Source organism: Anomalospiza imberbis, chromosome 3, assembly GCF_031753505.1.
Source record: "Anomalospiza imberbis isolate Cuckoo-Finch-1a 21T00152 chromosome 3, ASM3175350v1, whole genome shotgun sequence".
Lineage (NCBI taxonomy): Eukaryota > Metazoa > Chordata > Aves > Passeriformes > Viduidae > Anomalospiza > Anomalospiza imberbis.
In genome coordinates, this window is record NC_089683.1 from 106,249,284 (window position 1) to 106,371,179 (window position 121,896).

At 39.3% G+C, this 121,896-nt stretch overlaps 1 protein-coding gene across 1 annotated transcript; it reads left to right on the forward strand.

Moving 5' to 3' along the window:
* The first annotated feature begins 42,254 nt into the window (after positions 1 to 42,254).
* SPTLC3 (serine palmitoyltransferase long chain base subunit 3) lies at positions 42,255 to 121,465 on the forward strand. Its single transcript, XM_068186303.1, has 12 exons — positions 42,255 to 42,809; positions 71,440 to 71,631; positions 73,110 to 73,264; positions 74,172 to 74,320; positions 85,079 to 85,203; positions 87,352 to 87,445; positions 95,961 to 96,066; positions 103,336 to 103,555; positions 105,691 to 105,817; positions 117,419 to 117,554; positions 118,534 to 118,663; positions 120,992 to 121,465. Exons 1-12 carry the CDS (start codon positions 42,693 to 42,695, stop codon positions 121,103 to 121,105), a joined length of 1,665 nt encoding a protein of 554 aa, XP_068042404.1. The 5' UTR covers positions 42,255 to 42,692; the 3' UTR covers positions 121,106 to 121,465.
* The last annotated feature ends 431 nt before the right edge of the window (positions 121,466 to 121,896 follow it).

The following is a 121,896-nucleotide window of genomic DNA, read 5'->3' on the forward strand; positions in this document are numbered from 1 at the left end:
GACACTTTCTCCACCACACCATCTGCTTTTGCAGAGGGAAGGAGAAAACACCTTGTTTTGTGAAGAGCAGTGAGCGAGCTATGGGTGGCCAGGAAGAGGGGAAATGCATTAATTTTGGCCCTCCATTCAGCCCTGTCTTTGTCCATTCCTCCTGCATCTTTGGAATCAATAGCAAGGCTCTTGGGTCAGAGCTATCACAAGATATCTACCTTTGTAGAGTCTAAATAAATTAGTTTCACGGTGTGTCATTGTTTGGGCAATAGGGATGCCACAGTACTACAATTGACTCCTGTTCATTGAACTGCTATCACCCTGAACGTGAGTCTTTTCTTTCACTTTATTCCTAGCTCTTCTTATGGGACACAGTGATCACTCACTGTTCAAATAATGCATGCATAAAGTTAAAATCTCGACAGATAGATACCAGTATGGATTCAGCTCTCCAGTGACACAAATACCAACGTGCTTCCAGTAAAATTTCCTGAATAGACAGTCTTCGTGAACAATCTTCCCTCCATCAATCCTTCATGGATTCCTCAACCTTCATTCCTTCTGCCAGTGGACCTACTTCTGTCCTCAAGCATCCGTTTGTCTGGTACTGACTGTTTTCAACAGATGTGAGGAGCCCGTGTCACAGCTGGCCACAGAGAGCATTGGGTTTCTGACTGGAATACTGTTTTGTCTGCTTCTTCACGATTGCTTGGACTTAGACTAAGCAGTCTTAAGGGACACCTGGTCCCAACTGCTCCAAATCTTGACACATACTTGAACATTTCCTAGAGGCATCTGAAGGTTTCCATGTTAAAGGGAAATTGTCATACATACTCAACAAACCTCATACCTTTGTCTGTATAGCAACACTGGAAATGTTCCTTGTTGTTCTGTGCCAATATGGCCCTGCAACAGCTTTTGGGTGATATGAATGAGGTATAAATGGCAAGAGTAAGATAAACCCTTGGTTACCATGATAGCAAATACACTAGAAGAGTCTGAATAGAATCACTAATTCTGTGACATCTTCCCATTCTGGCTTCCCCCTTTTGAGTGTGTTTTGCACACCATCCATCCTGCTCACTCACAGTATTATTTTTCAGCTTACCCAGGTTAAGGTAAACTCTGTCACCTCCATCCATTCTGTGAGGCTGTAATGACACTATGTTGCTTATACTTTTGCACTAGATCAATCTTGAGTGCTGTGTTTTACCCTGAGTACAGCGCTGTACACATTACCTCTCTAAAAACCCCACTGAAAATCCTATATTTTGTAAAGGAAGGGAACAATCTGAACTAACCCCTGCAAGAAAAAAAGCAAAACAGCCCAAAATGAGTGGAGGCTACAGCTAATAAGTCTTTGCTGTTCCAGTCACCTGATCAACATTTCCAAAGTTTGCATTCCTAATCTTTGGATCTCAATCTGCTATCACCTTGGACGTGGATTTGGAGTAGACATTAATCAAGCACTATTTAGCAAAACCCATTGTAGGTGACTTGCTGAGCTGGAGCTCTGTTGCTTTCCATAATAGTCAGCACTGTGCTTCCAGAAGGCAAGCCAATTATTGTCTGAGAGACAGTATTATACACTTACATGTTGATTTTCATAAGGCAGGAATTATATTACTTTCATTTTGATGTACTTAGAGTGCACAGACTTACAGAAATTTAGTGCCGAACAGAAGCCAGACTAAGCACAAAATGTAGCTTGGACCCTTCTTACTTTAAGGGACTGTCTGGTCTGAGGTGGTTTCATGGCAGCTGTTATTTATCAGTGTGTTGATCAGAATTAGACATCTTATACTGGAGCCATTTATTTGTAAAATTATCATCAAGACTTTGATACACTTCTCGATTTCTTTCCTTATTTGGACCATAAGATTTTCCTCTAGAAGGACTGCTGCATGGACTAGAGTCCTCATATGCATGTTGTGGAGTTTTAGTAAGTATTTATTTGTGTTAGTAGTTCTCTCAGATAGTGGCCATTCTATGTAGGAGAAAATCAAGGGTGCTCTTGATGGGAATGAGAACTGTGCCTTTGCGAAAGGGGAAGGATAGTTAGTGGTGTGGAGGTTCCCAAAGATGCGTTAGAACTTCTGCCCTGTGGTGTCACAGCAGGATTCAGGATTACTCCAATTCCCATTCAACTGATGAGAAGGGCATGAACACAGATACTCATGCTGGTACTATTAAAAAGGTGATTCCCTCAAACTGGCATTAGCATTTCAGCATAACTCTCCTCGTGTTTGCTGTTTATTAGCTTTATCTACTCTTGCTTGAATAGTTCTCTTGGATATGCATTCACTCTTTTACAGCATTCTTGGGGACAGTGACATTCTTGCAGAACCTTTTGTGTGTTTTAGGAATTTAAATAAATGGGACTGGAATGAATGAACTTTCCCATTTAGCAGAAGACGTCTTAGTGTGGATTTTCAGTTCTCATTAGTTGATCCAGCAAGGGAGCTTGTTTCCATGTGACCGATGTTGGACATTGTAGCCCAGCCATAGTTGGAAAAGTCCTTTTTATGTAGAAGAGTAGTTAAGATGCACATATGTTGTTAGACATCCATGGGGCTTGATTAATTAATTCCCATACTATCTGCCATCTCTCATTCTAGAAATAAATTTCACAATATCAGCTAAAGGATTCCAAAATAGCAGACAAAATGCTGAAAAATGAAGATACGGAGAATCTTTCACTGACAAAACTTGTTCTGTGTCAAGTGTTCTATGTCAAGTTGTGAGAAATATATGTGGCAATTAAGAATTGAATGTTATACTGTCCAAAGAAAAATGTTTTTAATTAGCATTATTCTCCAGTATTTTTTTGAAAAGGGCATATTTGAATATTCCAAAATATTCATACAGTTAAGTGCCTAGAGCCCTGACATGTTTAGAACTGATACTACACACACATGCAATTTAATCTCTTTCATTTCAAGTTATCATTGAGGGATGTCATGCTTGTAAAGCCAGCAAAGTACATCTGCTGTTGCCTCTGGGGTATTGAGAAAAAAAGGTATAAATTTCATAGAAGTATGTATGTATGCATGTGTATGTATATATCTATATGTGTGTGTGTGTGTATGTATATATATATACACATTTCATATATAGATATGTATGTATATATGTATATATTTTTATATTATATTATTATATGGAAGAAATACATAAAATATTTGGAAAGAACAATAGGAAGCTGACAGTCACCTTCATAGATATGGTGACAATAAAAGGTACTAATATTCTTTGCCAGAGGTTGGAGTTACAACAATGGGTGCAGATATCTTAGCAGAACTTGGAAAATTCCAGATTTAATGTTATTGTTCCTGTCTAAATTGTTGGAAGATATAGGTTTGTGTGCTAATTACATTTTTATCTTTGTCATTCTTTAATTGTTTGGAAATTCCAATCAGTGATTGCTTTTCTCAGTTTTTCAACATCTGTTTTTTTAATTAAATCCCTGCATGATTTACAGCTCATTCCTCATCAGCTTGTCCTCCAAACTGTTGTCAAAACCCGTTAATTTGTTGCTTTGTCTAAATAACTAAAAGGGAAGACAAAAAGGCATAAAGCTTTCTTAATATTGTTTGATATTAACAGATCTAAAACAAAACAAAACTACCAAATCTACAAACACTGGCGGTACTGTCTCTTTGCTTTTGATGGCTTTACATCTCAAACCCATTGGTTATTCTTCTAAGCACTGTACCATGTAGGCTTAATTTCTTTGTGTAACCTGAACCATTAATCTAAAAAATATTAAAATATTTCTTGCAAGATCATGTTTGAGTGATAATGTTGATCAGCAGAAACCCCAACACCCAGTCTAGTTCATTCCATTTCTTCTTCTCCAAACCTTTGTGACAGGTTTGAATAGCAAAGATATCTTTTTCCAGGACAGCAGAGGTAGATATCCATGCTCCAAAATTACAAAAGTTTTTGTAACAAAAGTGTACAACTAGCTAGAGTTGAATATACATAAGTATATAGAGAAATGTAGAAATGTCTTGCTTTCAAACACAAAGGCATTTCATCTTTAATCGTTAAATCCAAAAATCATGGATAAAGCCTCTCTAACTAGTTCAAGTTAGAAAGTGGTATGTTAATATGCCAGCAGGCAGCACAGGTGGGGTCGTCCCTGAAATGCATGGCCGCACCACACAAGGATTTTTGCCTTCTATTTATGTCCCAAAAAAATACATATGCATAACCCCAGCACCTCCCATCCCTGCTCTGTATTAAAATGAGGTTATTAGTGCTTCATGTGTGCCCAGTTCTTCTCTTGAATTGGGTCAGTGGTCTCAAACTGGGTCAGTGGTCCTAGGGATGAAGTCAGGAAGGTCTTCGTCAGGTCTCTGTGACCCTCTGGCACGATCCAAGGCCTGCTGCTTCATGACAGATTAACATAGAGTCCAGGTGCTGGGCATTGTTCTACTGGTTTCAGTATGTTCCTATAATGGTTCACTTGCTCCACTTCCTTCTATAAATAAGCTCATAATATAACAATTAGCTTTAGCTTAAGCATCTAATAATCATCAGCTTATTGTTGGTGTATCTAACTTCAATATGAATTGGTTCTAAACCTCAGCTAAAATCTTAAATTTTTAATATCACGATTCAATCTCTTTGCCTTCTTTAATAGAAATGCTGTGTCTTGGCAAGATAATTTTTTGTTTGTTTGTTTAACTTCTGCCTATTGCCAAGGATTTTTTTCAATACCCATTATGTTTGTTTTCAGATTGTATAATATTTCTTTTTGCGTTAGGCTGTTCAGTTATGGCAGGGACACAACAGCATACAGGAAAACAATAAAGAGATTTTTACAATGTGGATAAAATATATGAAAAGAAACACTATATTTTTTAGCAGCCTTTTATTAAGCAAAATTTTCCTCCAGGGGACAGACAAAAGAGATCCTCCCTGTCTATTGCAATGTGTATTATCTGGTTTGGTTCATCTTTCATTTTGAACTGGCTGTGGATACAAATTGAAACCTTTCCAAGCAGCCTGGAATCTTTCAAGCCTCCCAAGACCTGAGCCTCCATCTGCAGCTAATTTTGCATATGATTCATCTCTTGTCTTCAAAGATGATATGGGTGCAAATTATAATCACACTAAGTCATCTCAATTTTTGAGATGTTCAACGGAATACATATATGCATCTGTTTTCTTTTCAACAGAATGAACCAAAACTTTACCATGTAATCACCTGAGTTCTTAGAATACTGGGTGCTCTGTAGTGGTGAAATACAGCCCAGTCATTTCTGTGCTTTTCTATGACTCTTGATGTCTATACTGAGTGCCAAGTCCATCACAATCACAATTTGTCCAAGGGCAGAGCATTTGAATTGCATGTTATAATGCATAAGAGCATTTCAACAGATGCCCAAATTACAGCCAGAACTGAAACACAGCCTGGCTGAATAAGACTGAGCCTAGTCTGTGTGCTAGATGGTAAATCTTTGTCTAACATTGGGGAACAGCTGGCTGTTCCATTGGACCCAGAGAAAGTTCCTTTTACATGCAGAGGAAAAAGGTGTTTGCAGCTTGGTCTGCAGTGCACTGCCTTTCCTAACCTTGCCTTTCTACCACCTTTCCAGTTTCCCCTTTGGTATTTAGTGTACCTGCTGCCCGTCTCACCTGTGGTCTCAGACATTGGCTAGGCAGAAATATCAGAACAATGCTTATACAGCTTTAATGCCGAGTTTAGGGTCCATGTCTGCACTTTTAAGCAGGGTGAATCTCCATTGATTTACTGCATTGTCGGCAGTGCCTGATCAGACCATTTAAAATGTTATTTTCGTTTTCCGTCTTTACTTGTGTCACCTTCCTGTGTCAACTGTATTACACACCACAGAAGGTCTGAACTCTTACCTCTTCCTTTCATTGTCACTTCTTGCAGGTGCTTTTCTCTGCTTTGGAGCTGCTCTTTCCCACAAGCTTTGTGCCCTCCTCAAAAGTGTGTCATGGACTGGCTCTCAGGGGATGGACTCACATGGGTCACCACTCTAACCTTCACCAGGACACAGCCTGGTGCATCTGACATCTCTCTCTGATTCTGGCAAAGAGCAGCTGCTGGTGGGTCACTTTTCATATGGCTCTGTTGAGAAACTCTGAGAGGTGTTTAGATTCTGTTGCACGGTAGCTTTGACTCTTTGTGTTAGCTTTCAGGAGCAGAATGTTTTCAGCTTCTTCATGATCCTATGTAATCTTAATTTTACACACTGTTCTTTCTTGAAAATGCTGTATATTCCTTCTCTGTCCCAAATGTCAGTTCTAGTTTAGGCAGCCCTGTCTAAACCACAGTAGATATTATCTGCTTCCCTGTTGTTTGCTTTTGTGTTCTACGTACTAAATCCACAATAAGCAATGAGGGATCCAAGCTGGTCTGGGATGTGCAGTGAAACAGCTGGTGCTGAGGTTGTTCTCTCTCAAAGGATGTGTTGCACTGGATTTGAATATTGCTTTTTCTGGTGGTACCACAACTCTGAACTGGCCTCTGCTGTTACCTGGACTGTATTGGACATTTTCTCAGGCATCATCTTCTGGTCCAGTACATCCCAAAAGGATGCAATTTGGCATTTTGAGAAAATCTTATGTTGGTGGGGTGAATTAAAACATGTAAGGACAATTGGGGGATTAGTTTCAAAAGAGTACCCAGATCCCACCTGACAGAGGTAGAGGACTGTCATGGTTTTTCATGGGAGATATTTAAGGGAGTGATGCAAAGCTTTTATCCACTAGAAAAGCTGTACACACCTCCATGAAAAACACATGTTAAAGATGGAAGAAACCCAGGAACTTTCTCTTCCCGCGCAAAGAAGTTACACACCCCGGCCCCCTGTCTTGGCTGGGCCAGGCAGCCCTGTCGTGGGGCTTAGCCCCTTTCCCCCTGGCCCCCACCGACCCCCCCATCGGCTGCTGGGCAGGGGAGGGAGTGCCGAGTCTGCCAACCCCTAGGAGTAGCCCCGGGCCAGGACGATTCAGCCACCATTCTACTGCTGCTGAAATCTGCCCAAAACCACTGGGCAGGGGAAAGGAGAAGCTGTCCCCCACACTCCCCACCACACCCCTCCAGCATGCTGCTGTGCAGTTCTGGCCTGGCTGATCAGATTCGAGCTGCCCCCCCAGCCGCAGTTCCCACCGTAAGCTACTGAATTTTGGTGAAAAATAAAAACGAGAGATTTGTAAGGTTTTGGTATGTATTTTCAGCGCTGGACACACGCTAGGGTTTTCTCTTTAATGGGCATGTGTGTCTCCTGAGAATTCTGGACTCTTTTTATTACCCTTTATAATTTACACATATATATAGGATCTTACAATCAGTTCATGCATATTTATTCTGCTGATTTTGCGTTACAATTGGTGCTTTGTACAGAGAACTCTCTAATTTCTTTGTTCATTTCTTGCAGACTTAGTTTTGGTTCAGGTTGTTTCAGTGTTCAAGGGGCCCTTTTTATTTTTTTACTTTGAAGAATTCTTGGCTGGGATGATTTTACAAGCACAGCATAGCTAACAGACTAAACAGCATATTCTACGTATGTTAGCAAGTTACTACACAGCACATTTTACCTAAATCTAAATGGATTTTCTACCTTGTTAAATTTTACTCTGTTTCACTACTCAGCCCGGGGTCAGAGTTACCATATGCAAGCCCTGGGCAAGATACTAACTCTTTCAGTGCTTCAGTCCTCCCTTGAGTGAGAGAAAGGAATGAGATGCAAGCATGTAAAGGAGCAACATGAAGACATTGAGGTCCGTGAAGAAGTCCCAGATGGCAGGGATGAGGAGATGCCTTAATCTTGGGGCTGGAATCCTCTTGTAAAGCTATGGGGAAAGACTCTTTTGCCCTATAACACTTGAAGGTATGGGGAGATGAAAGTGTTCAAATTGTAGATATCGAGCAAAGGCCTCCATGCTAAAGTAAGCAGATGTTAAAGTGGCTGTGATTCTATGAGAAGTTTGAACAAAGAAGGAAAGAAGGATGATGAAAATTCTGTGCCCCCAGGAAGTGAAGAAGAACTCTGTTGCCAGGGGTGAAGATGATTTTAGAGATAGGTAATGAGAACTTTTGCCTTTGACCAGCTCATCTTTAAAACAGTACCCCATAAGTTGACATGGCCCATAAACACAGCCGTGGGAAAAGCTTGTGGAAAATGGGAGGGACTTCACGATTGCAGATTTCCCCAGGCGGCTGCTATTCATGAGAGAGCCACAAGAGAACTGTTTTTTTTTTTGTTTTTTTTTTTTTTTTTTTTTTTTTTTTTTTTTTGTTTTTTTTTTTTTTTGTTTTTTTGGTTTTTTTTTGTTTTTCTTGTGGAGAAGTCTCCATAACATTAACAAGAGGGACTTCTCTTCTTAAGTGAACTGAAGAAAGACTATTTCAGAGGTGGTAAACTGACTGAAATTTTAGGTTTTGTTACTTTACATTCTCAATGGGAAGAAAAGATTTTGGGGGGAGGAGAAGTATTCTGAAGGTTTTGTCCTGATTTTCTTTACTCTTTCTTTTGGTTACTGCTCATAAACTTTTCTTTATACCCTTTTAAAGTTTTGAGCCTGCATTGCCTTTCTCCTAATCCTACCTCACAACAGGAAGTGAGTGTACTGGTGATTGTACACTGAAAACCCACCGCACTCATTGGTGTACCACCCAGGAAATCTCAAAATTGGTGAAATCTCAAATTGGTGAACCAAAACCACTACAAGGACTACTCAGAAATCCCCAGAAATGAAGGTGTATGCAGGCTGATGTGTATCTTTTAAAAACCCACAGAAATAAAAAAGTACATATCTGCTCTGTTAATTCCTGTCTATGATGGCCCACAGGGTGAGACTGTCTGGTCTGTAAAGAACACTTGGCCCTTTTAAATAAGATGGCCTCTTTCTGCCCCAGGGCTAGGAAGTACCTGGAATTCTATGTTGTTGGGGTGGTTTTTTGTTTTGTTGGGGTTTTTTTCTCCTTCTCTCTGAGCTTTTCATCTGCTAAAGATTTCCTTCACTTCAGTGCTGCAGACAGCAGAATCCCCTTTATGGGTCATCAGAGAGTTTCTGGTCCCATTAATCAGGGATAGAGACTCCATATCAAACTGCCCTGTTGATTTTGTTACCACATCAGTGGCAAGATCTTGGGCCATTTAAGCAGTCAGATTGTTGCTTTATCTTGTTTCAGCAGTTGAGCTCTTGCCTCCCATCTTGAGTGAGCCATTTTTATGCCAGGTTGTTAATTTACAGTAAATCATCAGAAAGTGGTTGGGACAAAAGAGAAACTACATGGAAACTACAGGATCTGGATTTGAAATTAATCTTTTCTCCACTATCAGCCCCAGCATGCTGGTAATACCTCAGCTTTATCACCTTGTTGTCAGCTTCAAATAATCCAAAAATCTTTGAATTTCAATTGCATTTGTGTGTACTTCTGTTTTCATATATGCAGAAATATATGTGTTCTATACCTTATACATGTTAGAGTGTGGCAAATGATTGTTTATCTTTTAAAAATATCATACAGGAAGTATAGAAATATACTGATTTTACATATCTTTGTGGTTGTGTATGAAGCTTACAGCCAGAGAGCACTAGCATGTAGCAGTGAAATCAGAATGCAGAACAGAAATATTTTGTATTAAGTTGTAGATTAAATTGGTAGCATAGCAAATGTATTGCTGACCTCTACATCTGTGTTTCTGTAGTACAATATAACTTCTTAATTCACTCTGCCTCTGAGAAATGCTTTGTTCTACAGGAAAAATGAAGCACTGGGTAGTTAGTCTTGAATCTGCTGTTAAGATTATTGACTTAAGGGAGAAGACAAAGGAAATGAGAGGGATCAAGGTGCTTTGGGAAGGAACAGAAAGGAGAAAAAAAAGGGGCCAAAAGTTACTGCTCTATTGCTCACTGCAGTTTGTCCTGTTATCTCAATTGTCTCAAAGTATCTCAGTTATCTCAATTTCTACAGGTCTTGCTGGGTGCGGGGCTCTGTTCCGAGTGCATCTCTGTGTGCAAGGGGGTCTCATGGCCAGCGAGTGGAGTTGGACCCCAGAACAGGCTGATGTGCCTGCGATGACAGCAAAAGGACCAACTGTGTGTGCATCTGTGTATGATTGCTAGTGAGTGTAAAACTGGATTACCAATGAGTAGTATAAGTGGCCTGTGAGCTGGGTATCAAGGCAACTGTGAGTCTGGGTCAGATACCAGTGAGACCAGGGAGTTTGCAAGTTGGCTCTGGTAAGGTCCCAGAAGCCCATGACTAGGGAGACTAGAAGATCCATAAGCTGGGAGCAGTGGTCAGCTTAGTGGGATCCATTTGCATGTGAGTGTCTCTGTGAAGCAAACGGAGGTTAATGGATCCAGGGCAAGATACTGGATAGGCTGAGTGCCTGTGGCCAGTCACTGGAGGGGTATCTAATGTGCATGGAAGAGTGTTTGTGGGCCAGCAGCTGCAGTGGGGCTGCTGGGCCTGAGGTGTTGCAGCTGGGGAGAACGAGAACTGGGGACAGGCTGGTGGATAGACCGTCTGAGGCCAGTTAGATACAGATGTGTCAATACATGTGTTAGTATATGTGTGTGTGTGTGTGTGTATTTTTCATCAACAGACTTTTATCCTGTTCATCCAGAGAGGAAAACAAGAGGAAGCTGTTGCTGTTTGTGTGAGTGCTTGGTGGTTCTATGTGCTGTGAGCTGTATAGCTGGCCATGTGCCTACACATCTATTGGTTGTATTACTTGTGTTTTATGGACATTAACCTATCTGGGATAGACACTCAGCCTCACTGCTTATGGAACCTGGGAACATGGAGTGCAGCAGCCTTGCCTCTATCTGGCTAGTGCATTTGACAGCTTCTAACATGTTTGTCACAAACTTACGAATGCTAAAAAGCAATATGGTATTCAATATATATTTTTCTATTGTGACTGCTGAGAAATAACAGTAGGTCTTCACAAAAAAAAAAAAAAAAAAAAAAAAAGAAGCATAAATTGCTTCAGACCTCCTGCAGCAATAATTTGCTGCACTGTTTGGTGATCACAGAAATGCTAAACCAGAAAACAATATTCTGTTCTGTACAGACAAGAACAGACTGGATTTTTTTTTTTGTGTCATAACATCCATTCTGTAACAGGCTGGAAAAATCTGCTGGAAAAAGTTCTGATGAGGAAGAAAAGTTAGTTGGCTGAAAAAATGTTACCGAACAAACACACACTCCATTTTGAAGCAAGTTCTTGTGCAGATGATAGACTGCCCTCAATTGGTACACTTAACTTCTACTGACAGAAGTCCTGCTGCAGCTTGCTTATAAAACATAGTGACAGAAGGCTCAGAACAGTCTTCCATGTTAACCCTAGTGAGTACGTGATGTAACCCTACCAAACCAGCATGATGTCATTTGTTCTGCATTTTCTATTCATCTGTACCTTAGTTCACACAGAGCTTATTTGGGGGAAAAGCTTCCAAACTTCTTACAAAAATCTAAACAGCAGCTCTTGAAATATGGCTGCAAATGTACTTTACAGGGCTTTGTTCCATTTGCTGGCTTAGTTTGTGGTCTTGTTGTTTGATTCCCTTTTGAATAAAAAGAAAAAAAATTTATATTTCCAAACCACTACAAGGTTTAGTCACACAAAAAAAAGTACATTGCCATCAGAAGATGAACACCTCACAGAGCTCTCTTCTGGACTTGACATCTTCTAGACAAGCAGCTGAAACCTATGAGATAAGCTGCTTTTTATGCCTGATCTGAAGTTTCTCCTCCCTGCTGTCAGTCTGATCAAGCATAAGTAATGTTGCATCATGTCTTCTGCAGAAAGTGAGCGGTCAGTAAATTGGCTCTTCTTGCACTGGAATACATTTGGCCGTGATCTGTTTCAAGCCTTACTAATTTTTGGGAATGGGCCATGAGTAGCTGTAGGTTAGGCAATAATTTGCTGACAGACTGGCTGTCAGAATAATCTGTAATTATGGTTTTCTTGGCCTGACTCTGATATCTCAGCAGCTACTGTCAAGACCAGCCTTAGGGAGACAAATCACTGCTGTTGCACCATTGAAACCATTTCAAGTAACACCACTATTAACACCCACAGCCTCCAAATGATGATATTGAGTGTCAGCAGGGAGGGTGGCTGAGGAGGCAATTTGTATTTAGTTGCTGCTTTTCAGGAGAGTTCATTGCTATACAGACCCATGCTCCTCCTGAAACCTAAATTCAGTGTGCTCACATTAAAATGTTTGTTTAGGAACATTTCAATGGTCAGATAACAGCAGCTGGGTTTCTCTATGTTTCCAGTGTGTTCTCTTGTCTGACATTTCTCACAAAAAATCTTTTTCACTCATCCAAATCAAATCTAGAACGAGACACAATACCCATCTGTCACAACCTGAAATCCCGGTGTAACCTCCTTACTCCCCCTGTCTCGGAATAGGAAGAGTTACCCTATGGATACAGCAGACCATTATTCCAGATATCCCAATCATTCCCACTGTGAGAGCTTATGGCATGAACCCAAGAGCTCGTCATATTGGGAACTAATCAGCTGCCTGCTATCATGCAGGAAAAGGGGTTTCAGTAGGAAGAGACCATGATTTAGTTTGATGTGAACAACTGAACTTCTAGAGGGGCAAGGAGAACTGCAGCTCCTCTGGCCCATCAGCCTTGGAGGGAGATAACAAGGTTCCCCTCTTGGCAGTGTCTTCAATGCATAAAGCAAGAGGTAAAGCAATGGAGAAAAGAACTTTGAATTACTGCCTTAAAACAGATTATGCATTCACATTACACTCCTAATAATTTTACTTAGTATGAAAATGGGAGGTTTATATCACTACAGTGTTTTCCTCTGACCGGGAAAACACTGATGTTTGGATTAGCCCGTGGTAGTTAGTTCACTGTGGAAAACTGATTCTTAACATATGAGCAAATTGTTGTAAAAGCAATGTACAACTGTTGTGATTTGGAATGGGAGGAAATCTAGGGAAGTGATGCAGAACTTTTAGTCAGTGGAAATTGCACACGCTTCTGTAAAACATACAAGTAAAAGACAAGATGAATCTAGGAACTCTTTTTTCTTTTCCGGTTGACAAAGAGGTAAAAGACCCCGGCCAGAGCGGGGCTGGCTGCAGCTGTTGAGATCCTACCGACAGGTGCCCTCCCAGCAGCGCGGCTGAGAGCAGAGGCAGCGCTGCAGCCCGTGCAGAATGGCCCTGCGGCTGGCCTTGAACGCAGAGAAAACTAAAGACCTACCATGAAACCCTGACATAACCCAGGCTCAGCTCCCGCCACAAGTTACCAGTGGGACAGGTGACCATTGGTGCCCTTGGTGCAATATTAACGCTTTCAGTGTTTTAATCTTCTCTTGAGATAGAGAAAAGAGCAAGGTCTATGGATGTAAAAGAACTACATGAAGACATCGAGGTCAGTGAGAAAGATGTTAAGTCCCAGATGGGAGGGAAGAGAAGATGCCTTGATTGTAGAACTGAAATCCTCTTATAAGCTATGAAGAAAAAACTCTTTTCCCTATAACGCATGTAACCATAGGGAGATGAAGGGTTCAAATTGCTATTGAGCAAAGGCCTCCATGTTAAAGTAAGCAAATGTTAAAGTAGCTGTGATCCCATAAGAATTTTAAACAGAGAAAGAGAGAAGAGTAGTCCAGTGCCCCCAGGAGAAGATCTCTATTCCCAAGGATAAAAATTATTTTAAAGAGAAATTATGAAACCTTCTGCCTTTGAACAACACATTTTTAAAATAATGCCCCATAAGTCAACATAACCCATAGACAAACTGTGAGAAGACTTGTGAAAAATAAAAAAAAAGCTTCACGATAACAGCTTTCCCCAGGCGGCTGCTATTCATAATAAAATTAAAAACCACAAGAAACCTATCTTTTTTCTCTTATAGAGAAGTCTCCATAATATTAACAAAAAGAACTTCTCTCCCTAAATAAACTAAAAAAATACTATTGTAGATGTAATAAACTGACTAGGAATTTTAAGTTTTGTTTCTTTACATTATCCATAAAAAAGAAAAAATTATGAAGTGAAAAAATTATTTTGAAAAAATTATTTTAATTCCTACTGCTTTTTTTTCTTTTAATTAGCATTAATAGAATTTTCTTCATTCCCTTTTAAAGTTTTAAACCTACTTTACTTTCCTCCTAATCCTATCTCACAGCAGGAAATAAATACACTAATAATTAACCAACCCTAAAACCCACCACACTCATCAACCCATTAATTAAGAAAACTCAAAATTAAAAAAAATCTTAAATTAGCTAATCAAAGCTACTACACAAAATTAGTGTTTCTACCTGGTTTCAAACTGAAACCACCACAACAACTTTTTTACTTTTTTCTTTCTCTTTGCTCGATATTAGCCTTTCAGGTAAAATCTTGTTTTGATATGAGGACAGCAATCAGTAATGATGTATAAGCTGGTGTGTATGTGATCTTTCCATTTTGCAGCATAGGTCTGCTGTCTTTTCAGTTTGTTTTCTCATCTGACATTTCTTAGAAATGTTGCTTTCTCTCATCTAAATCCAGTCTGGAGCTATTATATGATAGACAGATTACAGAGTTCATCGGCTCCCATACTGAACCAAGCTACAAATGAAAAATAAATCTTGCCTGCTCTTGAGATTTGGTGGAAATGTTGCTATTTCCAACTGTCTTAAACCACAACTTTTACTTATTTTAAATGTCTTCTCTGTTCGCTTAATACTTTCCCCCATTATTTGTCACAAAAACACAAGGAAGAAAGTGCAGGACTGTGAATGAGAACTCCCAGCTAGATCCCTGAGCAATTAACTTCTGTGATGCTCTGCACCCATATCATGTTACATTCACAAATTTCAAGTTGGACCTTACAGCTTTCTTTCTCTTCTTCTGTTGTCCAGAAGCATATGTTGTTTTTATTTTTGCAGTAGTATTTGATAATGCCCATTAAGGATTAGAGCTGTGTTGTTTGGCACAGCACACAATGTCTGCCCCTGAAACCCTACAGTCCAGGAAAACGAACAGCATATACCAAAGAAGAAAATCAGTCAATGTGAATAAAAAATGTTAAGTGTCTCTTCATTCATTATCACAGTAGAAATCAAAGGCCAATGTTTTACCTTATATGCCTTCTACTGATCTTTGTCATCCAACAATAGTGGCAGAAATCAGTTATGGAACCCTGGAACAGTTTCTTAATAGTGTGACTCCCAAGACTAGCTGTAAGGTGACCAGATCAGTCTTAGCAGTTCTTGGATGCAGCTCTGTCCCCCAGGATCTGCCATGGGGAAACCTGTTGCCCACACCTCCCATTCCTTGGCTGGGCTGGAACGGCATCAGATGCAGTAATTACCACAATTAATGAAGCAGGCAGTGATCAAGACTCATGCTAAAGTTGCTTTGTGCCATTTCAGCATTAAGACATATTTAAACCTGCTATCTGTGGGTAGAAGTCTGTAATGTCTGAGAAACCTACTGTTAAGAGAAAGTAATTATAAATGTTATTCTTCTCAAACTGATGAAAATGGACATACTTAAATCTAGTACTTGCTAAATAATAGCTGGTCTAATAGGATAGTTTCAGCACAACACGAGCACCCCGAGTAGTGTCAGCTGAGGAAAGCAGGGAAATGCATGATCTGGGAGAAGTGCTGAGTTCCTCATTCCCAGCATTGGCCCTCCAAAAAGGCATCAGGGTGTGTTTATGGTCAGTGCAGGAAAGCTTGCCCAGATATCACATGAGATCCAACTACATTGTGCCAAAGAATATTTCCCTTGCTTGAGGTGTCCCTTCAGACTGCGGTTTATTATTATTATTACTGCAACATCTGCAAGCCTGGCTGTGCTGGGAATTGTAGTAACAAGGCTGGTGGCTCTCACCCTTCTAATCTACTGTCAGAGACAAGATAGAGCACACAGGCAGGAGAAACAAAAGCCTGGGGTTAAGGTGGGATGAAGAAGTAAAAATTAGGCATTTGACTATGCAGTACTGGGGCTGTTTATTTGCTAAGCTTTAGTACTTTTAATACACATCAACATACATATAATGTTTTGAAGGCATGGGAAATAAAGGAAATACACTCAACTGTTATATCTCTGAATTTCTGGTAATGTTTCAGAACTGTAAGGATTTTGTGGTGATTGATCAGTATTGCCTGAATTTTTTCTTCGCCTATGGTGTCTCTAATAGGCATTTGCCAAATGATTTTTATGATGACACTTGTATAATTCAGCTCAGCCATATTTTGAGGGTGCTGCTAATCTGATATGGGAAAAAAAAGAGCAGTATTGATTACTTCTAAAATTAATTTAAAGCTTTCTGAATGCCTGGATCACAAATGTTCCATATCTAATTACCCAATGCCCTCTTTCAGTGTGTCATTGTACTACTTTTTTTCCTCTTTTTAATATTACAGAAACGTAAAATAACTTGACCTTGAACAGATACCTTGTGGGGATTCCTTTAATGTACGCAGTGAATTAGATGAATGCCCGTTGATAGCCGAAAGAATTTTAGCTCTTCTCTTTCGTAAGAGAGCTTTGCACTTCAGAAGCAGCAAAGTTTCTGGTGCTCATTCATTGCATTTTTATTAATTTGTAATATGTCAAATGAATAAGTGATCTCTCTTCTGCTGATTAAAAAGTTCCATTAAGAACACAGATGATAAATATACATTATATGAAATTAACTGAATTATAAATCCAAAATGTTGATGTAATGTAATAAATCCACCTTTTCTTCAACATCATACTCCATTTTTCTAATGTGTAGACACCTATTGTCAGCTTAATTATTGTAAGATAAGATCAAGCTTAATTAATCAAAGGAGAGCAAGACTGTAATAGTTAATATTTAAAAAGAAGGGGAATAGATGTATCTGTAGTTAACACAGTACAGATAAATTCAGATATAAGAAGACAAGAAGATACTAATAAACTGGATCAGAATAACCAAGTATGTAGTCGGGGTTTATGCTTCATTGACACAAAGAGGGATAACTTACTGTCTTCATCTCAGAAATAAATATCATTGTGTCGGCTGCCAGAGGCACCAAGCAGAAAGCTGATTTAATGACTGGTGTGCTAGGGAGGAAGAGGAGAGGGATGCACTCTAAGACTTCAGAAGAATGGGCAGATGTCAAGCTTATTGCCAATTTTTTGAGTTGTCTAATTCCTGTGTAAAATAATTCTAAAATCATAAGCCAAGCCCCGCCACCATGTTAATCAGTTCAAGCAGTCAAGCATCATCAGGGTGTTAGAAGAAATCCAAAGCTTGCTTTTAAACAGCTCAGGTTTTGTTTGAAGTGTGGTGTTTGGGGTAAGGTTTTTTCTGTAATGGATTCAGACTATGTTGATCCAGGGTCTGTTTCCTGTGAGTGAGCACTTCTAGGAAGTCATTAATTAAGCTACAAGCTGAGTTCCATTCCTCCCTGTAAAGGCATATTGGTTGCTGCTTTGGATTTTGCAAGATCCATTGGGATCTGAAGTCTTGCACTCCATGCATTTGAAGTTCCTGCTTATTCCCACGTGAATTTTCCACATGAGGAGAAGCAGGATCTGCAAGCCTTGGAAGAGAAGGCCAGTGCTAGCAACACCTTCATCCAGAAGCCAAAGGAAGTCCTTTACCTGCTTGATTTGAGAGCCTGGGCAAGGGAATAGCAAATTCTGCAAAGGGCCCCAGCATTGACTCTGCTCACATCTCATTAGTTCCCATGTGTGGCCCTGTCTGGGAGATGAGTTAGGACTGGCAGTGTCATCTTTGTGTCCCTGCCTCACTCAAGCATAGTGTGCTATATAAGGACTTTGGAATTACATTCCACACCTAGAAACAAACCAGTTTGAAATCCAGGTTTGGTGGGAAAGATCTAAGTTTCTCTTTTTCAGAATTTGTGTATGTATATTTGGGGGAAAGGGATAAGGAGAAGAGGTCAGTAAATTCAGACCTGGATGTGGTGGGGATTTTTGGTTTGCAGGTATTTGTATGTTGGTGATGCAGCCCACATTTACTCTCATCACAAATCTGGCTGATTCTCTTTTCCTCAGAGTGGAGCTTGATTTATTTTATTTATTATTTTTCCACACAGCTTTAGTGCAGTGGTTTTGTGGCAGTTATGCAAACTATATGTTACACCACCACATATTTTCCACATAATTTGATTTGACCTTTAAAACTAATAAGAAAATTATCATTTTTATGGGTAATTTGGGTTTCATGGTACGAGACAGCAGGACAGGGACTGATGGGAAGAACATCAGAACGTAGGAGTCATATTGCAGGATAGTACTGGAGGGCCATAAGTAGGTATCCAGTATACAACTGTGGCTGCTGTGAGCTCCTAAAGAGTAGATTAGAAGATGCATTGTGGAATAAACTTCCCAGAGGGGAATTTTCTTTCCAAAAACCTTCAGTGGGCTCTGGGCTAGCCATTGTTCTTTTGGCTCATAATTGTTTCTAATACATGCATTGATATCTTGTAAAACATTATATATGGATGTGAATATATATGTATTTCAGGTAATGTAATACAGGATATTAATCTTTCCATGCAAATGTTGATGGGTTATATGTCATGATACATGTGCACGTCTAATCCCACTTAATCACAACAAACCTCTTGCTGTATTTTCCTTAGTTAATCAATTCTGCTGGTTAAACATACACTGTGTAAATTTTCAGTTCTTTTTGAAGCTGCTATAGTCAACTTTTCTATGCATCCACCTACTAAACTACTCTGAAAGGCAAAATGCTAAAAGCAAACAGAATTATCTATATATTGTCTTCCCCGAGAAGTACAGAACAAGTGTGATTGCTAATAGGTCCATTAACAGCACCGTAACACTCTCCTTTCAGCCTCCTTCTCCCTCAGAAAGACCTCGGGAAAGTTCAAAGTGTCAAGAAAATTGTTGCAGAACTGTGATAAGACATGACATTCAAGCAGTGAAGACTTCCATAACACTGGCTAAATGCCTTATTAATCTAACATGTGTCAGTAAGATTTTCTGTGTGTTTAGGATGATGCCTGGCAGGAGCATAGGATCTTCTGTGTGGGCTGTAGTTTGGGAAGAGGGAGGCAGAGTATTCTTCTGACAGAAAATTAGTATTTCATATGCACTCAGCTGTACTGGGAAGTACCTGTATACAGAGCCCTAGGATGTGATGGCAGGGCTCCCAAATGGAATAATGAACACAGTATTTTGACCACACTTATCACTTCCCAGCTTCCCTCATGACTACATTTTATATGGTATTTTCTCCTCTTATTGTTTGATTAATCATCAACAATTTTGTTATATTTTATTCCCTTTTTGCTCTTTCCCTGTCCTTCAGCTCCTCTTTAGACTTCTTTCTAATAGGTGTTTGCTTGTACTGCCACATTTTGGGTGGGTGGTTCTGTGTCCCACCACAGCAGAGCCATGTGGAACTTCAAGTAGTTGAACATGAGGTTCTGCTCTAAGCTTATCACGCAGTGAAAACCAGCCTTACAGTGTTAGTGTCAGATCAGAAATCAAACTAAAGTAAAAAACTGCAAGGCATTTTTGTCATAACCTGATTCATTTTGCAGTTACATAAGACCTGTGAGAATCCTGTAAATACTCTTCTCACCTTGAAAAGAAGATTGCACCTGTTCCTCCTTATCTTGCAGTGCACTTGGTTCTTTTCCCACCTTCCGCTTCTTTCCTTATCTGAGCATGCTTTTTCCTTTTCCTTGACACAGCATTATCTTGAGGCTTTTCTTCACATAAAATATGAAAACCATCTGACTTGAACATGGAGGTACCCAGAAACTTCATGCCAAATTCCAGTTTTTTTGAGACAAATTACAAAAATGCTAAAATCTTGGTAACTATAGCAGCACAAACACCACCACTACAATATGCCGCAACAGATTGTTCATATGTCATTATTTTTCCAAAGTTCCTTGGCAAATGTTTCCATCAGTAAACAAGTCAAGTGAAAGAATTGTAAAATGGCCAGCAGAACCCCTCAGATCTTTTCTAGGTAGTGAAATAAAATTCTGCTACTTATCACTATTATTGTGTTCCTCAGCCCCTCTTCTTTCACCTGTGCTAACAGACTACAGTTGTCTTTGTTTCTGCCTTCCCAATGAAGCTTTTGCCTGTCATGTCACCATCTTTTTTATACTGCAAATTTATCAAAGCAACGTCATGTCTAAACGTTGGGTCACATTCACTGGGGAGAAAATGTACACAGATCCATTAACTTTGTCAGAAAAATGACAAATTACATGAACTGCTGAGCTGGCACTGCATGTTGTATGCAGCATGGCAAGCATCAATGGAACTGAAAAAAATTAATAGTGCCACTTCACTAACAAAATGATGATTCATATTTTTTCTATTATCCATTTTTCTTTGTTGCTTAATGTGCCGGTATCATCAGAATTTATTGTTGAATGAAATGTCTGGGGAATAGGCCAATTTATGCTGCATCTTAATGATGGGCAAATGCTAAAGGTTAGGGAGTTCTTAATTGATTATTACTGGAATAATCTCTTGAAGCTGAAAAATATGTATTTTTACCATGGTAGTACATATGAAATTTGTAAAACTGGAATTGGAATATTGGTGAGTTTATGGAAAAAGTAATCTGATTCACCAACATTTGAAACTCTCCTCCTGGGTTAGAAATGGAGGGGGTTTTGTCTGACTTTTATAACTAGCTGGAATTGGAATGTTCCTTAAAACTATATAAAATTGCAGTAGATTGCACTGTAACATTTGTCTCTTCAGATATTGAAATAACCTGGAAAACTATTATATTCACTGAAACCAGTAGAAACTTTGTCATAGGCTTTGAAAAGAATGAATTAAACTTCCAACTCTTAATGGTTTCACTTAGCACATAAAAAGGTGTTCTGGCTGTGCTTTGACTTTGGCATTGTCTGGAGTTCAAAGTGGCAGGGATGAGTGAAAAAAAATAATATAAGAAAAAGAAATATGTCATCCAACACCCAATCTGATTTTAAAAACCCGAGGGATAAATGTCTAAATGTATCTTTTATTAATGAAAGGAAAAGGAGATATAACTGGCCACAGATGCAAAATATTGTGAATGTATCAATAGCATGTATCTTTAATATTAGAAAAAAATATAATTTTAAAAAATATCAGGATTATGGAGGTCATACAGAAGAAGGGAAGGAGGAATGTTTTTTTTTTTTTTTTCTGGGCATGTGAGAAAATGAAAAAAGTCCAAGATACTTAGCTATTTTTAATCAAAATGTATATAAGCATGACTTAGGACAGGGACTGGAGCACAACAGCCCTTACTTCCTCTTTATGGCCTCCTCAGTCCTGAATTCTCCTTTCATGCACCTTCTTGGGATGGGGCAGTGAGTGCATGTGGAGTTGACTGCCAGATGAGAAAAGCTTTTAGATTTGGGAGGGTTGCATCCCTTTCCCTCCCGATCCCAAACTGGGAATTGATTTAGTGTTCCATTGCTCAAGAGGTGGTCTTATGGATATACTGCAGTGTTAAAGAAATGGGCAGTCTTGCTGAGAAGCAGATCTTCTTGTGAAGCCTAGCTGTAATTTGTACAGGGCATGGGTAACTGGACATTCTCATAAGCCATGGTGTATATCAAGTTGTGTGCTAAAATAAAAAGTATTTTCTTTTATTTTCCCTCTCTAAAAGAAATGTTCTTTACTCCAGAGTTTACTTTAGCTCTGTCCCCTGAATTAAAAGAGTGAGGAGGCTTGAGGGGGCTCTGTTGTTCCCACTTGGCTGGCCGCAGTGTTTTATCATAGCAGTAGCATAAGCAAAAGAAGTCATTAAGTCCAAGTCCTAGACTGTCCCCGATCCATTTTTAGCAATTTAACACATCCATCACTTGCTTTTATGCCACCCATCTTTGACTTAGCAACCATGATGGACTGCACAGCCAGGCCTTTTTATCAGAGCTTTGGGAAAACTACATCCATCCATCACCTTCCGTGTTTATTTCTCTGAGTGCCCTTTCGCAGTGCTCATTTCTCGTCTGTGCAGCATCACAAAAGCTGTGGTAGGTGAGCTGAACTGTGGATTGCTTAACCAGTGTCATGACCTGAGACTCCTGCCCTCACTTGCCTCAGTTAATTATGACAACGTGAGCAACAGGACTTTAACCCTAACTTTTCTTTAAGGAGTCTACACAATTCACACATAATTCCCATAATGAAATAGAGTTGAACAGCCTGGTTTGCCCTATTTCCAGCATTTGTTCCTGTATATGAAGGCAGTGAGTCACAGGCTTTAAAAGGTGAGAGTACAATACCAATCCATGTGTGACCTTCTGGTGATTTATTCTCATCACCCAATGGGTGCCTCATACAGAGCTCAAACTAATAAATGCCGAAAGACAAAACTAACAACCTTACAGCAAAATGTTATCAGGGACAACTTCTAATCCTCTCTGCTTTTATAGCAGTGAAAAGATGAGAGGGGAAAAAAAGAATAGGAAAAAGGGGAGGACGGGTGACAAAGAAGAAAATTCTGAAAAAGTTAGTGCCCCAGAGAGTTGCATAATGATTAACAACTATTTTTTCAAATTATAAGTGATTTCTTTTCAGTCCTGGATGACAATAGAATCATAACTTCATCAAAATTACTTTGAATAGCCTCATTAATGACACACAGTCTTGGTTTGTCCCTGCTTCAGTGTCTGATAATATTTTCATACCTCCTATCGAATGTATGTTTAGCTTTGTCCTCCTCGTTTGTACAATGCATTCATACATATCAGATAATCTTCTTTCATTCTTGAATGTTCAACAATTCAATCAGATGTTAGCAATAAAATGGGGGTAAAAAAGAAGGAGATGAAGATGAAGATTTCAGTTCAAGCCAACTAAACAATGGAAAGAAAAATGTATTATATCATCTGTAGAAAGCAGCCTAGTTCATCCAATTCTAGTTGCAGTGAGTATTTAGAAAGCATGGGCCTTAAATATGATTTATTGAAGTACGATATTGCCTTCATTGCATAGACTAGAGGCATTTTCTTCTAGAATAGCTGATTAAGAGAAGAAGCTCCCTTAAGAACAGCTGCACAGAGTATTCCTGTCAAGCCTCTACCTTGCACAAATATTTTTAATTAATAGATGCCTTCATCAAATACAAGAAAAAATTAAGCACTAACACTCACCAGAGACCCTGCTATTAGAGTGATTATTTTAGACTCACTTTAATTTGCAGATGTCATTAATTTATTTGTAATAGATTGCTAATTTAGTTTTGTCTATTTCTTGTTCAGTTTTTGGCTGTGCTTCCTTCAAAGCTTTCCCCTCCCTCTTCCTCCAGGCTTTGTACTCTCCACAGTGCATCTGTGTTTAAATTAGCTGGACCACTGCAGGCTGAGATAGTGATTAATCTGCACATCTGCCACAAGAGAGAAGTTAACAGTCTAGCTGAGGGACTCAGAGCAAAAAACAGCGTTACGACTGCAAGTCATCTGTTCTATTTGGCAAAGCAGTAGTTGTGTCACACAGGAGCAGGCTGCCCTTGAAGTATCTTCTGTTCAAGTGAGTGGCAGTGGTAGGTTGTGCAGTACATAAACCTCCTTTTGTCAGCTTGTATTAACCACAGAATTGACTTGTAAGACATTTGTACTTGGGGAGAGAGAGATGAGCAATGTCCTGCCTGTAACAAAGGAAACATCAGTGCCACAGCACAGAGGAGAGATACTAGAGCTGGTTTATTGGAAAACTACAGCAGCCTGTTCAAAGTTCTCTGTTGTCACAGCTCAGCTGCTTCTGCTTCACAGGTGTTTAAATTCAGGGTGTTTGTGCAAAGGTACAGGATGAGATGAGTCCCAGAGCGACATGTCCAACAGCTGCCCTGTTCCCAGGAGCTCAAACAACCCTTTGCTTGGTGTCAGTCTCAGCAGTTCTAGGCTTTTGCACATAAGGTTTGGTGCACACAAGAGCACTTCGTTGCTATGAACAGGCTAAGAAAGTTGGGGCTGTACAGCCTCGAGAAGAGAAAATTGTGTGGAGACCTCAGAGTAGCCTTTGAGTACCTGAAGGAGGTCTACAAATCAGCCAGAGAGTGACTCCACAGGAACTGTAATGATGGGACAAGGACTAATGGGTTCAAACTGAAAGGGGAGATATAGGTTAGATAAACAGAAGGAATTCTTTACTGTAAGGGTGTTGAGACACTGGAACAGATCTTCAGTGTTCAAGGCCAGGTTGTATGGAGCTCTGAGCCACCTGACCTAGTGGAAAGTGTCCCTGCTCATGGCAACGGATTGGAACTAGATGACCTTTAAGGTCCCTTCCAACCTAAACCATTCTATGATTCTATTTTTCTACAAATATGGTGTTCAGGATAGTAAGAGATGGAGATAAATCTTCTTTACCCATTTCAGACTAATACAAGAAGTGAAGAAATGCAAAGTTTCCTTGCCTTGGTTTTAATCTGACAACTCTGATACAGAGGGATGGCATGACTTTTGTTTTTTTTTTCACCCACACAGGAAATTTAAGAAAGAGCTATGAGATGAATATAGGCCTTCTTTGTCCTAATTCTTTGTTGTTTTATTACACATGAGTGGTATTTCCTGAAGGGCAGTGCCATAGTCTGGTCAGCTCTGCTCCATTGTAGTCAATATGTACTTTATCACTGACTTTAGAACAAGCAGAGTACACAGTCAACTACAACAAGACAAGAAACTGCTGACTTTATGTTAATTGAGTGAATAAGCTTCTCCAGCAGTGTGTCTCATTTCTAGCTGGGGATATCTCTGGATTTAAGTTTAATCAGATGTCTTCTAAAAGGGATTAAAGAGTGCTGGTTGTAGTAGGGACCACAGAACTTCTGTCTTCTGAGAACATTTTCATTTTACTTCTGTGGGGATAATTTTGACTCTTACCATTCTTAGGCTGAATATGCACCAGCAGCTGTTAGATTTTCATCCTCACAGTCTTTGGCAACTTTGGGAGGTTGGACTCCGGTGAGACTCCACACAAAGTCATTCTACAAAATCATCATCTGTCTCTTCCTCTGATTCTGAACTGATGCTCATTTTTGACCTCTACCATGTCAAAAAAAAAAAAAAAATCCTTCCCAAGACTGAGGGAAAAGACAAGATGAGGATTTGATACCATGAGAGCTCTCTCCAAAGTAAGTAACTGTAGATTTTTATTTTCTGTCTTAACAGAATCTTTTGCTTAACCATCATTGCTCTCTTTCCTCTGGAAGCCCAGTTTTGTAAGCCTAGCAACTGCATATTGAGAAATCATGTGTTAAGGGAAGTAAGGAACAGCAGAAAATGTATTTGATACATTTAACTTTTTCTTTCTCTTTTGACTCTAGCAGTGGTGTTTTCCCAAACATATCTGTTTAGAATGATTACCTGGGCAACTTTGAGCTATAAATTCCTTTCAACATCTCTTCAGAGGAGTTAATAATTTATTTGATGTGTTAGTTGTGTGACAGTGTTTCTGTTCTCTTAATGGCTGAGCCATAAACATTTTTATGCTTTAGGATTCTTGATTTTATCCTAGAATAGTTAATTTGAAACTATTTTTCTACGTAGATTGGGAATTTTATTCTGAAAATGATGATTTATTGTGCATCTTTAAGTCCATTATAGACTAGAAGTGTTCAAAGTTATTCTTGATGAACTACTGAACTAATTGTTTCTTTCTTCTGTTCCTGAATTGATCAGGTTTTCTATGAACATGTTAATTGCTCAAAAATTCTAATATTTTCCACTTAAGAAAACAAAGACTTGTTATAAAGGCTTTTTATAAATCCCCTGCTACTGGTTCTTTAAGAATCTGGTAATTTTTTTCAGGCATTTGATTTGTCTGCTTACTCAAGTCTTCTGTTTCTACACTATGATTGGATAATTTAGTCTTAAAATGAGAAAATCACCAAAAATATCTAACCCATAATGACTTGCAATATTACTTTTCAACATGAATAATTATTCACTGACTATTTGCAAAGTATTTAGGATTCATAAACATCTTCAGGGCAAAAAAACATTTGTCATGCAGATACGCATATGCAGTTGTTAATAACAAGCCACAAGTAATAACTGAAAGAGCTGACAGTGCTTATGACAAAATTATTCATTATTTTTTGTGGTATTCAGCCAAGCCTGCCTAGGCTTTATAAATAACTGCTGACTTAGAGATTGTGAAGGCTGGGCAGAGCTACTGGGTCATTTTTTTTATTTCCTAGGTAGCATTGATCAGGTATTCTTCCCTAGTTGTGCTGGATGATGATTATATCCATGTGCATTTATTGTTTTAATTTTGCTTAATATAGATAGACTGAAAAGCTTTAAATAAAATTTAAAAAAAATCTGGCATAGTAGTTGATGAGGACTAATAAGAAAAAAAGGAATGTTTAGTACAGCAGTCACGGATTTAAATAGTGCAGGACTCAAATCATAGTTAAGATTTTTTCCATATACAAGGTAGAATGGTTTAGAGACTTTCTTATTCCTTCTTTTTGCAAAATCATGTAGAATCCTGATGGGAAATAGATTCCAGAGAACAGTGACAGTTGTTTCTCTGTAGCAAATGTGGTTGTTAATGGAAAGAAATGCAAGATAGCCATCTGTTGGTTTGTGCAGAAACCTGTTTGGTTTCCAGGGCAGGCTGCCTGCAGCCCAGGCAGGAACGAGTACGGTGCTCCCTGCGAGGGCAGATGGTGTTTGTGCACAGTCAAAATTCAGGCTGAGCACCTGTCCACTAAGAGGGAAATGTGTGCCTGTGAAAATGGGTCCTGGGAGTGCTGCAGACACCCGGGACACAGGCAGGGCTCTGTCATCAGCACCTTACTGGTTGGACAGAGCATTTCTGCATCTCTTCCCAAGCAGCAATTCTGTGCTGCAGGACTATGTAGCCAGGTGCTATCCAAGGTGATGGATTCAGCACCGATGCACTTCCTGGGGAGTGCAAGTGCACAGCTGATCTCTAAATGTGTGGCAGTGTAGTACAGGAGACTTGCTTGTCCCTGGGCTTGTGTGACACCTTCAGGTCTACATTGTAAAGAGCATACAAGTGAGGGTAATAATTTATCTTTAAATACTCGGGGTTATGGTAAAGTTTGAATTAGGTAATTTGGATCTTTATGGTTTGTAGACTATTGGCTTTTACTAAAAAGATTTTCATCATACAGATCATTAAATGAAACAGTCAATAATTGGGTCTTTGACTGTCCCAGATCTCCCGACACAGATTTACGCTTTGATAAACAAGACTAGTCATATATCATTGCCATTTGTGCTGAGGGGATGACCAGCACTTCTTTCCCATCTGAGATACTCTCCCAGGCTTCTATTTTCAACTGGGACTATTTTGAACTATTCCAAGATCTGGGACCATTTAGGTAGGTCCAATTCCGAATAAAAAAGAGGTAACTTTGCTCTCTCCAGATTTTTTATTAGATACAGACAAAATAGTGGATATACTGGCTTTCCCTCTTACCACAGTCTAATGATTGAGCAGATTATATCTCTTTCAAGTGATAACATGAAGGAGTGATCTTGATATGGTAGGGTGGTGCTGTGTATTTGGGCAGGGATTTTTTGAGCCTCTCACTAGCCAATACAGCTGCATGTTGGTACTTAGGATTACGCTCCAAAACACAGCAATTTCAATGGAAATGTTATCAGTGCTCTTAACTGCCACAAACTACAATTTTCAGTTTTCTAAAGGTCTCTGGCTAAAGCCAGGAAAAATTGAGCCACTGTTGAAAATCACACCATATACATTTCTGAGCACAGACAGATTGAATTTCAATTAAAATTAGAGTGAAATAAATGGTCCCCTGTTAATTCTAATGTAATTTTAAATGGATGTAAATTAATGTTGGGGGTTTTTCTCTAAGTTCTTCACATATCCTTTTGTAGATCAGTGGAATCACATGAAGGCAATACAACCACTGGTTGCAAAAGATAAAGGCCGAGGAGCAAGGGTGTCTGAACCACAGTAACTGATTATGCTAAATAATGGGGCAGAAGGCTATACTGGTTGAACTGCACTAATGATGTGTTTGCTGCACTTGTGGCACACATCCTTTGTGAACATTTGACACCCGTGATTGTTTCGGTGGAGATCTGCAGACTGTTTGCAAACACTGAGGATTTGACCACTGTATTCCATGAGATGATCACATCTGATACTGTAGATCCTTGTGCTCTTTCCCACCCCTCACATCCCCGCTTCAAGAATTTGGCTTAGATTGTGACAGCTTCTGGTTGGGATGCATTTATCCCACATTTTCAACAGGAGATCGATATTCTGTTTTAAGTGAGGTTCAGCTAATGGTGAACTGATAGAGCTGGAAAGATAAGGGCACCAGCTGAGGCAGACCAGCTTGCTAACATCCCTACAGATCTTACTGTAGCAGAGGTTTAAAATCATTCTTTGATGTGACAATATACCTTAATGTGCAGAAATGTTCTCAATATGTACAGGAGGTAAATCCTGTGGTCTGAGTCCAATCTCAAGAGACAATTCAGTTGGAAAGGCATTCCAGTCTATGTGTATGCAACTATTAGAATAGGAATATTCCTCACATCCCACTTGCTAATAGAGTCCTCTTACCTGAGCACAAGGCCCCTGGAAGAATGGAAGGAAAAGGTTTACATAGTTTCAGGGGAGATGCCTGACAGATTGTGTGCTGGATTTGAGAAGCTGCTGTTTCTGCTAGGTAAGTTTTTACTCTTGCTTCATCAGCAAATCGTGATAAAAAAGGTCTAGACTGGTTCTGATTTCATTATATTTAGTATGAATTTCATGCCTTTGCCTCCATTTTAATCTATAAAGTCTGGATTTTTCCCTTTAATTTAAAGGACCTGTTTTTGGAACTGCTGACTGCAGGTCTCTGGGGGTATTCACTTCCAAAAGCTTCTGGGAAAGAAGGAATGATCCTTAATGCCAGAGGAAAGTACAGCTTTTATCCTGCATGAATAACTTCATTCTCAGAGCAATCTGAAGTGGGATGTGGGAATTGATATATTGTGTTTGTGTTGATGGCAAGGGAAAGGTAAGACAGCTTTGACAGACATGGTGATGGGGGTTTTATGTTTACTGAAAGCTAAAGAAAAACTCTTAGAAACTTTGCAACAAAACCAAACCAATTTCATTAATAGAATGGAATAATTTCCCAGAAATTCTGAATATGTTTGATTCTGTTAATAACCTTATCCAGGCTTTGCCTTTGACCCCAAAACCAAGATAAAAAGAAGGTTTTACCTTTGTTCCTCAAGACAGATCAGCTTGTTTGAGCAAGCTAACAGGTGTGGATTATGTCACTACAAATACAGAAGGGGAAGGTGACACTTGAGGTGCTTGCCTCTGGCTAGGTATGTGAGGCCAGTGCTGTATTCCTATCTAGGCATAGCCTTTCTGCTTATCTTACAATAAATTAAAGTGACTACTTGTTGCTAGGGCTGAAGCAGCTTTTTTTTTTTTTTTCTTTCTTCCTTTCTTTTACCTCAGGGTAACTAATACACCTTTGTTTTCCTGTGGTAAATAAAGCATAGTGAAAGCAAGACACTTCTGTTTATAAGATCAGTGCTATGCATCTGCCTAAAGTTGACATATCTCACAGTGAAACTGAAATATTCTGACATTGCTGCTTTTTTTGTTTGTTTTGTTTAAAAAAAACCAAACCAACCCTAAAACCTAGTCTGTGCTAATTACTCCAGCTAAACACAACATCTTGAGCAATGAATGCATTGTTTTAGGTGCAGAATTCCTAATATTTGCTGGTATGGAGGTTCCAGTGCTGATAGTAGAATAGCTGTCTTGGAAGTAGTCAATCTCCTCCCATAGGCAAGCAGTGTTCCTTCATTTCCTGATTGTTACTCACTTGCATATTTCAATTTGATTCACTCATCTGGCATTCTGCTGTTCTCCTTCCCAGAGGTACCTGCTCAGATTTAGTCACTTTTAAAGTGCTTGTCCAGCTGTGAGCTTCCTGATTCACTGTCACCTGCTCTCCACTGAAGCAGATATGATTAATTTAGACCAGCATTTGGTATCTCTGCACAATTTATCCTTCCACCTCAGAGTGGTAGCCTGAGATTTGCTGGTTTCCTGCACTTAAATAGACAAACTCCATTTCCCATGATTCTTATTTAATTGTTTCTCTTCTCTGAATTAATAGGTGAGGATTTTAACCCTATTCCTGTGCCACTCAGCTTCTGCATTTCACTGTAAAAAGGAAAAAAAGTCTGTATATCAATGTAAAAAAGTATTTTCTTAATTCCCACTGCACTCAGAATTTCCTGACTATACTCTTAAAGAAGTTATACTGGATTATTTTAGTTAGTTTCTAGCACATAGTCTCACTCTTGAAAGTTGCTGCCCATAAGGCTCTGTAAAAGGAGTAGCACAGGGTAAAGCTCTAGAAATTCTCAGAGTTTGTGTCAGAGACAAACACAAGGGGAAAATCTTGTCAGAATGAAGTCAGCTTCTCCCTTGCCCCCTACCCTTTTTGGTGCCCCAGGCTGGTCCATTCCAATAATCACAAGGTAGTTTCTACCATGCTGACAGTGATTTAAGTGCAAGTGTTTCTTCTGACTTAGCAGCCCTAGCAACTGGATCTTCTCTAGTGTGTTGTGAACTCAGCAGCCATGGAAATTGTGACAGTAATTTTTTTTTCATGCTTATGTGTTTTTGTTTTCTGCCTTATGAAATCATTTATGAAGAAGAAATAAGGTGGACAGTTGTTTTAAGAAAACATTCTTGGGAATTTTCCAAACACATGAGACAGAAGAACCAACTTCCTACTGAAAAGAACTTATTTTTTTTGCAAACACTTGATAATACATATTCACCATGCTTTCAAAAGACAACGGTGATTCAAAGCAAAAATAATCCCAGGACACTCTTATAAATAATTTGGTTTTCACCTCAAAAATTCCTCCTTCTTGTCGTGTCAACATTACTTTAATTAGAGCACCGGAGCTCCTAAGGAAGCACAAATAATTGCAGGACCATGTTTCATACACATTCCCAGCCATCAGAGGTCAGTACAAGTTCGTTCATCCAAGGTGCTTTAAGCTCCTTTATTCCTCCAGTTTTGCATAGCAGGTTTTTGCTAATCATGCAAATGACCCTTCATGTCTCTAAGGGAACAGAAGCTAATGAACACAAAATATATGCTTAGGCAAATGTCTTGGCTCCATGCAGTGTCCCAGGAAAAGCACCACTTAATGTTTGTTCTAGTTTTGGGTGTCTAACACAGCAGTTGACAAAGGACTTGAATGGGTGGAATAGCTACACCCAGTGCTCTTCCAGGTTTTGGTTAATTCTTGTGCCTCATTGAGCTCTGTTTGACGTTAATCCTGCTGGTTATGAAGCTTAAGGTGCTAAGAGTGGCCCCAGGACAGCTACAGCAAAGAGCCTACACTTTGCAATGTATATTATTTCAGTGGCTCATTGCAGTCCAGTACTAATGGATCACAGTGAAGTGCACTTCAGGAAAAAATATCCAAATAGTCTTCAGCTAAAGAACATAAAGGTTCAAAGGCCCCATTCTGTGGATTTATAAGTGATTTTAAAATATATTTATTAAAAAAAAAAAAAGCCCATGCTATGAACTGCTAAAAATTTGAAAGCTCTGAGGTAAAAAAAAGATTCAGGATGTTCTGATTTTTTTTTCCCAAACTAATGCTTATTTCTGTACCCTTCTGCATCTGTTTCACTGAAAGATTTTCCCAAAGGGAACAAATAAAATTTTATTTGGCTATAGGGGCAGAGAGTGAAAATAAACAGTGAATTTGGTGGTTTAAGTCCCTGGTACAGAAAGGAGCTGGGAATCTCTGTTATGAATTTGGCAGAGAATGAATTTGAACTTCTGTCTCTCACTATGAAAATGGTCTATCAGTTATGGGATCTTTGCCATCTAGAGACAAATTGAAAATGTAAAAAAGAAAAAAAGGCAACTAGAGTGGGTTTAAGTGTTTAGGAAAAACTTGCTAAACAATCTTGGGTTTGACCCAAAAGAAATATTGAAACATAGGAAAAAACTATTAAATATGATTATTCATTCCCAAGCCAGCAGAAATAATAATGTGAACTGCTTCTTATCTGTAACTAAGGTCTGAAAATAAAATTCAAGTGTAGAAGGTCAGTTGAAAATTAAAAATGCTGTTTATTAACTTGATTTTATTGGGACACTAGGACTCGGTCTCAGAGGATAATAAAAATTACAAAATGCTGCACAGCCAGAATTACCAAGGCTCCAGGTTCAACATGGGTCTCACTATACTGGTTGTTCATTTTGAAGCCTAGTTCCCACAGCTATTTATCATCTCAGCTTTCATTAAGATACCATGATTTTATCTTTGTGCCTGTAGAAGACCATATGAAAGTAGAAAAAAGCACTGAACTGAAGTCAGTTTAAAAGTAAAAAAGCGCTACTAAAATGACTAAAAGTTATTTTAAAAGGAAAAAAAAAACCAACAACAACAAAAAAGGCACTACTCTCACAAAGTTCCATTGCTTCAGGAGCTGTATCTACAGGAAAAGACATTAGATTCTGTTGGACTATTGATAAAACTGAGCCAGTTGGAATGCTGAGTATAGGAAGAGAATTTTCTCCCAGTATCTAGCTCAAATGTGAGTCCTGTAAATGCAAGTTAAGAGAACCAGCTTTGAACTGACTAGAAAGCCTTCACAGCTCTGCTGAATGATTTGGGACGTACCAGTATCTAATAAAATACAGATCAAACATTAGTATATATGCTGTGAGGTCAGAAGAGCGACTGAACATGACAGTATCCTGACTTTTGTTGCCATATTAGCTACTGTTAACCCAAAAGTCTTTGCTTTTTACTGGTGTTCATTCAGTAATAATTACCTGTCTCATACCTTTAAGAGATTGCAAAATAACTTGTATTTTACTGACAGTGCTGCTGAGCAGCAGAGGTACAACATGAGGTCTTAGGAAGGCCATGGCAACCCTGGAGAGAAAACTCCTTAGAATGCAAACTGTAACCACATTTAATAATCATGATCTGAGGAATGTTATGAGAATGGTCAGGAATTTTGGTTTAATTAATAAACAATTATTTTAAGCCTTAACTTTACATTGTGAACAGCTGTATTTATTTGATTGGAAGTGTCAAAAGTATGTGTGGAACTGTAGGAAGGCAAGGATGTCTGCAGGAAAAGCCTTGGTGTTCTGGGAGTGACAAGTTTGTTAAAAAGACTTAAGTTAAAGGTGGTCTGTGTTATCAAAAGTTCATGACATTGAGCAGTGGTTTGAATTCTTGTAAAGTCCACTGACAGTTGTAATTAAGCTTATGTGGGAAGGAGCAAATGTGTGGATGACTTTCTTCCTATTCTATAGTATATGAAATCTGGGATTTATCTTTAATTACTTCCTGAAGTTAATTAAAGTATTTCCCTAAGCATCATGTGTAAGGTGGGTTTGGTCTGAGACATTTTGTGCTTAGTGTCAGAGTTGATATCTAAGTTTCTTATCAAATTCAGTAAGATAGTGAATTAAATAGTAATAATAAAAGCAAATATAAACTAGGCCTAGATAGACCCAGGTATAAATCTTAAACTGGACAGGGTGCCAGAAGTCAGCAAAGCCCTGTAGAGGTACATGTGTCTTCTTAAGGAGAAGGCCATGACTCACTGCAAGAGTGATTACAGGATTTTTTGGTTTCTTCTCTAGATTTTTTTTTCAATACAGAACTGATGATTTTGTGTGTGTGTGTTTGTTCATTTGTCTTAAACATCAAAATCTGATCCTGGGTAATTTTGAACATGTTGCAAAGGTGTTACATTTCCCACTGTTGAGCAATTCTAGTTACATGAGAGAATTTTCCTGGGAGATCCTTTAGTCAAACTCAGATCACTAATAGAGCTCCAGGCTTTGGTGCAGGAGAGTGCTACACTGTCTGAGTAAAAGTGTACTAATCTTGAATTTAATTATTCTTATCTTGAATCTAATGATTGTCGGTGTCTTCTGGCCTCAGAAATCCAGTGATAAAGATGTAATTGTCACACTGTTTTAAAAGGCTAAAAACAGTATCGTAATTCTGAAATTCTTCCATGACAATGAGTAGCACATCCTTCAGGCACATGTTGATATCAGTTGGCTCCCAGGGCTGTAGAAACTGGTCCCCATGAACAAATGCTTCTGCCAGATCTGTTCCACCACTGCCTTACACGTCAGACAGAAGAGAGCAATCAAAGGGCCATGGCTCAGCTGTCTTCATTACCAAGACCAGAAATCTTAACGATTTAAACTGGCTGCTAGGACTGGCAAAGGTTGCAGTTTGAAGCATGGCAGTTGCTGTGGGAAGGAAGGGAGGAATAAGGACTTTTCCTGGCGTTTTTTTCACAGAAGTACAATAGTAAACCTCGATCTCGAGAATTTCTTCTGATGGTTCTCAGACCCTGCTCTACTCCTTTCTCTCTGCTCCTGTTTTCAATGACAACAGTCTGTTAAACCTTCCCCCACCCTGCTGGGGGTGATGCTGATCTGTCTTGCATAGGCTGGCAGGAGTACCACAGCCAGGCTCCATGGTAAAGGGGATGAGCAGAAGCTCTGGACCATCAACCAGGTGAATATCTTGCACCAGCACTGCTTTTGCCACGGTGAATGCATGGCACTGTGGAGAGGCTGGGGTGGGGGATCCAGCCAGGTCCCCCACAGCTGTGGCATGGTCCAAGAGGCTGACGTGGTACCAGGAATATGTCTATCCCATGGATGAGCATAAGCAGGGAACCAGTTCAGGCAGTGGAATCCCTAGCAGAGCCTTTACTGCTGACTATTTAATTTTTGCCTGTCTCAGTCATGAGTCATGAGTCACCTCTGTTCCATTTTTAGCAGATAAAAAGAAGAGAAGGAAACCTTATGCAAAGAAACTGTAATGATGTATGTAACTCTATGACATCAGCTGCTGTTTGCTAGCACAGTGCATAGCAGGTGAGGAGAGGAGCTACTCCAGGTAAGAGACAGTTTCAGATGTGTGTTAGCTACAGTGAGAGTGCAGGAGCTGAAGGACATGCACTGCTCTCAGAGCAAGCTGTAGCTGATCACGATGGCTTGAAATTTTAAAAAGCAGCAGAGGACCTCTATCCTGTGTACGAAAGATTGCTTTGAAATCCACTGCAAGCAATAGGCTGCTAAATGTAGCTGTGATAGTTGCAACAGTTGCCTCCCCAGCTGAGGTATGAATGGCTGGATTGTGGAATGACACCTGTCTAAAAGTACTCTAAGGCCCAACTTGCCCAACTCTTCTCCAATGATATGAAATATGCTTGGTTTGAATAGGGGTTTGTTTCAAAAGAGAACTGTAGAGACTGGAAAATAGTGACATTTGATTAAAATTCTTTACTGAGCTCTCACAAACTTATTGTGCATAATATTAAAGTTAGATGTTTCTTGGAATATAAAAACAAACAGATATTACAGGAAAGAAACTTTAGTTTTCTATTGTCTTGGCAGGAGAATTAAAAGACTCCAATAAACTTGAGGGGGTTTAATGAAAATCTTTTGTGACTGAAGCTGTGTTGAATAGGACCTGTTGATCTGGGAAAGCTTCAATTGATTTTATTTTCTGGTATATGTACCAGCTTTGAACTGAACTCTTGGAGTTGTAGCTCCTGAAACATGGCAGTGTTTCTGGAATACCAGACTGTGCTCCTAAAGCTTCTGTAACAAATGCAGGGTGTTTCAGACTTCTGCACTGAACCTTTAATAAAAATAACTTCAAGCAAGGAAAAACGTTTAATCTTGTTGTCAAAATGATAAATATAAATATAAGTCTTAAACCAGCTTCAAAAAGCACCTTTTTTGAGAACTCATAGATTTAAAAAACTCTCGAGATAATTTTGTACAGTTGTCCTTCCTGCATTTGGCAACAATTTCTAGAATGAATTTCTCAATTCTCATTCCCCCTTTCATTCTCACATCTGACACTTGGTGCCTTTTCAGGACTCCATTGACTTCAGTGAGGCATGAAATTGAGAAAGAATCGCAGTGAAGTCTGCTTAAAACAGAATTGCAACCACTTGTGCCAAGCTATAGGTAGACCAAATTCTCAATAGTCAAAAGAAATTCTCTACAAGTGAAAATAGAAAAAAACTTGATCTGACAAAGCTTTTGAAAGTTTGAATGTTTATAGTTAAGTAGGTAAAGTGAACAGTATTTTGGTTTCTTCCATCTGTTTGACAGCATTGGGTAAAAATATCTAATGTCAACCAAAGTATCATGAGGCAACTGAATGAAAAATATTACATTTTTATAAGGCAACACAGCTGCCACCCCTTTACCATAACTGGCAAACACAGGTTTTGGAGTTTTGTTTGGGTTTTTTTCTCTCTCAACCTGTACTTCCCTAAGAGATAGGACAAACAAAACTGAAATGGTGAATAACAAAATTGTAGGCAGTGATAAGAGGAAATGTCTCCAGAGACCCCATGTATGGAGTCACATTTAACACAAAAATCTAATTCTGTGGCATGTCTTGAAATGATTTGTTCACTGGCAATAGGGAAGGCAAATAATCTACTAATCTAAGTTTAGCAATGCTAAAAAAAAATCTTGAAGCATAACTACTACTTGCATGGGTAGGGCTATTGACCTCACTGGGCCTAATTCAATGAAGTGCTTCATTGAGTGAGTAAGAATTGCAAAACAGAGCCACTTGTTAGATTTAAAAATGGGGTATTTTGCAATGCTACTTTTTCTTTTCCCCATCTGAGTAGCATTATGAGTTCTCATCTCGGCCTGCATAAATCTCATGCTTCTGGAAGCACTGAAAAATTACATTATAAGAGCAATAAGCAATAACTTTTAACTTTTGTGTGAAATCACTTCATAATTTCCTGTTCAGAGACTGATATTTCATCATTAAACATAGGTTAAAGCTATGTCTGTTTTGTTCAGTTTTATTAGTAATGATAATAATGAGATTTGTCTACCTGGTTAAGTATCAGTTGTCTTCATGTTCCAGATGTTTGTGGTGGAGAATGACTTGTGTGAATCAATGTGGTGATGACACAGAGGAGGGGCAGATGGCACAGAGCTGCCCCTGCTCCATTCATCATGTCCAGTGGAAACAATGACAATACCACACTGGTTCTCGGCAAGTTACAGAGCTCAGCAAAGAAATCAGCCTGACTGCCAGAGGTCTTGGAAAAGTAAACTGAAATCTGCCTTGCACAGCTCTAGAGGTTACGTGGCTATGGGTCACATTGCTACTGAAAGAAGTCAGTAGAGAAATGTCCCACAAAAGAGATTTTGCCTCTACCTAGTGCTTGTAAAGTGGTTTTTTTTTATCCTTTGGCTTGGCTGAGTAGTTCTATTGGCATCACTGGATCTAGCTATCCAAGTTTTTTTTTATTTAAGGAGTAAGAATTGCAGGTTCAACTTTATTAGAAATTTCCAGATAAGAGTGTAGTAATGTCATCAGCCTTGTAATTGCAAGAAGATAGAGCAGAAGGCACACTGGGCTCTCTTGCACTTGAGGCTGGATTTTTGCAGCAGGCTTTTAGTTGCTATATGGTTATTATTTTTGTCTCAGTGTGATTTTTTGATCTTTTAAAATATGACATTTTAATCAGGTTTATTTTATTTTTGTATCAGAAGATAAGGACAGAACTGTATCAATTGTGCAATTTAAGAAGCCTTAATCCTTAAAAGGAGATAAAAGTCGCAAGAGCTTCAACTGTCCTCAGGTTAGGTACAGATTCCTAACTGGATTTGTGTATCATATATCAATCAGATATTTGTATCAGACAGAAAATCCCAACAATTTCATGATGCTATGAGAACTCAAAGCTTGTTGACACCCAGATGCCATCAGAAAACTGGTTCTGGTAATATTGCCTAAGAAACCAGGCTGACGGCATCTTTAAATGCTTAAGGTTTTCAAGCATTGTCTTGTCATCTTACTGTGCCCCATGAAGAACAAGATGGTGCAGAGCTGTCAAGAAGCAGCTGTGCCAGCCCCAGGGCTCTGCAGGGGCTGCATGGACCTGCCAGACACAGAGAAGCCCTGCATGTTGTACCATGCCCTGCCCTGTTGCAACACTGGTTGCGTGGGTCCACCTGTGCCATGGCTCTGAGTTGCTCTAGATTATTGTCTGACCAATATCAAACCATTCTGTATATCCTTCAAGTTGTACAAGGGCAGTAGAGGGGATCTTTCAGTATTGGTGTGCAGTTTTATTTCCAGGTGTAGTGGCATATCCCTACATGGCATTCCAGATATGTATTGCTAGATAGGGTGTAAATAAGCAAACACAGATGGGGGGATCTTCCATGTAAGGATTTAGGGAAATTTAGTCTATAGCTGGTGCTGGTGAAATGTGGATGACTCAAAAGACACCCTGGGGGTGACTGACCAGCTGATGGCTGGTACTTGCTCTTGCTTTGTTGTTGTGGTGTCTCCCTATTTGTTCATGAAGTCTTCTACATATCCAAAGCAGGAATTGCCTCCAACATCCATGTATCCACATACATCAAATATAAGTCATCAATGGTACACAGAATTTATGAGATGGATTTCTATTGTAGGGAAATGATTGTGAGAACAAAAAAGGTTTTTTTACTGTGTACTACATTACCGTCATGCTCTGCTGCCAATTTAAACACCACTAGAATCTTGGATTTTAACAGAGGAATAGATTTGGGTTCCTAGTTTCTTCAGCTCTTGTTTGTCACTGGTGTTTGTCCACTCAAAACAAACATAAAGCTACCTGGTGTCTTTGTTTAGACCCTTATTGTTTCATGTACTATGTAAATGGGAATCTGTCATGAACAGAAATTATCAAGGTCTTGCCATTAGATTGCGAGACCATTTTGCAACACTGCTGTAAGTAACTGTACTCTGGGATGAGCAGGAATCCTATGAAATCCTTCTGGTTTATGACATGACAGTTTTCTGGGATGAGCTCTCATGCTTTCTTGCAACATTTTTTTTTTTTTTTGGTAGGTAATGCAGTACTGCTATTATAGATGAGAACACTGTGAATCCAGTATTTTAAATGGGGACATTGTGACCACTACAATGACACTACATATCGGACTGGGCCAAAAGTCTAATAGAATGTTTTGTCCCTGTTGCTTGAGTGCATCAGCAGAGTTCGGCCTTTTAACCTGTCCTATGTAACAATGGAATTTTTACCAGAAAAGTGATTTTCTTCAAACACTGAGAGACTACTTAGAGCCCTATCCCTCTCTGTTCTCTCTGCCCTGTTGTTAAACCTTGGCTAATTAAACTGCATATATTTTACTTCACTTTTGCACCATACTCCTCAGCAGTTTGTCTCAGAGCATTTAAAAAGGACTTAAACACTTTCCTCCTGATTTCAGTGTGAGTTAGCAAAAATGCAATGGTGTTAAGAGGATGACGACAAAGCAAGGAATAAAACCTAGAACCTGGGGATTCATAACCTAGAACCTGGGAATTCCTTGATGGTTTTCCTACAGATTTATAGTAATTGTAGTCACGTCTTGGAAACTTTACTAGCATTTTTGTAGAACATGGTGTGTGGTCTGCTGGGATTCTTAGAAATTCACCATCTTCTTGTCAAAGTTTGAAGAGTGACCGGTACGCAAGCCACTAAAGAGAAGTGCACATACAATCTTAGTAGGATTGGTGTCCCCTGCAGTTAAATACACACAGTTCCTGTACAGTCAGCACAGCAGATGAATTCCTCCCACTTCTCAGAATGATAAAAATAGGGTATTGCTAGCGGTGGTTTTGGTGTTGCAAAGCAGATAATTACTGAGTCCTTTCTCCAGTGTCCAGGCAGCACAGATCCTCATACATTTGAGTAATAGATTTAGGTGCAGGTAACAGGTAACATGATAGATATGTATTTAGAAGCCTGAGTAATAGATGAGATGGCTTTGAGCAAGACAGAGTTCTGAAGAGCACAATGATTTTTGTTTGGTTTTTGTTTGTTTGTTTGTTTGTTTTTCTGATTTGATTTGGGGTTTTTGGCTTTTTTTCTGCTTATTTTTTTTTTGTTTGGTTTGGGTTTTTGTGGGGTTTTTGGTTTGTTTAGGTTTTGGGGAACTTGGGGAGGTTTCTTGGGGGGGTGTTTTTGTTGTTGTTGGGGTGGTTTATTTTGTTTGTTTGTTTGTTTGTTTGTTTTAGGTTTTTTTTTTTTTTCCTCCGGGAGAAATTCCACATTCTGTTTACAGATTATTTTTGAGTATTTGGCCAGACTCGTCCCTTCTATAAATCTTCTGTTCTGAATAGGATCAGGGCAGGAATTTTAGTTAGCTTATAGTGGCATTTGTTTTGTGAACCCTGGCTTTTAGGTCATGGTTAACAGATATCCAACAGATAAACTCTCTGAGATTATTTTTTTAATTGCTCATTTAAACTCATATTTAAATGTGGTATTTTTTAAAGTTCTATTTGCTTGCTATCTTAAATAATATAGACATTGAAAACTAAAATTACCATAACACATTTAACTTGCTATTTTATTCATGTAAGGACACTGGTATTTCAGGGGTCTTGAAACATTTAGCAAATATAGACCTAGAGCCTGGAACTAGCAACAGAATCTGCATTACATGAACTGTTGTTTTAACTGGAGATTCCACTTCCCTCATGATCTAACTTGAGAAGGAAAAAAAAGACACATACAATATGTTAATTTTATTGCTTTGTGCCTTGAAAGGTGCTGAGCCTGTTGGGAAAAGCACCCGACAGAGGTGCTAGCTGGGACATGGGAAGCTGCTAAGGGGAAGAGCACTACTCTGGTAAGTGTCCTTGTCTTTATCACAATAGGGGGAAGATGATCAGTAACTGACTGAGCAGATGGCATGTTTTACCCGTGTTTGATTTGCTGTGACAATCAAGGACACAATTCCCAAGCTAAGAAAGCTCCTTGACGGGAGAGGGCTGCCAGGTGCAGAGAGAATGCCTTGCATTACCTTGTTCCATTTCTCAGCAGCCCATAGGGGATGGGTATGCAGGAGATATTACCAACCATTCTTCCTGCAGGCTTATCCTCATCTCAGTCTCCTTTTTTCTTTGCAAATACGAACTCTTAGCCACTTAAGACCAACAATTTATTTTGCCACTATAATTGACATTATTAAATTCACAATTCATTTGTCAGTGAGCTATATTTACAGATGCCTTAATGAAACCTAAACAAAACTGATTCATACAGAAATGAGGTATTCTTGCCTAGGAAAAGAACCAAAAAGATAAAACTTTAAAAATCTGCCTTCTGATGGTGAATCTTGTAAAACTGTGAGGCAAGACATTATAGTCTTTTACTGCTTCTGTGTCATCTTAATGAGTTAAGGGGTTATTTTCTTCCCCCAAAATACTACAATCTTATTAATTTAAGTTTAGATCACTCTTAAGCAGGACCCAAAATTTTCTAGTACATTGATGATATCTCACTTTGCAAATTACTTCAAAGAAGAAAATATATTTTAACAATTTATTATGTGCCTAAGTTTTCAAAACCAACAGAGTGTGTTTCCCTGTGTATTTTCACAGTGGTTTATTTAACATTTCATCTCCTGCATTCCATGTACTCAACTTCTAGGCTGCTCTTTCTGTATATAACTTACATTTCATTGCCAGGGTGGCATAGCAATTTTTTCTAACTAAAGAACTTCAAGTATTTTTATTCTCCCAGCCTTTCCGCCTAACTGTTTTTCAAAATTGATATTATAATACAGCTTTCCTTTAATCTGTCTCCACACTAATTTGAATTATTTTGGGAGGAAGAGATTCTATTAAATGCTACCGGAGATGTTTCTAATTTTACTTTTTGTCACTAAAATCTGAAGCACAAGAATTTGATTCAGCAAAGACTATATATGCATTTTCACAATTAAAAACCTTTTTTCATAAAAGAAAGGATGTATGTTAGTCATCCTTAGTAGTTTCACATGTAATTAAATCCTGACTTGTTTTAAAACGAAATGAATCAGCTTTATAAAGATTCATTTCTCATTCATTGTTATAGCATGCCATTTATCCTACTACTGACCAAACTGAGTTTAAAGGGACAGTTCACTCTAGTGAATACTTGTGCACGTGTCTGTAGTATCTAGCTCTAGATAAATTTTCTTTTTTTTACTAAAATGCTTTCCATTTCTTTGCAGGTATAATGTTGTGTCTGTCATGCTACTCATATAAGTAGAGAGTAAAAGATTTTTTTTTAATGTCTGCTTTACTCAGGGCAATACTGCTTGTTTTCAGCTAATACACTCTTCGCAGGATGAACCACGTAACTTTACAGATTACACTGTTAAAATTTTCAGAACATTTTGGCAGTTTCTATGGCGTGACGACGCTCTACACTGAGTGTCATTCGGAGAAAAGAAACAAAGTTTCTCCCTTCGAGGTATTTAAGAGGTAATATATCTTTAAGTGTCTCCGCCTCTGAATCCACCCACTTCTTGATAGCTGCAGCAGTCTTGTTGACTCACAGCAGCCGTGTTCATGCAAGAGCCAGCGATGAGCAGTAATTTTCAGAGATTTTAACAGCACACCTCCTGCTATGTATTTCACATTCTAGCTTGCTGGGGCTGAAGCTATATGAAAGAAAGTTTTATGTTTTGAAGGGATTGCAAAAGATAGTTCCTGCTCTCATCCTGGAAAATCCTGACAGACCAGTTGGATACCTTTCAGGCCTTAACCAAGAACTTTATCTTCTCATCCCACTGTCTTTTTTACAGTAGAAAGACCCGAGACACCCTTAAGAACTGAGAATCTGACTAATTTAAACAGATGGCTAATCCCAGTGCTGTGTGCAATGGACATCTACATCATCATCACCATCAGAAACAGAATAACCTCTTAAAAAGTGGACTATCTAAGAAAAATGGAATCACTAAAGGAACAAAGGTAAGGTTTAATTGTTTATCCTAATTGCCTCAATATTGGAAACAAATAGGTAGTTGCAAAATTACTTATTAAGCTGTTTTTATGGTCATTTTAATGTCCATTGAACACCTTGTATGGATTAGGCTTGTGTGGTAATTTGTAATCGTGAGACCTAATGCTGCTTTTGACTCTCCTAAACTGCAGAGAGAGTTGGGAATGCTCATGCAAATGCTGTTGATCCCATGGACTGACTTAGCATCTAGTTCATATCAAACACAACAAACACAAGTAGTAACTTCCTTCTAAAGTTTAACCGGTGGTGGACTTGACTTTGCAATGTATTAATCACTAGTGGAAAGCTGTTTTGTCAGCTTCAAGTGTGTAGAGTAAATTTTAAAGTGTGATTTGTTGCTGTTCAAGTATAACGACAAAAATATGTAGGCAAGCAAAGCTGCCTTTTCATGATGTTTACATTTATGCAGGGATGGCATAGCTGATCCCCGCACTTTACTGATGCCTGCTATCCAGCCTTGTACTGCTTAAAATCAGTTTACTTTCTATTTTCTTAGGCTGTTCTCTTTGAAGCAGCACTTCTCACATACATGAATATTTTGTAGAGCTGTTGGCATGTTACATCCTGAAGAATGAACAAATCTAAAAATATATTTTTACCAAAAGAGTCCAAATCTTAAAGGTTGTCTCTCTGTGATGCCCGTTCTGACTGGGAGCTTACTGTCTGTCTTGGAACGTCCTAATAATTCTGGATCTTGATGTGATCATTAGGAGAAAGTCTTGTTGTGGCTATGAGAAGGCTGGCTTTACAGCACGGTGTGGTAGTGACAGGGGGGATGGAGAAGGTTGCTTGTGGAGCCTGTGCTCTTACCTAATCATCCCTGTTGGAAGCTGTAGACAAGGACTGTGGTGAGGGCTCTGCTGTTTTACAAATAAACTGCTATCTTTTATCTTTCTCTAAATGGGGCGCTCACACACCTTAGCACTCTAATGAGGGCACGCCCAGTGTCATGCTTAATGGTTGTCTGGCTTTAGGTGTCTCCCCTGATATGAGTATTTCCCAATCACTGACTTGTGTTGGCTGAGGAAAGCAAAAAATCTTGCACAATGATTGAAAAAGGCCTTTCTTGGATTTGCTTCCAAAAACTTAATTCAGTATCCTCTTATATATCACATACACCTCCTTGTCATTTTGTACATTAGCTATTGGCCACAATGGTGTTCTAAGTCTTTGCTTTCCACTTGTGACAGATTTCAAGGACTAAGCTTTGCCATTCATTTACTGTTAACCTGCTGCAAAAAAGTGATTTTGAAATCCCAGGAGGGCATTAATTAGGATTTCCTCCTTAAAAAAAAAAAAAAAAGAGAAGTAAACAGCTAGAGAAGTAATGACTAATATTACTGAGCATGAGCAAAAAAAGGAAATAAATATTGGCCTGAAAGGGGTGGCAAAGAAATGAGGGAAATATTATTAGATGTACCTTGAAGATTAGTAAAGTCTCACAAGCACCACATGGTCGGAGGAGAAGGTGTTTTACCCTGCTGTGTGACTTCTGACAGTAGCACTGAGCCGCTGATAAATGCCATCCATGGCTGAGGGAAGTGGTGAGGAAGTGAAGACTTAGAAAGCTCAGGAGGCTTATCAAAGGCGGGTTTGGTACGTCTGGGTCGAGCACCGTGCTCCAAATTACATACCATTTCCCCTTTCTTCAAGCTCCAAACACAGAAAGAAGGAAACAATAACAGACAAGAGTCCTGAATGAACCAGGAATCTCATTCCTGGCAGGAATCTCCCCATTCCTGTCTGGTCTGTTTCCCCGCCCCAGCCGCCTCACCCTGTTCCGTGCTTATGCTTGATGCTATTTTACAGGAACAGATACTGTCCTTCCTCCCTGCGCTGTTTAGGAGCCTCGCTGCTGGAGGTGTGCGCACAGTCCTCCGTGCGCTTGTATTGGCCACTCCTCGCTGGGGTGTGCTTCCCATTTTACAAGCTGGGATCTGAGGAGCAGGGAATATGGCAGCTTGGTGCACAAGGCTTCCAAGTTTCTCTTAATTCCAGTCATTCTTCCTTCTTCCTCGTTTGCTCTTCAGCCACCTTGCCCCTATTTCCCCTAACACTCTGACACACGCATTTATGTACTTCACTGCCCATGCAGTAAATTAATTGACCATTAAACACCTTATATAACAGAAATATAGTGCTAGTGTATTCAAGGGTTGTGACTGGTGATGCTTTTTTTAGACTTGTGATAGTTCCAAAACTTTTGGGCTTAGTTACAGCAGTGCTACTTTGCAAGGAGGCAGGGGGAGCGAGAGATGCTGTGGTTTGAGAGAGGCAGCTAGTGCAGAGACTGCAGTGAGTGAATGGCACAGTGAAGGCTTCCAGGCTTATAGCAATCGTTTTTCACAATTGTCTGACTGGAACATCAGGCTTTGCAGAAATCAGCTCTATAAACTCTTTTTTTTTTTTTTTTTTTCCAAGGGAGTCCCCAGGAAGCACTGGCTTCAGGAAATGCTAGCTTTGGAAACATTGTTTTTGAAAACACTTGCTCAAGAACAATGTGTTTTGCATCTTAATGATGTAAGAACATTTTGTGTGTCTGTGCGTGCTTAACAGAAATAGAGAAGCAATTCTGATACCACAAAACCCCCTGGGTTTCTAAAGAAAGAATTTTGTTTAATGGATTGGGAAAGGTAATTAGGGATGATCAAACGTGAGGGAGCAGGGAGGCTCTCGTTGCTTCTAGCATTCTGTGGCATACCAAGGACAGAAAGGAGGTAGCTGAGTGATAAAGAAGCAGTGAAGCATCCTACTAGAAGAGAAGCTGTTACTTTTGGGGAAGTGCTAGAGTGCTTTGGGGTGGAACTGCTTGTTCAGATAACTTCTGTGATTATTTTAAGTCAGATTCACTCAATTCTAACTGATAGCACAGACTTTCCATGTACTAATGGACATCAGGCTTAACCATGTCCGCACAGCCACGCTGCATCCTGGTATTCTTTGGAAGCTGGGCCATAGTAAGACCTGAACTTTGGGAGGTGGGTTGTGGATCATGTCTTCCACTTTGTTAGTGCTTTTAACAGAGGCAGATGCTTTGTGTTCTTCCAGAATCCATAGTCTGGACTTGCCTTGCCCAAAGCACAATTCAGTAGCTAACTTATTTTTTATGTAACTGTATTGGCCAGGAGAAGGTATTTTCCTAGTGATGGTTTCTTTGCTGTTATATTGCTGTTGATAGGGTGTCAATAATAGGGGACATTGGATTTTTAAAACAATAAATATGTTTGTCTAGTGGGAACTTTTTTCTTCTCTAAAACACATGCAACAGTTCAGTTTCTTTGATAGATTATTTCCTTGGGTATCTTAGCCTCCAAGACATTATAAAGCTATTTGTAAACTCATTGTTTTTATGTTCTGCACTGAGAATGGCAGGTCTTGGAAGAAACATGTAGTCAACAAGACTATAGGCTTTTCCAAGGACTTCAAGCTCCTGTGTGAAACCAAAAAAGAACCTGGGATGAGATCCAGCACAGTAACATCTGCCCCACTTATCTGATGACCCAAAAATGTGATAGTCTCCAAGATTTGGAGTCTCCAAAATTCAGAAGCTGTTTATGTTTAACTTCCGTCCTGTTACATCTGAATCTCATCCTAGCTGTTCTACTTAGCTATTTAATTCAATATTCCAGCATCCAGTCTCAGTCCCTTCCATGCTCTTGGCACCCTAGTTTCTTTCCCCTCTTTTCTGCTTTCCAATGTCATTTATTGCCCAACGACAATCTTAAAGAAAACACTGATTGTTTAGAAAGAAAGTCATGAAAGGAATATGCCATGCAACTGTTCTCATGGCAGTAACTTTCTTGTATGTTGTAAAGGCCTCCTGTAATTTCTTTGCTCTCTCTTCACTAATGTGGACAGCGCTTCAAGTGTTTTTGCAAACCAGTAGTAAATGGGTCATTTGAGATGCATACTCAATATAAATGTTAAAGATTGTGGTAGGAAAAGAAATAAACTAATTCCCACAATCAGAGTCAAGCAATAAGCATTATTATTAATGAGGGAAGAACAAGGACAGAGGGTTAAGGCTGATCAGGCCTTTCCAGCTGCTTGCAGCTTTAGTTGTGCAGCCATAATGATCTACCAACATAATAGATTTTTTCTGAAATATATTCATATTTTGATATTGGTTTGAGTAAAAACAAATTGAAAGGGAACTTCATTGAGTCCAGCCTGTTTCATTTGCAGCAGCTCAGGATTTTGGGCATTTTTCATTGTGCATGTGTTCATGGAAAGTGCAATTGCAATTTTCCCTCGGGAAAAAGTTGAGATTGGGTTTTCAGTCAAATTCTCTGCCAATTACTGGACCTGTTGCTTCAGCTGCACCACAGATAAGACCTCCTCATCCTCAGTCCTGCCTTCTTTTCTCCTTGGTTTCAAGCCTGAGAAACGTGTTGCTTTACACCTGCCCTCTCAGATGATAATCACAGGTCTCGGATCCACGCCCTTGTTTCTGTCATCTGCCCTGCTATGTGATGAGCTCAGTGCATTGGAAGCAGGAAACACTGAGGACATCTTTCTGCAGCCGAGGTGTCACCACTGTGTGGGCACATGTAACAGTCTCTGATTCTTGTGGCAGTGCTTTGAGCGTGTTGCATGAGACTTTGCATGCAAGGCTGAGATTTTTCACATAGCTCAATATACAAGGTTGGTCTAAAGTCATTACCCTCTTAACACCTGGAATCTCTAAATTCAGGTAATTAAATTTTGGACAGTAAAGCCTTTACAGAAAGAGCAGATAGTAATTTACTTCGGCTTGAAAGATTCAGCATTTCAGATCTTTAAGGTCAGCCTCCGCTTAGCACCATAACAACCCATCCTTCTACTCATGAAAGCAAGTAAATGTATTGGGAGACTGGCTTAGCTACACACATATAACCCATGGTTGAGCTCCAGTGCAAAAATAAGTAGTATACAAGAGATAGAAACAAGAATGGCCTTTGAAAGAGGAATTTTGAAGCATTCTGGGGGCATGTAGCAGTGGCATTAGGTAAGCCAAAGATCTCCTGGAATCAACATTTGTAAAGAGTATCAAGGGAAGCAAGAATGGATCTTACTGCTACATTAGTAGGAGATGAATGAACAAGGAAAACATGTCCCATCAACAAATGGGGTGGATGCCTTAGTGACCACAGTAAGATATACTCTGTGCTTTCTTTGACTCACTTTTCACAATCAAAGTCATCCAAGCCTCTGTGTTGTCAAACTACCAACAGTGAAAGAAGGTTGAGTCATGGATCTCTTGAGAAATGGCAACCCATACAGGGTTGCACTCATGTGTGGTAGGTGATATCACATACTATCAGCTTTGGAAGCTCCCAGGTGTCAAAGATCCCTGATAACTTAAGAGAAATGTCCCACCTGTCTTCAAAAGGCAGATCATTTCTAGCAGAAGTTGCTTCTGGAGGCATAGAGAGGAAGGTGATTTGGAACAGCAAGCATAGATGTACCAGAGATAAATAATGTTTGACTGACTTTATTCTGTGCTGAGGTGACTAGATTTTTCTATGAGAGGTAAGTGATAGATGTCACCTACCGTGACACTGGTCATACCACTGTCATGTGCTACTTGGGACATTACAGTCTCGATGGGCAGACTACTATATGGGTAATAACTGTCTGGATCATCAGGCTCAAGGAGTGGTGGTTAATGGTTCATACTTTGCCTGCAGGCTGGAGGGGTTTCATGTGTGCAGAGAGGGAGTGGGAATCAAAATATGGGTTATAGCAATGGGACATATGGAGCCTTTCAGGGCAAAACCCTGAGTGCCCCGCTGGGAATTTGGTGTTGACCTGCCTTTAAAATATGACGATGAAACAGGGACCATCCAGTCAAAGTGAGTCTGTGACCTTTCAGTGCAAGGAGGCAGCATTTCTGTGGTGAGTCAGCAACAATGATCCAAAAATGGATGGAACTGATGCAATGAATATTTGTCTGGCAAGCAGTTTATTTGTGCTCAATAGAGGTAATAGAAAGCCATGGTGTGGCTAGTGCTGTTGCCTGTCTATTTACATCCCTTCAGCATGAGAATTAATTATCTTTGCAAGCTTTAAGTGGCAGTCTGGCTTTCAGAAATGAGAAAGGTGAAATGCATCTTCTACCTGGGATGTCACCGAGGGATGTGGCTGGATGTGTTCCATTGCAGAAGCAAGTTAATGAATAATAATGAGCTGAATAATAAGATAATGGTTGCTTAGGGCCTGTTTGGGTCTCTGTGTGAGCTGACATATACAAGACCCAGGGATGACCACAGAACACTGAATGGAATGAAAACAGTAAATTTCTTTCTATTACCTTGTCAAACTGGGGATCCCCAAAGGAGCACCTAGGCAGACCCATATGAGCAGGGACACCAGTTCTTGCTCAGTCCTTGCTAAAGGATCTCTGAACATGCTGTTTTCACCTGTATTTCAGGGGCTGTCACAGGTGTAGATTACCTCCCTGCTGTGATTCACAGCAGGCATGGAATCTCAAGCATGTTCGATTGAGTGCCTATAAGTCTATCTCAGGTCTCTTATTGAAACACAGACATTGAACTTAGCCAACGCATAAAGCTAAACAACTATTGGTGTAGTGTTTTTCTACACCTCAGCTGCAGATCACTTGAGCATGTTTATAATTCTCCTCAACAATCTTCTGTTATGTTCCCACAGTTTCTATAAAATCAGACTTTTTGCCAGAAAAATGTTTAGCATCATGCTGCCTCTCTGTCAGCTTTCTCTTTGCATGTGTGCAGTGGTGTTTCAAATCCTGGTTTATAGGGTACAAGAGAACTGTAAAGATCCTAATTCATCATGATATGCAGGTCTGTATCTTCTGCCAGTAGGCCTATGAACTCTCTCGTGGATTTTTGGATTTTACTTTCCTTTTAAAGAAAAGTAATTTTTATTGTGGCTAGGACTGTGGCTTTAACCAGCAAAACAGGAAATTAAATTTCCCTACAATGACCAGTGGCTCAGCCAGAGAATTTCTGCCATTCCTGGCAGCTAATTTTTCCACAGAAAATACTTTGAGAAAGCAACCCAGCCAGGAAATTTGTGAAGCTATTGTCTGAGAGTTGTCACTGTGGGATGGATATGGAATTGTGGGATGGAATATGGAAGAAAAATGCCAGTTAAGGAGAAGAGCAGGCAGCAGGACCAGCAGTGTTTTGTGCCAGACTGAAGAGGAACTGAAGTGTTTTGCACTTAAAGATACACGAATTCCGACAGATGACCAGAACATTCTGTGAGATACCTTTAGTATAAAACTGTAAGGTGAAGAGCTGAATTTCCAGGGTAGATGCCATCTATATACACCCATGTCTTCAGAACAAAGTAATATTTAACCTATTCTGGCCAGGTGTCTTTCTCCCACCTGAAGTATTTTGAATTTCCTGAACATCCAGTGTAGATGTAATACAGTAATGCCTTATCTGTTCTACTGATCATCTCAGGGTTTCTTTGGAAGTCATTCAGCGGTATCCTTGCCTTCATTCCTTTGATCAAGCACAGGCATGTACTCTGTCATTTCCCCGCTTCCAAAAAATTTGGCCTTCTCCATCAGCCTACCAAGACATGAGGATTTATTCACCTAAATAAGAAATATGGAAAGACAAATTTGAGGTGCAGAGCTGAGACTTGTAGCCATTTCAGCTGACATATTGCTGCACTCTGCTTCCTCCAGGAATTTCCATTTGAGTTTCTGCTTCCCTGTTGCTGCTGCTGATTCGTATGGTCTGAAAAGCTGCCATACATCTCTCCATGTACTCACGTGTATCTGAGACTTCAGCCTGGCTAATCTCACAGCCCAAAGCTGTCAGCTTACACCTGGTATCACAGCATCCAATTTGTATGTTCTTGAGCTTCCTGGCCCTGTTCTGCAGGAGAATGCCTCAATCTAGTTTATAATTTCCATTTCCTGCCCATTTGTTTTCTTTCCACAAAACTTTGATTTCCTTCTGAAAGGAACACTTCTTCCCCTGTCATCACCAGTTTGCACTTCCTGCAGGTAAAGGTAAGCTGCAGTCAGGTTCTCATGCACACTGTTGTGAGGGAGATCTGTAAAGATCAGCCACACTGCTGCCTGGAGAGGGCAGGACACAGATGTTTCCACCCAGTCCCAGCAGCCATGTGTGAGTGACTAGTGATTTACATGAGACCTTGGAGGTCAGGAAATACAACCTGAGAAATAAACTTAAGACCACCTATGGCTGTCACGTTGTACCTCATTGGCAGCTATTCCCTGCAAGAATCCCAGACCCATGATCCGATCGAATGCATTTCCTGGTGACCAGCCTCAAAACTTTGGGTGCTACACAGATCCCAACACCAAGCTATAAAATAATTCAAAGTGAACAAGATTTTTTGAAGGCATTTCATGGTCCAAGAAAGCATTTCAAAAATCATGTTTCCTCTGCTTTTTGAGATCACAAGTTTCTGAGTTTGAGCATTTGAACTTCCAACAATCCCTTGACATCAGTCATGCTCAGAGGGAATGTTTTACTTTGTCTCTGGCACAAGATGTGTGTCTGCAAGTATCTTGAAGTCCTCTCTTTTTTATAAAAGGGTCTTTACAAATTGCTCCCCTGTGCAATATTTTCCTTGCATCACTGTTACATAAACAGCATGTTTGTTTGCATATGTGGGTGGTAAAAGTGTCTGGGAGGTTCTAGCAGATATAAGGGTGTGTTAATCTTGAAGAGGGGAATCTTCTTGGCTTTTGATCTATTTTGAAACGAAATGAAACAGAACTCATCATCAAACTGTTTTGATGCAATCTTTACCCCTTTTCCTCGCTTGTAATCACAATCATCCACCCCTGTGGGCCTTATCCTTGGTTTCTTTCCACTTGCTTTAGGTTACAAAAAACTCTTGGGGAAATAAGCCTTTAAATATTGGATTGGTGCATCTGTGGGTAAATAAGTAGTAAGGGCTGTTACAAAGCTGATTCTCATTTTTCTCAGTGTAAAACCCAGCTTTATCCCAGATATGAAATTACTTTATCAAATGATCTGGGAAGAATCCCAGTGGCCAAAACTTGTCTATTGTTACTTTTTGGCTCTCAATACATATTTTAACAGTGTCTTTTCAGGTTGAAGTCAGAACCTTTGCTTCTTAAATCTATTTCTTACCCATAACCAAACAGGAAGTACAGATTCCAAAACAAAAAAATATGTCTTTGCCAAAATCTATAACTTTTAAAGAAAAAAGTTAGTATTTTTGTTTTTCATTCTGAGACAAGTATGATCTTGATATATGCTACATCTAGTTGCTTTTTCTTAAAATCTGTTTTCAAGGGTTAGAAAATTTATCAATTCCATAATTTGTGTCTATTTTCAGATGCATATTAATGATGTGCATAGTGTGGAATGTGGGATATGCTGTGACCACTAGCAAGTTAGCAAAATAATTATGAGGTTGTGTCCAGAGACAGGAGACTTATGCTTTGGGAATAGAGGTACAGCTGTAATAAAATCTGGTTTCACCTTGGGTTGAACCTATTGTCCGAGAAGATGTGTAATTTATTACCTCCCTGAAGAGGAATTAATTGACCTCCTTGCATCTCTTACTCACCAGTGAAAGGTAAAGAAATAAAATTGTGCACACGATGACTGTCTTGAGCCAAAGATATTCAGGATCAAGAAGGGCTTCAGGGAGGCTGTCTTTTGTCCACATGTTTATTGTAAGGATGTGGAGCTGAACAGACTGGCCCCTTGGTCCTCTAGCAGAGGATTTGTTGTTACAGCAGCAGTTTTCAGCATAAAGTAATGTCTGCAAGATCATTCCACTTCCCTGCATGTACAATGTCTTCCAAAGCACACAAGGTCGCCTGTCCCTTTCCAACAAAATGTTCTCTGCACTTCATTAGCGTCTTGGCTCTAAACTCATCTCTGTTGAGATGAGAGAAATCTTTTCCTTATATTGTCTTCCTCATCACCTCTATGATTTGGTAAAGAAATCACAGTAGGTTTTGCACCAGAGATACATCTCTGGAGCTTATGCAAGAATTAAAGTCAACAGACACTCTACTAGTAATGGTATGACAGTATAGTATGACCAAACATGACGGATCAAAAATGGAGCTATTTTAGCTTCCATCTCATCCCCAATCCAAAGTATCCATTCATTTACACTTTTGAAAATGTTGTGTTAACTTCCTTATGCTTCCACCACAGCATAATTAAATCAAGCAAGTCAGAAGGTAAAAATTAGCTTTATCTATCAACAGGTAGAAAACATTTTTAAATTTGCAGAGATAAGGTAACATTAGGAGGTTTTTATATCTGTGATTCAGTATAACCAAAGACCTTTAGAATTCTTGCGTGTGGGCTGAGAATCACATGGGTTTATTTAAGTAAATTGAAGCATAATTTCAATCTGTTTTTTTGGGATCATTATCAGAGAATTTGGCTTTTTTTACTGTTTCAATGTGTACCTGCTGAGAACCAGAGTTGTAAGCTTGTGATTTTGTTATAAAGATGTTAACATCTATAGGGAACAAAATTTCAATCAATGGCAAGTTATGCAGATTTTTAAAACCTCAGGTAGGCATATTTGTTTTTATTCCCCACTGAACATTTTGTAGCTGTCTGAAATGTATGTGACTGGGGAGATGAGCATTATATGAGGGGAAAAACCCCACCTACATAGTTTGAGCTTTCAGCATAGTAGCATTATAAGATCTTGTCTGGTTTCCTAAAGAAACAAAATTTATATAGTGATGCTGTCATATATCTGTCTGTCAACTCCTTAACAGCTTGTGAACTCATGAGCCGTTTTTGTATCATCAGCTCTCTGCTTTAAGTGGGCTTTTGGACACATAAGAAAGGCCCAGCACCTTCCCTGCTGAAATAATAGAAGCTGCAGTGTGAACTCATTCCTCCAGTGACCTGGGCAATCTGCAGCAGGAAGGAGATTTGACCTATGCTCCAAATAAGAAAGAAGCTTCTGTCAGAGTGTTCCTTTATATTACATGAAAGCCAACATGAGACACATAAAAACCCCCAGAAGTTATTATTCCCAGAGCTCACAGGGCCCTGTTTACTTCTGCTCCCACTCATTTCTGCATGGTGTGTGTCTTACCATTGCATTTCTCAGGAATTCATTTAGTCCATAAAATTTCTGAGATAATGACATTTCATTTTGTTCTCTATTTGTGAAATACTTGGTACACAAGGGATCAGTATCTATTAAGGGTACCTTTATTCACAGGGATTTTTATTGAAGTGTGCCACTTTTTCAAATATCAGAGATTTGTCATCAGTGTTGTGTAAAGCAGTTGCCCTGTCTCATCTTCTAGTTGATGCTACTAAGTGAGAATAAAGTGTGTTTTGGTGTCATTTCTCATGGGACATTTCTGTTCTACCAGTCTATCTAACAGATGAAACTTGAGTTCATGTTAAATGTTATTGTTTTTCCATAATTCATTTCTAACCCAGTCAGGCATCAGTTCTTCATCTTTAGAGCAGTCTGATCCAAACGGGATCAGACTTGGAACTTTGCAGTTCCAAACCCATCGTTGTAGTCTGGCTGGTGTTTCTCCTGTTCACAAGGGCTGTGTGATTTCAGTTCACCTCCCGTTGATCAAGTCTCTCACCTGCTCAGCAACAGCAATCTCATTGGATCTGTGCTTCAGGACACCAGTTTTAAGACAGAAATGCAAACCTCTCACTCTGTGACAGGTAATTTGTGTGAGCTCAGGCTGGAAGTTGATGGACAGGCATTTTAGAGGGCTTTGAGTACTTCTAATTCATGAAATTAACATGAACATGATGAGAATATTTTATTTTTCAGGGCTACACACAGAATTACTTTAATAGTGTGGAAAGACTTTAAGCTTTTAACCAGATATCCAAGAAGGCTTGTGCCTTTAAAATATAGCCTAAAGAGACTGACAGAGGATAGTTTGAGGGTTCTTTAGTTTTCTTTTTTTTATTGAGTGATTTTTTGCTGGAGAAGCTAATCAAAACATCTCTGCACTTTGACACTTCTCATTAAGTAATCACCATGATTGACTGACAATAATTTGTTCACAGACTCCACTGTTTGCTGCTTATTCCTATATTTCTTTTTTCTAGCCCTGGACATCTTCCTCATTTATGGCTACATTTTAAGGCTACATTTAATCATTCTGCACAGTGTGTAGCATTCTTGGCTGTGCTACATCCCCACTTAGATGCATGGCCAAAAAAAAAAAAAAAAAAGAGACATTTTCCACAGGAAAATGTGGAAAAAAATTGCAGGGCTTGCAATGCAGTATTTCAGCAGAGGTGGGCATCGATCATCTGTACCTTCTTGGAATAGGAGACAGGTTTATCTACGAGATTATGGTGATAAAAAGATTTACCAAGTCTGATGATAAATCTTCTGACACAATTTCTTGAAGCATGTGGTAGAAGCAAATAAGCCAGTGTTACTTTCTATGCTATTGGATAAAGGAATATTTTTCTTAACTTGAAGCAGATGCTGGAGTCTTGTTTCTTTATTAGCTTCATTAATAAAACAAGCTGACACATCTGTGCTTTATCTATTCACATCTTCTGACAGATCATTGCAAAACTGAATAGGAGTTTGTGATTTTGGAGGGTTTTTTCAGTCCTATTATTCAACATGTAAGTTTTAGCAGAGCTCATAAACAACAGTGTTTTAATAGTTGAGCAGGTAAAAACATTAGCAGTGCTTTGAAACACTGAGTTTTGAAAAGAGAATTCAGTTGAGTGGGGAAGATGGGAGGAATAAAAAAGTGCATACACATGAAAGGCTTTGAAAGGGAAGGATGTCTCAAACACTGACAGAAATAGGTTTTATGTATGGATAGTGTTCACTTTTGTGTTAGAAAAATTAACTCTCAAGCTACCTGATATCTAATTTACCTAATACTAGTTAGTTTCATATTAAGGGTGATCATCAGCTGGATACAAAGCTGCTTATGTCATAAGCATGTTACGACTATAAACAACTGTAAACTTCGGTTTAGGTCCCACTTTCACCCCTGCGAAAGACATACTTGGAAATGAGACACTCATGTCTGCAGCGCAGCAATTTGTAATTATTCAAGTGTCAGTGTCGGGGACAGGGAATCACAGTTGGACTGTTGTAACTCCTCATTTTCAAGCCCAGGTCGGCGCAATCTCTGTCAGCGAAGGGCCAAAGAGCTCTCTCCAAGTGCCAGTGGGCCAGGCCGGGTGGAAAGGAGGGAGTCCGATAAAGCAGTGGCTGGACCGGAGAGTCTGGCTCGCTGGGCTGTGCCGGGCTGCTGTCAGCAGCGCTCAGCAGTGCTGGGGCTCGGGCGGAGGGAGGTGGAGCAGCCCGAGGGAGCAAAATGCGCTGAGAACTGGGGCAGGGCCGGGCCGGGTGCGCTGGGGGCGCTGGCGTAACCCCGGGCTACGGAGGGAAAGCCAAGGGGAGGTGAAAGGTGGACGGGTTGAGTCTGTGGCAGGTGATCTCAGCCAGCAGGACGGCGAGGAACCACAGGGAGGAGTGGCTCGAGGAGGGGAAGATGGAGAGCTGTAAGCAACTGCAGCCTTGAAGGGAATTGATTTTCTTTTTTTCTTTCTTCGTAAATAGCAAAGAAATAAGACTGTAAAGTGGGTAGCTGCAGAATCACAAATAATTTCACGGCTAGCATGTGTATTGACTAGCGTGTAGTTCTTGGAAATGCAATACTTTAGTGTTGACTGATCGTTTAGTTAGAACAGAACAGCTGCTACTGCCAGCTCTATTTTATACTCCCATTTGGAAACTTCTAGCTCCTTTGTAACCGGTGCAATACTTTTCTTCACTTTGTCTGAGTGTGTAAGAGTGCTTTAATCCATTTTGTCATACATTCTTCAAAGGTATACTTAACTTTTTAAAAATTTTCTTTCTAGCTCCAGAATTGTAGAGCTTCTGGGGAAATGTGGTGTCCTCTGCAGCATCCCTCGTAAGATACCAAAAGCAGATTTGAAGGTTGCGTGGGACTGAGATGGGTCTTAGGAAATGAGGATAGAATTGCAAGGATTTGTGTAGGAATGCAAGACTTCCACATTATTCTACTGAGATTTGTAACACAGGAAACAGTTGTTAGCACTTAACTCAAGTTCGCTACAGAGACATAGGAACATATATGGAATTTCAAAATAATTCCACTCAGCTTTGCAAATTAAGTGGTCAGACTTTTGGAATGGCTCCCACAGAAAATAAAAATATTTCAAAATTCTGTGGTCTGTGATCTTCTCTCTTGACGGTGCAGGAATGCCTGTGTCAAATATTTTCCATTCCTGGTGTGGATTTATTCCCCCAGATGTTATGCTCTGTTTTAATGTAAATAATCTATATGGTGTGATGCACCTGAGAGAAGATACTTTAAATCTTTTACATTCCATTCCAGTCAAGACCTATGTGATAATCTGAACCTTAAGCATAATTATCTTCTCTTCCTGTATCTTCCTGTACATCTTCACTGCAATGTCTGTTGCATTTTCAGTTCTCTTGGTGTAGGAGCCAGCCTTACTCCTCAGCTGATAGAATCCCAATTTGGATGCTCCTCCATTGGTCAGGTTTTTTTAAATGAAATTCTGATCTGTTTTGTTCATTAACAAATAATGGAGGATACTGGATTTTAGCCCATGCTTTCACTTACCGGGATTCTGTCAGAATGAAGCAGAAATGCATTGGTCAAGGCAGACCTTTAAGTAAACTACTCGTACAGAATCTATGTTTTAGAATATTTGATATGAAGTGATATCATCTCTTGGCATGCTTTTGTCTGGCTCTTCCAAATTTGGCATGACTTTTTGCTGGTACCTTTCAAGGTCTCTTGGGGAAGCCATTGCATTTCACTGGACATGTCTATATCATTTTCACACAACGGCTCCAGTGGACATGGCTGTACTGAGCACTGGGCTTAGTCTGAACTGCCTTCATCCAAAAGGGGAAAACTTTCATTCACTTCTCTCTTGACTTAAAGCTAGAGCTCGTAGAGCACTTCAGGGATTAGGCTCTGGAACAGTTTTTCTGGAAGCAAGATTCATCGTTTTTCAAAGTTTCTCTAGGGCCTTGTTCTGGTGCCCACAGCTGTGCTCCCCGAGTACCGAGTCGCACTTTCTTCGGAGCTCATACTGCCTTAGCTGCATTCCCCTCTGAGAGACTGTGGATTTGCCTCATCACCTGCTGGGGGGGACAGCTCTACCTGAGTTTTGTTCAAGAGCTTCCACTGTCTTCCTCCTAAACAGAATGCAGACAAAAAATTATGGCAGAGGAAGTGCAAATAGTATTTTACTATACTTACTATCTTCCAGCAGCTTTAAGAGATTAGCTTTGATCCATGAAAATAAAGAAAAAAGAGAGGTGGAAAAAGAGACAATATCACCTAGTATGAATTTGGTCCTCAGAGGGGAATATTCTTGAATTATGATGGTTGTTCTGCATGTCCTGCTTGTCATTCTTGATTTTGTGTCAGCTGATGTTTTTTGCACAGGCTGATGTTATTCCATTTGTCCATAAGGGAGCTGTTAGGATGTGCATAAAAAATGTCTTAATTATTACTAATTTCATATTGAGTATGAGGGGAGTTCCCAGCTTTCCCCATGGACTGGGAAAGAACATAAAATCAGGAATTATCAGGGTATACTAATACTGTTTCAGTATTCACTGTAAAGCATTATGTCTGAAATCTCTAAATACTTACCTACAGGAGCGTCTCCTTGGATAGATTTTGCTGGGAGTTTCTGTCATGGGACCTCAGGTAGTTTGTTGGGTCTTTTTCCCTATTGTAGCTGAAATTTATTCATTCTTTATTAACTGATTTCTATCATGGAACATGCTACTGCGATAATTTTGCATATGTGGACATTTTTCACAAGTAAATTATATTTTTCTCTGCTGGGTGATAAGCTGTAAGTATGTAGTTCATCCTCTCAGGGGAGTTCCTGGACAAACCAAAGTTGTTGGAACAAATTTGAGACATCCCTTCACTGCAGTTGAGAGGGAAAACTGTGACCTTTTGTCATTGCTCATTATTTGCCTCTTTGCAGAAATACATTTGTAGCAGTCATTATAGAAGGCCACAACATTTCTCTTATGGTCAGGTTTGTATTTTGGGTTGGTTTTTTTTTTTTTTTTGCAGATGTGGAAGGGTAGAGGTAAAACATGAGGTCTTCTGAAAAAGGTTTCTTTATCTTCTGTGTGAACTTTTACTGTTATTTGCTTATCGTGTGTAAGTTTTAGCAGTAACTTCTTTCTTTCAGAAATAAGAGACTACTTTACTAGTATTTTAAAATCTTTACATTTTGTTGGGCTTTAAAACCACATTCCATTTACATGAGCCTTCCTTCTGGATTGTGTTGACAAGAAATCCGATTGGTGTCTAGGCATCTCTGTTGCTCTTGAAACATATCTGCTAGCTGAGAAGAGTGTGTTCTTGATCAGAGCTTCTAGATCCTTCTAGATGACCCTGCCAGTCTTCGCTTTGCCAACTATTGTTGCTGTATCTCTGTACTTCCCAAATTTGATTGTTAAATTTAAAGTAGAAAGTCTGTATACCTATTTCCTTCTTCCAGCATCTATGAATCAAAGGTTCTTTCTACCTGCTTACATTTCACCCTCTGAAAATATGTACCAGCTGTTTTTGCAGTTCTCAGTCATTTCTGTTCCACATTTCATGTCACAATGAGCTTTAGGAACATGAGCTAGGTAGGAAAAATAGGACATGAAGCTTAAAAGTATTTTGAGATGCTATCTAGTCCATTTCTGCAAATCACTTTTATCCAGGGCTGGTTTTCTGCTGGAATATCTTGAAGGCTATTCTGAGTCTCTTAACTCCTAAGATGTGTCACTATGTTTTGGGGTTTTGTTAAGACTGACAGCACTGCTTTCTTCTGTCTTCTGATAGACAATATCAGCTTTGACTTTACATAAAATGTCCCTGCTAGAGGTCTATAGCCATCTTAAACACCTCCATTGCTCTAGACTCACATTTAACTGATTTTATCAGTACAAAGTTCTTTCTAATATCTGATTTAGATCACTTTGGGTGTAATTTAAGTATATTGATGCTTAACAGAGCACAGATTACTGTCTTTCTTTTGCAGTTATCTTTTATGTTTGAAGACTCTTAGGCTGCCAGTCATTAGGGTTTTCTCTTCTCTTTTAACTAGACAATTCAGATTTGTTCATTCTTTCCTCATAACTTACTTGACCAGACTTTATGCTTATTTTCCCGGTTCTCTCCATCTGGTTCACTTCTTCTTTCTCAAAAAGCAGTGTCTGAAGCTGGATGGACACTTCAGCTGAGACCTGCATTCGTACTGTTTAGTAGCTCTAGAATGGCTTGTCCTTTTGCCCTTAACATGAGTTTCTTAAGAGATGGCTGTTTTTTCTCTAACTTCTTTTACTTTTGATGTTGCTTCTTATAGCAATACCTGCTACTTCTGGGTACAGTTATGCTCTCCTGAAATCTGTGCTTCTGCTGTTCCATTTCCTGCTTTTCCTAAGTCCCTTGATTTCTACCATTTTATGATCAGTATAAATGAAAACCTTGAGTTAATACACCGTTAATGTCTCCTGAAATTACTTCCAAAGTGCAGCAATGTTTTAAGTATTGTCTTCCGATTTGCCCCATGGCAATATGGGAAGAAATAATAATGGAGGTAAGGGAAAGACTTGTGAAATGCCTGTAAGCATTTTTTTCCACAAGCAGTGATTTCATGTTGTTACACATCCAGCATCTTCCACCATCCTGGAACGTCCCAGCTTGCCCACCACATCCTTTCTTTCCAGAGGGGCAAGAGGCAGAATGTGCTGAACCTTGTTCAGACCTAAAGAGATGCTGGTTCATGGGTTATTGCAATTGTGCTTGTGTAATTCACTCCAAGAATGGCTAAAGAGCCAAGTTATTGCTGTCTGTCCTTCAGTTCAGGGATCTGGATCCCTTTGCGCTATCAAGGTCACATTTTCCTGAAGTTTTTAGAAGAGTTGATATCACAAAGGCCTAATCAGATTTGATTGAAAGTGCTCTGTGAGCTCTAAAGCTTTAGTAGATGGGTACTTGCAGACATAGGGGTAACATGAGGGAGTAGGCCATTGCTTTCTTTAAAAAAAAAAAAAAAAAGTAAAGATTGTTCAAATGCAAAGGCTAATTTTCAACTCACTTTTTTTGCTATGCATTTGCAAAGGTGTCTTCCTTTGCTGAAACAGCAAAACACTTCAGTCACCCCTTTACCTCAGTTATCTTGCACCTGATTTTTGTCTCTTGAACTTCTCATGTGCTTCTTTTTCCTAACCCTTGTCTTTTCAGCCAAGAACAACAGGCTCTAGGTGTCTACTTCTAGGTAGACATTGATCCACTGGTGAAAATCAGTACCTGGTGGGGTGAGGACTTCCCTTTTTGTCTGTATCTATGCTGCTGTAAAACCTGAGGAGAGCATTTATTTAAGGGTGTTTCTGCAAACCTGGATAAGTACAGAAGGTTCAGATGAGTGAAAACCAGCAGGTCTCATGTTCAGTGTTATGACTTAGATAATTACTGGAACAACTTATAAAGAGCATTTCAGTGTATAATGCACTTTTTAAAAAAGCATCAATTTATTTCTAGATTTTTAAAATCGATCTTCAAGCAGTTGAAATAAAATGAAATTTTTTGAGCTCTAATTGAATTAATCAATTTAATAATAGTTAATTAATAAAAAAATTAAATAGCAATTAAGAAGTCGTATAGGCCAAGATCACCTTTTCCAGTAGTACAAGGCAGAAATTGAAATTGGTGGGAAGAGGAGAGAGCTTCTTGCAGAACTGTTGTACCTGGAGGCATCCTGTTGTGAGTTTCTCATCAGTGTAGGTGTGGGCACTACTTATCCATAATAGTTTGAAACTGCCTTTTCCTGATAGTTTTCAAACAAAAAAAAATAGCTAGAGCAGGATGTTACTGCTTCTGTAGATTTTTAGGTGAAAAAGAAAAAGGTAATTGGTTGTCACTGGTTAATCTATGTGGCTTTTCTACATTAGGGAACAAGTTGGTGAATCTGGGTTACTCTAGACTGGGGTTCTCTGAGGACACTTTGATGAGAGGTGGGTTGATAGCCTTCATCATGTTGTTAAATTAAATGGTGTAGTGATTTGATCACATGTACCAGTTGTGATGCTGCCTTTGGTGTAGGACAGCTGACTTTAATTAGCCATGGTCACTACTACCAAGTTGCCTAATGATTGGCTAAATGAGTTTTTGTCTTTTTGCTTAAATTATTGTGTTTGAAGATGTCAAGCTATTAATTTTCTTGACATGTTCATAAGGATGGGTATTGTCGTCACATTCCTCGAAATCTTCTGTCCTACAAACCTATATGCTATGCCTTAACTGAATTTATTCTGATTCTTTTTTTACCCTAGGACTCTCTTTTTATGCTGAATTCTTATCCTAAGTCAGAGGTGGTCCTTGTCTACCCAGATGGTCATCTTCCTACTGAGTTTTTAATCCCCCTGTCTGTCAAGCTAGCAGGACAAATTTTATTGCCTCTTTCTCAGCTGTTCATGAGAAATTCTGCTTTCCCTGTTGGGGATTTTTGCTATGGAATTTCTTATCTTTCTCTCCTCTCTATCTGTGGTATGTCAAGATATTTGTATTTAAATATAATTTTAAAGTAGTTAATTACCTTGGAGGAGGTAGCATAAATCCAGCTAAACTGATTGCATTAACAAAATTGGCAATGACTTTCTCTTTCATCACATTTTTGAAATATGATAAGGTACTCCTTGCAATCATAAGAATGTCTTGGAAGGCCCACAGTTTCAGCTTGACTTGTGCATAACTCTCAGAATCGGGAAAATAATGTGCAAATTATCCTAATGATATGCAGCTTTCAGGTAAGAAGTGTGAATACATTTGTCCTCCTTTAACAAGGAATGTATTGTGAGTTCCAGAAGTCTTTATCCAAACTGGTGCCATAATCTGAGGAGTGAAGAATGCCCTGAGACTGCTTCTGAATGTTTATTTGGCATGATCCAGCATCCACGGCCACATCCATTCTGACAGGGAATGTGTGTCTCATTGTTAAACTCATTATTAAATCTGTGCAAAATCCTGGCCCTGTTTGAGGCTGTTGTGCCATATAATGGGGAAAGGTCAGGGATCCAAAGGCTATTCATTATGTTTGTTATAGCAGAAGATGAAGCATTTTCTCCACAAGGGAATTTTGCATGAAGAGGAATCTGATAGCTAACTAAAATATTTTCTGGTGTAAAGTCACTGTGTAGGAAATATGTAGGAGTTGGTGGATTGCATCATGTGGATATTAACTCAGAATCCACACTGGGCAAAATCTCTAGCAGTCTAGTTAGCTCATCTTGAGAATTTTACACTATTATGGTCTTCATCCCAATAAACAGTTTCAAAGATATATGTGATTTCCATAGGATTAATTCCTAAATGCTAGATCACTTCTGGAAGTAGCTTCCCATATTAGGAGATCATCACCAGTCATGTGCAGAAACTGGCAGCCTTTGAAGTGATACCACTTCATCATCATCTTGTTTGTCTGTGTATTTTTAAAGCCAAAGCCATAGAATTTGGATGATCAGGAAATATTCTGATGCGGCTAAGCAGTGTGACTCCTGTAACTTACCCTAGGCTTTGGAAATCGTAGCAAATGCTGCTACTTGACATTATAAACTGTGTGGGGATTGCTGTAACCCAGGTGTTTCATCCACTCCTCTCTGATTCCACATGCCTGGCTTTCTGCTCTGTAATTGCTGTAAGGTTAGGAAATACCTTTTAGTGTTTTATAGTATCTCTCTGGATAGTGAACTTCATTGTTTTGTCTCTAATGATTTAAAATTATTAAGCTCCATCTTTGCCCTCATGCCTTCCTATTTATGTTGAGTCACTTTGAAGTTTCTGGGAGTAATAGAAGAATAACAGCTGTATAAGACAATCATGTTACTTTTTCTTTCTAATGTTTCTTATTATTGCTTGAAATGTACAAATGTAAAGCCATTGGGAAAAGAGTTTGCTCTGCAGGTTTTCAGGTTTTTTATCCCCCATGTACTGTTTGATGTAAGTGCCTTAGTTATTTGGTATTGGGTAGTAGCTGTTATGATTTACATTGCAATTTATGAACCTTGAAGCTCAGAATAGTGTTTTCTATGATTTTTTTCCCCTTCATCAGATTGCATTATCATGGTTTGCAACTGGGTTTTGTCCTGAGTCTGTGTGCAGTAGTCTAAGCTTCTGTGCTATGAAGAGTTACAGGTGGCTTTTCTTTTGACAAGCACTGTGGCGTGACCATTCTGCAATGTGCAGTTCTGCCTGCTGGACTAAACTCATGCAAGATGAAAACACGTGCTGATGTTTTCTGTAGGTTTTGCAAAAATTGCACACAGAAGGCAGTTTCTTAATAGTTGAAATTAAACATTCATTGATGCTGAAGTGCATGCTGCTTGTAATGTGTGCAGTGGTAGAATTTCTGATATGTCAAATAAGACACTTACTAAATTAATACAAATATCTTAATAAAATCTTACAAAACTAAGATAAAATGTGTACTTTCTGAGTTCATATCTCTTCTTGTTTGGCACCCTTGCCACTGTTGAATATTCTTCCTGAATGTTATTTATGGGAAAGTCTTCTGTATCCTCCCAACCTCCTATATTGCAATCAAAAGTTTCATTTTAGCATCAGAGTATAGTGTTAGCCTGAAAATTACACAGTATGGGTATTTTTTCCTCATTACATAACAGCATTTCACAGTATAGTCTAATGTGTTTGTCATTCACGTCTGTGTTTTCATAGTATTAATGTCATAGTCAGCATTGCGAGGCTTGTGTATTTGATGCTGGAAGAATTGCTGCAAGATTAATATGTTGTAATTTAACTTGTGTTCAACTGAAAAGATTAGGAAAGTCTGGAAGGTGAAGATCCTGTCTTTTCATACTTTTGTGGTGTTTACCTGTAGTGTGCTGTCTTGAGGAGAGGCTGCAAGTTTTTAGTCAGCAATTAGATGAAAGATCAGTAACAAATGAAAAACCATTTCCTGATGCTCGTGAAAAGTGTGGTGAAGACCCAGCCTTCAAACAAACCTCAAGCAGCAGAACAAGCAGCATTTAATACTGTTTACAGGGAGTGAGCTTTTAGAGTTTCTGAATTGTTAAATCCTAAATCTCTGCAAGTTCAAGAGTACATGGTTTCCTAAGTTATTTTAAGGGTGTCCTATATTTCCTAAACCTTCTGGACTGTCTTGGAGATTTTACTCTTAGTCTTTATTGATTGTATTACTACCAGGTGTATATTTTTTCTTGAAATGTCAGTAGAAATCAATCATCAGTCTAAACAAAGATTCTGCAGGCACACTAATAACTTTTTTTGTCTTGGTTGCTACTTGTAGTTTGTGTTGTTACCACTTTCTTTTGTCACATTGGAAGAGGCAGTGACCTTCATTTTAGCACCTTCTAGACTCGTAAGTTTCACAACTATTTTTAATTTAAGTCTTGTCTTTATAGTTCAGTAATCTATGAATTCCCCATGTAGCTATTTGTGGCTTATGGTTTAGAAACTTGAGCCTATAAGATCTGAAATGTGTTGTTACAGAAAAGAAACCACTCATTTAAAGTGAAGGATATCATTGCCAGTAAGTGGACAGATTTATGAAGTAATCTGAATTTGTGTCAATAGTATATTCATTACAGAGTACTTCTACTTCATAATTTCTATTCCCCTATTTTTTTTTCTCCTGGGAACTGTATACAATCACACAGATTCTTCCAGTGTCTAATGGATTCCTAAGTGATTTTGGGAAAATGTAGTAATTGTGACAGTCAGCATGGTGAGTTTGCACAGAACCTGACAGTTTTATTCTTTGGGACCCAGCCCTCTGGTGACAATGATCTATAGGAGACAGAATTGCACACCAGATGCTTAAAGTTGTGACTATCCAGTGGCATGTGCTAAGTGGGACTCAACTGGACCATGCCCTTCCCTTGGCTGAAATGGAATCCTGGAATCCCCATCTTCAGCTTCTGCTCCAGATTACAGGCCTCTGTAGATCCTGTCACTCATTTATGTCATTATTTATGTAGATATTTATATTCTTCCCCACGTGGCTGTCTCACACATCCTAGGACATCTAAAATAATACACATTTAGGGTCCTGTCCCAGATGCCCTTCAAATGCTGGGGAGGAAACATCTATTTAGAACCAAACTGTCTGTAAGCAATTAGATGTTGCATTAGCAATTATGTCTATTCTCCCATTGTTTTTTTTTTTTGCTGTAGGAGCACACTGTCCTAATTTGCTTAAGATTTCGCTGTCATCTTGTAGGTCTGTCAGATATTGAGCAAACATGACTGTCACTTGGTTCACAGTTTTCAACACCTCTCACTTCATATACATATCTATATGGGAAGCATTATGGAGATCAGTCAGCTTGCATTGTTTTTTAAAAGGTTGTATGCAACAACTTGATAAAGTCTGATCCAGAAGCATACATAAAGCTACATCCACCTCTGGATCAGATTTAATTACTGGCAGAGAACTTATATTTAAAGAAAAAGACTTTATTGTTCTTCCAGTAGCTTTAATTCAAGGATATACCTATCTGCACCTACTATATTGGAAGTGGATGTAATAGCAGGAGAATATTTAATTAGAGCTTGTTGTCTCTATAGAACAGATTTGCATGAAAACATGAGTTTTTTGAGCTCAGTTTTCTTGATACAGCTCCGCTCACCTAGCATACATGGTTATGTTTTTTCTGGGGAGTTACTCCCAGCCAGCACACAGGTTTGGTACTGTGGCACTCTGTGTTGTTCAATTCTTCATTCTCCCCTTGATGGAAATTTGGCTCATGCCAATTAGCACAATTCCAAGGTCTGCAGGACCTAAATACAATGAAAAATTATCTCCTAATTTTAACAGTAATATGAACAAATATTTAAGTATTATTCATGTTATTGCATAGCTATCATTTTTTCTTTGCTAATGAAAATATATTTTGTAAGTATTGCTTGTAAAGGTGTTGCCAGAAGTGTGCTTAATGGACTTCAAGATGAGTTTATGTTATTCTTAGAGCAAGATATTTCAATTAAAATTGTGTGTCCCTTATATTCAGTATTTTATACTTATGTCCTTTCTAATAGCACTCTCAGATTTGTTGTCAGAGCTGATTTCTCCATTTGAAAATATGAAGGCATTTTGGAAGGGGTTCTTCATTAGGGGAAAGTTTTGGAATACTATGGCTAATGGGAAAATGGGAATCCAAGAGGTATTGTACTTAAAGCTGACTTTGCTGCATTGCCATCACTCCTGTGGACTTCCTTGGCATCAAAGTCTTGCTGCAAGGAATTCGCTTGCTGCAGTATCTTACTGGAAACCAACTAAGCAGAGGATCAACACACAAAAGTTGCATATCCTGATTGCACTTTTGGTTTCCAAGAAGTTGATAAAATCCTAGACTTGTAAAACTCCTTGGTAAGACATCCATTCTCTTTGAAATTCACCTATTACCTTTCTGTGTTGAGTGACTTTATGTTGCACCAGTAGATTCCCTGCATTTGTGCCGGGAAGGTAAATGTACTTTGTGACAGGCCACTGAGAAACTATTTTGATTTGAGATGCCAGCAGGATTTTTAAAACAAGCTAGTAAATTGTGGATTAACATATCAGAAGAGGTATTTACTCAAGATTTTTAGAGGAAGCCAAAGATGAAGTTGCTGAGTAACTCTGGGCTGCTGTTTATTTTGCCCTTTTTGCTAGAAAAATTAGGGGTTACAAATAAACAATTTTTGAAAAGCTAATGAGGGAAATGCAGGGAATGGAGTCCCCCAGGGATCACTTTTTGGACATGTGCTCTTATATTTTCATCAGTGATGTAGAAAAAGGGCTGAGGAGAAATAGATGACAATATGTGTTGACAGTACAGAATTCTTCAGGTTGCTGAAAAATTAGGTCTGAACAAGAAACACTGCAGAAGTTTCTTGTTGGTAGTGTGTATACAGTTGACAAAAGATCAGAAAAAATTGCAGGTCTCTAAATAAAAACCAAATAATTAATTGGAAGGGGAAATTGTCCCAAGAATGCACAAACAGCTGTGTTCTATAAATTTGGTCTGTTTGCAACAGAGGAAGGATATATGTAATCATAAGAAGTCAAACTGTAAACTGTGGCAAGAAGGCAAACGGAATGTTAACAGTCTTTAAAAAACAACAGAAAAGAAGAGAAAGCATCATTTGCAGATGTATAAATCCCTACTGTGCCCTCAAGTGGGGTATGCAATTTTAATTCACATCCTCTGCATCTCAAAAAGGTTTTATTGATTTTTGCAGAGTGAAGAGAAAGTTGAGCATGAAAATATAGAATTTTTAAATTTATTTTTTGGAGTTTAAATCCATGTAAGGACATGGAGACTGGACTAGAATTATATAGACTAAAATTCTTCTAGGTCAGGAAGAGGCATATGGAGAGGCAGAATTTATTTAGGTATAGAAAATTATGAGTTGTAACATTGACTGAGTAGGAAAGCACAGCAGTCAAAGTAAACTGTCATGATACTGTCAGATAATTTCATTATAAAAAAGGACACACATTTTTACAGGTGAAATGAATTATCAAAAGTCACAATTTATTTCCCCAACATTTTTAGATTCAAAAATGATGAACACATTCATAGTTATCCCCTGATGACTGTTATAAGGTGATGAGACAGTCTTAGAGTCATAAAATCTCAAAGCCACCAATTGCTAAAGTTGGAAGGATATATATGTTTTTTAGAATCTTTACCCAACCAATTGTTACAGTTTAAGGTATGGAGTAGAAAATGTACTGTCTACTGCAGGTGTTATTACAGGTAATAAGACATAATTCAGCAAAGCATTTGCTGTGTAATGGTGTAACTAAGGATCTCTGAATCCTTTCAGGCATTTGTAGAAAATCTGCTGTATTTGATTTCAGTGCCAGCAACAGTTGAATTTCATCTCCCTTCACTGTGTAGCTGCTGTCCTAAATGCACAGTCTCCAAATCCACCTCCTTATTCTGAGATAAAACTTCATGATAACATAGAAAAAGTCAACAGTAACAGAGCAAAGTGACAGCCATTGCTGCACTGACCAATTCAGCCAATTTAGACTGGCTGAAATTGAACATCCACATGATGTTCAGTCAGTCACTCATACACCCCATGCTTGGATCAGCACAAAAAAATCCCCACTTCCACTCTCCCACTCTCCAGAAGCAGCAAATCCACTTGTTTTGATTATTCTTTCTTGAGACTCTCTCTTTACTTATTTGTGGGATTCTAGGGATGGTTTTGTTTTTCTCACTTTATTTTTAGACAAGGTGTCACTGTGTTTTTTGAATTTGTTCTCCCAGCCTTGTACCAACTGGTCAAAGACTCTTGGGTTTTGTCCTTCATAGCCTGGAGAATGTGGGTCACATCTGGCTCCACATTCTTCATACTTCACTACCATCTATGCTTGTTCCTCCAAGCCATTTGTATTAAAGACAGTGGCAGTGGTTACCTGGTTAAACACACGTGTCATGCTGACTGCATCAAATGGTACCTGCTGAAAGGAGAATTCCACAACAGCAGAGTTTTATTGTGGAAGAAGGATGTTACAGTGCAGAAGTCTGATAGGAGCTCTCCTGTTCCTTCACCAATAAGGTTCACAGCAATAAAGTGTTTCTTCATAAAGTCAATGAACAGAAACATCATAACTCTCTCCTCTGGGCTCAGGTGCATTATCACATCATCATAGCTTGGTGCCAGTTGATTCAAGAGCATCAAACTACAATGCCACTTGAATTTCCACAGATGACCATAAACATGCTCTTAGCCCATGGCAAATGTAAAGTAATAGGACTGGGCTTAATCCTTTCTGAAATATTTGCTTTATCTCATCACTTTGTGCACACAGCTGTTGTGACTCATGTGAAATTTGACTTCACCATGTATTTAACTCACACTCATAAAATGTTTTTCATGGTCAATAGGTTGCCCTAAAAGACCAATTAGCTTGAAGTAGGAGTGCATGTGTATCATTTCTTCAAAGGTGTTCCCTCACATGGTGAGAGCCAGTCCTGCATTCCTTCTCCCTTGCAGGGCAGTAAGTGTTTCCGAAGTCTAAATATGTTTCTGTTCAGCCCAACCAGCATTTTTTTTCTTTTTTTGGGTTTCCTTAACTGCCTTTCTATTTTCTCTTCTGCCCAAAAATGCTTTTTTTTTTTTTTTTTTTAATTTCTTTTTCTCTCCTAAAACCATTGGGGCGACCAGTGATTGGACCAGCAAGTTAGAATGGTAATCTAAATCCTGTGAGGATAAAGACACTTTGATGCAATATAAAGTTCAATAATATTCTGTCCTTATAAATATAGTGAATTGGCAATTGTTCTTAATATGAATATTCTATTTCAGCTTGCTACATTACATTCAGCTTGCAATTGTTCTTAATATGAATATTCTATTTCAGCTTGCTACATTACATTCAGCTTGCAATTGTTCTTAATATGAATATTCTATTTCAGCTTGCTACATTACTAGATAATCTACATTTTTAGTTCATCTTTCCCACAGGCAGAAATGTATTGTTGGTATTTCTTCATATACTGGCAGTTTTGCTTTATAATATGTCAAAATATATGTTTTGGGTATTTGTTTGTTTGGTTTTGGCTTTTTTAGCAGGGCACTATTTTTTTCTGGATTGTGTTTTGTTAATTTTGAGTTAGCAGATTGGCTGTTACTAGACAGTAACTGTAAAGGCCATCATGTTTTGCAGAAATAAGGGAGTTACCAGGCTCCCAAAGAATAGTCTGATGAGCCTATTGAATATAGCAATGGAAAAACTTATCTTCTTTAATTTTAAAATTGAAATATTAATATATTTTAATGACAAAATATTTTGTCCACACACTGTTGTAAATTTCTAGAATTTGCTCACAATGGGATCACTAATTCCAACAAGTAAGGCTGTCTGTGTGTCTTCTTTGGGATTTTTTCCTTTACTTTTCCTCTTCTCTATTTTGTCTTAAATAGCCTTAGTATTAGGGGAGACATTACTGAAAATAGGATTAAAAGCATTTGTGAAATCAGAACAGAAATAGAAGGCAGGGATCATAACTGCTTTGGATACTTCCTCAGGTCTGGAGAACATCGCGGTAAAGCTGCCCTGTTTTAGGCAGGATTTGTTTTATGTAGGTTAGTTGCTGCAATGGGTTGGTTACACAAGACTTCCAGAAGCAGTCAGGGATAGTGTAGGTGAGCTTTTAATGCTGCCCTTCCCTTTTTATAGCTCTGTCTTGCAAGACAGAGTATTGTGGTTTCCATTTAATCACCTTTGAAATGATTGTCCAATTGCACAATAATACATAGCCAATCTTTCATAAGTTTCATATGTTTCAAAATAGACAAGGGAGTGGTGTTGAAGACATCTGCAGCTGAGGACATGAGAGGAGGGAAAATGGAAGATACTTGTAGTGGTCAGTAACAACTGCAGTGTTAAAGGTCCTCTTCTTCAGCTGATATATAGTGTGAGGTCTAAATGTCTCTCCTAATTAGAGAAAAAGATTTGCCCCGGGGTCAAAGGGTCTAAGCTTTGATGAGATGAAACGTGTTAATCGAAAGTTTCTGTTCTGTTTTTTCAGAAGAATCGAGTATCAAATGGAACCCTCTACAAAAAAACATTTATTGAGCACTTTGAACAGGCACCAATGTATGTTGCAGTTTTTACTTTCGTGGGGTTTGCAGTGGGAACAATATTTGGCTACCTGCGAGATTTTATGAGAGCCTGGGGACTAGAAAAACGTAACATTGCTACGGAGAGAGAACAACAAAAAGTATGTATGAAAAGTCATTATGTATCCACAGCTGAGTTTTCCTCTGATTACAAGTGATTTACAGCAACTTGTGGAAGTAACAAGGCAGACAACTTTCATTTTTCGGAACGTTGCACAGGGGTGAGAGGAGTGACACACCATGTCAGTGGAGTTGTATGCATGTGTATGATTATGTACCTACATTTATGTAAAATCATCATTTTCACCCAGGGACATATTCACCTCATTCTAAGAGTGCTGTAATACTCTCAGCGAAACAGAATCTCAGTATATTAGGTCAATCCACAGAAAAATAAAATTCATAAATACCTTATTGTTAAATATGTCATCTTTCCAAATCTCTTCAACCCAGATTTTCCTTTGTCCCATCTGGCTATCTTACGCTGTCTTTTACAGTGAGGAAGTTCTAATTTTGTTCTAATTGAATTCTTGTAGCTCCCAAAATTTTTTCATCCCATATAGTTCCAAGTGAAACTTGCACCTTAGCAAGATCAACTGCCTTCCAACTTTGTTTAAAATTGTTGGTTCCTCCTCCTTCTCTGTGCTGTTTGAGTCATCATTTATAGTAACACCTGGCATAATGAAGGAAAAACATGAAGAGTTTTACTGTTTCTCTTGCAAATAAAACTCCTGAAATTGTTTCCTGTTTTAGATTTTCAAAGATGCATGCATAACTTAATGAATATAACTTTCAATTCACTTCATGATCTGGCAATTTGTTAATTCCAGTTGTGTCAGTTACATTTTTTTTGTCCTTCACTATGGATTACATGTTTATTTAATTTTCCCACATATGTTAACTGCACGCCATGTTATTTTATCAGTTTATTGTATGCAATGCCCAACATGGATATATTGCTGTTTCATATAAAGCTTTCTTTAAATTTAATTTCCAGGTAAAATCCATGGATATTCATTAATTCTCAACCAAAAAAATTGTCTTAACTGGGTGTTTGCATCTCCACCCTGGGCCAGTAATGCCAAAATCACATACATTAGACAAAAGCTAGTGCAATATATCCATCATTTCATTAAATGTAGTGAGTTGTTTATCCTACTTTTCTGCAATCTGCTCCACACATAGAAAAATGCTCAATTTGAAGCAATTGGTTTCTTCAAGTGAAAAATCTTGATTTTTTTTTTTCCATTTCCAACTTTCAGGATATATAAGGAGAGTTATACCAACTTGTTTACCATTTAAAAAAAAAACCAACCTGACCAATCAAAAAAGAAACCAAAAATCCCCCAATCTTTAAACAGAAACAAAATACTCTACCCTCTAAGAAATACAACATTGTGTTTTAAAAGAATTATAGTAAGTATACATTATTGCTGTTTGGAGTTGTGGCATAGAACCATGTGGCTGCTGTGACTCTCTGTTTATTGATGAATCAGTTTTTCCTTGTTAATAGGAATGACTTGGGTACAGAAGGAGATATTTTCACCGCAACATAACCCTGTGCATGTTTTCAAACCAGGATTTTGTGCCACTTTATCAAGACTTTGAGAACTTTTACACCAGAAACCTCTATTTGAGAATACGGGATAACTGGAATCGTCCAATTTGCAGTGTCCCTGGGCCACAGTTTGACCTCATGGAGCGCGTTACAGATGATTACAACTGGACATTTAGGTGAGTCATCTTACCCTCTGCCGCTCTCAGCCTCATGAGCACACTACTGACACCTCTGCAAAGCACAGAAAGTTGTGTCCAGATCCTTGTCTAATATCCACCAGCATGTTTCTTTCTGCAGTCAATACCATGCTGACAATCTGATCCTTTTCTTCTGAGTATTTGTTTGGAAATGCAGTATAGATTTCCAACTCAATTGCAAATGGTTTTGGCTGTGTCAGCACAAGCCTGCTCACACACCATTTGTAACAACAGACCTTGACTCTGAATATTACAACAGAATTTGTTTTATCCCTTGGTTAGATTTTATATCATAATTTCTTGCACTGCATGAATGTGGCTTCTTCTCTTCATAGTGAGTCTTTGGCAGTGGCTTTTAAGCAGATTACAGCTTGAAGGTTTTGGTGTATTGCAGCTGAATTACATAGCTATGGGAATCCACAGCATAGACAATGTGTAGGTTGGCTATATTTGAGCTTATTGAGAAGGTACCATAGTGTTTCCCATATTTTCAAGTTTAAGTTCTGTGTGTGTATGAGAACACTCATGACTTAATGGAAGCAGTTGACAATTTGCTTGAAAAATTAATGTCTGTAAGTTGTTCCTTAAATAAAGTCATAGGTTTGTTTGTTTATTTAAATCCATTAAAGCAGCCATTGATCCCACACCAGTATATTGCCATCTACAGCGTGGCTTCTAGAAAGCACTCTGACCAAGAAGCAGTACTTAGTTAGGAAAAGAGAAAGGCTAGAGTAACTTTTGGACTGTTAGAGTATGAGGATTGTAAATTCACAAGTAGGAATTTGACACTGGAACAAAATTTGGTGGGAAAATTTTGAGATTTTTTCTTTTCATTTGGGATTGGAAAGAAAATTGCACTATTGTTCAAAATTTGCTTTAATTATAGGTTTACAGGAAGGACTATCAAGAATGTAATCAATATGGGTTCTTATAACTACCTCGGCTTTGCAGAAACAGATGTTAATGCTTTGAAAACTGTGACCATAGAGTTAGAAAAATATGGGACAGGAGTCTGCAGTACCAGGCAAGAAATGGGTGAGTAAACAGCGAGATGGCCACCAAACATTCTGTAACTATGCTCTTTTTCTCACAGATGTCTTAAAAGAATTAGATACAGGGAACTTTAATCACATCAACAATAACTTGTTTCACAATTAAAAGGAATGCTGTGTTTTATTTGTTCTCACATGCGGGATTTTTCAAAGAGGAAAACTAATACTGATTTTTGGAAAAGCTAAGCCAAATGTGTCATCTACTGGCCTGGGGTTTTTAATGATAGAAACACACACACATTGAGATTTCAACAATTGTTCTGGGGCAAATTCAACTGCATCAAAGAATTATATCAATTACCACACACAGAGGTTTCAGATTAGTAAAATGATCTTTTACATAATGTTTTTAATCCCAAATCCTAAGAATGTATTGGAATGTTTTATGAGATACTACTGGCACAAAGCAGAAATTTCTAGCTTGTCTTTAGCAAATAAATTCAGGAATGCTCTAGCTGACATTTTTGGTTTTATCTGTTATGATTTTCTGCTTTGTTAGTTTGTAGGCTGCATGCAGTGTTACCTTCAACTTCCTGTTTTTACACAAAGCCTTGCATTCCATGTGGTACAATCATCTTAAATTTCAAAAAAAAAACCCCAAAAAACAGTTTCAAGCCAGATAAATGCAAGGGGAAGTTTCTCTTAAGGCTTTATCTTTCTTGGGAGTATTAAAAAAAAACGAAAAAAAGTGGTTTCCCAGAATGGAGAAGTCTATAAAAGATTTCTTTTTTCTAATCCAGCAACCTAAAAAAATTGCTTTTTTGTCTTCAGTGTAAACTATATTCTTCCATAAATCTTACAGAAAAAATACTGTATTTAATTTAGTTTTCTTATTTAAAGTCTCCATTTCAGAAGAAAAAAGTAATTCAAACTTTGTGATCTGCTTCTTATCTCGTCCTTGTGATTTGATTTGCCAATAATAATTATGTCAGTGACACCACTCAGAGAGGATTTACAGATTGACCCTACTTTCCTTTTGTAAGTGACCCATCTGGTGACTGCACTATATTATTTAACCTGAATTGCATGCTTGAAAGTGGTCACTATTGCTAGTCCTTTAAGGTATTGAAGGAAGCTTTCTCTGTTTTTCTCCCAGATTCCATTTTGTCTAAGAACATTTCAAGTTGTTTTCAAGACATCTGAGATTATGGCTGGTGTTCCTTATTCTGTAGCTTTTGCTGAAGATTTGTTCTTAAAAAAAAAAAAAAAAAAAAAAAAAAAAAAAAAAAAAAAACCAACCCAGCTTATTAAAACATTGATTCTGTGTCCAAATATTAAAAATCTTATTAAATAACTTCATCCTGTCTATTTGAGAGCCGATGTATAGTGATTTCTAGGATTTTCTCTTCTTCTGAGCTCCTGCGCTGTACTTAAAGTTATCTTGACTGACTGAGCAAGGATTTAGATTCATTCTAATTGCCTTCACAACAAACAGTCCCATGAACTGCATCAAGACTATTCACAATGCAAGAATGGGCTACAGATAAAGAGCATCCTAAAAGCCTTGTGAGTCCCAGTCTTTTGGAAGTGGAGATCGGAGAGCAGCTTGGACATCGACCTGCTAAGAAAGGAAAGCAGGGTGTTTAGGCCAGGCTTAGCTGGTGTAAATGAGCAGTCACAGCAGTTTATCCTGGGCAGGTAACAGAGGGTCTGTGTTTGTGTGCTCCATGGAGAGAGGTGGCTCCACAGGGCAGAGCTGAGCAGTGGCTTCTTTGTTGGTGCTGGCTCTTTGGAGCTCATCTGTCACCAAGATTTGTATAAGCAACCTAAGGAAAATAGCCTCTTATTCATAGTGCATACCCTCTTTCCTTGTTCCTTTATGTTCTTTTGCTCCTTTCTCATCACAGTCGAACAGAAAAATTCTGAGTTACACATATCAAAGAGAGACGGGGAAGGGTCTGAATGAAGCATCTTACCTTTTTAAATTATCATTTCTCATCTTCATCTAAGATAAAAGGAACAGGATGAGTTTGTCTCTGGGCAGATCACATTTCAAAACTTCTGTTGTTATTGTGTGTGGAGCTAAAGTGTTTTGAAGAAAAAGTGCAGTGAACTGCAAGAGCCAAGACTGTAAATTGCCTGTAGGGTTCTAGTCCAAGACAGCACTTGAATGTATTTGTATTTTCAAGCTAATTCACTTTGAAAGTACTGTTCTGCTTGTGTGCATTTAAGTATCTGGCATGTCTGAGTTTTACCAAGATCACTCTCTAAGCAGTGGTAGATCTCTTTCTGAGAAGGATCATTCCACTGCTTTCAGAGGATTTCAGATAGAGGGTAAATAAAAGAGGACACAAATAAAAGTAATGTGAGTGATGTTTGAAAGAATACAAGATGGTAAAGCCGTCCTTTATGGTCTTCTGCTTACACTCCTCTCTTAAAACTATGGAGGCTGTGGAGAGAGTATACAATGCTATCATATCTGAATGCTGTTGCAGGTAGTTTCCTCGTAGAACAGGGTTAAAACTGATGAAAACAGTAGCTGACCTTCCTAGACTTATCCCCCATAAAAAGATTTAAGGCTTTTCAATCCATTTTGAATTCTGTGCTCTTCTTAATAAATTACTTTCTTACTATATAGGGGTCATTTCAGACACGATTCTGAGGGTTTTGAGGGACTTTCAATGTGAAATAAAAATACTTTCCTTTTTTTAAGATCGAACTAGCTATTAGCCCTTAGGAGCAAGATTTTGAAGTTTTAAGTGGTACATCCATGGAAGAATTAACTTGCTGTTCCACAATCAGAAAGCAAAACAAACACTAGAAATTACTTGAATGTACACAGAAAGCCAACCATAGAGCCTCAGTATACTACTGGATAAAGCTGCTGTTTGTTGTTGTCTGGAGTACCCTGTGCATGTCTGATCAGAAATATTTAGCAAAACTGGAAAGTGCACGAGAAGAGCCACAAGGATCATCAAAGGCCTCATACCTTCTGGGTGAAGAACTACTGAGCTTGCTGTCTCCAGCTGTCACGAATGCCTGTCATCTGTTTCAAAAAAAGAGCCTAAGGGGAGAAATTACAGACATTTTCAGCATAATGTGTGATGTGGAAGAGTGGTCAGGGTTCACTGTCCTTTCCCACTACCAGATATACAGGGCAGTGTATGAAGTTGGTAGAAGGTTTTCACCTAAATGCTGCCAGACCTGAGGAGATCATTGCTGCTGTGAAAAACACATTCATTCTCCTGTGACAATTTTAAAAGTTTAATAAAGGACAACAGGAGACAAGGACCATAGAGCAAAGGTTATTATGGCTGGGTGTATCTTGGCACTCAGCCAAGAGCACACTGTTACCTTCGGGGAGACCCCTTAAATATTTTTTCCCTTCTATCAGCCTGTTGCATATTCATAGACCCTTATGCATATCCATAAACTAGTTTACATATTCTAGGATCTATTTTACATGGCCCCTCCTTGGGTCTGCCTTTTTAGAGCATGAATGTTTCTTGGCTGTGGTTTGGCTTCTTCTCCTTTTCACTTCCAGTTTGGGCCTTGGTCCACACTGCCTTCAGACGGTGAGGGCTGATAGCAGGTGTCCTCATCCTGTGTTCACTGAATGTTATCCCATCCAAGCTGGCATTTTAACAAAAGCATAGCTAGTTCACTACTATGTCTAAGCTTAATTAACAACAGAAATAAAAAACGATATCTTTATAACAAAGTTACTTTAACATTACACAAATAAAATCCATTTTAATAATTGTGAAAAGCCAATATTATAATATGTATCTGTAACACTGCAGAACTTCACATTCCCTTGTGTTCTAAGGGACACTGGCCACATGTGCAGAGGAGTGCTCACTGATAGTTGATAGAAATACCCAAACTGTACCTGATTCAGGATGTCCTTATTAACTCTGAGAGATGCCAAGGGAGGATACAGAGAGATCTGCACCTATTATATCTGAGAAAATTGACCATGGGTATTATTTAAATTAAAACAGCCTTTTTCAGCAGCAGTCTCTCCTGTAGGTTCAGGAAAAGGTAATTTTTTTTATTTCTTTGCCTTGGTCATTATACATCAAGAAACCAACCTGGGGCATAAAAAGAAGTAGGAAGTTTTGGTTTTTAGGAATAAACATTGGGTCTGAGAAAATTATTCTTGAATGTTGAAGGATTTAAGTAGCCATCCAGTACCTCAAGGTGGCTACAAGAGAGCTTGAGAGGGATTTTTTACAAGGGCGTGGAGTGACAGGATAAGAGGGAATGGCTTCAAACTGACAGAGGGCAGGGTCATATTAGACATCAGGAAGAGATTCTTCCTGTGGGGGTGCTGAGGCTCTGGAACAGGTTGTCCAGTAGATGATCATTACTAGAAGTTTTCAAGGGCAGGCTAGGTGGGGCTTGGAGCAACCTGATCCACTGAAAGGTATCCATGTCTCTGTCCAAGGTGGTGCATTAGAATTAGATGATCTTTAAGGTTCCTACCAGCGCAAACTATTCTGTGATTCATTCTATGATTGTTTAAGTAACTGGACACCAACTGTTCAGCTACCTGGAATGTTGGGAATGTTAGGGCATTCCATATAAACTGCCCCACAGAAATATCTCTACTGTTATATGTATTTTATTTTTTCTCTCAAAAGTGTTATTTTTTAGCTTAATAAAACTGACAGCACATAGGAACCTAAATAAATATGAAATAGCAAGCATTCCCTCCATATAATAAAAAATATGAAAGAATGACAACTTGAACGTAAAGTCCTTTTTCCCGTGCAAATCAATGTATTTTAATGGCTGGAGTGGGAGTTGGCTACTGTTAAAGGCAGATTCAAAAGCCTTTTGTCTGAGCCCATCCTGTTGTTCAGTGTTTATAGTCAGCTTTTTCTAAGCAATGTGACTGAGAATTATTGAGAAACAGGCAAATTAGTTTCCTGCTTGCTGCTTGCAGATGATAACAAAATCAGCAAAGTTACATTTTTTTTTTTAAGATAAGGCAGATTATCATGCTCTGAGCGCTCCTGGGCCAGGCTGGTGACAGGACTGTCACATGGACAGCCAGTACTTCCAATGCTCTGTTTATCTAACTCACCAGTATTCCTCATGGAGATGACATACGTGAGTAACCGGAGCAAACGTGTGATTAGTGCTGGTTAAGCAGCCAGGCAAGATTCCTGCCTTTTGTAATACTTCTCCTGTGATTATACCTTGGACCAAAAAACAAGATGGAGCCTGCACAGAACACTTGCAGGGTGATTCACTCTGGAGGGCATATTAGGAGATTACCCTTTAACACCTCACTTGCACCCAGTTTTAGGGCTTTTTCTTTGTTTGAGGATTTTTTGCACCTGATTGTGATCTTATTTCTAAAAAGCAGGTCTGAAAATCTGTGCCAACATCTAAAATACGAAAGTAGCTCAAACTCATTAACCTCCTTCCACTGGGTTATAAGGCCTAACGTGAATTTCTAGCAGCATTTCAAGAAGATAGAAATAGATATTTGACCATTCTTTCTTTTATACTACTTCAAAGCTTTAATTAGGGCCAAGGCTTATTTTAAACATAATACTGTACAAACATGAATAAATGTTTCATTTTTCAGTTTGGAGAAAGAGATAAAGAACTGAATGTCCCATAATTTACAGTTTCCAAGTGAGATTTTAAGAAGAAATAGAGCCACAAAAATGAGAATTTGTGTGCATGTATGTATATGTGTATATACACACATATTTCATAATCTTAGCTATTTTCTGGTAGGGTATGGTATAAATTAGGAAACAGTTTATGCAAAGAATTCTCTTTTGTCATGCCCATTAACATCCTTTTCCTTTTTGTGCCTACCTTCTCATAAATAACTAATCCAGCTTACAATCAATTTATAATCACTGGGTCAGGTTTGTTCTTTGTATTTCACCATTGCAAAAGTATGCTTTGCAATGCAAGATTAATAATCTGGATAGCCCATCTTCTAGCAGGTGGAATTGAAGGCATCTATAAGAATTAAGGGTTGTGTGACTTGTTTAATACCTAAAGTATCTCTGATATATGATGTTATCTGCATGCAAATATTTAGATACTTAAGATGCTGCCATACAGACTTTGGCATGAAGATGCTGGATTTACACTAGAAATTTTAACTTTGTGTTTTTCTAAAAAAAAAAAAAAAAGAGGAAACAAAGCCAGAAGATCTAAATTCAGCTGGAAGTTCTGTTAAAACTAATCTAAAACTAATCTACTTTTTTTCTGAGAATCACTAAATTACACAGGTACATTATTAGATTTATGACACCCACGGCATCTTTGTGGTATGAAACCCCTGTCAGCTGGTAGCAATGTTAAGAAAATTTGAGTGTCTCCTTTCTATCAAATGATTCATCAAAACCCCCTTATTTGGGGATTCTTTTCTGCACAGACAGTGTTAAATGAGGCAACTGCATAATGTTACTGTATTCTTCTCTCCCTCTCTTTCCAACAAGTCTCATTCTACAAGTTGAGGCTTTCCTCTACTAGTGGGTCTGTAGGACAGTGATGCCATCTGCATCATCTGCTCTGGTAACACAGTGTAAAGAAATAATATCATTTCCACAGCTTCTGTTTCTTCATCTTGCTATTAATAACTCATCCAATCTTGCTTTTTGTAAAAGCGTGTATGTTTTTCAATAATACAGATTTTTTCATCTGTGACAAGCATCTTACCAGAGTGAGTTTGTGACCTTAAGTTTCAAATGTGACAAGGAAGTTCAGATGTTTTGTTCTGCTCCTCACCCTCCCAAGGATGCTGCTGACAAACCCTCATTTTCATAGTATAATGGTTCTCAGTCACCTTGGTGAGTCACGTCAGGGATGCACAGGGTTCCCAGCTGTTCTTTTTTCTTTCAAGGGCTTGTTGCTTGTACCAGTTTACTCTTCCAGCTTTTGTTTAACCTGAGGCGAGCAGGTATTTCCCTCTCTTCTTTGGGTCTTAGAATTCCAAACATAAAATTCTATTACAGGATACTGTTGCCAGTGTTGGCAGTTCAACTAGTCTGTGTCATTAGTGTATAAGAACCTGAAAGACTGTATTGGGCAGACTAACCAGTGGTATAAACCACCTTGTCCAAGCTGAAAGTGTCAAACTAAATAATGACTCTATGGATCATGGGAGGTCCATCTTCCAGATTTATCTCTCTAGTAGTCTGGCAGTGACTTTCAGCTCAACAGCATGGGTAAGTGTATGAAAAAGCCTGTCAAAACACAGTGTACTTCATGTCACCTGTCACCAGAGTGCAGTGGCAAGTTAATGGAGGGAACTGGGTCATCAGATTTTGAAAAGGAGGGGATTTGCTGTGAGAGGTGTGGGAATCTGTGGAGGTGGTTCCCATTGTGAAAGTCCACTTTCACTTTTCCTGTTGTGAAAGTCCACTTTTGATATGATCTGCAATCTTAATACCTATATAGTCTTGGATCACAGTAACTCCTGCTGTATTGTATTACATACAGCTGTTCAGCAGGGAAGAATAACTTTCAAAAGAATTTCGTCTCTTAAAGATGCAGGTACCTTTCTCTTTTTTTGTCTTAAATCTTTCCTGGTGATTTGGTGTACCTTATTTAGCTGTATCCTCATTTGCTGGGTCAAGTCAAGCTGTAGTCAGTCAGTGGGGAAATTCTAATATCTGTTTATAGGGCAAGCACATAAAGTATCTCTGTATACAGTGTATTAAAAAGATATATCTAATATATCACTTTTCATTCATCAGATCATGATATTGGTCTTGAATCTAGCACAATACAAAACATTTTAAGGGCCAAGCTAACCTTACTTGACATCTCTAAGGTTGTATTTAATGAAGAGCTGTGTAATTACTGCCTTTGTTATGTAGCTTGAGATGCTGAGATGTTTCAGCTTGTGCTAGTTCCTTTGGATCAAATTTGCATATGTCTGGTAGTGCTGTTTATGCTTGTCATGGTGGTAACTGTGACCAGCTGGGAATGCTAGTGGACAAACCTCATCCCAGCAGTGCATGTCTGACCACTTGTTTCTTCCAGTGGAGAGAGGTGATAGAATTGATGCCATTTGTACAGTGTCCAAGGTCATTCTGTTTAGAGATATCTCCTGATATGATTAAATAATTGCATAATTATATGCTTTTTCAACTCTGTTCAATGTATACAGCTGTCATGAACCTCCCACTGACAGTACTGGCGTGTGTTGTGTTGCTTCTGCAACACCTTACCACCAACAATATTGCCACGATAATTAACATGATTCAAAACCAGGGCTCATTTTGCAAATCTTTGTCATTCAGAATTTTGTTTTGCTATCCAATTTCAATTTGTATTCCAGGATTTGTAGGCAATAGTGATGTACAGTATCATCTGCATTTGCACTTAGGATTAGTAAATAATAAGTAGGAATCAGTCACTATCAAAATGAGTCATTCTTCACCATGACAAAATCAATAAAAATAGATGCAAAATGTGCTGTTCTTTTGTTGGTCATGTAATGGGAGCTTTAACAGAACAGTCTGTCTTGAGTCAGGCCTTTCCTGTTTATAAAAACAGAAAACATGTGATGCAACCCCAAAAAGCAATTTAACTCCACCCTAGTGTCAGACTTATCCCTAGAAAAGTCAGGGACAATTGTGTCATGCCTTAAAATGCCTGCCTTGCAAAGCACACATTGCTTGTTTCTCATGCTTTCACAAACCTAATTCAAGCTGTGACCATAGTGTGCTTGGCTTCGAGCTTCCATTTCAGACTTCATCTTCTTTTGGTGTGCTGTTAGCCCTTGAGTGACAAAATAACATCTGCAGGGAACAGTAAGGCAGCTGGTCCTGCTGGAACTCTTAGTCGTTCCTGAGTGCTGTAGGTTGAAGACTAGCTGGGCCCAATTCACAAAAATACGGAACCACAGAAATACATGCTGAGTCCTGCTGCTTACACCTTAAGACAGATTCTTACCCACATTTCCAGCGAGCAGCTCAGCTCTGAAACACTGGCTTATATTTCACGGAACCTGGGTCCTAAACAGCGGCTGTGTGCAGAGCCAGCTGATATCCTCATGTGTCTTGGGATATACAAATTCAAAAAATAGCCATCCTCAAAGAGCTTCACACAGACTCAGCTCCCACGTAGTGGAGTTTCTGCAGAGCCACATTTTCTGTGTCACATTACCTAATTCTCAGAGCACAGAGATAACCCAGCTCCAGGTACATGCATTGTGATACAAGGAGTGCAGAGACACTCTTGAAGCTCTGCTGGAGTAGGCTCAGGTCTACATGCATTGTGATACAAGGAGTGCAGAGACACTCTTGAAGCTCTGCTGGAGTAGGCTCAGGTCTAGAACAACCCAGGAAGGCTCTGGCAAAATCTCAGTAGTACTGCTGTTCTTTACTGTCCATGTAATCCAGGTTTTTCAAGAAGCCACATGATCCTTGCTCCTTATCTCCCTGATAGTTGGGAGAGTTACCTGCCTGCCTGATAAATATTTGTCACATTCTCTTTCCAAATGGATGTCATTCTTACTTTAGATATTTAATGAGAAAAAATAATGAAAACACTCCTTCACTGTAACCAGCTGACTTATTGCTATTGCTGAAACTGTTCTCCTGCCATTTATATTTGATTTTTTTTAATGAGCTCTGCTCCATGATGAAGAGAAGATCCTGACTCATCATTCTTGTTGAGACACTCTAGCCAAGCCTCTGGGTTCCTCCACTCATCTGCCTTTTGTCCATCACAGTGAAAACAGCTTTCTTGTTCCATCCACTGTAATTCACTTTATATTATCGTGCCATCACTTTGTGCAGTGCAAGTGAGGTAACATATTCACTTGCCTATTTTTTTTTCTTCTGTTCTCTGATTACAGCCTTATTCATAGGGGAAATGCTCTCTCAGAATCCACAGGCTACTCTTTTTTCTTCCCCACAGATCATCCTGTAAGAGTTCCTTCTGCCTTGGTCCCTGCAATGCACAGCCAGGCAACCAAAGACTAGAGAGCTGGCAAGTTGAGATGATTCCTTACTGTTCAAAGTTATCTGTAATCTCAGTCTCTTAACACCACTCTTGTTTGTTTGCCTTCTGTATTTTGTCATCCTTCACTGTGAGTTGGGCAGGAAGGATACTGCTTTTGTTGGATAGTTGGAGAACCTTACTTGTTTGGAGACTTCAAGCACTAGCATTAGATAATTAATATGCAGTAAAGAAGAGTCTCTAGTGTTGCATTATCATTTACGTTTGCTGTTGAGAGGAAAGAAAGAGCAAAGTTATCATCAGTTATGGGGAGTGGAACAGCTTTTACCTTCCAAAGGAGAAAAATATGGAGAATGCTTTTGTTTTTCTATCCATATAAAATCCTATTTAAGAATTTTGTACACTTATATCAACAGACAATAGAAAAGGAAGAATTTTGTTGTCACCCTTTTTTCTTTTTCACATCTGGAGAGAACTCAAGAATGCCTAAAATGTTTGTCCCATATTTCCGACAAAAAGGAGATATTTTTGTCCTCATTGCAGAGGAGAGAAAAAGACAAAAACTTAGTCTTCAGAATAAACTATGTCAAAAGTTATTGTGGGAAAAGGAAGCTTTTTTCCATAGCAACTACTTTACTGCCCTAACAGCAGTATTTGTTAGCATTAGTCACAGCTGGTTTGCACCTCTTGCATTAGCCCACATGCACAGGATACAAATGGAAAACCCTCATTAGAACTTAATGTCACATAGCTTAATGACACACTTCTAGCCTGGTCTTTTGTATGTTTTGTGTCATAATAACTTTCACAGTTAAATCAGATTTAATATTCCCTGTGCTTATTTCTGCAGGCACCCTAGACAAACATGTAGAACTAGAGAAACTTGTGGCCAACTTCCTTGGTGTGGAAGATGCTATGGTGTTTGGCATGGGCTTTGCAACTAACTCAATGAATATTCCAGCCCTTGTTGGAAAGGTGAGTACTTCCTTCAAGAGCATCTAGAACAATTGTTTATTAATTGTTTTAACTACTGTTGTAGTACTCTGGGCTTTCAGTGAGTGGAAAGGCTTGATCAAGGAACAAAGCTTGGTATCAGGAATGTGTGAGTCATAAAGCTGATGACCTTGTGACTTTAAATATGCTCATTTATCATCTGTGCTAGCACTGAGTGTTGCTATCACACATACCTAACATCTGCTTAAGGATCAGTGATACACCTCTCTAGCTCCTCTTAAAGAAGTTGCTTCTCCGTAAAAGGACCCAAATGTTGAATCCCATGTCCAGTTGTTGTGGGATGTAGTATTTAGGCTACTTGCTGAGATTTTGCCCAGCTGCCTGTGATGAAAGGTGATGATTAGGATAGTTTTTACAGCACTATGAGAAAAGGAAAACAACAGTGCTTAACATTCCTGGTGAACAGAGCTCCAGCCAGCCCTGCAAAGAAAGCTGGCAGCAAATGCAAGTCTGAAGCTGTGATCATGTTACAAAAGTTGGGTTCTCACTTGGTGCTGAGGGGACCTCCTCTCCAGTTAGGAGTACCTAACTCAAAGGCATGGATATCCATCATCCTGTCACTGGTGGTGCGGACTTCACAAACAGGTGCACTGTGCTGCTAGCTGGAAAGTGGGTAACTCCTCCTTAGCTTGTGCAGGTGTGGAGCAGTTTGAAGTGTGCCATGCAAGCACAAAACATGACCTCCCTCTTGGTGAAGGTAGAATGAATTCAGTTTGTGGTGTATGACCAAGACTTCTGAAACACCAGCGTAGAGATGACCTTACTGCTTCACTCTCTGTTGAAAATGCAGCTTTTGCAAGATTTCTAAAATACATGTACACAGGTGTTGGGCAGGGAAAGTTGCTTCAGTTATCCAGAACTTGAACTTCAGTCTGCAGTGGTGCTGGAGAACTTGTCCATCAGTTTCAAGGGGAAAAGATACAGAGAATTAATGAAGGTAAATTTATGAAATTGGAGATATGCAGTGTGTGACACTTTTCTTAGCTGTATGATCATTTTCCCTCCCTTACCTGGCTTCGTGTAGAGATTCAAACCTCTGTCAGAGGTGGGATAAATATAAGTGGCACAAATAAAGATATTACTGTATGTATTTTTAATAAATAAAAAAATGTGTGTGTGTATATATTTGAAAATTTGGTATGTATTATTATATATATTACAAATATTATTCGATTACCCTATGTTTGAGAGATTTGCTCCTATGTTTTCCTCTATAATTAAGTCTAGCAGCTACATTTTCTGGTCAAGCTGCAACTGTTAGTTCTGCAAACCAGTCTTTATGGAGATTGTGTGAGTATCTCTAAACCTAGGCCTAATCTATGATTCCAGAATAGGTTTTTGCTTAATTATGTGTTACCCTTTGGGTAATGAAACACAAGAAAACATGTTCAATAGAAAGCAGAGCTAAACAAGGGTTCAAGCTTGAATTTCAACTGTGAGTCCTGCCCCTTGTTAATATAATAGACAAATTTACTTCTGCATTTCTATTTTCATTTCTAAAAACAAAAGGAGGAGTTTCCAACTGAGTTAATTAATAAAAAGTATACTACAGGTCAACTCTACATGCATTTACCAGAGAAAGACTCTGTCCTAAACTTCACTCACATCTTAAAGGAGGTGGGACTTACAGAGCATCAGTCTCTCCTCTTCTCATTTCTGCAGTCTGAAGGGCTGATGTCAGGCCAGCCTCAGTATTTCTCCTCCTTACACTATTGTCATACAGTCTTTATATGTGGGGTGGTGGCTGCATTTTCCTTACAACTCAAAATGGGCTGTAAACAGGTGATAGAGGAAGCAACATTGCCTGATTTTACTCTAAAGCACTCAGTCTTTAATAGGGTTATTTGCTGCTTTCCAGTTATAGGAAATATTGGACCCCTATGCATCACCTGGGAATGCCTGAGAATCTGATCCCACTATTTCAGCCTGCCTTTGCAGTGCACCCCAGCACCTTCAGGAAAGTGGCAGAAAATTCATGTAATGTTTAATCCTAACAGCTTAATTGGTGCAATGCTTTATCATAGACACGTGTGCATGCTGGCATACACATGCACACGAGTCAGCAGCCTCCCAGTTCATGCAGATGCTCATTGTACTCCTTCTCCACAGGGCTGCCTCATTTTAAGTGATGAGTTGAACCACACTTCTCTCGTTCTCGGTGCGAGGCTTTCAGGTGCCACTATTAGGATCTTCAAGCATAATAGTGAGTATTGAAGTTGGAAAACTTTAGAGACAGAGTTATTCACAATTCAAAGTTAAGAATGATTTCTTTTAATGCTTACTTTACTGTCAGTTGCCAGATGATACTTTTGTCCAGGCAGGAGGATCAACTGTTTAATATTATGAGTGGTTTCTGATGGGAAAAATTAATAGTGCAGTACTATAATTTCTATTGTGTCTTTTTGACTTGGTGAATAACTGTGTGCTGCCACAAAAGTTTTATTGTTATTGTCATTGTAGCCCAAACAGTAGAAACATACTTACAAAAGCATGCCTGTTTCCTGCAGGTTCAGTGAAAGCAGAATTACCTTAACATGGCATTCCTTTGAAGCAGTTACTCTGAAATCCCAGGGATCTAATAGCAAAGATGCAGATGGTTATATCAACAGCATCATCCCAAATATTCTTTGAAGTAGAATTTTAGTATAGAAATCACACATTAGCTTTGCAATTGTATAGTTATCTTCTAAAATGCTCATGCTCTCTAACTTTTATTTAGTTAGTGCTGCTGTAGTTACTGTCAGAGACATTGGGACTGCCTTTGATGACAAGAGCTTGTTCTTTTCCCTTTTCCATTTCCCTTTTCCATCCTCACTGCTGCCACCAGGCAATGATTGCAAGAAAGGTTTAGAAGTTAGTGTAGTGGTGACAAATCAGAAGAGTGGTCTGATTACCTTTCTTAATGGCTAATACAATCCCTTGTCTTTACTAAGTGTTGCTTAAGGGAAGCAAAAATGAATTATGCATATGCTGTAAAAGGCCTAAGGATGAGTTGGAATTAAAAGCATACTATAATTATACTATATGATGGTCTTATCATTAGTATCAATTCATAATTTGGGCAAGAAGCAATTTCTGAAGATCATTCAAGGATTAAAGACCATCTCAACATGAATATTTTTACAGAATTAATTATTCATAGAATAACTAGCATACCCCAACTTGGTCCACTTCCACAAATCTGGATATGCTAAACATGGTTGCCACACCGGTCTTTTCTCAACTTTTCCTTGGTTGTTCCAAGCCTTATCCCATTCAATCAGGTAATGTCACATCCTGAAGGCTGACCTTTTAATACCCAAATCCAAACACTCTCAGCCTCTCCACCCACCTATGCTGTGTGCAGTCCAGCTGGCTTGTGTCACTTCCAGCATCATTTCAGAAAACATTTCAGTTTGAGGAGTATATTACTCTCGGCTGTGAAGACATCACCTGGAGCTGTCATGCTTGCTTTAAGGAATTCAGCCTCTAACCATTCCTCAATATCTCATTCCCCTCCCCAGAAACCTGATACCTAACCAGCATCTGTTGCACTGCCAATAAATTAAAGCTGATGCTTTTCTGAATAATGGGTGAACCTAAAAATAATAGTGAGCTACCCAAACAGCACTAATCTAGCACTGGAAAATGCAGACAGTTCCTTTAAAGATCTTGGCAAACCTCAGTGGAAGCCCACCCAAGTTGCTTTGGAAAAACTTATTGCTTTCAAGATTAAAGATCTTTATTACTAAAGACAGTCTTATATGCCATTGCTGGGACATCACCTTAGCTTACTTCCAAAATGAAACTTTGGAAACATCTGCAAGTACTGTTTGGAATTGAGTGACAGCTTTTGTTGTCACAATTTTGTGGTCTTGAGCCTAAGCTGCATTTAGAGAGCACTTCATGTGAAGAAACTTCACGTGCCCATGCTTTCTCTCAGCCCACTCTGAGTCTCTCAGCTTGTTATTTCTGTGGTTAGAAAGTTGTGTCTTTTAATATTTCCTTAATCATACCATGAGTTACACATCACTAACAACTAAAATCACACGTGCAGAGGTGTATGTAAGTGCCTTTTGCTTTGGGGGAAATAGGATGTGTTTTGGGGTAGATAACAGTGGAAAGCATAACTCAGCAGGACTGCCTTTGTAGGATGCATTTTTTTTTTTAAATGGAACAGACAGCCTTGTGCCCTCTGAGTCTATCAGGGAGCAGTGTAACACAAGACAGTACAGCAAAACAATTAAGGACCAAAACTGCATTAATTAAGTAACCAAAAATTCCAGCTTGGGTTGGGAGGGTTCTTTTCAGTTAGACAGATGTTTGTTTAGTTAGACCAGAGCTGTGTTCTTACGCTCCCAGAGTCATTTTTGCTAATGTGTGGGTATGTGACATATACAGGCATGCCCAAATTGTCAGACTGTGCTCGTGCTGTTGTTGTCATGCCTAGGAATAGGAGAATTGAGCCATGCTCCATGTCACGCTGCTTGGTGTGAATGCAAGGTTCCTTGTGCTGCATTGTCCCTGTGCATGAATAGAAAACTTTGCACTTTAAGCTATCATTTTATGATCTTTAATAAGCATTGATTTCACTATCAGGTTCTAATAAGCACATAAATCTCTCTCCTCTTTACTTTCCCTGCTCTGTTATGGAAAAACTCTTTCTCTAAAGAAAAATGATACAAAACTCTGTTCTATGACAAAAATATTTCACAGAAAAGAGAGTAAAATCTACCATTTTAAACTTGCTATGAAGTACTTTCACCTTTCAAAGGCTGTACTGTCACTAATTCTGTAAAACTATTACTTTATTTCAAAGCATGAAATCTGTAATAGAGGACTGATTTGTCATCTTTCAAAAGTAAATAATTATTATTTTATTATTAATAGAGAATTATTTCATTTGTAAGACAAGAAGGAATACCTATTACCTTAATTATGTATAATGTAGTTTTTATTCTTTCAAAAGTTAATGAAGTTCTATTTCAATAAGTGGGTAGCTCTCTTAGACATTACACTTTCCATAAAATTCTGTATAGCTTTTCTAGAACAGACAAAATCCTTACACGTCTATGCTTTTCCTAGGTGAAATAAAAGGCATCTGGATATCTTTCCCTTTTGACAAAAACATTGCATGGGTGTATGAGAAGGTTTTCAAGCCTTAAAGTGAATAATAGAAAAAAAAAAATTGCTGTGGACCTATAAGTCTGTTTTTATTTGGACATAGGAATGTGCCCTGCATCCCGACTGGCAGTGAACAATCCCTTCCTTATAAACAGACAGGAATTTACAGGCCTGGGCTAAGAGAAATGCACAGGCATACACACCTACAGAACATCTGTGTGAGAGAAATGTAAGAGAATATTCCATCTTAGCCCCATAACTAAAATCTACTGAACAGGGCCTTCCCTTCCTGTGGGCTCTCATTAGCACTGTCTCAAGTCTTCACCCTGCTAAGGGTATAGCAGTATTGGCACACAGGTTTTGGCCTTTAAGGGAATTTTTCTGTTTCAGGCATTTGTGAGGTTTTGTGGGTGCAAGCAGCAAAGTTCAGCTCCCTAGAGCCCCTGCACTGAATCACAGGTCTAGGGGATTTAAATTTTGTTTTCAATTTTATTTTAGGGTCTAAGCAGTCCTGAATGTGTGCAGTAGTGTTTTAATGGAAAATCATTCTGACCTGCCCATAAAGCACCTGCCTTTTGTCTCCCCTGCTGTGGTGTGGACATCACTCAGGTTGCCATTTCCTAGGCAGTGATTTTTTTTTTTTTGTGAAGATAGGACGGAGTTGCATTGCTGCACAGGAATGCAGGCAGAAGCAGTGGGAGAAGGTGGGATGCTAAAACATCTCTCCACCACTGGGGCAGTAGTGGCCTGGCCTTTGTTAGTTTTTTTGCCAGAAGGTGTCTCACCAGCCTTGGTCTCCAGGGAGTCACTCCCACCTTCCCCAAGTGACAGGCTTGGGGGTCCCTCAGTTAAACAGGGGTTAAACTCAGATGTTTTTACTTTCTGGCTCAGGGAGAGACTGACTGTAGGGTTTGTTTTTTTGTTTTTTTTTTTTTTGGTTTTTTTTTTAATTTCTAAGGTAATCTTTTACTAACATCTTACATTTAAAAACCCTTTTTCAGGACTGCTGACCTTTATCTGGTTAAGTATTAGCCAAAATCTTTGACCCTTCCAACAAACCCTGAAAAGCAAAACCAAATATTTAACCATTAATCCGCCTGTGATTTTATCAAGGTGTTTCTCTCACAGCAGTTCTGGGTCTTATACTGGTATCAGGTGTTCCTTCAGTGAACAGATGAGGGTGTTATGGACTAATTATATCCAAGTGAGTTCTATTCTTACCAGCCTGTAAAAGAAGGCACCATACAAGGCTTAAGATCTGTTTATTCTTTCTAATTCTACTACATTTTCCCCATGTAGCATCAAGCAACTCAACTGCAGTCCCGTTTTCAGGTTTAGATTTGCAATTGCATGAAAAGTCTGAGGGAGTGTTGTGACAAGGTACAGAACTCAGGCCATGGGGTGAAAAAACTTGCCGTTCTCTTCATTGCGAGGGATTGCAATGCATTGCATTCACTGAGCAGTCAGAACTAGTGATCCTATGAGGAAGGCAGGAAATTGCAAAGCATAACCAAGCACATTGCTTAGGTGAAAATCCAGCCTGTAATCTGGTGCTTGAATCTGCATCTGAAATGGCAATCAGGGCAATGCATTCCTAGCTCCTCCTTATGCACCTTTTCAATGTTGTGAAAGTAGTAAGGGATTTTTTAGTTTCTCACAGATCAAGTAGTTGATGACAAGTTTGTGATGCAGGTGTGAGCTATCCAGGTTTCCATACAAAACACAGTTTCTAGCTTGGACAACAATTGTGAATTTATGTTAATCCAACTCTGGTATTTCTCAGTCTACTCAGTCAAATTACTGCTTTGCAGTTCAGATAGAAGTGCCATGAGGACACCTTTAGAATGCACAGCTACCTGAAGGAGCTGTGGTTAATAATGAAGGAACTTCTAGGTGGCAGAAGGCCTTCACCTTTCAGAGCAAATATATTCTCTAGCTAAAAAGAAAAATAAAAGGAAAAAAAAAAAAAAAAAAAAAAAAGGAAAGTGGAAAACTAAGTGCAACTAACCAAGCAAGCAAGTAAAATAGGGGGGAAATGAAAATGATAAATACACAGGTAAAAATTAGAAAGAGATCTCTTCAGTTGCAAAACACCAGGAGTTTGTGGTGGCTTAGTACAAGACAGTTCCTTAATTTTTATTTTTTTTTCCAACTGTGTAGGTAGCCCTTGAATTTCAGAAGGGAGGGCAGTGTTACAGCTATTACAGAGCAGGATGAAAGGCACATCACCCACTAAGGTTTTGTTCTCCTTGAAGCCTCTGGCCACTATCAGAGACAAGATTGTTGCCCAGATAGGTGGACTGCAGCCTAATCCAGCTGGGCGTGTAATTCCCTGTGACACATACAGACGCTGCCACGGCAAGGAGACTGGTCTGTCCTGCTCCCTGCACGCTGTGTCTGCGTTTGCCCTCTCTGCTTTGAGAAAGCGACATCTGACTTGCCAGCTGTGGACAGGGAGCTTTCTTGAGCCATTGCCCTTTACTTTCAGAGAGATTGGTATTTATTGAGGGGCAGGGAGGGGAGTCTCAGACTGTTACTGTGGCTGCAGTGATCACCACTCCCACGTTCCAAACAAAGATATTTGTGTGTAGCCACCGTGCACGAGAGTGCAAAAGAGGAAAAACTGAAAATCAGTTACAAGCGCAAAGCAAAAAGAAGAATGTGACAAGAGTAGCAGCAGCCTATTTATTTTAATTAAACAGGATTCAGCTGACATCACACAGGAGGTTTCCAGCCCACACAGAGGAATGATGATGACATCCCCAGCATTACAGTGTAAGGATGAGGGGTGGAGACATCGTGTCTCCCTGAGCATGCCATGCTCCCTCCAGAAGCCTGCTGTCCCACCTGCACTGGAGGCAGTATGACATGCTGCCTGCCCAGGTTCAGACTTGCTTCAGCCCACTGGCAGTTTGTGTTCTTGGTATTACTCTTGATTTAACCATGAGAGATCCTAAACAAGGATTATGCAAGTCCACCAACCCACTGATAGATCCACTGTCCCCTCTTAGGAAACTTCATCCTCCATATCTGGGAAATATGCTATAAGGAGAAGGTGTAAAGTGAAACGTGGATACATTTGGTTGTGCTTTGACTGATTAATCAAGTCAAATTCTTAACACCACTTCCTGGGCTGGTGAGCAGTTGTTGGCCATTGCCACTGAAAACCCTGGGCTGGTGATGGTCAAATAAGGAAGGACTGTTATTTTCTCTATAACTGGTTATTCAAGACCGACTCGTGCAGCTCATCATCTTAATATCCTAACGTCTCTCAATCTAACTATATTTAATGAGTAAATAATTTGATATCTGAAAGTCATCTGGGTTGTGCTGTTGTTTTTCCTGGCATTCAGTATATCCCGCTTTCTGAAAAGCTTAAGCATAAGCACATAGAGCACTGTTTTCACCTTGAAGAACAGAAGCAGCCTTTTGTGGGGAATACTAAAGATTTTTTTCTTTCTGCCTATTTCCCCTTTCCAAATGAGGCAGTTAATAGATCAGTAAAATTCATTTGCACATTAACAAATTATGTGTTGACTATTACAGGCTTCAGAAAGGGTCACATATATGTTTTTCAAAATGAGATATCAGAAAGAAAGTGAGATAGCCCTGATCCTGCAAACAGACATGTCCTTAGCCTGTACTCCAGCAGGACTATACTATGTGTAAAATCAGGGAACCTCGTCTCTTGGAGAGGTTCTCCCCAATCTGAGGTCTCATGTCCCACAGTAGTTTGGACAGAGGACCTATATACATTTCACTTCATTTCCTCTCTCCTTTTTTTTTTTTTTTCCTTTTCATGTGTATGTGCTAAAACAACTAAATCTTCCAGCTATGCTTTTAGCTCAGAGGCAAAATTACTTTTCTGAAGTTAAGAGCCAATCTGGACTGACACATAGAACCCTGAAATGGAAAACTCTGTGTGATTCAGAAAAGGGGTTCAAAGGTCCCAAAAGGATTTAGAAGACAGTGGCATCAGTACAGAATAATTTGGTGGAGAAAAGGGGGTGTCCAAATTTTACTGTGAGCTCTCTGTCATCCTGGGGGAACCCTTTAAGAGGAGTTCTAAATATTATCTACTTGAAACAAAAGAGAATGTGAGCAGCTGCAAATTCTCAGATTGGTTATAACTTTCCCATATAAAGCACCAAAGAACTTTAATTTCCTTGATTGCCATCTAGTGGAAAGTGTGCTGTCTGCATTGCATTATTCCTAGCAGCATTTTCCATCTCAGAGCTCACTGAGGTGTGCAGGCCATTACACCACTGAAAGAAGGGACAACTGATACTGTCCATGCCTATTTTGTGCTTTGCAGAGTACAGCAGGGACTTGCTAGGTCAGGTGCAGAGTGGCAGTTTCGTTACTGAGAACTTTACCTTCCAGCAACATCACTGAATGTTCCTAGGAAAAGGTGAGGCATCAGGATGTGGAATGGTTTGTGTCATAACCTGGCCATCTCTCAGGGCACAGGTTACTCACAGTGGGAAATTAATGTGCAGATGGTTCCATTCCCCTAGGGCAGAAACCAAACTCTAGATCAATATTAATATTTCTAAGGTGTATTTTTTTCCTCAGAACAATTCATTTTACACATTAACTTCGTGCTATTGTAGAAAGTTGTATCAACTGTGTTAAGATGTGTTGCTGAAGCAAATGGGATTATATTGTGGAAAAATACCATTGATTTTCTCAGCCCACAGTTTGAGCTGATCTGTAGTGCTATTTGGGTATTATGAGACTCTATAGGATGTTCTTGGAAAACATTTTGAAATGCCAATCCAGATTCCTGAAAAGTACCCAAATAGTTCCTTTTGAAGTGTCCATTCATTGGAGACACCAGAATGCTGGTGCACTGAGAGTCACATTTGGCCTGACCTTGATTTCTGTGGTATTTTTCCTTGCTTCTTCCATCTTTTAAAATTTCAATGGCTTTCCTTCACGATATTTTTGATGACCAACACTCAGACCTTAAGGAAGCAGCTAAGGATCATAAGGCCTTCTTATATTGAAGTCCCACCAGTGCCAGCATTCAGGCACCAGATTAGTGTATCCATGCCAGGTGCTTGTATCCACCTGCCTCTTCCTCTCTCATCAGCAACCTTCCACTTGTTTTCCTTCTTGAGGAGGACAAGACTTCTCTTGCTGCCATGCTTACGTGCTTCGTGCAGCCTTGTCAAAACCTTTGCTGAAAAAATGCTTGTTGTTTGTGAGCTTGTGGTTGGAAAGCAACCCAAACTCACAACTGAAGCCTTGATAAATTATGGGTATCAGCAGCCTCTACACAGAACTGTTGGCAGTTAGCTGCAGTACTGAAGTAAAGTGATTCCCTTTTGCCTTTAAATACAAATGTATGCTGACTATTTCTAGAAGTTGCCCAGATCAGGTGCATAACTGGAACCTTTTTATAACTCTTCTTGTCACTAAGTTGCATTCACACCACAGACCAATGTTGGGTCTTGCCTACTAATAAAAGAAGTTTATCTTTAGGACACTCTTCTTTTTTTTAATGTTGTCTTTTACTGAATAGGAAAAATAGCACCCAAGAGAAAATTGGAAATTCTTGACAAAAACTGTTAATGTTTTTCCTTCCTCCTTTTTCTTATTTTTAAATAAAGATATGCAGAGCCTCGAGAAGTTGCTGAGAGATGCAATAATATATGGACAACCTCGCACTCACAGAGCATGGAGAAAAATTATCATCCTCGTGGAGGGCATTTACAGGTATGTTTGTGCTGTAGAAAGATGAGCATTCTATCATTTCTGAGGACAAAATGATTAATTGAGTGGGGCAAACTCTGACTCTAGGTATCTGAGGGAAATCTTAATGAGAGTGGAAGTTGCAATAACTCTCTGTGATCTCATGAATATGTTGATTTCAATTATGACAGCCTGAACCTTGTATCCCGTAGCTCCAAATAGATCCTGTACATTGTTCTGAATGTTGATTTAGCACATCACAGTTGAGAGGGAGATATACTGAAAGCAAGACAAGTAAAGTGATGTATGATGTGATAGATGTGATAAAGTTTGTGGAACTCTAGGTGGTGAGCAGTTCTGCTGAGTAAGCCCCGAGCTCTCTTGAGTTGTTTATTACATGTGGGCAGATCAAAAGACAGCTACATAGAATTGATTAAGCTCTGCATGCCCAGTTCTTGCTCAGCTGTTGAAATCTTAAGCTAAACTTAGGTTATGTGATATCAGCACCATTTTAGTAACTAGTGCTGGATCTAATAGACTGACAATTTAACAGGAAAATTGAAAGACTGGCTTTCAAAGATTTATATATTCCTCCTAGTCCCTGGAGGAATTCAAATGAGACAAGTGCCTTTGAGAATTCATCTGATAGCAGATGAATGTAATTGTAGAGCACCTGAGTCAGATAGCTACACGGTGTAGTGCACTCGTGTGGTGCAGCTTAGACCCAACCAGAAAGGCAAACGGTCACTGGAGCTGAACAGCAAAGCAGTGGCACCAGCCAGGCCCATCATCCTGGGCTTCATCCTGGCAACTGCTCCAGTCTGGAGAAGGTCGTTGGGAAGGCATCCAGGGACCTCATGGAGGAGGAGCCACTCATGGGTGGGAGTTGGAGAAGGGAAACCAGGGAGGGCTGAAGAAGCAGGGGTGTGAACAGAAAGAGGGTTTGCAGAGATGTAGGCAAGGCCACTGCAGTGATGACAGGAGATGGGGGAGCAGGACAAGGGTGGTTTGGGGAGTAGCAACACGTGCCCCAGAGAGAAGGAAACCAGAACCACTCATTCACTGAACATGACAGGGTTTATAAAATTGACATTAAAACTTTATATGTGGGGATTGTATCGTGTTGCTGGAATACAACCAGTCTCGACAGGCAGTCACTTACGCCATTTTACTGCAAAATGCTGGCACAGCTTAGCCAATTAGCTTTTTTTTGTAAGAAATCTTCTAGGATCTCATGTCATCACAACTTCATAGCTGTCAGTGCTTTCTTTTTGCCTAACATTTTCCATCTGCAAAGAGACCAAATCGGTCCTTATCTAAACACCTGTCACTCAGAGGTGAAACAGGATCAGCAGATCAGCTGATCCAAAGCAGGCTGAACATGTCCTTTCAACCAGAATAAACAGAGCAAAACTACAAATAAACATTGCTTGGCGCTACTAAAAGAAAGCTTGGATTTAAGGACTTTGATCATGCAGAAATTAAGTAGACCACCAACATTTTACTGACAAATGTTCCCGTGGGTCACGTGGCTGGCAGAAAAGGCTCCAGCTGCTGAGCTTTGTTCACTTTTAAATCCTTTACCCTGAATATTGACCACTAGGGAACGAGAAGACTGGTAACACAGAGGTGTGGGTCAGTCCAAGAAGTGGAACAAACCCATTGTCAGCTATTTAACTATGCTAACTTATAACTGTATTTCCAGATTTATGTTTGGTGTAGAGTTTTCTTTTCCTGTAGTTTTACAGTTCATTCTCAAATAAGATTTAATTTGCCAGAATTCAAAAACCTTCTGTTGGAATGCAAAATAAAAGCACATTAAACCTCAGAGTACCTACTTAAAGGAACCATAAAGTTCCTTCAGCTGCATAAAAGTTAAATAATGTTAAGATCACTGATGCCTTGAGTGTCTACGCTTCTGAAAGGCGTAAGGTTCTGAAAAGAAAAAGCTGAAGTCTCTAATAGTCTCTCGTTGGAAACTATCCCTAGCAGTAGCTAGGTTGGTTAGTTATTTAGTTGTTTGCACAGTCTAAGCAGATTAGAAATTGGAGAGTGTGGCTTGGTTATAAAGCAAATCTGCTGTGGCTTGAGGGCAAATGCCACCATGTGCCACCGCGCTGTGTCCCTGCCGCCGCTGTCAGCCCAGGACACGCGCAGCCGGGCGAACCCTGCTGCACTGTCAGGAACAGGCTCACAGCCCGGGCAGTCTGAGCCCGTTGGTAGTAGAAATACTCTTACTCTTTTTGTATGTATGTTGTATGTTCTTTTCTTTCTTGGCCCAGGTTTTTGAAAGACTAAATTTTTCCAGCCCCATATTGGCTAATGATATTTTTCTTGAAGGTTTGCCAAATGTCAAATTAACATTCATCAGGAGGGTTTAAGAGGAGTTAGAGTGCAGTTAATGTATTCTTCTTACAATAGTTAATACCGCTTTTTATTCTTTTCCTTAAGTTATGCTTCAGGGACAGCAAATATAGAATTTAAATAACTTGGTCAGAGCCACCATTCTCCAAGTTAAAATATCTTGATTTGCAAGTTTGCCCTGGCAAATTTTTACAGAAATGCTTTTTCCAGAGATGTAAAAGAAAACACTAAACTTTCCTTCTTTAAAAAAATACTTATTTAAAAAATATGGGACACCAAAGTCTTAGTATGGTAAGGTTTATGGTATGGAAAGAAATTTGCCTTCTGTTTCCATTAGGAGTATCTTAAAATGTTTACACTTACCAGCTGGCAAAATTTGAAAAGGGTCATTGTTAGCCAACATGAGCATTTCTGGAAATCAGACTTGTGTTTGGAACCATAAACCACAGATTTTGCTTGGTTACAACTGAATGAAAAATTGGCCCCTTGACTTGGGAAGCATTCAAGCTACATGTCAAATAAATAGCATTAAGTATATTTTTGTTTGCTTTTTAATGTCTCTATTATCTTAAAAAGAAAAAAAAAATCATCAAAAGTAAATATAACTCCTAGTGAAAGCAGGTTTTTAACTTGGACCAGCCTAGGAGCAAATATATTCCGTTTGTGCTCCAAACTGGGGGAGACCATCTAGCCATCAGTCTTGACTCCAAAAAGCATGAACAAGTTTTGGCAGTAACAAGGGCACAAGTTAAACTGACTTGCTAAATATTATTTTTATTATTTGAATTCCAGCTAATGTTTTCCTTGGCTTCTACCATTTCCAGTTCAGGATTAATCAGTTACTATGTTCTTAAATGGTTTGTGGTAGGCTTCTGCTCTCTTCCATGCATATTTACTTAGGAGTCATATAGTCAGGCTCAGGGCAGAAGTTATGGAGTATCAGAAATTGATTGAAACAGATTGATTTTCATTTGTTTTTTCCTTACTTTTAATTTAATTTGTGTATTTTCTCTTCCAGCTAAGAAAATAGCTCTGATCAGTTAGATATTATCCAATGCTTTTTCATGTGCATTAGAAGTTCCTTGGGATTCAATGCCAATAGTGTAGGAAATTTAGCAGGGTTATTTTTTATTTCCTGGGATTAGGTGACTGTTCTTCCAGAAAAAAAATGAGGTAGCATTTAATGTCTTTGGCCAAGGACCAGCATTAAAGGTTAAAATTTCTATAATTTCAGTGTTGAAATGGAGTTGTATTTGGGGGCAGAGTTGAAAGATTTCCTTAAAATTATTACTCTAAATTATAAAACAGAGATTGTTCTATGAATGTACAAGGTTTATGTAAGAAAACAGTACCTAAAGTAACTGTTAAAGTGGAATGTATATGTCTTGTGGGTAGCAGGCCAGGAAAGGAGGGATTTTTCCCAATTGCAAACTAGCCTGAAAGAGGAACAGATAAGCTCTTCAAATGTTGAAAAGATAGTGGTACTCTAGGGCATGTTTAGAGATTAAGTAAATAAGAGGTGGAATATTTGTAAATTAGTTTTTCTGACAGAAAAAAAAAAAAGGATGTGGTACCATAGTAGAAAGTAGAAACCCCTTTTCCCAAGAAGTTTCAAGATAAACTGGGCAAAAAAGCCATCAATATCGTGTCAAGGGTGAGCCTGTATTCCAAGTGAAGTGACCATTACAAGCACACACCTCCTGTCTTTCAAAGCACCTGAATCCACAATTCAACAGCTGCATCAGGGAGAATATCAGTGTTTTGGTGGAGATTGAATCAAGTTTCAAACTGGAGTGTTCTAAAAATTTAGGATTATCTCCTCACATCTGGAAGTATGTTCAAAATGAGCATGTACTGACCCAAGTTTTTGTACCTGTCCACCACACAAGGGAGATGAGGGTCAGCTGCAGTCTAGAAGCTTTCCATCCCTGCCACCAAGCTAGGAATTTGTGCTGCCAGACAGGACGTCATACCACATAATGAGAACACCTGGCCTGGGCAGAGCCAGCTTTAGTTCATCTACATCTGGGGTTTTTTATATGCCCTGTGTGCTTGAGCAGATCTGGAAACAGATCAATACACTTTGTACACAAAGCTAAGAGGCCCAGCCAGGGTGAGACAGAACCAGTAGAGTTTACTTCTGACTCTTTAATTTAAGCTCACTTGACATAAACATTTACTGGAGGATTCAGTAAACTTTCCATTTGGGCTACTCAAAGGGTCATGTGAAGTGAGCTTTTATCTTGACGCAGTTCTTGAGAGAGTGATGTGCATATCACTAACCATCTCCCAGGGTCAAAAGAGAGACCAAGACCAGAGCTGGCAGCAAAACAGTTCTCATCTCTGTCATCAGGATGGCTGAGACCTGTTGGAATGGCAGCACAGAACACGAACACGACTCCAGCAGCACTTTATCTGTTCCATGGATGCTTCAAGGCCACATTAGGACCTGTCAACTATTGCATTTATGGCAGCCAGCATCTTTCAAGAGCAGTAGATCAAAACTGAAACTGAATACAAGTGCCTTGTTTTGCTAAGCAGCTTAGAGTTCCAAGAGAAATCTACTCATATGAGAAAGAAAAGTTTTCATTAAATCTTCTAAATGGTTAAATCTTGCATCAGCCATGTACCAGCTTCATGTATTCTGGGATTCAGCACAATTTTCCTTCCATTACACAAATACCCAGCATTTTTAATTTACTGGTTTTTACTCTTTTTGAAGTTAAATGCTGTCTCCTGCCTGAATCTCCATTGGCCACTAAGCCTAATAATGACCATATAAATGTGGAAAAATTATTATTGTCCTTCTCTGCCTGGCTGTTGTGCCCAAGCATTGCAGGAAGGTGGAGGGTGGGATTGCAGTTTGCAGAGGTGCTCCTTGGCTCTCTCTGCAGACCCACCAGACACAGCTGAAAGCTGCCAAGCCCAGCACATACGATGGTGCACATCCAAGCACATCCAGTGGCTCAGTGTCATTTTAGCTGACTAATGCTTTGACTCTGGGCTATGTGAGGACTGCGGGCCCTGCCCTTGTATTCATTAGGAAAATAGTTGTGGTGGTTTAAGTTGCTTCTCCCCCAGCTGCCAAGTGCCATTTGGGAAAAGTGAGAAAGCCCAGTCCTCAGGAGCTTGCAGTACAAGCCCACCCTTCTTTGCTGCAAGGGGCCAGTGTGCCAACACACAGTCCTACAGCTGCCTCTTTTATGGCTGGGCAAGACAGAAGGACATGATTTGCCAGCAGTCACCAACAGCCAAAAATACGCCTCCAGGTACACACGGCCAGACTCTCTCCTCGTGTGAACAGCACAGGCAACCCTTGTCCATGGCTACTCCCCCATGCTGTTACACTAATGGAGACTTGTCTTTGGGCAGGTCTCCTTCAAAACTGGAGACCAGTTTCCAAGTTTACTCAGGAGATCAAAAGATGAAGAAGGACTAAAATTGTAAGAAATTTCCCAAGTGCTAAAAACACATTGTGCTCATTTTGTGGTGCCAAACTTCCAGCTGCACAGTACAAGTGGCAACAAAGCAGTCTGTGAAAGCCATTGGTCCAGGGTCCAAAAATTTCCAAAACACTACTGATTGCACTTCTCTTTTGTACTTGCTATTTGGGACCAAAGTCCATGTTTCTGGTCATCTGAAACTTGCTGCATTTGCAAGTGGATACACTTTAGCTGTGGGCCTTAGCTGCAGAGCCCCGGTTTTCCTGGCCCATGGCACACTGAATTTGTGTTTGATAAGAAGTTTTTTAGCTTTTAAAGACCTGCTTATTAGAGCTAGTGGAAGAGAACACAATTAACTCATTATGAAATGAATACTGAGTGCATCTGAGCATATCAAAGCATAGCTGTAGTCATCTCACAAAGGTTTTCAAGATACAAGTCTTCACAGCAATACTCTGCATATGTCATCTTCATGGGATCAGAAAGCATTTCTTTATCTCCGTGCGCTTTCCTTTTGCTGGACGCCTCCTCTGTGCCTTCCCATTTACTGACATGACCACCAACAGTGCAAAAGAGCATCTCTTCTCATTTCTATAAATCTCAGTACACCATTAATCACAGAATCATGGGATGGTCTGGGTTGGAGAGACCTGAAAGCTCACCTTGTTCCAACCCCCCCTGTCATGGACAGGGACATCTTCCACTAAACCAGGTTGCTCAGGGCCGCATCCAACCTGGCCTAGAACACTGCCAGGTTTGGGGAATCCACAGCTTCTCTGGGAAACCTGTGCCAGTTCAGAATATTTCGTTTTTCTGCATGGCTGTAAGAAAGTAAAAAAGAAAAGGAATGGAAACTTTTTTTACTTTTGAGTACTTTGTAGCAGGCTACATTTCCTAAAAAGCTCATATCAAAGCAAAAATTGGCAAGACTGGATTTCAGCTGCCTGTTTTAAGCCCTGATTCTGTGAAGACTGGGAATGCTTAGAGTTTATGGCACCAGCTGTGGGTTTCACATGGCCCATCTCCAGTGTATGTTGGACCCAACTCCTCTGCACCAGATGAATTTGCTCTAGAGCTGTTATGCCCAAATTTTGCCACAGTAGCTGACGATGAAGTAAGCAAGGACCAGACTGAATTATAACTGTTCTTTATAATATTTGTTTTGTAGAGATGAACTGTAGTGTGCTGCTTAGGGTAAGTATCTCTGCCTTGCTTTACACCTTTCCTTCTCTCCTCTGACATGTTGACAATTTACAAACATTCAAAAACTTTTTGACTGGTTTTCAATGTTTGAATTCTAAGATTGTTTAACTGTTTTGTACTCACCTACAAGTAGGAATGGGTTGTGAATTTTTTTTGGCTTGTAAGTAAAAATTGAGATTCCAGAAGAACTTTGGTGGACTAAGGCAATTAATGACGATATTTTCTGCCAGTATGGGAAAGAGTACAGGGTTTGTTGTTCACCCCTGATTCTCTCCATGTGCAGCATGGAAGGGTCCATCGTGCGTCTGCCAGAGATAGTCTCCTTGAAGAACAAATACAAAGCATACCTCTACTTGGACGAAGCTCACAGCATTGGTGCAGTGGGAGCAACGGGCCGAGGAGTTGTGGAATACTTTGGAATGAGTCCCAGTGATGTTGACATATTAATGGGAACGTTCACAAAGAGCTTTGGTGCAGCTGGAGGATACATAGCTGGCAAAAAGGTAAGAGGAAATCATAAACAATTTCACATCAAGGATGTGGGAACTGCTTTTGTATGATGTATGATATATTCCAGTATCTTTTTGAACAGACTGCTTAACACGAGCACTGTTCTAAAGTTGGCATCATTTTTGCTTGGATCCCAAATGCACATCAAACAGTCAGACTTTCTTATTTTTGTCTCATGTTCATATTATGTAATTTGCTTGAGTTGGATTATTCTGTGCCACTCTGATGATTGTTGTTTGTCTTGGAAATGTTTGGACATGTTGTGGTTGGCTAATATAGTTCACTACATTCATTTGCATGTGGATTGCTCATTACTTTGTTTCACATTTGTAAATAGTATGTGAAGCAATATTGAGAGATTAAAACCACAGTTTCATCCACTGATAGTAAAATTCCTAAAGAGTTGTGAATTGACATAGTTGCATTTTTTAGGAGAATGGAGAAAGAGGTTACTGGGGGCCTTTTGCAATAGTAAATTCTGTGTCCTCAGTTGCTCCGCATACATTAACAATCTCTTGCCAACAACAGATGTCAACAAAAAGTAGAGCTGAGCTTGCTTTAACTGGGGGTGTAGAAGAGAAAGCATAATCAGCACCATTGTGAAATGTCATTGGTTTTGTTGCTTGACAGAGAGATCAAATGGTTGCTGATTATTTTCTCTTTTCATACCCAGCTGAATGCAGTTTTTAAGCAGTCTGCTGAATGAGTGGGAAGCCTGTTTATTCAGCCCATATGGTTGTTGTCAGGATACCATTAATAAGGGTAGCCCTACAGTAGAATAAAAGAGCTATAAGAAAATATACACTGTGCATTTATTACTGTCTTTTTTGGGTTTGCCCCTGGAGATCTTAAAACCAAGTGTCATAATATATCAAGAATCAATTTTCTTTGCTTCCTTGGCTTCCTGAATTTGCATCTGTACATTTATTTCTTACTAAAAATAATGTGGGTAATGTAGCTAGAAAGTATAGAAAGATTAGACCTGTGAAAAGTACTGTCATGTAATTTATCCTCTAATCCTTGGGAGTTTTTTTTAGTGAAAACAGGTCACTCTTTTCACACCTATGTGTATCACTAAGCGTTGCCTCAGGCTTCTCAGCCTTGGAAAGCTGGTCACCCATTCACCCACTTACATTCCTTTTTGTAGCCAAAAACTCACAGTGGCACTGTTTATTCTGCATCAGCTGGAGCCCAGAAGCCTTCTTAGCTTTTAGCCAAACCCTTAAGGAATACAATTGCAATATGGCCATGCAAAACCTGTGTAAGGTTAGGTAAATCTTTATCCTTAGCACTGAAGTTACTGCGTAGACTCATACAGTATTTTGGTAGTAATATGTGTTACTCTCACTGGATTTTCTTTTCTGATTATATTTTTTTTATCAAAATCAATTTTCAAGCAGGCCTCATTCCTTTCTTACTAACATGCCCTCAACTTTTAGTGTGGTAACTGTTACTCTGATATTTTGCACTAGGAGATATAAGTTGTTATAACAATGATGATCTTAGTAAGATCTGAATTCCTACTGCATGCCTGAATTCAGGAGAGTTACTGGTGTTTTAGACATGCCTACAGTATATCAATGGTTTTTCTAAGAGGACAGATTGTGTTCTTAGGAAATGTTAAAATTAATTATACCAACTCTGACATGACTGTACCTGCCACACTGTTTGAAAGTTTTGATTGAAAATTTATGTGGTTATAGACAAAGATAGATCGCAGTGAGGTTGCTTTTCCTGGGCTGGGTCACGTAGCAGAGGACCTATACTGATGTCATACAGCCTTTGTTCCATTACCAGAGGGGAACTGAGCAGCATTATTTTAAGTGCGGCTGTTCATTGGTCTTGAAATTATTTTGGCTCCTTTATAATAAGTCTGAGCTCAGAAGTAAACATTATTCTATTCCAGACTTTTGTTTCAGCTGTAATTGTCGCACTTATACAGTAAAGCATTTGGACCTGCCCGATGTTTCTTCAGGCCGTGTATTAACAGTGGCAGTGAAGAATGCAATCCAGTAGCTGGTGAAACAGCCTCTTCCCTTTGCACATTCCCACTCCTGCAGTAGTTAAGAGGGAGATCTGCTGTTTGGCCAGCTCAAAGCTCATTCATGCTTTGTTTTGCTTGTGTAAGGACCTTGTGGACTTTTTACGAACTCATTCTCATAGTGCTGTGTACGCCACATCTATGTGCCCCCCCGTAGCAGAGCAAATCATCAGGGCAATGAGATGTCTCATGGGACTGGACGGGACAACACAAGGTAAGCCTCCTTCCTTCCTTCCTTCACTTATTTCAGCTGCTACCAAAGTGTCTCTTTGGGTACATGCACAAGCAAAACATCATCCAGCAGCAAAGAAGTATTGCAATAGCACTACAAAAGAAATCCTTCTTATTGTAAAATTAATATCCAAATCATCATACTTCTAAGTATTCTCAACCCTGAGGTTTTTTCCATACTCATCAACATGTAGCAGGGATGGAAATATTTTGGAGTTCTGGCTGTATAGTTGCCAGCCCATCCTGCTTTGCAGCAACAAATTGAAATACATAGATTTCCCTTGGAGTATATTGTCTGACTTTGTAGTGGGTTTCATAAGGATATTACTTCATTTATGGACTAGGTGCTGTCAGTTTAGCTTCTTTGTAAGTGTAAACTTTCAAAATGGCACGCAACTCAAGCATGGTGCAACATTTCAGAACAGGTATTGTATGTTAAATGATAGTATGAGAAGGTGATTATAATAATTTCTACCTCACTCAGGCATCAATTACGGTTTCCTGAGCCTAGTTTTGTACTACATTTTGTCCCAAAAGAATTGACTACTTGGTCTCCTTATGAAAAATTAGGCGTATTTCTGTTCATCTCTGGAAGCTGCAGATGCAGCTACTGTCCAGTCCTCTGTGTGACATGCTTTATCCTCTGTGTGATGTTTTTTCCTCTGTGTAATAAGTTTTCTATACGAGTAACAAAGCAACTGTGACAAACCTATCTGTTACTGTTTCAAAGCAGTGCTGATATGTGTTCGATAGTCTAGGACTTAAATCCCAATATGGAGAAAAAGTGATTGAGTTTGTGTAGCTTTCTTTCAGAAATGCCGGAGAATCATGATGTTCTTTAACGTGCAGCTGAAGATACAGATTCTGCTCTGAATTTCAATCTCTTTTATACTGGTCCGGCAGTGCTCTTTTCTCTTACTTTGTCTGAGACTAACAGAATTAATTCTGTATTAGTCCTCCCTGATAGATATGACTGGGATAAGGTGGGAATGGAAGAGATAAAGGGTAGATGAGAGCAGGTAAAGATACTGCTGTGCACTGTTCTGTTGCAGTGCCCTAGAGGGCTGTTTCAAGCCATGATAGATACAAGGCTATTAAGACGTTCATCGCAGTGCTTTGATGAGGCCAGAATTTACAAGACCTAGAGTACAGAAGGAGGGATGGAGAATCCAGTCCTTGTGCTAAATTCTGCTGAGTGCAAGGTCAAAAGGCAGCAAAACTCCAACACGATGCGCAGACAATGAGATACTTTTGTCATTTTGGCAGAGAAGCCGGAGCATAAAAACTGCTTCCAGCTTGAAATTTGGAAGGTCCCGGTTGCATGTGCTGATGCCTACATGTGGTCGGGATAAAAGACCGTCTCTGACATCTTTCTTGTAGCCTGGGGCTGTGGCACCGGCTGCCGCTCCTGCCCTGGTGCTTGCCGTGAGAGGGCGGTCTGACACTGAGCCTGCCCGGGACTCGCTGACTCAGGCACTCACAGATGCCGCGTGTAAAATACGAAACATGCAGAGCATTTCCAGGTCTTCAAAGCCTCTTAAAAATGCTCTTCAGCTAGCGTGATTCTGCGTGCAGTTCAGTGCAGGATAAGAGGAGAACTGGGTTCAAGATGGAGTCTTTTAGGATGTGCATGTCTGTCTTAGGTCTAAGAGTTTGAAGCACTTTCTCTTCAACAAGCAGTGCTGTTTAATGAGACAGTGTTTGGATTTCTGCACAAAATAAGTCTTCTGCAAATCCGTTATGAAGTAAATTAGTGCTCTGTCAAATTTTTTTAATTGTCTTGTAATATGAAATGTAAATGAGTAGAAAAACAAATTAATAAATCATATATCACAACTTAGACCATTGCACAAAGGCTAGCAAGCTGGCTGTGATGTGTAAAAATGTTTCTTGCTCTTCTGAGCCAGACTCATTATTTTAGTCTTTGGGTTTTCTTTCATGTGGGCCTCCCTTTAGGCTCTCTTGTGGACTACAAAAAAACCCCACAAGCCAAAATATGGGGGAAAAAATGCTATGTTAGACCACACTACATACAATGCGTTACTTTGGCTTTGGAGAGAGGAAGGTGGTAGCTTTGAAAGGAGCAAGGAACAGAAGGGAGAAAGCACTGTCTGTCCTTAGATATTTTTCATTCCGAGGACAATGACCTTGGCAGGGTTCTTTTGGTCCACTGTTATGGAAAGTGGTGAATCCTGCATGTGAGTCGTTCTTGTGAGAGCATGAGCTGTGGAGCAGAGAAGTTTCAAGTAAACCAAAGCTGCCGCAGGGCAGTGTTGACCATGTGTTCTCTGGAAGCCTCTTGCATCCATAGAAGGAGTTTATTTTGCCATTTATTTCAAACAGCATTCTCTTCTCACCAGACAATTTGGGGAATCCTTTATAAGGAGATGTCCACAAGGGTTTATCTTCCAGAGGTCATTTCTCTAGGGGAGTCAGCCTTGCAAAAATCACTGGGAATGTTTTAGAAAATAATGAAATTAGAGTTTGCTAAAAAGTTCCATGTGAATTAGAGTGTGCTTGTTGGAAAGAGGATGAAATAAGGGGACAAAAAATGTGTTAACCCAGCATGTTCTTACATCTCAGCTTTGTGACTCATTGGCATATTAATAGACAACTAAGACAAGGAAGACTGACTTGGTCATTTAAGTTGCCATTCAGAAAAATCCTTTTTTTTTTAGTCTTCTTTATTTTCCCAGATACAAGACTATTAAAATCCCTTGAATTTCTTGCTGTCAGGATACAGGGAACATCTAACTAATTTGTTAAGAAAAGAGTCTAATTTGATTTAGAGGAGAGTAGCACAGATGCAATTATATAGTAGGTAATGCCAGAGCCCAGAAGTGCTGATACTGCTTGTGTATCCTGATGTGTATCCAGCTGATTCCACATTTTCTTCTTTTATTTTCAATGAGTAAGAATATGGTTGTTTGGAGAAGGAATCAAGATAGGCATTTCCAGGATAGGGTCAGTATAGGGGATGCATGACTGCAGGGTATGAATAGATGTTTATGGGCCCAGGGAGTACTGCTTCATCACAAGGAAGGAACAAGTTAGCACCTTCAGAGTAATTCTGTGAAACCTAAACTCTTCAGCTGGAAATTACCCACAGCCAGTGTCTGTTCCACGCTGAAAGGCGTAAACACGTGGGTATATCCCACATCAATATTTGTGATAGTTGTGAGACATCAATGTCATGACAATGTTACTGGGAAGATATTACAGAACCCACAGCCAGCTATTGCAGTTTCATTTATTTTGCTATGTTTTCTGTGGTGACTCGAGAAAATGAAGGGTGAGAAATGCTAAATTAGGAGAAGGTAATAGCTCCCTCAAAACTGATACACAGCATTGTTCCTGCCTGGGAAAGAGGAACAGGTTGGGGTCAATATTACTAGTATTTTTTGAGCAACTATATCGAAAGAATCAGAAACTGACTACAAAATATGCACATGTGAAATCAAATTTTTAGTGGGGTAAAAGTCCTGTTTTTTCTCAGTGCTATGTTTTACAGAACTCTGAAAATCGATGTCTTGTAGAACAAAACACATTTGTTCTTAGTACCATAACATCATAGACGCTTTCATAGTTCCTATAATAGAGTTGTTCAAAAGTGTATGAACTTCTGGCAGCTGTATTTCCTCTTGTAATGTCATAAGGCAGCAAGTTCCACAGTTCAGCTCATGTAGTCTGTTTTTTAAAAAAATCATTTTATCCCCCTTAAGCCTTTGTGGCCTTTTCATCTCAAATGTGTCTCTGCTCATTTATTAGGAAATATGGGAAGCAGAAGTTCCCATGGCATTTACTCTTTATAATTCATAATATAGACATTCTTTATGTGTTTTCCTCGTGGCTTTCTCATTACACCACTGGAGATACCTCAGGAAACTCAGCAGCTGCCGTAGTGGTTTTATCCCATGATGACACTGGAGTTGACTCAGAGTGTTTGGACCCCACACAAATTTGCAAGTACACTTATTTGCATGCCACACAGCCCCTCCAGCTGTGACCTCATTCCTTTTCTTCCTCCTCACTTTCTGCATGAGAATACTGAAAGCATATTTTTACACTTAAATTTGATAGGTAGAAAATAGAACCACTAGGCAGACGGAGTTAAAACTCCTGGGAAGTCCAAAGCAATCTTTTTGATGACTAATAATAGATTATACTGGTGTAAAAAGCAAACTGCATCATTTGTAGAGGAAACATTTTTTCTGTTTAATGCATGGCAAACAATAATTCACTAACAGAAGTGGGCATTTTTTATGTTTTTATGGGATGCTGAAACATTTAAAAACTTGTCCTTTGGAATCTATTAGTAAAAGATGTTTGTTAAAAGATAATTCCTGAAGTTGTTTAGATTGTGTTTCTTTAAAATGTTCATTTACTTTGCCATTTGTGCTGATAGTTTATCTTTTTGAAACTACTTGTTTTCATTTGTGTTTTTAGCAAACTCTTGAGTTCTTGCATTTGAGCTCATTCAGACTGTGAGAAATGGCAGAGTGCTGCTTTCTGTTTTGGTTTGGCATTAAAGAAATTGTTTTTAAAAGGTTCCTTTTAAAGATATTTTCATCAGTCTCAGATTTTTTGTATAACTGGAGGACCAGCTCCTTAAAATCAGTTTCCATCTTCCTCTGCTATCTGTCCTCAACAGTCTTTTGAAAACATTAATTTTGCTGTGTCAGGATCATCTGTAAATTCAGAAACCTTAGTTCCACATCGCTTTGACCTGACATAAACCAACACTGGTGCAAGGAAGTGCAGCCTTGTCCTCAGTTTCTCCTCCTCCTGCCTATCCCCTTTCTCATGCCCCTTCTCCCTGTGCCAGCCTGAGTGTTCATGCAGCCATGCAATGAACTGAATCAGAGCACTGATGTATCTGAAAAATAATCAACCCTCCCACAAAATGGTTAGCCTACAGACAAACTGGTTCCCAGAGCCAATCTGCCACATGGCTCCATGAGTCCCAGTGTCAGGACTTGAGCAACTGCAGCCGAGAGGAACAATCCATTTTGCAGCAAAATAAATCTGTGACAGACTGGACTGATCATGAAACTATTGCTGTAAACTTTAAATCTGCATGTGACTTAGTGATGGACCCCTTGGACTTGCTCAAAACAGCTTGCAGAATCAGTCATGCTCAATAAAGCCTGTCTTTTTCAAATTCTCATTTTGCTGCTTCATTCGGAGGGGATTGCTTCTCTTAGGTCCTTAGCAAGCAGAATGCTTGAACCCTGGCTTAATTTAAAGTTAATATTTCCAGTAAGTATGTGGTTACATTTCAAGCCCTTAAGCACATTTATTCCCTGTTTGCACAGCATTGGCTCCATGACTAGGGCTCCCAGTCATGACAACAGTGAAGATATTAATGATGATAATATGCTGCCACAATCATTGTTTGTCTAAGGTGAACACCACAGATGTGTCCCAGCAGCGGATGATGAAACAGAGCTAAATTCTGACATCTTTGCTCAAAATGAGGGAGACATGCTGTCCTAGTGCAGACACCTGCCATGTGATCCACCTGCCACAGGACATCAAATGTATCCTTGGAGGGTCAGTTGATCTGAACAAGCAGGGGCTTTGGACTAAGAGTGTTTGCAGTGATTTGCAACATCTCTGAGGATTAATCAAATTTTATCTCATTTGCAGTCACTTTTTTCCTATTCAAAGTTATTTCATATTCAAAGTTAAGCCAGTGCTGTAATCCTCTAGTAGACCCTGCCCATGGATAGATGTTCCCTGTATTCTGACAGAAGCAGCAACTGCAGGCAGAGGAGAAATGTCAGACTTGGCTGTCACCTGTAGCCAGTCCCCCCTGTAGTGGTGAAAGCTGTGCTTTCCCCAGGGACAGCAGCAGGCAGCTCCATGACACAGTCCCCTTTCCAGGATGTCTTTCTTGCCAGAAGGGAGTGAGGGTCCCTGTGCTGCTGGCGCTGCGGTGCCCGAGGAATCCAGCGCTGTTCTCAGCCTCCCGAGCACCAAGCCGGAAAGTGCCGATCCCAGCAGCGTTTGGATCCCTGGCACCTCAGAAACACCTGATGGGATGCAGGTGGATTGCGCTGTGCACTGGCTGGTTTTCAGTGGTAGGACGGACCCGCTCTATGATTAATCACCTGTTCTGGGAGTAAATAGGGCTCAGCTAAGGCTGGCTGCTCTGTCCCTGCACTGTGTATTTGAATATAGATAAGGTGCTGGGTAGGCAGATCTGACTAATTTGAGAAATAAAGTAAAAATGACCAAATCTTTGCAGTTTCTCTTCTTTCTGCTTCAATTGAAATTGCTATTTTTCTTCCCTTAGTCTTCTCTAAAAAGAGCTCTGTTGCCCTGATTTTTTTAAGATTTTCTAAAGCCTTCTGAGTTTACATTCTTGTAGAAAACTTTCTCACACAACTTTCTGTAAACAACCTATTGTTTTGCATTCCTTCATAGAGGCAGAGAAATTTGATGTACTGGTAGTTTGTCCAGTGTCGTTGGAGAGGTGGCACGTTCACCTTCCAATCCACTGGCACCATTTGAAAACTATAAATGTTGGAGTCAGAGGAAATAAATTAGTCTCTTCATCGTGACCATAGCTGTGGTGCGTCATTTTTCCTTGTGTCCTCTGGTGACAGAGCTCTGCAGCAGTTCACAGTTAAAATAAGTCCTTAAGGGACTATTTAGCAGCTGAATTAAGTTGAAATTACTAGATTTCTAGTTAGCATTAGATAGTAGAAGTAAATGTCTTCACTTCTCCCCAGTTTGTACCAAAGTTATTTTTTATGAAGATTGTTTTATCTGAGAACATACTTCCTTTAGGCGCCCTGGTTTTATAGCATTCTATTTGTGATTTAATGCACATGGAGGTACATGTGTGTTACTCTTATAATGGAACCAGAGGAAAAAAGAAAATCTGTCCATCTGCAATAGTTTAGTGGGAAAGAGCTATTGTTTTCCAGTTTTTTTTCAGCTTATGGAAGATTGCTTTTTCCTATCTAGTTGTTAGTGGAGGAAGGCAGGGAATTGAGTGCTCCATCCAAGGAACACTGACTCTAGTATGTACAAGCTCAATTGTGTAACTAATTATCCAGAAAGATGCTATGAAACAACAGCTGGAGAAGATTAAAGCAGGTGGATTTGTGTCTTGAAGAGTCCACTGCATGCCAAAAAACAGTATGGTGTGGGGTTATCTTTCCTGGCATGGGTTCAGGAAAAATATCTCTCGTTCACCTCCTACACCTGAGATCTTGATATGAAAGGCTACAGGTTGCTTATTCCTCTTTTCAATAGAATGAGTCACAACTTCCAAGGGTAGGAGCCAACAGGAAGAGTTCAAAGGTGGAATGTTTGTGCAGGAATTGGATGCAGGCAACTTCTCTGCTTATGAGCATTGTGCAGGAGGCAAAAGCAGACATCCCTGGAAGAGGAAAACCAAGCTTTGTTTTAGAGAGCTGAGAGTTTTACTGCCTCTTTTGCTGCCAGGATAAGGTTGTCAGCTGGCATGAACAGCAGAGTTCTATTGAAGTGCATGGAGCTGTGACAGGTAAAGCCAGCCTAAGATCAGGCCCTCAGATATCTAGTCAGAATGCCTTCCTGATGTCAGGTACCCCGAAAATGTGTAGCAAAGCTTCTGCCAAGTCTGTTACTCCAAGTGGCTCTCTTAAAAAGTTTGTTGCTTCAAAGAAATTATGAGTTACTGCATTTTATTATTTATCTCTCTCTTGCCTTCTTTTTGTATTTTTCTTTCAACTAAACCATATGAATTTTGAGGTATAAAGCCTTCTAAAAGCCTGCATAAATTAATGAGCTAAAGCCAGCAGTAGGCAATGATGGATGTCACATAAAAATATAGTCAGCATTTTTCCCAGAATTTCCAACACCTTAGAACTTTGCAGTAAAACAAATATTTTTGAAGTGGTGCAACCAAATGAAAACTCTAAATTTGCCAGCAGAAGGTGGATTGCTGGTGCAGTAAATCTGCTTTTCTTGTACATCCAGGCAATTAATCCTTTATTTCAGAAAAATCCCCATAAACCACCTGTGTGTGTTCCCAGGAGCGAGCAGATAACTTGTGAAATTTGGGAATTGTTTATCTTTCACTTTTCTCTCCTTCTGTCCCTTCTTAATTTAGCCAATAAGAATTATAGAGCACTTGATAAAGTTGTTCTCAGCCTTAGCTGAATACTCTGGAGCATTAGTGTGCTTAGTTTTAAATAGAAGAGTGTTGGTATTCCCTGTCCAGGCTGTTTTTTTCCAAACATATGCTGTGTTTTGGTTCACATATTTCATGGAATATAACTTTCTGGATATACTGCATGCTGTGCTATAAGCTCTTTACCTAGACTGTAAATCCTCAAGGATTTTGCAAAGTAAGAATTTTGTAACACATATTTACTACCTAGGGACCTGATCCTCTAATTAGTCCCATACAGGTAAATTCTTACACTTACATAGATGCAGCCATATTCTTTTAGCTCAAGGGTCTGCTCGGCAGATTTTCACTCAATAAATATTAAAGATCCCAGGCTCAGGAATCAAAGAAAATAATTTCTAAAATGTGGTGCTTTTAGTTAAACCTCCCACAGTGAAGTTGGATTAAGACCTGATTCTAAACTGAATTCATCGCTCTTAATCTGCAGTGTGGGGGAAAAATCAGGCCAGTGAGACAAAAATAAACATTTTGCTCAGATCTGCCTCCTTATCTGATATTGGAAGGTCCCATAAAAGAATGAAAAAGAGTGTTGAAATACAGCAACAAATTTTAATGGTTTTATTGCTCTTATTGGGACAGCATATAAGAAGTCTGTGTATATGATGTGTGTCTGTGGTCTTTGACCACGAAACTTAACACGAGAAAGGAAAGTGTTGACATTTGGTAAAGAAATAGGTTCCTCCCAGCCACCCACCCACAAATAGAGTGTGTGTAGCAATCATCTCCTAATGTGCTTTTTTTCCCTCCAGATATATATGAGTGCTCTGATCTTTTATTTGGCTCTTTAATGCATCCCTGCAAATGAAATTAGTATTCTGGGATATTGCTAAAACGTCCAAGTGGCTCTTTTGCATCAGCACTGGCTGGCTTGAAATGAGCTCCACAGGGAGCCTTGAAAGGGGGGGATCTCGCATCACACACTGAGGATGTAGAATCAGGAAAGGAAGATTAGAAAAGGAAGAGATGTTTGACTTTTGGGGGGTTGTCTGAACCTCCTCTTCCAGCTCTAAAGTTTCCTTAGCTGGAGTCTAAATTTTCAGCACCAAAAATAAGTAGAGACAAAACTGTTCAACTCTGGGTCCTGCACATATGGTTTGATAAATAGCAAACAGCACAGCCTGGAATCCTGCATGGCTCACACTGTGTTTCCAGCTCTGTGGTAAACACATGAATAGAAAGGAGAAGGCAGCAAGTCTTAAACTGCACTCATCAAGAACATCTGCATTTATGAAAAGTTTTCCCTAATTGAAAATCTAGTAGTTTCAAATGCTTTCCAACTGAGAGTTTGGAAACTAGCTCAGGGGCTGCTAAGATAGCAAGAAACAGCAGTGGCTTTGAGCCCCAAGTTCAGGTTACTCCCCCCCCCTCCTCCTCATAACTTGGACATTAAGGAGGTGCTAATAACATTTTTACAATTTCTAACAAGGGAAAAATTCTCTCTTTAGACTTCTACCACATAATTCTGTAGTTGTCTAACTCCCTGTTCTTACCATCATCTCCCCTTACCTTCTCCTCCTCCTCAATACTTCCCCCCTGTTTCTTTGAGATCTACTACACCAAAAATATTTTTGGAAATACCACAGACTATTGTTTTTATTAGTGACGGGAAAGCTTTGTAGTAGGATGTTTTTGTGTTTCATTTGGTTTCCTTGCTCTGGCGCAGCTGTTTTTGCTTTAGCAGCATTAGAGAGATAGTTAAATTATTTGTGGCCTTTTCTAACCCAGCAGATCTCTTCCACTGAGTGCTTTAAACTGAATGACTGAGACTTTAAGTAACAGGTTGTCTGCGTGGGCAGTTTTGTGCCTGAAGTTAAAAATGCACTGTTTTTATGAGATCTTTTAATTTGTTCAAGCAAAACACCGAACACTATGAAGCAAGTCCCAGTTTCCCTATAAATTTCCCAGCCAGAACACTGACAGAACCTTGACTCTGGGAAATATAGAACAAATGAAGTAGTAGATCTTGTTCAAACCTACACATGTTCAGAAATATTAACGTAGAAGAGGTTCATGTAGGTGTGCTGATCCCCACTTAAGCCAAGTGGGAAAAGGAAGAATGGCCAGAGCAGATGATGGGGGCAAAATGTGGTCTGAGGACAAATCTGCCAAAGGTAGCATGTAGCTGCTACAAATGCCTTACTGGCCACTGTGATTACACAGAGCAAGATATGGAATTAGGAAGTGGGCATCCAGTCAGAGAATGGTGACAGCAGAAAGTGGTAAATGAAGAATGAAGAATGTAAACGTGGTAAATGAAGAATAACGAAATGTAAAGTAAAATGAAAACATAAATGGAGAGTGAAAACATAGAATCTGTGCAAAGGCAAAGGGAAAAGCAAGGGGAAAAGAGGAAATGAGTTACACTGGAGGTTTCAATGTTCGTGTCTGGTGCCATAATGTAAGTGATATTAAAAGAATGGGCTGATGAACAGCAGGAAAATGAAAGTTAGAGTGTAACTGTGTCCTGCTAAATCCCAGTATTGCCACACATGCTCACCACCTCTGCTGGGCAGGCACAAGCTACCGAACGGTGATTAGGTTTAGAGGCTCGATCTGCTTAACAGTGGCTTGGCAGTTTTGTTTCTGGCAAGGTCAAGCAGATGACAGACCTGGCTCAATCTGGCTGTGTGAACTTGAGCTGGCACTGGGCAAGCATGTAGATGTGGAGGAGGTGGCACCATGCCTGTCAGCATGCCTGCAAAAGCAGCACATAGATCACTCACTGGTTAGAGATAATGCAGGTGGAATGGTGAAAAGACATGTCTCCTACTACAGTAATGTAGAGCGTGTTTCTTGCCTCTTTATGCGATGGGTTGGGAAGCAATTGCATTTGTCAGAAACCACCTCCTTTGTGGCACTGCAAAAGAAATGGCTGAAAATGTCTTTTCAAGCACATTTTTCTCTGCTGTTTTTTGTATTTTTCCTTTATTAAAAATAATTGTTTTCAACTCTCCTGTCAGTTTTGCTGGGGTCCCATCTGTGGATCCATGACTAAATGAGGCCAGGGACAATGCAGAGATAATAGTCAGTTACGTTGAGAAAGAACACACTTGATTTCCGTGTCCTGTCTGCACTACTTCTCTGCAGGTTTGTGTCATCTAGCAGGCTTTATTTAGCACAACAAAGTCCAGGGAATTGTCCACATGTCTATCCCCAGACAGGGACTGTTTCTGTCCATGGGAAGGCACCTCACAAGTACAGGAGTATCAGCCATCCATCCTACAATGCCATAATAATCAATGTAGTTGCATTTAGCTCATTCCATGTTTTTCTTCTCAATCAAATAGCAACATTTACATTTCAACCAAACTGTTACCCCCAGCCCTGATTCTTGCCTGTGACTAGACTCCAGTTATGATCTTTGCACTAACTTTTCTCCTGACTGGCTTGTTTCAGGGCTCCAAAGAGTGCGTCAGCTGGAGAAAAACACAAGGTACTTCAGACGAAAACTGCATGAAATGGGCTTCATCATTTATGGCAATGATGATTCTCCTGTTGTTCCCTTGCTCCTTTATATGCCTGGTAAGATAGGGTAAGTACTGAAAAAACCTTGCTGGCAAAGCAAGCACTATCCAAGTTTGTGGGTTATTTGGTTATTTGGTACACACTGCAGAAGATGATGTTTTTGGTGCTAGGTGCTTCCAGGAGAAACATACACTGTAGTTTGAATTTGTCATTTAGTTGTATTTTCTTTTTGCCCCTAGGTTTAATTTTGAATTGTTCCAGATATCAGAATTTTAAAATTTTTCTCTTTTCCTTTTTTAACATGGTCTGGAATAATACTTTTGATAACTTTTTTTTTTTTTTTTCCTCGTTTTGAACTTGTAATTTTTAAAGGAGACACATTGCCTTTGATGTATGAACTGGTTTACAAGGATTTTTTTTTCCCCATCTGATCATGTCTTGGCATGTTTTACCATTTAGTTCATCTCAAGCAGCATTTGTGCACTGACTTGGACACAGAGACCAAAGTCAGTAGTAGCATAATGCAAGTGTTGAGCTGTAGGGAGTATTTGCAGGTAGCTTAGGGTGGCTGTGGGCTTTAGGTCTCGTGCATACCACACAAGCCTTCCTAACTAGCAGATCAATTGTGAGAGCAAATAAACCATCACACAGATTGGTTTATTCCTATTGGTGTTCAGGAACCAAGAATTTATACCTTCCACAAGCCCAATCTCTTTCATGCTTAGGGACTGTGAATGCCCACATGGTTTGATTTGTATTCAGAGACTTTCATTGACATAAATGAATCATGTCTACCTGCAGAGCCCTCTGTGCCATTGCATTTCTAGTATTTGACACCCACTTGGCTTCATGAGCCGCTAAACAACAAAGAATCTCAGTCCTTCTGGTAAAATTCTGGCTTTTATGGAAATCAGTGAGAATATTCAATCAATTGAAAACAGGATTTTACCTATTGTTGCATTATATGTGAATGTTTTCTGTCTGTGTTCAGTTTATTTGAGATAATTAATTTTTGATTTTTCTCCTTCTACCTTTTCTCTCCTTAGGGCTTTTGCAAGACGCATGTTAGAAAAAAATATCGGGGTGGTCGTGGTTGGGTTTCCAGCTACTCCTATCACAGAATCCAGGGCTCGGTTTTGCGTGTCAGCTGCACATACACGGGAGATGTTAGACACGGTAAGTGCAGCAGATGTGCTGCCCAAATTAACTTCAGGTGCAAAGGAGGCTGGGAGAAGCTGTGCCTCTGTTACTTTGAATCTCAATAATTCATTTTTACATTTGTTTTTGTGGCTTTGTCACTTGATCTTTAAAGACATTTGAGCCTTATACATTTTCTTTTCTAAAATAAATTATGAGACAGTTAATTTCTTATGTTCTTCTATTTCTAATAGTGACCAAATCTGTCATCATTAATAAAAACCTACATGAAGAACACAGCAAGACAAAGGTTAAATGCTATGTCAATGCTATAGCAGGAAACCTGAAACTATATGGAAATAATTGAAAATCAGGTTTTCCATACCCATAGTTCCATTCCATATTTCCATGTGTTTCTTGAACTGCAGAAGTATATAGGACAGCCTTGGGGGTACAGGTGGAAATTGCAAAGTTTTGGAACTGTTTGAACTTAATCAAGTTTAATTGATGCTGCCTGGAAAGTCTCAGTTCTGTATCTTTCTCTGATATCAGAAATACCATTAAGAGTGTGTTGAGACTTCCATCATAAACCTCCGTTCCAACATGGAAATATGTTTAAAATAAACGCTTTGAAATTTTTCATTTCCTTTTTTTTGCCGAAGGTGTTTTTGGCCTGGCTTGAGATACGTTCTTTCATTCTCAGAATAAGCCAACTTAGAGGCATTAAACAAAGAGGCTTAACAATAAATTTCAGTCTTTGCTTTTCCTCTCTTTGCACGAGTGTTAATGGTCAAAGCACAAAATTCTTGAACATGGAAAGACATTTGAGTTAAATGTGCCACTGGTTCATGCAGACAAGAACTAGGGCCTGCAGAGAGCTCCTGAATCTCCTTTTTCATCCTGAGATATATGTGGATGTGGGGGCTGGAGCCCTGTCCTGCTGAGCAGCTCCCATACCAGTGTAGGTAGCTTTAAAACAACATCAAAAACCTGCTTTGCATGTGTGCAGTGTAAAATTCCTGCTGCTTTTAAAGGTTCAGTAGTTATTAACAAGGTACAATACCATAAAGGTAGTATTTTGTAGAAGAGAGCATAGCTTCTTGTGTTGGTCCTTACCAGCTTTTACTGTTTGACTGTGAGGATTTTGGCTTATGTAACTGGTAACAGGCAATGAAGTTGATCTGAAGATTTATCTCTTGAGCTTGCTGCTTTGATTTTCTTCCTTTCTCCCCACCCCCAAATGTCAAGCCCGCCTCATTTTTGGGCCATCATTGTGCATTCACTTCCTCCTACCTGCACCTTGCTGCTGCCAGGGAAGGTCTGACACTCCCCATCACTGAACATGCTGTGCTTTTGCCACAGTACTTGTGCTGCTCTCACAGCATGGGGAATGGAAATGCCCTGAGTTTAATTACTTGCAGAAAGAAAGCTTTTTGGACAAAACACTTTGTGACTGTGCCTAAACCCAGGGTAACAACAGGTAACAAGCACAATGGAAACATTTCCCTTTCGTATCTCAGCCTAGAACTAAAGAGAAAAGATCCATGAAAGGGCAAGCTCCCAAGAATAACTTCCTTAATGACCTGGAAGCTATCTTTCTGCATAAACCATTAGTAAATTACTTCTCTTTGTTCTAAATTACTTTTTGTTTATGAGCTTGTTTTAGTGGCTTAACAGAAACAGGCTTAAAATCAAAGTTGCTGTTTCCTTCTTTGATGCCAAAAAGTTGGCTGCTCTTGAATGGGGGTCAGATGCTGCGAAACACTGGGCTGCTTCCCTATGGTACAGAGTTCCTTGCTACTTTTTGAATCCACCAAGAGCTGGGGACAGAGCTCAGCAAATTGCATTACAGTATTAATGAACAAAAATTTGTCCCTGTGATATATAAAATAATGGCATTCACTAAAATTATCTTAAACTATTCAGACTATTTATGCTGACTCTGCTCAGCTCTGTGAGCTGAGTACTACCTAAGAAAATGCATTGGCAACTCCAGTCTTTGGGAGCTATGGAGGAATACTGAAGTATAGCCTCACACGTTTCCTTTGTACATGCGAAGATAACTTTTTATCTTGGTTGTTACCTCTCTGTGCTTTTGGAAAAAGTAATTTTTTCATCTGTGCTCAATTAAGGTACTTACTAATAAACCATAACCTACTGAAGGAGTAAATTCCTTTCTCATAGATGCTGTTGTACATCTACAACTGCACTGATACTCACTGTTGTAGACTGAATGGAAAATTTGCCCATTTGTCCTTCAAACTTTAATTGATGTTTTTTATAATCTTCTTGTTCTTCAGTAAAGTAAAAGTTAGTAGAAGTTAATTTCTTTTCCAACAGAATTGACAAAGTATCATGGTCTTACAGGTTTTGAATGCTCTGGATGAATTGGGTGATTTTCTACATCTGAAATATTCCCGGTATTCCAAGTCATCTCATCCTGAACTGTATGAAGAATCTAGACTTGAACTTGAAGATTAAGTTTTCCACCCATGAAAAGAACATTATGATGCTATGAAAGGGCGGAAAACCTGAAAACTAAACAATACAAATGCATTTCTTCCCTTCTAAGGACAATTTTTATTTCTCAGTTAATTGAAAGGAGGGGAAGCTCAGGTGTTGCATCACGTTGTATCAAACTTCTGTATTCAAGAGACTGAAATATTGATACAGATTTGCCTCCCCAGGAGATCTGTCCTTCTTAAGGTATTTTTGATGCAGAATGAATGCATCCATTGATCCAGTTGCTAACGTACAGCTTTTGATATGGCCCTTTTTGATGAAGAGGTTTCAGATAGTCTTAATTGTGACTGAAATAATAAAGTTTAAAAAGTTAATAGATTCCAGTGTAATATAGCTGAGCTTCATCAGTGAGACTGATCTGTTAAAGAGCATAAATCGAGATGCCGGTGTGGACTGCTACAAAGGAATGAGCAGAAAGTGACTTCTTTAACTAAGTTTCACTATCATGCATTTCTCCAAGGACAGAAAGTGTTAGAAAAAGGCTAATGCTGAGAACAAGAAAAGTGGCCTGATGAGATCATATATTTCTGACAGCAAGTTATGGGCAAGGGAAAATTCCTCCTCTCCACAGACCTTTTCTCAGTCACCTAAATGCACTCTAAACTTTGAATTGTACAAAAATTTGGGCTTAAGCATAAACAGAAATGCTTTTCTGCCAACTCATTTGACCTACAACCTATCACATCTTATCACTACTTAAGTTCTTCCACAGGCTTGCTCCCTTTTTGTGGGGTAGTACTAAATAATTT

Bases quoted from the DNA above. Each gene is read 5' to 3' on its own strand.
- SPTLC3 (XM_068186303.1), top strand. From the start codon at position 42,693: ATGGCTAATCCCAGTGCTGTGTGCAATGGACATCTACATCATCATCAC. The intron at 73,265-74,171 runs GTGAGTCATCTT...CTTTAATTATAG, and splicing joins GATTACAACTGGACATTTAG to GTTTACAGGAAGGACTATCA. The intron at 96,067-103,335 runs GTATGTTTGTGC...CTCCATGTGCAG, and splicing joins CTCGTGGAGGGCATTTACAG to CATGGAAGGGTCCATCGTGC.